This window comes from Ylistrum balloti, unplaced genomic scaffold, assembly GCF_031769215.1.
Source record: "Ylistrum balloti isolate Yb309-2 unplaced genomic scaffold, AGI_CSIRO_Ybal_v1 Utg369592, whole genome shotgun sequence".
Lineage (NCBI taxonomy): Eukaryota > Metazoa > Mollusca > Bivalvia > Pectinida > Pectinidae > Ylistrum > Ylistrum balloti.
This window is the reverse complement of record NW_026781877.1, coordinates 445,299-589,477: the sequence shown is the minus strand read 5'-3', so window position 1 is coordinate 589,477 and position 144,179 is coordinate 445,299. Positions and strand designations below refer to the sequence as shown.

Below are 144,179 nucleotides of genomic sequence, written 5' to 3'. Positions count from 1 at the left end.
GAAAAGTGTTCAGGCTTGTGGCCATTTTGAAATATCCATAATGTTTAAAAGTAATTAATTTATTCTAGGAATTTGGGAATTTAAAATAATCCTAATTTAGTCATGTATGTATTGTACATCTTATGGAAGTAATTGTAGTAGTCTTTGTATTCAAAGAACCTTTTTTATATTTGTTGTTTAGGCCAAGCCATTGTTCATCATAGCCATCATATCATATACATTGTATTCAAGAACACTGTCACAATGATGGAGTAAGTGTTCATGTTCAGTTCAAATTAGGTATATCTATATAGTTAGTTGAAAGTAACATGTCATAGTAATTAATATAGTACACATGTAATACTATAATTAAACTACTGTCTGTAAAGTCATCAGTAATCTCAAGTTTCAAGTATTTTAAGATAATGTAATGTAATGCATTGTAATGTAATGTAAAGTCCAATCTGTGATGGTATTGTTATCTTATAGTATTGTTGAAATTGTGTCCTATGGTAATCCGTAATGTACTGTCCGTCTAATATAGTGTTGTATTGTTTCAGGTTTTCATCTATTTCTGAATAAATATGTATGAACTGAACCTGGCTGAGTTGGTGTCGTAGCGTCCTCTGCCCCAAATCCCATCCCCGTTTCAGACACACAGTCATGGACAAACACACAGCTTAGAAAAACTATTTACAGGCACACAACCATTAGCACCCAGCTAATAAACTTGCCATGCTGGACAGACACCAGTCCTAGGCTCCCCAAAAGCCAACATCATCTGGAAGTAGGCACACAGCCCTCCCAATAGTACTCTGTCAATCCATTGAGCCCAGCCTAACACAACCTCCACCGTCGAAGTTCTGTCTGGTACTGTCCAACCCCACCTAGGGTACCTGACAAAATACCTGGCACGTGCATGCTCAGCACAAGTTCCTCAACTTACCTGAGCATATCAGAATATTTTTGACGTTCGTGCAGAGTTACCTCCCCGCACGGAGCTTTCCTACTTGATTTTATTTTTATGTAAGCATGGCGGGTATTACGCGCACCTCACGGAAAGAAATTGCTTACAGGGGAACTGTGGTGAGTTCTTATGCGTAAGTAATAGTTCTTTTTGTATTATATTAATATTATTTAATTGATGAAATGGTGCTTGAGCTGTAGTTTTTAGAGATCGCGTAGTATCGTTGTAGAATTTTATGGAAGCGCACTGCAACCGGTGCAAGGGAAATTTTAACCCATTTAAACATGCCAAGAGAATCATTTAGCAAAAGTAATTTTAAATGTTAATTATTAACAGGGATAATATCAATTTTATTTTTATTTATTTATATATATTTGTTTATTTTTTATTTATCGAAAAACACATGAGGAATAAATAGATTCATATATACTATCAGTCTATAACTCCCATCGTCACACACTTACAGAGTATAGTCATGCATCATTTTCACCACTAAACACACAGCATTTTGAGTTGCACACTATATCTTAACTATCATAGACACTATGTAACACAATCACTCTAAACATATATTTATAACTTGCAGCCATACTAGCACTCCAGCATTGTTACATATACAAACAACATCAGCATCTGACATCAACGTCATCATATACAATCATCATCCTCGTCACACATTAGCATCATCACATACCATCAGCATCATTATGGTCACCTATCAACATTAGCATCATCACACTTCAGCAGCATTACACATCCGCATTATCACATACCAAATCAGCATCGTCACACCTCAACATCATCATATATACCAACATCAGCAGCATCACACAGCAGCATCACACATCCTCATTATCAGCTTCTTCACACACTTTAACTTCCATGCATAAGGATGCTGCAGATTCTTAGACACAGTCAACATCATTATCTTCATCATCAAGCACACATAGACATGCTAATTTCAGTAATTTCTCCATAAACTAGTATGGACTCATAATAAGTGAGCAACTGACAGCTGTCACTATATCACTATAAGATAAATGTTCCTAGATATAATGAAATAGACAAATAAAAAACAAAACATGTGATGATTTTTTTTATAATTCTTTAAACAGCAGACAACTATTAGCTGTTAATAATAAATGTAAATCAATATCAGAAATACTGTCAGTTCTTACCATTGCTTGTGAAGTGATTGATTCTAAGGTGACCGATAAGGCCCATGGGCCTCTTGTTTCTAATCTTAAATTAATTTTTCAATGTATTTTTATGCACAATATGCGTACCTCAAGTGATTTTGCTATTATTTTAGATTTATGATCTTTACATTTATTTACTTCTTTTTTTTGTTTGATATTTATGTATTTTATACATCCGTCAAATGACAGGACATATTATGGTATTCTCGTCTTCCATCCGTCCACCTTCCGTCCGTATGTCCCTCTGTTCGTAAACATTTCAATGTCCCAGCGATTTTGGAATTTATTAAGCCTTAACAGATTTCTTTTAACTTTCATTGCAAGCTTAAGTACAATCAAAGCTAGATTGAGTTTGATTTCCATGATTTTTGATCCACAACTTTTAGAGTTACGGCCCATTAATGTCTGTAACCTTTTCAATGTCGGTGCAATAACTTTGCAAAGTATTACGCAATTACCATTGAAACAAATGCAATATATTATATACAGCATAAATAGTGTAGGTGATAGTCAGACAAAATCACAGGCGTATTTCGTGACCTGAAACAGGCTCTTGTTTTTTTTTTTTTTTTTTCGTGTGACAAATTAAAATGATTGTTCAATATATGAAAATTGTCAGCATTCCATTATACCTTCATAGATCCCTATTAGGATAAACTGACGGGACAGAGCTTGTTTGTTACACTATCAGAATAATGTAAATCACTCATACTGGTGGAGGAATTACAGTGATTCTAGCATTAAGTTGTATGGTTTCCAATTTATTTGCAGATAAGTCAATACCATTATTACTATTGCAGCCATGGTCTTTTGATGGCGTCGTTAACTTCACCTTGTCAGAATATCCTAATGGGGCAATATTTTGTACATCATGTGAGAAAAAAAAGCATATTTACAAAATTAATAACCAGAAGTAGCAAAATCACAGGGACTTTTCGAAATTATTTTTATTATCTTAATTATCTAGACAAGCCATTGTGGCTACATATAAATATGCAAGTGTTTCTGACTTCGTTTTAAATAAAAAAATAGTTGTGGAGTGATGGCTTTTGATAATGGATATATGTATATCTAGTTTTGATATATGCTTTATTTGACAAGGAATGTCAATTTATTGTTGTTAATAAAGTTACTGTTTCAATTTTGTTGTCATTGGTCCGTTTTTCCTTGGCCCGGAACTATTTCTGAAGGCGTCTATTTGCATCAACACTGCATCGTCATGCCGGTAATTACGGGCTTAAAATAGATTTTCTGTTGACCAATTTCATTTGACAGATGGGATTAAATCCCTAATGCGTCATATCGAGCGTAATAGCTTATTGGATAAATATTTATAGCAACCTATATTGAACTTGGGGAAACCCGTTCGTCCGCCATGGTGTTTCACGTTGTAATAGCAGCAAGCTGCAAGATGAACTCGAGTAATTTTACGGATGTTTCCTTTGATTGCTTTTCATTATAACTACTGGAGCATGCATAAAACATCCTTGTGTCGTTGTCACGAAATGTAATAGATGTAGCAACAACCATTTGTACCTTAACTTTAATAAAAACATGCCAAATGTCGTATCTTTCTAATGGGAAGCCTGTTACGACGGAGATGTGAAGGGGACGTAACTCTTGGCGAACGACTACTATGTTCTGATATGGAAACACCCAGTACATACACTGGCCTACACTGGTCTAACCAGTTTTCTGACTTGCCCTGCGGACAGCACATGCATTACAGGTGTATGAATGCACCGTCACAGTTGAGTAACCCCAATAGTAAATAATAGTAACTACAGTAGCAAGGAGTTTTGTAGGTACGAATTTTGGTTCAATGCCTGGCAATAGTGGTGCAACCTTTAGTACGTTACTCATACCACTGGTTGTAAAATTCCGTCAGCTTAGCGAAATTAACCTTTTCAGTTTCACAGTGAATAGGATAGCCAAAATTTCACTTAAATTTCAAAATGAGATAAGGTGTAGATGATGTCTAAAGTGGTAACAAAATTCCTTCTGGCAGCCGGCGATAGCTTCAGTTCATCCTGAATAAGCAACATCAGAAACCTGAACGTTTCAGCAAGGTCATCATATTATATATCAATATATTCAAAATCACAAAAAAAATATATTTGCTTATACAAATTTCCATTTTTTTATTTTTACAATTTTATGAAAAAACATCAACGTTTATTTCTACAATATTGGTATTTCTGTATATCTGTGAACCTTTCAGGAATAACAGTGCAAGAATTTGACTTTTTTCCTAATGTCAGCTCTGTGATTATAGAAATGTTCCCTTATGTTGTGTTGTCGTCGTGTTTTCCTCTGACCGCTTCGTATATAATGTCCAATGTACAGTACAGATGATTATATTTGTCAATCACACCTCCGCTAGAAATTAGTACATGTATGACCATGAACGCAATGTGCAATAAATAGGAGTGAGATGAGCCGTACACTGGTATGGTAGAATATCACAGTATCCAGGGAAAGCCCATAGCGCCAGGTAGGATCAAATACCTTTTTATTCGGGGAAATTGATATCACTATGCCAAATAAGTATCAACGCTGATTGTTATATATTGCGAGCGGAAAAACTGCACGACCAGCCGAACTCCTCTCTACCAGTTGAGATACATGGTCGACGACGATCGACACCCCCATTTCCGCTAAAGTCAAAAGAGATGGAAAAGCGATATCAATTGAAAATTTGCTTCCACATTGGAGATGGAAATCAAAGAATTAATGTTATTCAATATTTGTACGATATTCGTTGTTAAATTCGTGGTTCCTCCTATCATAATAGTCTGCTATCTCGCAATACTGCACTTACAACTTCACGCGCGACTGCACATCAAAACGGGTGTATAGTCTACCTGCTCGTTCATCGATCCACATTTAACTATTATAGAACGTAGTACAACACATCGTCTCTCTAAAGGTAAGTCAGAGTTATGTTTTTTACGATATCGCGTGTAGTAGTTTAATCTTATTGTAAATCACGAATCTGCTATGTTTACTATTTTATCTCATTTTCATGTTAGTTTGGCTATTTTCTTTAACAAAACTCACAGTGGACTCTAAAGTGATGATTTCACAATAACAATTACCCCGACTTCCACGTCTGTTCGTACTCTAGGTGTGAGAGTAAACCTTGGTTTAACAGGGAATGCTGCTTGAAGAGTACCCTGAGTGTAATTTTATATTTAGATATAATATTAAGAATGCCGTAAAATAATAATAACGAAAACCCCGTCAAAATCCGTCGCCCCAGTGCCGAGTTATTAAAGCTCAAATTTGTCGATTTTCACCTGTCCGCTCAGACCTAATCAACGTAATTGTCATTTTCGCGGAATCGAGGCGCTTCTACTCGTGACGTCATAAGTTCAACAGAAATGGCAGCCAACATGACTGAGAGTGACAACGACACCGCAACTGAGAGCGATTTGAGCTTGAGTTTTGAGGAGTCTGATTATGGTGTGGATGATATTTCTGAAAACAGAATCCAGCCCAGAATTACAAGACAATGTATCCAGTGAGGAGGAAAATAACCCTTCGGAAATTGACGATCGCTTGGGCAACATAGATTGGCACGTACTTCACTGGGTCTCACCAGTAGTCGTGAAAGTAGTCGAACAGTGAATCGTCGTTTCAAAGAAACAAAATAAAATTGGGTGTGTTTTTGGACTAATTTTACTATCTTTAAGTCTCGATCAACAATTTCTGACGTCGGGAAATCGCGTTTGTGCAAGACTATAAATACATTCACGAGGTGTCGGGAATTTTCGTCCGAGGGGAATTTTCGTAGCACTATATAGATATATTGATAGGGTGTTAATAACCAATTATAACACCCTCCGCTGTGTTGATAATAAAAATTTGATGTTTTAGATGTTTGTACAATGATTTGACTTGTTTTGTCCCAAGTACTTGTACGCGTCTGTTGTTAGCCGACAGGCGTGTCGCCTCACAGGTGTCACCATTGGTTTTATCAAGCCACGGATGCGCTAATTACCTAGCCTGGCACAGGTGTGATTATGAGTTTAGATGACATCTCTACACTGTGAACTGTGTTTACAAATCAAGACTGGTGATCTTATTGTTATTTTTACGATCACAAAATTAATTACAAAACAACACCTTGATCATGTTAACAATCTTTAATAATTAACTAAAACAACATCGTCTGCTGGAAGGTCTAAAAACCAAATACTCCGTGTATTAGGCGTTCACGATTACGAAGGAATGATATTCAAATGGTGGTTTAAAAATGATAAATATAAGAGCTTTTGCAGATGCATTAAAACTAAGTTAGGTAAGGAGACTTTATCATAGAGCAGGTAAGTGGTCTGCAATATTACAGACTAATGTAAACATTGACATCCTACTGAATATTGGAGGTGAGTATATACAAAACTGCAAAAATGAAATAAAAAATAAATTTTGGAAAGATGTTTTCAGAGTATGGTACAAACTACAAACAACAATTGAAATGTGTACAGGAAAGGAAAAATCAGTTTTGGAAATACCTATATGGTTTAATAGAAATATCACTCTATCTGGAATATCAATTTTTTATAAGCAATGGTATAGAAAAGGGATAAGAGCAATAGCAGACTTACTAGAAGCTGGTAATACTAATAATTTTCTTAGTTTTCAAGACTTTCAGAGAATATACAATGTGACAACTAACTTTTTGAACTATCAAGGTATCGTTTCTGCAGTTAAAAAATTCCTAAGAGATAATCCACATGTGAAGAATGACTCTCAACGGCCTGTAATACCATTATATATAAGAATGTTTTTCGAGCATTTAAAAGGTTCAAAAATATTTTATAATATTTTAAATACAACTCGGACAGAGCCAACTGGTAAAGCTAAATGGGGAGAGCAGTTTGATTTAACAAATAGTGATTGGGAAATTCTCTACAAAATGCCATTTCAAATTACAAAAAATACCAAACTTCAATGGCTCCAGTATAGGATCTCTTATCACATTCTGACAAATAATAGTAGGCTTTTTAAGGCAAAACTTGTGTCCAGTCCACTTTGTAATCTATGCAACTCAGAAAGAGAATCGATCACTCATCTCCTTTGGGAATGTCAGGAAGTGCAAAACTTTTTACAATCAGTTGAAACACTAACAGATTCTTTATTAATACCATTCTCAGTCAACAAACGGTCTTTTATACTTGGAATTAAAAGGAACAATAGCCCTAGCTTTAGAGTTGACAATGAAGTAATTCTTATGATTAAACATTATATATATAAAACAAGATGCCTCCATGCTACTCTCAATATCAACGCCATTGTAAAGATTATACAAAATCACTATTCTGTTCAAAAATATATTTCAAATAGCAAAAACACATCATCATTAAACATGTCTTACAAACAAAATTTCATCAAATAATTGGAAAAAATGGGAAAATCTTATCCAATTGAATATTTAAATATATATATAATACTTTTTATCCTTGACAGTGCTGTCATATCTTTGTTTCACTGTCTTTAGCAAAAAATTTGTTTCAACATCCCATGGACTTCTTCATTAACATGTATCATTATACCCCACATCAAAAAAAATAAATAAATTAAATAATTATAATACTTTTTATCCTTGACAGTCCCTTTGTTTCACTGTCTTTATCCCATGGACTTCTTATGTCATTCCCCCCTCCCCATCCCCTAACTTCCTATTTCTGTTTTGATCGCTTTGTCTGTTTCTGTAATTGTAGAGAATGATTCAGTGAGAGAGAGCAATCTGTGTATAATATTAATTATTGATATTTCCTCTATGCTATCATTTAGGCTGGCTGTACTATGCTCTGTGTAATCTTTGACAACAAGGGCAGATAACAAAGAATCATCACAAGCTGTTCACACCTCAATTATTTACAAAGGTTTTTTTTTCTTTTTTTTTTTGATGTTTTTTTTTTAATGTGAATTTCACTTTGTTTCAAACAAGCAGAAGTTGCAACATGGAAAGGCTGTTATGTGGGGCGTATCTCGCTACTCCCAATCCATGCTTGCACTTCTGGTTTGGGATTACACTATTGAAAACATATAATTTTGAATAAAGTTTGGGGATTAGGTGTGAATAGATGATGATGAGGCAAAACACTAATAATAATAAACAGCTCTGTTGTTGATCAGTGTATGATGTGATAATGAGGATGAAAGGTTGATGATGAAGTGGTGATGATGATATGATGATTACGATGCTGAATATGTGTTACTGCTGATGATGATATGATAGTGATGATGATGATGATGATGACGATATGGTGATGATCATGATAATGAAGTGATGATACGATGATCATGATGATAACTATGTGATGATGATGACGATGATGATGACGATGATGATGATGATGACAGCAGTCATTGAGTTTGTATTATTATTGGGGCTTGTGAATGAAACACAGTAGTACATTGTATGTCATGTCAGCAAAGAGGAAAGAGTAGGAAATAATGAGTGCATGTTTTGAGTGAGTGTACATGGGTGTAGTGTGATGTGTGCCAGGGTGTGTATGTATATGTGAGTCTATTATATATCGTGTGTTGCATACCTTTGTAAAATCTTGGAAAAAAAAAATTACAAAAAGTAAATTAGAAGAAAAAAAAATAGATATTCCAATGACCGCCCAAGCCATATGCTAACCTATCAATTTTGTGTTTAGTTGTAGAATTCATAACAAAATATCAAACGAACAAATATACTTTTATTTAACAGTTACAGTTTTATTTATCGACGGCATGCATCGACACCCCATCCGTGTTAGGACAATCGTACGCTGCACATCGCTTCCCTCCTCGATAGGAAGCCATTTTAGTGGATTTAAGCGCTAATTCACCGACCCCACGTTCACTACCTTAAATATTGCGAAGATGTGAAGTACTTTCACGTAAATAAACAAAGATATTACTCCGGAAAATCCAAAAATAGATCACAATCACACGTAGCACAGTAAAGACAATATGGCTGCATCAGCAAAAGCGTGAAGAGTGGAATTTAATAAAGCCAAGGCTAGATTTCACTGAGTAAATAATTCTGTAAATAAAACTAACCTCAACAGAGCTAGTAAAGTGTACAGGAAAACTTTGAATAAAAGTTATAGAAATTATGAGGAGAAATTGTCAGATGAGATGAGAAAAACTGCTAGAATGGATTCAAAAGTATCTGGAATATTTTGAATAAATATGACGGGTCTGTAAAGAAAGGTAATGCGGATATATGTATAACTGAATTATATGATTACTTTAAGGGTCTGGACAAGTCTGTTTGTGATGATGAGGATTTAGAACTAGAAAATCCTGATGTTAGTATTTTTGATGATTATCTGAATAATGAAATTACAACCGAAGAAATCAAGTTATCTTTAATTAGTTTAAAAAACAATAAATCCCCTGGTAAAGACCAAATTATAAATGAATATCTTAAAAGTACCATGGATGTATTTTTACCTATCTATCAAAAAGTGTTTAATCTTATCTTGAATACTGCATCTATACTGGATGCGAGGACGATTGGTATAATCAGAAGGCATTCGATTCCATGTGGAGAATCGGTCTGTGGAAAAAGCTTCAAAAAAGCAACATTACTGAAAAAAATTTTAATGTAATTTTAAAATTATATGATAGTACCAAATCATGTGTTAAAAATGGATGTGAACAGTCGAATTGGTTCAACTGTGAAATCAGGGTAAAACAGGGGGAAAATTTATCACCATTTTGTTTCCAATTTATTTTAATGATCTAGAATCTAATCTTGCTGAGAGAAATGTACATTGTCTGGAAACAGTTGACAAACTTTGTATTGACAATATTGGATTATATCTCAAACTCTTCATTATCTTATATGCAGACGATACCGTCCTGTTATCAGAATCACCAGATGGTTTACAGTTAGCTTTAAATGAATTTGAACAATATTGTAATACTTGGAAGTTAACTATTAACCCCAAAAAACTAAAATTGTTATCTTCTCGAAAAGGAAACGCACAAGAACCCTCCATTTTACTTTATGTAACGTAGAACTGGAAATACATGAAGGGTATACCTACCTTGGTATTTTCTTTAATTTTAATGGTAGTTTTTTTAAAGCAAGGTAAAAATTTGTTGAACAGGCACAGAAATCACTTTTTAATTTCTATAAAAAAAATTAAGAAATATTTCATTACCAGTTGATTTGCAATTGAAAATATTCGATTCAGTTATCATGCCAGTTCTCCTGTGTTCAACAGAAATATGGGGTTTTGAAAATACCAATATTATAGAGAAAATCCATATGCACTTTTGTAAAAGTATACTTAATGTAAGAAAGGCACAGCTAATTTCATTGTTTATGGAGAGCTGGGTAGATACCCATTAGATATTGAAATAAAATGTAGAATAGTATATTATTTTGGCATAAGTTGATTACATCTAATAAGTTATCAAGTAATATTTATAAGTCAAGGATATCCTTTTTCCAAATGGGTCTGAATTACGTTTGGTATTATCAATCTACATGTTCTTTTTCAAAAGATGAAATTAAGAATTTGGTGAAAAATAGCCTTAAGAATCAATTGATACAGAAATGGTTTGATGACATTTTAAACTCCTCTAGGGTACAAACATATTCCATTTTTAAGACAAAGTTTGAACAAGAAAAATACTTAACCAAGCTTAATACCATTCATAGGAAAATTATGTGTAAATTTCGTTCTTCAAATATGCGTTTACCGGTAGAAACAGGAAGATGGACAGGTATCCCTCGTCAAGAAAGATTCTGCATATTATGTAACTCCGACATCGGAGACGAATATCACTATTTATTTAAATGCGAAAACGAATCAGTAAAACGTCTAAGAGAAAAATATATACCAACATATTACTTTACTTACCAAAGTCATGTCAAAATGCATTTACATTTACAAGTATTTGTAGATTTATAGAAAAACTTGATAAATTGTTGATTTAAGTGTTCAAATTTAAGTACCAAATTGTTAATACATGAATGCGATAGTTAGTAATTATTACTATTATTTACAGAAATTGTTGTAATTGTACCTGTCATACGCCACGTATCATGTAAATTATATGTATGTGACCTCTTGTTACACGCGTGTATCAGAGTGACTGAATAAAACCTTGGAAAAATACAGAATTTCTATTGATTATCATAAAAGTTGGTTACATTCCCAGCTGTCGTTATGTTAATTTCACTTTTAAATGACTTGATGTTCAAAAGATAAATTTTACTGGAATACTTTAATGTTCAAAGCTATAGATAAACAAACATGAAATATCTACATGAAAGGCACACGCATTTTAATACCGTCATATTTATTTTAAATTTCTGTAACATTTTCTCTCAACCATGTTAACAAATGTCACTTAAGTTAAAAAATAAAAAACAAACACCCTGTAAACACAAACACACTCTCACATAAAATACCAATATCCATTATAGATAATAACAAGAACAGTGGTTGAGTTAAATTATATCAGACTTTACCAGTTTGTTCCATAAAAGGTCGATGGAGACGTTTAAAAGCGGTTTCCTTCAGGTCTTATTTGTTCATGTGCACACTCTGTGAAATCTACCTATAACTTGTATGTGGTCAATATGTTCAGTATTCTGTTAACTTAAAGCCGCTATTACCTTCGATTTCAACACCGGGAAATGAAGAATTCGGCTTATGCATAATAAAATATATCTATAATTAAGCGATACACGCACCTATACCGTCATTTGTTGTTTTTGTACATATTTTCAACGTCGGAACATTGTTTATCTTGACTATTGTTTATAAACATGTTCACGCTCGGTTTATTACGAAAGAAAGAATATTTACAATGCGAGTGTCGTCGATGTATATTTTCTGGACTCTGCAAATCTTTCTTGTATTGCCCAAGTTTTATTGTATTTAAAGGGCCTGTCACACCTACACGTCCTTGCATGGCGTTCATACTACGACCGAGAAAAAATGATAAAACGTGGTGGGAACGTAGAGAACGGCTTGGGGACTTGTTGGTACTTGTTCGGAACTTGAAGGGGACGCAAAGGAACTTCCTCGAACGCTAAGCCGCGGCGACCGTTTTGAACTGTTCAAAACAGTCGTGGTTCGAACGCCCTCTGACCAGAACGGAGTAGGGACTAGTTGTGAACTTCGAACGAACGTACCTCAAACGTTCATGACGTACTGACAACGCGCAGGCAGCGTAGTAAGTACTGAGCGAACGTGCATGTATCTGGACAAATGTTGGTGATGTGAATTGGTGAATTTCTGACTTGTGGTCTGAGTCTGCATCCACTCTTTAGACTGGGACTGCCACACACTCTCTGGTATTGGATCAAAAGGCCATTGAGTAGGATGAGGCTGCCACATTTGGGAAAACTGTGGACACTGGGAAGACAGAGGTTGCATCTGGGAGGACTGCTGGATGCTGTTTGCTGGTTGAGGTTGGCAATTGGAGTTGTTGATCTGTTCACTCTGGTCCTGGTAACGCCACAGTAAACTGGAACATTCACGCTGGAAGCCCCTCCAGAGAGTTGGATGGATGCTCTCCATACCAGTTTTCAGAAAGTCAGCAAATGTCGTCCTCTCTGTCACCTTCGACATGGCCAATACCTTATCCTGAAGTTCGCGGGAAGACTCGACCCTCTCACTCATTCTACGGACCAGATCATCTTCGTCATCAACATAACTTCTTGACTTCAGTTTAGCCTTGCCTTTGGATGGACGAGAATACGTGTCTGTGCTTGACATTTCAGTGCGGTGTCAGACGTCTCAGCAGTACCAGTGGCAGATCCCTCATCATCACTGAATAATTAAACAGCATCATCTGCAGACTCGCCAACATCATCTGCTATCTTTGCCTTGTTCTGTAACGATAAAAGTGAAGAGAAACATGAGTAATACAGAAAACACTACAAGTGCGTTATGTTGAAATCTGCATGAAATGTACATGGAGTTCTTAAAATACAACAACAGATAAAATGTAATAATATGTTTACACTGACAAGGGACCTTGTCTTTACTCTATGGATATGCCCCTCCAAAGAGGAAAAATTCTGCAGCACCCACTTCTCGCGATCAGTCAGCTGAGTAGCCCCATCCTCCGATTTCCTCAATTTCAGTTCCCCATATCTGGTCTTCAGAGATTTATACCAGGTTTGTATAAAGACATCTGAAAATATCAAACAAACAATATTAAAAACATATGTACATGCACATAAACGCATTAAATGCCACTCTATATAACAAGCATAATTAATGCAAAAAGTTATCTATAGTACTTACAGTCCAGCTCATGTTCCCGAGCCTTAGCCTCCCAGAGGGCGGTTTTAGATTTAGTGTATTGTATTGGCTCATGTTCTTATTGTAGAATTGTAGATGTTCTGATATCCACTCTATCATGCTTTCCTCTTGTTCTTCGGTGAGGTTGCAGATCACTTTCACTTTCTTCGTAGACTGGGGACGAAACTGTGGTGTCACGAGAATTTGTCGGTGAATCATTGGAACCAGCAGTGGATTCAGCATCAGACTGTGGTGTCTCTTGTGTGTGTGGTGTTCGGGGTGTAGTCGGTGAAAACGCCGTATGAACGCCGAAGACGCCGTACGGCTTGTAGTTTGACTTCACAAGAACTCATAGAGAACGTGGTAATGACGGGTTGGACTACTTGTGAACGTCCTAGGGACTGGATAGAACTTGGCAAAGACGCCTGATAGATTACCGACACCCCAATTTCCGCAAAAAATCCCACGTTCTTGCCACGTCCTCGTCAATTTTTGAGAACTTCAAGAACGTCGCATGAACGCCATGCAAGGACGTGTAGGTGTGACAGGCCCTTAAGTTTGGATTAGGATTCTGTTGATATGTTTGAGTTAATGAGTTAACAAGGGGAAGGATCTTGAAGGTGTACAGTTTTAGGTTACCCTATTCTCAGATATGTGTTATGCATGACCTTGTCGATTTTCTTGTAGCTCACATTTTTATGTTGTACTAACAATAAAAAGGCTCAGCGGAGCTTCGTCTCGGTCCTCTCATATACACATGGCTTCCTGCAAGTTTATACTATCCTGACCCACCACCGTGGGTCACTCAGAACTACCGAATGCATTTGTTATACGTTAGATGGGTTGATCAATAGGCGTACTCGTCAGTAGGCAAAGGGTGAGTGTTTATTTGTGAAGAAAGATTTTAAAGGAAATGTTTTCTAAATCGTTTAATGATTCATCATGACGAAGTAATAAGATCATGGCATGATCTTATTACTTCGTCATGGTGAAACATTTTTATTTTTTCTCAAAAATGTTTGTACATCTTTGCTTGTTTCAGGTTGCTATCCAATACAGTAATAGGATGGATAAACACGAAAGGATACTACAAGCTTATGCCAAAACCGAGACTCGGGAAGGAAAGACGAAGTTCTACGATTCCTGGAGTGAGGAGTATGACCAGGTACTTATTCACAACCATTTTGTCACTACGTATGTTTGTATTTTAGAAAATATCAAGTTTGGCTGCGCGTAGTTAGCGTTCGAAAAAAAAACTAACAACTGAAAGTTTGTTGAGGTCGTTACCAAGGAAACCAATAGTTTGAACGGTAGAGTATATCAAAGTCGTATTTCTGTACGGGAATGTGTACAAGAACAGATATTAATTTTGGATGATACATTACCTAATAATTTAATATTTAAGACGGTTGCGTATTGTAAACGGTAGCGTACATAACAATTTGATAATAGGGACGGTATCGTTTAAAACAAATTCAATATTTTTGCTTGTAATGGAAATTAAGAATTTGATTGTTTGGACGGTTGAGTACATAATAATGTTCAAATTTCGAACGGTAGCATAAAAAAATTAATATTTTAGGGCGGCGGTCTGTGTAATACTTTCAAAAACAATTTCAATATCAATGACAAAAGATTTTCGACCGGAGCAATATGCGATATAAATATGTCACAAAGATAATCAAACTATATTTCCTCCGTACAAGTAATACATTGGTGGGTTTTCATCTCATATCCGTAAAAACATATCACAATAGTCTAAAATATGAAAAAGAACGAAAAGTCTAACAACTGTGTGCCTTTAATATATTATTGACTTGTAAACCCCTGACATTTTATCGAAAAAATAACAAATCACCACTCATCAATTTTTCTAGCGACTGTCTGTACAGTGGAATGGATAACCAGCTTTTTTATCATTATTTGTATTATTCGTCTCATGTTTAAAATGCTTGTCCAACCTAATAATTGTGCTCTTATTTGATGTCTGGGTTAAGACTTATTTCAAAACGCTGAAGAGTTCCAAACGAAGAACAATCACGTGACCAGTCGAAATGAGAGAGCATCCATTAAAATCTCCTCAATGTAACGTTGATATTTACAGAGAAATTTGTATTTTTTTCCCCAAGGACATGCTCTCTGATGGATACAATGGACCAGCTATGGCGGCCAATGAGGTGGCGAAATTATACCCCAGTACTAGGGAAAATGTTCACGTGCTAGATGTTGCAGCAGGAACAGGCTTAGTTGGTCAAGAGGTATCATATTTTTTATCCTACATTTGGATTTTTGAGATACCCATGCTAATGCATATTAATAAGCATTATAAATCTACTGCAGTTTTATAAGTGAAAGTATTGTGAATTGGTAACGGTGTAAGCGAAATTTTAATATAAAATGGTAGCTTGACTTTATTCTGGGTCGAATAAAATTCAAATAAACAATCCTCTTTTGATTATACTTTGAATTTCAAAACGAAATATCGGTTATTCAATAAGGAACCTCTCATTTATCCTCGAACAGTTTGCACCCGGTAATTTTCCAAATGTTCCCCAAAATAAACACGAAATACCGGTTATCCCATCCGGAGTTGAATATCTGTCTAATGACATCAAAACGAAATACAAAATACTGGTTCTACATAATATCGCTTCAATCTAGTGCGATTTCAAGTTTCCTGACAAGATTAAGTCTCTTTTCATTTATTTTCAGATCATGTAGTATACATTTTCCGTATTATTTATAATGTAGGGCATTTTCCATTTAGTTCTCTATTCTAGCGACGTTTTCAAGAAATCAAAAGTTTTTTACACTGTTAAATAACATAATATTATGGTATTGTTTATCTATCTGATTGCAATGATGATCAAAGTTTAAAAGGTATACATATCTCTTAATTTCCAAAAATTGAAAACTTGTAGTAAATTAAGATTTCAAATCAAATATCTGCATTGTTTCAATCTTCGTTATTTTGATTAAATTATATAAGCAGATGTTTGAATTTTAATCAACTAAAATACAATTAGAGATTAAGTTTGAAGTCTATGGAAAACGAAAAGTGGCGAGTGGTTCGCTATGCTGTTTGACCTTCCGACAAAGGCTGAAACATTCATTTATCTGCTTTTAGCCTGTTTGTCGATAGTTTGACCAAGGAAACGTAAAATCAATTTTTTTAAAAAAAGTTTTCTGGATTGAAGCCATCAAATTATAGCTGAGTGATGCAAACACCGCTACAGCACGTTTTATACGGTTAATAGTTCAGAACAAAGTGGAGTACGGTGTTAATAAGTGACATTTCATTGTGTGAGATTTTTTTGCATTTAATGTGCATCTGATGATCATTTAAAAACAAAAGAAAAAAATTGAGGTGGATGCGAGAGACTATGGCAGTTTGTCTGGCTACACCATTGACATCGTAACAAAATACTTCTCTACATTATAGGTAGATCGTTGATATCAATCAGCATGTGTTTTGTTTTCGTCACCGGGATATAAATACATGTTTCAATCATCTGGTATTTAAGCTGGCCAAACATGGATTTGTCAAAGTTGATGCCTTAGATCCGTCCCAAGGGATGCTGGACACTGCGAAAGAGAAAGGTGTCTACGACAAGTTCATATGCTCATATTTTGGCGAGGAAGAACTTGCTATTGCACCAGGTAGGGAGTTAAATGGTTATTTTTGTCGTGCTTAAACTGCGATAGAAAAATAATTTTGACATTTTCTGTAAAAAAGACAGTTGACAAACGCAAATGTTGCACCATCACTTTCAACGTATTTGGCGTTACCATATCAAAATTTGATAACCTTATCACATTGAAAATAAGTGATTAAGTATTTTATGAAAAACAATGAAATTGTGCTTCAATTACTTTTAATTTGGGTTCTTGCGTATGTAGATAATGGTTACAATTCCTTCATATTCGCTGTTTTTATAAGATACTTTAATGGACTGAATTGTTACGTGTTAACTTATCAAATCTTCCTTAACGTTCATAGTGTCTATCCTGTTCCCATTACCTGTGTCAATTAATGCCTCTTCCATTACGTAACCTGATTAGCGAACCGGTCTACTTAGTCATATAGATGCTGACTCCGGGTAAAGTTCAAATTTGGACATGATAATTAACGTACTATGCGTTTTTTTAACATCGCTAACCTTGTATGTTAATCGACTTGGCAAGGATCACATCGGGTATATTTAAGGATTTAATCATGTTATGTTGAGGTTTATGGGGGATATTAAATTTGTCCCAAGACCTATTGAGGTTCATACCCCCATAAATCTCAAAATAACATGATTCATTCCTTATACTTATATATTTTGTATAGTTTAACCATTCCTGCAAGATTTGGATGAATAGGGACTTGTGCAAGTCTACCACGGAACTTACCGAAATGTACGCCGTCACTCTCCGTCTAAATATAGTTGTTATATTCAGAATGAAAAAACAAAATTAAACCGTTTTAAGCAAAAATAGTTTTAGATTAATTTTATTTCATGAAATGGTTTCGACTTTGCGAACAAATAAGATATATAGTCCGATACTCCGCGGAGTAATTTCAGGTTAGAGACGGTAAAAAGGTCATATTTGAAAAACAACATGTTGGCCTACGGGATAGAACACCGAGAAGTGAAGAAATGCAAGTGAGGCAACCTCAACTTTAGAATGAAAATGTATTCATACGCCAACTTAAGAGTACATTGAAAAATGACTTGAGTAAACTTTGGTAGGTGTAACGTTTGAGTGTTGCAAAGATGGAATGACACAGTCAGTAACTTGTAGATGTGTGTATTCTTTCGAGCATGTTGGCATTACACAAACATGGCGGGTTCGCAGCGTGGTACAGAAGCAAGAAGGAATGACGTTAATCAAGGGAGATCAATCGCACTCTAAGATCATCATAAGACATAACAATCACAATTATTGCCACATAATGTTACAGTAGGTTCATTGAGTCCGGGTTTAGTGGGGTGGGGGGTATCATTTGCATGTTATTTAGTCGTAACATAAATAAACGAGGTGTTCCCTAAATTAACTGCGAAGCGACTTAAAACAAACGTACACTTAATTGTCCAGAAAATGATTTAAGTTGAATGTTATCATTTCACAACAGATTGCAATACTTTTGACATTATAATGGACTGTTTTCTTTGATAACTTCATACACCACCGCATTGGCCAATCAAACGAGACCCTAAACATTTACGTCGATTTTTTAGTAGTATGGCCCGATTGAGTATAAGCACAAAGGCGTTGTTTCTTCTTTCATGTAGTTTATTTGGGTACAAGCAGAGTCATAGTTTGTGAAAGATGGTGTTCCTTTCTCCAGCGCTCCCCGGCCTTCTCTCTAACAAACCTTAATATCTGTCATCTATTTAACCCAACTGCCAAAAAAGACCGTTGATCAAACCCCACTTAACCCATGTATCTTGAATCATGAATTTACGCTGATGTTAGCTAAATTGCCGACCAACACAATCCGTAAATCAATACATACTAACTTTATGAAGGAGGCCTGAGCTATGGTCACTGAGTAGAGAAGTGGCGGACACAACTGCTCTGTGTTTTTTCTGTCTATATATGCCTTTTTAGGTTGTATTTGACTGTGATTTTTGGCAGGCAGTACAATAATGCTGTGGGCTATCAGTTTGTGTAATTAGTTTCTGAAAATTGAATTTCAATTTGAGACTGTGTTGAAAAAGAAGTTTTGAATTCCTTTTTCTATACTGTGAGCTTCAGAGGTGAATAGTACTCAACAGCTTACCAGTGACTTTACCTGGACACACTGGACATTGAATAGCCACATACTTACTACACAATGGCTGGAACTGGTGGCAGTAGTAAGAACAAATCAGGGGGTAGTAACCAGACATACAAGCACAGTTAAGGAGGATGATATCAGAGAGGACATAGCTATCATAAAGGAACAGCTAAAAGATGTGGCTAGGAAGGGGGACCAAATTTCAGCAGCTATGGTCAAAACATCAGATCTTAGAGAGCTGGTACTGGAAATCATGACAGGTGTGAAGGAAGAGCTAGTTAAAGAGATGGATAAGAAATTAGGGGAAAGGACACAAAAGATGAGAGAAGAGATAGACAAATTAAACCTCCATAACCACAGACTACAGGAGTCCCTACAGGGAAAACAGACTGAAATAAATAGTCTTAGGAAACATCAGGCAGAGTGTGACAAGGAGTTACAAACCACAAGGAGAGAGCTAAAAGAGTTAAGAGACATTTCGGTCAGTGCTTTGAGGGGAATTATAAATAATGAACAATACAGTAGACGGAATAACATCAAAGTCATGGATTTTGATGAATTATCAGGAGAAAATGCAGAGAGAGAACTTGCCAAAGATTTCTGTGAGGAAGTTTAAAAAGTTGTGCATGCTGATATTACACCAGAGGACTTAGCAGCCATACATAGAATTCCGGGAAGAGACAGTACAAAACCAAGGCCAGTAGTTGTGAAATTTTGGCAGAAAGATGTCAGGAACTATGTCATGCGGAAATTTGGAAACCTGAGGAAACAGAAAAAGATTGTACCAGGCAAGATCAGGCTGGTTGATGATGTCACAAAAGACAACGTAATGCTTATTAACAAACTAAAGGAGAAACATTTGGTTGACAGGCATGGTACTACAATGGTTGAGTGTATGGACAGCGGGGAACGGTTCGAAAACAGATTGACTTATTAGAGAATGTGGAAGAGGTGTTTAAAATATAATAGTGCCAGAACTACAGTGAATATGAAATCACAGTAAGAAAATGTGTAAGTAACGAAAATGGATTTGAAATGCTTGGAAAACTATGATCACAAAACAATAAGGTAAGACTATATTTTTTGATGATATTCAGATAAACAAGCTGGTCTGCAGCCACTGTACAAGAGATTCCTTTCTTCTCTAAAATATTACAATCAGACTCGAATAATAATTTTCATTTCTCAAAACATTTTTTTTTCAATTTTTTATTATTAGGTAATATGGTATATACATAAAGTGTGGGGAATTGCATTGGTTGTTATGTGGGGTGTTTCTCGCTACCTTCAGTGCTTTTCCCTTAAAAAAATACCTGGTAATGATTTAATGTCCAGATAATTATATTGGACAATATTATGTACAGTGTCAGAAAGGAATCCAATGTACGGTGTACAACTGGTATAAAGAAAAAAATGAGTGGTTGTTCAGAAATTTCTTAGTCATCATTCATGGCTCATATCAACAGTTTAAGTGTGATGTTGAAAGATTATGTTGTGTGTATTTACTTGTTTCTTGTTCCATATGTAAGATAAGATAACAGGGATGTGTGTGTGTGCATGTGTATCTCTTCAATTGACCACTGGAAAACATTGGGTGGAGTAGTTGGGGGACATTTGGATGGCCTTTATATGTATCTAGCATGTAAATATGGGTAGTATAAATCTATTATCTATGAATGTTAGGGGACTATACTTAGACAAATCTAAACGTAGAGATGTGTTTCATTGGGTCAAGTAAAAACGTGCAGATATTATTTGTTTTCAGGAGACACACTGTGAGGAAAATGTGGAGAAAATTTGGGAAAGGGAATGGGGCTATAAATGTGTGTTTAGTAATTTCAATTCAAGATCAGCAGGTGTGGCAATCTTTCTTAGAAATACATTTGAATGTACAATACATGGTAGTAGAACAGACAATTCAGGGAGATTTATCATTTTGGATGTAACTATTAATAACAATCGACTTACACTAGCTAGTATATATGGTCCAAATCAGGATTGCCCAAACTTCTTTACAAATTTTCTTAATAATTTAAATGTATTCAACAATTCTTCTGTAATATTATGTGGTGATTGGAATGTCGTACTGGATAAAGACATGGACACACACAACATTAGACATAATAACAATCCTAAAGCTCAGGAGAGGATAAAGGATATGATAGATACATATGAACTTGTTGATCCATGGAGACAGTTTTATCCTGAATTGAAAAATTTCACTTGGAGACGAAAAAACCCCATACAGCAGAGTAGATTAGATTATTTCTTAATTTTAGATGACATACTTTCTTATACTAAAGATGCAAAGATTATACCAGGTTATAAAACAGATCACTCAGCCATCGTATTAGAAATAAGTTTTAAGAACACTGAAAGGGGGAGGGGATACTGGAAACACAACACATCACTTTTGGGGGACATAACCTATATACAAGAAGTCAAAAACTGCATTACTGAGACAATAGACGAATACTATGTAGAGGGAGACAAGGAATCATTAGAAAATATAGTATTAAGTATCAACGACCAATTGTTTTTTGAAGTTTTGAAAATGAAAATAAGATCCATAACAATCACTTATTCAATAGCACAAGCAAAACAGAAAAGGAAACAGGAGAAAGATTTAGAGATAGAAATTACAACATTAGAAACAAAAATGAATGTTAATGTTAATGATAATATATATGAACAGTTTGAGAGTAAGAAACAACAGCTAGACAACATACGTAAAAACAGAGTAGAAGGATTAATGTTAAGATCAAAGTCAAACTGGTATGAAAATGGGGAGAAAGTCACAAAATATTTTTGCAATTTGGAAAAGAGAAATTATGTGAATAAATCTATATCAGAACTTATTACAGAACATGGGAATGTATTAGATAACCAGGAAGAAATACTGGGAGAGGAAGCTGATTTCAAAAAATTATACACTAGCAGACTCCCAGACCCGGACCCTATTACAGATTCTCATTTTTTCCAACATCAGGTAAAACTTCAGGATACAGAAAAAGAGAAGTGTGAGGGTATTCTACGAATCGAGGAATTAGCTTAAGCATTAAAAAATATGAAAAATGGCAAAAGACCAGGGTCAGATGGATTTGGGGCTGAATTCTATAAGTTTTTCTGGAAAGATTTGGGAACATTTTTGGTTAGATCAATCAATTATTCATACGGAACAGGGAGACTTTCAGAATTTCAAAATCAGGGTATAATTACATGTATTCCAAAAGAAAATAAATATAGACGTTATTTGAAAAATTGGAGACCAATTTCACTTTTGAATGTAGACTACAAAATAGCCTCAGCTGCAATAGCAAACAGGATTAAAGAAACTCTCCCTTGTATAATAAGTGTAACCCAGACAGGTTTTATAAAAGGTAGATGTATAGCTGATAACACAAGACTATTGTATGATTTAATGTTTATGTTAGAAGAAAAAACCAATCTGGATTATTGTATTTATTAGATTTTGAAAAGGCGTTTGATTCAATAGAATGGTGTTTTATAGATAAAGCATTGGGGTCCTTCAATTTTGGTGAGTCAATACGATCTTGGATTAAACTTTTTTATAAGAACTCAAAAAGTAGTGTTATTAACAATGGTCATTTATCTCCCTTTTTTAATTTAGAACGTGGATGTCGTCAAGGGGATCCACTTTCTCCATATCTGTTTATAATAGGTTTAGAACTTTTGTCTCTATCATTGAAATCGAATAATGGCATCAAAGGAATAGTTATGTCTGAAAATGAGTTTTTACTTGGACAATATGCAAACGACGCTTTTTTTGTTACTTGATGGCACAAGTCACACTCTTTACTCAGCAGTACGTACCTTAGAGAATTTTGCAGTTGTATCTGGACTAAAAATAAATTTAGATAAATCCAGTCTGTATTGGTTAGGAAATAAAAAGTACTCACAGGGAAGAATATGTGAAAATTTGAATCTTAAATGGTCTCCAGCTAATTTTAGATTACTTGGTATTGTATTTTCACTAGATCTGCAAGAAATGGAAAGACTGAATTTCGAACCAAAATTACAACAAGTCAATAATTTTTAAGATATTGGACCCACAGAGACCTCACCCTGGTTGGACGAATTTCAATACTAAACACACTTGTAATACCAATGTTTGTTCACTTACTTATAAGTCTCCCAAACCCATCACATTAAGTGTAAAAGAGACACACTCATTGCTAGTATTGGGGAAGGGGGCCTTAATATGACACACATAATATCTTTCATGAAATACCTCAAGGTTAAATGGATAAAGAAAATTTATGGGGATCAATTTGTTCCTTGGAGAGTACTGTTAAAGGACATAATACCTATTAGTGTAGAACTATTTTTCGAACTAGACAAAGTAAAGTTCAAAGAAATAGCAAATCACACCAAAAACCGTTTTTGGAAGGATGTATGTAAAGCTCTGTCAGAATTACAAAGAGACCCAACAACATTAGAAGAATATCTTGGTAAAAGTATCATTAACTTGGTGTCCTTTTGTCAGATGAAACACGGTTTTCAATGGAAACAATATGGACTTAATGTGATTGGTGATTTATTCCAAAACGGTGTAGTCAAGAGTTATAATGATTTTATAAAAGTTTCTTGTCTTGATTACATCAAATATTTTTCAATAGTTAACAAAGTTGATAGAAAATGGAGAACGGAATACAGGCAAAAAGTAATTGAGGGAAATAATATAACATCTGAGAAACAGGAAGACATAGTGTCAATCATCTTAACAAAAAAACAGTTGAAATTTATTTATAGAGAATTTATTTAAAAAATTATGGTCAAACCACTATCAAATCAGGAGAAATGGTCGACAAAAATAAACCTGCCAATTGATGAGCATGTCGGAAGATACAACTGGGAGGGTGCTTACAAGAATCCATTTAATTGTACAGTTGAAACTAAACTTCAGACTTTTCAATACAAAATTTCTCACAGAATATTACCTACCAATTATATTTTAGAAAAAATGAATTTAGTTGAAGATAGCTTATGTACTTTTTGTAAAAGGGAGGAGGAAACAATTGAACATATCTTCACACAATGTTATTATACAGTAAAACTAATAGAAGAGTTCAACTTTTGGTATGCGGAACATGACCATAAATATGATTCCATTTACTTTAATGACAGTGATATATTATTTGGTAACCCAGCTTTTGACTCACTAGTTAACCACTGTTTTCTTTTAATAAAATATTACATATATTGTTGCCGTATGAATGAGAGTATTCCTAAATTTTGCATTTGTAAGACTATTTTAAAGAGAACAATAAGATTGGAAAAGTATATTGCAGTCAGAAATAGGAATATAGTAGATTTTCAAAACAAATGGGGAATGTTTGAACAAATACTGAATAATGAAAGTACTAATTAAATTTATGAATGCAATAAGATTTCCAGATATTGAATATTGAAGTCCCTTTCGAGTTATTTTTATTTGAAAAATATGTGTCACTTAATTGCTGAATGCCTATGGGGGCCAGTCCGAATGACCTCAATTATTCTTTTTTCCTGATGTTTAAGTGTTTGATGCACAGGCAATTATTATAAAGGAACAAAATTGTTGTAGTGTTAGAGATATGTACAAATTGTGTGCACTGTTCATCAATATGTTATTTTGTGTTCTGTGTATGCACAAGTATGTACATATATATACTATATGTATGTATGGGTGTGTGATGGTGTGTGCGTGAGGGTGTATATAGATACATCATGAGAATGGGTATTTAAGTTTTTGTATGTCAGAAATTGAATTTTAACAATCATATAAATAAATCTTGCTAAAAATAATTATGTTATAAGGAATGAAAGTGATGAATGTAGAATGAGAGCCTTCCTGTGTGATGGCAATATTTTGTAAAGGAGGTTGAACCCAGAGCTCCTCAACTCTGGCAGCCCCTAATAATGATTGCTGAGCTGAGGGATTAAAATTTAAAAAAAAAAAAAAAAAAAAAACTTTTTAAAGGAATATGTACATAGATAATACGTATATAGAAACAGATACACATACAGTTGTATACTACGTAATTTAATATGAGCAAAACTTCCTGGTCAGTTTGTAAAGTAATCCTACTTCACCTACTTATAGTGTTCAATGTCTTAATGATATGAGCAAAACTTCCTGGTCAGTTTGTAAAGTAATCCTACTTCACCTACTTATAGTGTTCAATGTCTTGCCACATCAGCGTAAATCTTATTAACTAAAGATACACATTAGGTCTGATAATAAATGTTAGATCAACGGTACATTTATAACTTTTAATGAAACCAATAATTGATTTTGTTTCTGCTATATTTGTTTATAATTTGATGGAACACCGTTTCCCTATAAGCCATCTGGCTACATAAGCCAATGGAATCGCTCGTTTCATAGAGAATTAAATTATTGCCTTGTCTCATGAAGTAAAAACCTATTGATCTGTATGCATATAATGTACTTTACAAATCTCAACACGTCTCTATTTATTGTAGTAACTGTTAGCGTCATACAGATATTTGGTGTGTTCTGATATAAACCCATGAAAATCTTTGATTATTGAAATTCTATAATCTTTTATTTTCCCTAGATACCTACGATGTGCTCGTTGTATGTGGAGGCTGCACCAACATGCATCTGCCCTGTAACTGTCTGTGGGAGGTCGTGCGGCTGGTAAAACCAGGTAATATATCAAAATATCCTGACTGAATGTACAATGTCGAACTTCATACTTACTGCTGGTATACCCGAGGTTTGCATAAAATGGGTTATTCATTTGTGTGTCTTTTGTACAATCTTAAACTGCCAGTAGTACCTGCCGGGTCAACCTATGATCTCATATATCAGTTTTACTGAAAGATTATTATCAAAACATAACCTACAATAGTAACATTAATAGTAAGACCATCTTTTCCCTTCCATTATCTTTTAGTAAACCAGTGGTTTTACATGAGTTGTCTACCAGACTTATTGATAACTGGATTCGAATTAGAATGTTTGTTAGGACCAGAATCAGGCAACCTTAAAGTTAAACGTTCTATTATTGAAATCAACGAGAATTATGAGGTTACATTTATATATTAGATTATACCAACTCACCATTTCTTCCAGACTGGAGAAATCGTAATTATCACACTTCTCATAGCAATATTTACATGTTACAAATAACAGACAAATATGTAGAGATTATTCGTAGTTTAACTATTTCAATGCGAAAATTAGAAAAATGCCAATCAGGAATTTCCCTGCGATAAATTGCCTGATTATGTTATATATTACACAAATACTCTCCAAGCTGTTATGATATGGATTGTTTTGTTGTAGGAGGTTGCTTTGTGATAGTGACACGCCCATTTCGCTTTAAGACAGTCAATTTATCTATATGTTGTAGGAGGTTGCTTTGTGTTAGTGACACACCCATTTCTCTTAAACACAGTCAATGTATCTATATGTTGTAGGAGGTTATTTTGTGCTGGTGACACGTCCATTTCACCTGACTGTGAGCGAATACAATGGACGTTTCGAACCCTTAATTGATCAGATTGAAAACGAGGGGAAGTGGAAAAAGATCCGTAAAGAAATTGTTCCGGAATATCACAGAGAATATGAAGGCATCGTTTTCGTGTATAAAGTGATATAAGAACTTTTGCTGATGAAAAGATTTTGTTGGAAATTTTCTCCGTTATTCACTCTAATTTATTTCTTTAGTATCAATCTCATTCTTTTTATCATACTTTCTCTTTGTAACGCAAACATGGGAAAACGATCAATAACACAGAAGCACACCCTAACGATGCATGATGCACTCGCCTGGCCCCAGCAGAATTGGGCAGAGACTAATATCAACTAAAGGGCCGTAACTCGTCCGAGAGTTTGATGTTCATAAGGCTGCATACCAAGATTCATATTTTTTTTCTTGTGAACTGAAGTTAACATGTACAAGGTCCATACTCATAAAATGCAAACGGTCATTTATAGCTCTGTACATTGGGTTTTAATCGGTCCCACTGTCTAACTCACCCGAGAGCTTGATTTAAAGTTAAATACTACGATTCATCAAAATCTGTTCATAATCGTGTTCACAAGATCCAAGGTAATAAAACTGCCAATGCCCATAACTCTGTGCGTTGCGTTTGGATCGGCCCTAATGACATTCTCGTACGGGATAGTACTGATAGGCCACCATGACATATATTCAAACATATTTTGGAAACTTACCTGAAATCTGATAAAGATCTATTCAGTGATAACCAGAATATTTTAAAGTTGATAAAGATCTATTCAGTGACAGTCACTACATGTATTTAAACAGCTTTTCGTCCTTAGTTCGTTGTCCGTCCGTCCGTTTGTAAACAATCTTTGACATTGTTGCTTCTCATGTTCCATAATTATGTAGATTCCATTGTGATTTAAGTAGCGCCCTTTTGAATTTGAGATTGATTAGGAAGCCTTCTTACCGTTATTTCTATGCGAAGTAATGACTTTTCCGAAGATTTCATATTACTTTTCTTATTTATGCCCTTTCAATTTCGGGAGTGATATAGTGCTGTCCGTTTTAGGAGAGACCGATTGAAATGAGATTACATGAATTGTAAAAAAAAAAATCTGTCTGTCTGTCTGACTATCTGTTTGTCTCCTTGACTTGTCAGTATGTATTCTGTCCAACTCTATGGGGTAAAGGGCTTTATATAAGCAGAAAATTTTGTGTCCAATTCCACTATATTTGATACTTATTAAATATGTGTGGATTTTGACACCGGAATATCATTATCGCTATTCCTTAACACAATACTTGCTAAATCCTTCTCAAATTTCGTATACTAGTTCCTCGCAGTCGCTCATAGCGCCCTTTTAATTTTGACTTGTCTAAAACGTAAAATGACTTATAGAAGTCCATCTTGGATTTACTCGGAAACTTCTACTCGCTATTCTTGGATTTTTCTCAAATTGCATGAAGATTTCTTTTATCAATCTTGACGTTGTACTACAGAAGTGGCATTGTAACTGGAAGCCCTAGTGTCAATTCTCTGACAAAATGTGACATGGATTTTGACTATGCAAATATTATTGATATTTTTGACAAGTACTAGATGGATCTTTCTGAAATTCGTATAAAGATTTCTCGTTTTCCCTGGTGTTGACAGTTAACAGCTTTTGCTCAATATCATGAGAAGCGCTAGAAACGTACATATATTTCTGAAATTTAATGCATATGTTCCACGCGTACGCCACTAGTAGTTGTGTTGTGTCAAACGAAAGTTTGTTATCACTATTTCATGCCAAGATCTGAATGGATCTTTCTCGAATTTCATTATATAGTTTCCCCTTGGTCCCTAGTTCTTTCCTTTTGATGTTAAAACTGATAAAAAAGATGGCTGACAGGCGGCCATCTTGGATTTTAAAAGATAGCACAATAGACACACAAGTAACATTCGGTACAGTAGAGCCAGACAATGAATTTAAATTTTTTATTGCAATTTCTTTGGAAGCAGTGGATGGACATTTCTCAAATTTCATGTATAGGTTTCCCATGGTCCCCATATTTGCCCTTTTGATTTTTAAAGTGATCAACAAAGTTAGATGCCATTCAGGCGGACATATTGAATTTTGACTGTGAAAGACTGGTAATGTTATTTCTCGGGAAATATTGGAAGGTTTCGCAAATATCATACTCGGGTTACCCTGACTAAGTAGGTGCATCCTTTTGATTTAGAAACTGATAAAAAAAATAAAATATATGGCCGACAGGAGGTCATCTCGGATATAACATGTTAAGAATGTTGTTATTTCTTAAGAGTGAAATTCTGGGGAGAGTTGCATTCACTGAATACACCAGTCACATGTAAAATTGCTCCTGGTGTTTTGGTCTACTTCATCAGTTAGAAGATGAGAATGTTGATGATTTCTGTGAGAAGAAATTTGGAAAAAGGGTTTGGAAAAGAGAGATATTTCCAGCCACGTGTTTTTCTCAGAGGTCTACTCTGTACAAACTGTAGTATGAGTAGAATTCATTAGGGGCCAGAGACCTTACCTGTATTAAGCAAACAACAGCAAAACATCAGCACACAACAGTTAAACAGCAGCAAACAAAGGAAAAGTTTGATTTTTTTTGTCATCATTGCATATTTTGAAAAAAAAATGTAATTGTGTAAGTGAAATATGTAAATTTTGCAAATAAAAAATGTGATTATTTATAGAAGTGCAATAACTTAATGTTTTTTGTCAGTAAAATAGTAATATTTCGTAATAAAAACCAGTAAAAATTATGTTCTTTCATGCAAAATACCAACAATACACGACAAAACACACCATACACGCGATACAAGTCATATTCCTTTGTAAAAAAAAGGATGTATACACTCTACGGTACATCTGAAAACTTAATGACTTCGTCAAACCCAACCTGTCAGTCTAAAACGTACTCTACCATAGCTAAAAACCATCAATGACTTCGTCAAACCCTACCCGTCAGTCGAATTACATAGGAGAGCGCACTTTTTACACAGCAAGCAGAACAGGGGAGACAATCATTGTAACACACTTGTCTTTCACCTAGCCGACCGGGTTGGATTCCCTGAAGGGATACGAGTTTCCTCCCACAGTTAGACCTCTCGCATGCATACAACAGGTGTGATTTTTATAAGTAGAAATAATAAAGTTTATGTGTAAGTAAGTCATGTACAGTATATACAAACATACAACATGAAGACTGACAAAGAAGAACAAAACAAAAGACAACAAGATCACGCAAAGCGTGACATACTCCCCGCGTCCCGCTGTTTAAATGACACACACACACATATATATATATTAATATTACATCAAGTTTAATTTTCTATTTCTAGTATCTTTAAATGTTCCATACAAGATATTGAAATGGAGAACTTCTACAGGAGTACTAGCTTATGGCTGTACGATGTTTAGTGTATCGGGTAATATCTTGAACGGTTTAAGAGAACTGGTCTTAAAAAAAGTGAATTTTGTGATTTGGTCTGCCTGTTTCCATGGTAACAGAAAAAAAGTATTTGAATGGAGAACTTCCCCACTACAAAAAATATTACTAACTTAATAAGTGTAAACAGTTTTAGCAATTATTTTGAACGGTTTCAGAGCATTGGGCCAGAAAGACTGAAATTTGTGATGAGGGTTATCTGTTTCCATGGTAACAGAAAATGTATGAATAAAGTCTGACAACATATCTTGACTATAAAATTTGATTTAAAAATCTTCAAAATAATTGCAATGAGTAACAAAGATTGCAGAAAATAGGGTGAAAGACAATATAGGTTTAATCGGATTTCTAAATGGCGTTGATGATACGTTTAACCATTTTACAGTATTAAAATCAGGATGTTCTCGCCCATCAATTTCTTTTCTCTTTGCCATCGAGAGTTTTCGTTCTGGTAATTAACAAATCATAAATTGCGTTAGAACCTGTCTGTTTTTTAAGCAATGCTGACTTGTGTTGGTAGATAAAAGAAGGAAAAGTTGTAAACACTGCTAAGACTATTATGTTATACATTGTAATCCAGCAAATCAATGTAAACATAAATATTTAAACGAATAAAAAATCTTATTTAAGTCACCAATATTACATAAACTGTCTTTTCCGGAAAAAAAACTTCATCATTAATAGTTATCTTATCATTGTACCTTAAATTCAAATACATTCGTGTACTTGATCGATAATCGATTTCACAAAGTTATCGAATGATCATCCATATCTTGCAGTTTTAATGTAGATAGGAGACGGGACATGTTTTACGCCAAGTCGGGTCCTTTCGGCTGCTTCCGTGTAAAAGACGTTGTATTTCTCGCTCATGGAAAGTGACGAAAGTTCCCGAAAGTTATAAGTCACACGTCGGAAAATGTACTTTTCCCAATAGTGTTTTCTCCTCTTATTAAATTACTTCCTCTTCAGTCACATTGGTGTATATCAGTGTAATTGACCAAAGATATTGGTAATACTTTACTTCACCCGAGTTGTTCCCCTTGATGGTTACTCCCCCTAATGGTTACTCCCCCTGATGGTTACTTCCCCTGACCGTACTTATTCTATTATGGTACTATAACAAATTGCGATTTACCGATATATCGTATGGTATATGACCAAAGATTTTATATTGGTCCACGTGACCTACTTATACTGTCAGGGTACCCTAGCATGTTGTGATTTATTTGCTACACGTTCTTTGTCATGAATTGCTGATTTTGATAAGCTATGCTTATCACAACATTATATCTGTTGTGATCTTGAATGAAGTAGCTATCGTTTACATAATTCACGTATAAGCTTTTTGTATTTTATTTGTAAGTAAAAATAAATAATAACATTAAATCATCATACTGTCCTTCAAATGTCATGTCCCATGGAGAAATATCAATCACACATTCTTAGAAAATGACAACCTACACAGTCTTTATAAATTACTTCATAGTCGTGTATAACAATGGTATAAAACTGTTCATATATACATACTGGATGTAGGTGGTTACGTGTAATAGATTACAAGAGTTCAGTTTGTCATACAAGCTGTCCAGTTGATGTGTGACTTTCAAATATTAACGCCGATTTTAAGTTGATTGAACATCTACGTTGAACCAATGCAGGTGTACCCAAAATCAACATGTTATTTTATTATTTTAGATATAACTTATTCATAAGGGATATCTTACTTATGTATTGAAATAAGTTTTGACGTCATATCCTCTGAAATGACGTCATTACAAAAAAATAATGAAATCGACACCGTGACAAAATTACCAAAGTGATACCACGCTCCACGAGGTTTCACATTTTCTCGTAGGATGTATACAACAACTACATATTTTACAAATTCCGTTGATTATGATATCACATTCTACAATTGTGACAACCTATAGTTTTATTTGTTGTCGTCATACATTCTTGAGATCACAATTTATGACGTCATATCTAGCATGATGACGTCTACATTATGTGAAATATGACATCATAAACATGTCATTACGTCAGAAATTTGTGGCATACGATGCAAGTAAAATGGTGAGGTTTCGTGTTCTACTCCCGGAGCCGGAGCCAGAGCCATGTATAGCCTGGCACCAACAACATGCCCGCTTGGAATGCAACGCCGCTACAATAGTTTCTGCTTTTATTTAGCATCAATCTGATGTGGGAAATTGTGCGCCAAACGAACAGTTCAGTTTAGAAATGTCATTATGTGTATAGAGTGTTAGGAAAGTAATATTCCTATAAAACCATAATCATATTTAGTTTTCACCAATATAAAAATACGTGGTTCTATCACTTTGATATGGAATTTCCTGTAAGCTATTAGAAAGTTACACGAAGATTTCGTGACTTCAGATACGCAGTACCATTTCCCAGAACACAAATATTGCCTAGATATCCAAGGGCAAGGAGAAATGGAAAATATTAACGGTGCAAAAACTTCAGGGGTTCATGGCAGTGATTTTCGATGTGGGGCTTTTGTAAAAAAAAAAAACGACAATTGCAGAATATTGGAACAGACAACAAAAAAAGTCAAAAGACGTCATGGTTTCGACAGATGTTTTTAAGGAAAAGATCTTAACTGATTTTAAATTCTTCACAACAAAGTCCACCCTCGCCACAGCGACCACTAGAGGTAAAATTTTCACAATGTTGATGTTTTGATGTGTCGGACAAAATTCATATCAAAACCTAGTTTATATACATGTAAATACACATCGGATGATACATAGTTATAATCATTACATGATAAATGTACATAATGTGCTTTGTTACAGTTTAGTCCTCCGAGTACCTTCTACAAGCACATGTGACCGAGACTAAAGACATGAAAACGTATAGAAAATCCCAGTTACCGTTTTAGTGCGTTTATCAAACATGCAAACCTCCGCATATGTGACAAATTTAAACGACCTATGAAACACAAATGTATATAATTTTTAAATTGAGTTTTTTTATGTGTCATAATAATAGCAAGATTCATATGAAGACGAAATCTATTTTCTATACATGTAGTGTTTACTACAGAGACTCGAGTGATTGGCAACTGTACAGAGACTCGAGTGATTGGCAACTGTACAGAGACTCAAGTGATTGGCAACTGTACAGAGACTCGAGTGATTGGCAACTGTACAGCAGAGACTCGAGTGATTGGCAACTGTACAGAGACTCGAGTGATTGGCAACTGTACAGAGACTCGAGTGATTGGCAACTGTACAGAGACTCGAGTGATTGGCAACTGTACAGAGACTCGAGTGATTGGCAATTGTAGGGGGACTAAATGGGAAACATATTTGAACTGAAATGTATCTTTCATGCAGGGGATATCTTCCTTACGCATGTTAGGCTGGCATAATGCAACTGCACGCCATTATTTCAACATAACACAGTGTGTGACAGTTCTCTCATCATTACTATATGTATACCAGAAACACACAAGTATTGTCCATACGTACCTATAATCTGCTGAGTCGACATATTGTCATATTACTGAATGAAACATTCCTAAGTTACCCATGCATTTTCTTTTCAGTCCAGATTATGTGTTGACGAAAGTTTTGTTAGGACGCGTTGTCGAACGAGCAACATCTTCCCTCAAAGCATAACTAATATGGGGAAAAAGTTTGGGTTTTGGCCGAAAGTATAACGTCCGAAAAAGTCCGCTTTATGGAACCAATGTTGTGATCGACCAACTGAGCAAGTCCAATCTGTTGATGAAAGGCTGCCATGTTGTCTGTGACTCTTTCTTCTGTTCTCTTGACCTTGCACGAAACCTTCTTTGGAAAGCGACATATGTAACAGGCACATTACGAGCTAACCGCGTTATGCCATTGACAATAAAACACCAAATCCTAGAACCTAGTGAAACCGTGTACATGCGTCAACGGCATATGCTTGTCGCAGCCTTCAAAAACGAGGGTAGTACAGGAAAAAACCCCACTAGGCTACTGAGGACCGCTGTCCATGCTGGCAATTCCCGCGAGATACCAGCCTTTGTCACAATATGAGAGGCGTCGATGAGGCAGATATGTTGTTATTACAATATCAGCATGAAGTCAGTGGAAATGTGGCGAAAGTTAGTTTCAATATTTTACTAAGAATGTTGCTTAACACTTATATCTTATACAAAAAAATACGACGCACAGGTCAGCAAAATCTCGTCTTGGGTTTTATCACGAAGTCATCGAGGGTCAGGCAGTCAGTCACACAAGTGTGCACCGTACCACTGCAAAGGATGAGACAGGACAGACTTGTCGTCTTGCAGAGTCTTCCAGATATTTCATTGAACTCTCTCACAAAGATATTATATTTCCAATAGCAATATCATAATTATGGTAGTGGCAAGTGTATATTACTCCTCCACCCAACTTAATCTCTCCTGAATGTTGAATAAATCTGGGTCAGTTTTTAATTTGATAGACAAGCTTTGTGGGCACATATCGATCTCCGTGGGTTTGAGGACATCAAAGCAATGTCCTCACAAAAATAAGACATAATGTTTTCGTAGTCACTAGGAAGAGAGACGAAGAAAATGTGCGGGCACTATTGGGATAGTAAACATTCTGTGGGGACAGCTAATGAAAGTACTTTCCTCAGCATATCGTGCAATTCCAACGTAATTCAAGCGACCATAATTGTGTCAATGTCCCCACAACTTCCCCCTCCTCTCTCTCTCTCTCTCTCTCTCTCTCTCACACGAATTACGCACTCTCTGGTTGTCTTATTTTCAAATGAGTGGTGTTCATGTTTACATGTTTATCACAGAGATACGATACATTTGTTACAATGTTTGTAATTGTAATGATGATCTAGCTTCCTGAAATACTCAGTATGCATATTACACTAAGGTTTTCACAATACACCTAGACGTCACAAATTATCATGTCCATGTGGCTTACCTACTCAACAGTCGAAAGTTTATAAATGAACTTTGAATCCAAATGGTCCTTTTATATTTTCCATCTTATTTTTGTAACATAATATATAATTAGATTTGTAAACATTTGTGATCTTGAATGTTGGAATGTTCATTTGGTACCTTTTCTTGTCAGGTCGACGTGAAAAAGACTGTGTTGTTTGCACGGACTGTGTTATGAAGATAAGACATCGTTTTAGTGCCACCGTGGTTTCCATCCCTACGGCAAACAGCGACATGTGTGTGATAGGAAGTCACGAGACAATCATTTAAAAGAATGAATTTTTGAAGTTTACAATGTGATATCACTAGTATAACCTATTATTATAACTTAGACCTTTACGTTTTTTCCAGTTATCTTTTCTGTTCATTTGTATGAGTGTTTTCATTTATTTCGTGGCGATATTGACATTTTATCAGTATCTCTTAAAAACAGTCTCATAAAAGTTGATACTTCCAGTAAAATATCGTCGTTATTGCTTGGAAAACGACGACAACCCAGTGAATTAAATTCACAATAGAAGAATGATAATTTCTGGCGACGTCAAAGCTCCGTGACTTATAAACTAAACTCAATCTTTAGCGTGACGTCAAAATCCGACGTCATCAACTCAAAACGTTCGCACCTTCGGTCGTGGGAGTGAAAGGATTTTGAACGACGAAATATGTCAGTTGTGAATTTATACTGCAAGCACTGACCATTTGCCAAGTGAAACTAATACTGATAACTTTTTTCGGAAAATGACGATAGATTGTATATAGTTATTACATCACCCTAGTCTAAGTCATGTTGAAGACCAATACTTATGGATCATCTTATATGCAGAACTGGTATGCCAGTTCAAATATGACTTTTTAGAGTATATATATATCCTTCAAGCAAAAAATTCAATGAATGTTTTTCTTCATCAACAGCCTATTCGGCTCTTGATCTGTTTGTTTCTTTTCGTTTTTTTCTTCTTTTCTATCTTTCCTGCTAATTTTTCTTTGTGAGATGTGGAACGCCTTGCCTGAAAAGGATACTTTACTGTCTGTAAACTGTAGGGGATTAGGTGATTTTATGAAGAGATCGAATTATTTTCTTTTTTGAAGAATCATACCATTTATTGCATTTAGGACACACCCTTCACAGTAGAATTAGAAAATCAAATAAGAACAGAATGGGGTTATGACTGGGTTTGTTTCAATTCATATAAATCAAATGCCAGAGGGGTCGCAGTATTGTTCAACAAAAAATTTGGGTTTAGATTTAAAAAAAACAAACATTTTTGACTCTTGAGATTGAAATTTACTCCGTAAGTTTGACTTTAATAACAATATATGGTCCAAATAAAGATGAATCTGACTTCTAAAACATCTTCTCAGAAGAGTTTGGTAACAATAGTCCCATCATTTATGGTGATTTCAGTCTTGTTCTAAATCTCAAGCTTGACTATGATATGACAAAGAAAAATATTAATAATCCACAAGCCCGAGATAAGGTTCTGAGGAAAATAATTTGGAAGATATTTTCAGAGAATATCATCCAAATGTAAAAAAAGAAGATACACACGGAGGAAATTAAATCCTCTTAAACAATCCAGATTATACTTTTTTGTTAGTTATACTTTGTTATCTTTTGTAACCTCTTCTATAGAACCGAGCTATAAGTCGAATCATTCTATAAAGCTAGTGTTGAAATTTAGTGAATTTTAAAAGAGGGAAGGGTCTTTGGAAGTTCAACCATTCTCTTCTTTATGATACAGACTATGTTAACGACATTATTACCGATACAAAAAAAGAATATAGTTTACCTGTATACAATAAAAATCTTGTTGGTGACATTGAAGAGATGTCTTTACAGTTTACCATTAATGACCAATTATTCCTGGAAGCTCTTTTAAGGAATATTAGAGGTAAAACCGTATCTTACTCTTCCTATAAGAAAAAACAAAGAAATTTAAGATAAATGAATTGATAAAGTCCATACATGATTTAGAAAGTAGTGACACAATTGATTTTACAGAATTAGAGAGGGAAAAGAAAGAATTACAAGCTATTCGGTTGTACAAGTTACAGGGAAGTATAATAAGATCTAAAGCCCAGTGGGAACAGAAATTTTACTTCCAAAATTATTCCTTAAATTAAAAAAGATGATGGAACTATAAAAGAAAAAACAAGAAGATATTTTGTAGAATGTTAAACAATTCTATAAAAACTTATATAAAGAAAATTTGAATTTAAATGACATTGATCTTGTAGCTTATTTGAACTTTAATGTTATTCCCAGAATTACAGAGTCAGAGTCACGGTCTCTAGAAGGCGGGATCACTCTCAAAGAAGCAAGTAATTAAATATGAAGAACAACAAAAGTCTAGGATGTGACGGTTTTCTGGAAGAAAGTCAGTAAATTTGTTGTTCAATCTCTAAATTGTGGCTTTTCAAAAGACGAGTTGTCAGTAATTCAACAACAATTTGTAACTATATTCATACCAAAAGGTGATAAACCTAGACATTTCTTGAAAAACTGTCGTCCAATTTCTTTAATTAATCAGTAATGGTCAGACAAGACTCGGTGAGATACATTGGAGAGAATACAGGTTACTCTATGATATCATGAAATTCACTGCAGAAACTGATATTTCCAAAAAGATTTTGATGGTAGATTTTGAAAAAGCATTCGACTCTGTGTCTTGGAATTTCATAAGAAAAGTTTTGAGTTTTTTTCGACTTAGGCAACGATATTTTAAAATGGTTTAACATTTTACACAATAATGTTCAGTCGACAATTAATGGAGAAGGAAGGGGGGAATTAACGACTTTGGGTAAAATACATATCAAGATATCCCAATGTAAACACTTATTTATATCTCTTCCAAATTCATGTGAGAAGGTAAACAAGAAATCAATATGTTATTATTTTCATTTTTATGGAAAAGTAAAACAAAATGAAAAGAAACATTGTTGTTCAGGATTATTGTAAGGGTGGCTTGAAAGGTTTAAATCCTTTGATAAACTCTCTCAAATTAGGATGAGTAAGAAGACTGTACAACACTGAAAATAAATGGAAATACATTTTAAAGGAGAATATTGATATATTGATCTTTTATTAAACATTGGTGTTGAATATATATCAATATGTAGTAGCTGATGTACAAATAATTTTTGGAAGGATGTCTTCATTGCCAGGTACAAATCAAATAATTCTAGGGAAATAACCGAATTACATTGGCATAATAAAGATATAACTGTCACATGTAAATCTGTTTTCTATAAATCGTGGTATAGATCAGGAATACGATTGCTGAACTCCTAAAGGATCCAGACAATATTTCTTTGTTTGCATTTGAAGAACTTTCACAGAAATACCCTCACCCCCTCACCCCGATTAATTGTTGACTTAACATTATTGTGTTATGTGTTAACCCATTTTAAAATGTCGTTGCCAAAGCCGAAAAACTCAAAACTTTTCTTATGACAAAAACTGGAATAGGTCACATTTTTAAAGAAAATATATCACAGATGGCTGGCACCCACATCACTCTGAGATCTTTTGTTAATCTTGGTCGATAATTTGAATTCTCCCCCGTATAAAAGCACGAAATTTAAGAGTCCCGCTCTTTGGTTCGGCTTTCTGAAAATGTTTAAGTAGCTTTGTACTTTGTCGCTTCGTTTTTCACCTCAGTATACATATATATCACAGGTACTTGATTTCATCCTATGATAAATATATGAACACTGTATGTATTATTTGTCTGTGTCTATACTTGTAAGTTTATTATTGTCTTATTGTTCAGACAGGGTCTATGTGTAAGAAATCAATTAAATGTCATTAGAGAAATGTTTGATTTATCACATAGCCGTGAGCAATATGTACTTAGTGAGTTCTGCCCTTTCTAAAAGACCACGTACAGGTTCATATTTTTCGACATACTGACAATGACTATTGACGATTTGATTAACCCGTCGTAATTGGATTTACCTGTAAATTAATTAACTATCCAAAGTCTATGCGTGGCTTGTTAATATTGCGCAATATTATATCATTTGAATACCCCCGATTGGCCCCAATTTTTCTTATTATAGAGGGCGCCACATCACAAGTAGAATTTGTAGCGTGAGAAGGCGTGGACCAGCACAGTTTACAGTTAATTTTTGTCAGTGTGGAAGTGACTATCCGAAGCTGTAACAATGTCTGAAGTAAGTATCGAAGCAAATCTTTGCTGGGCACAATTATTTTAAAGAAAGGAATGAGTTCATTGTATTAATGCATGGCGCCGACAACTGCCTTATTGATATCGATATTTTGCTATGGTGATCAGATGAACTGGCGAATCGCGGGGGTCGTTTGTTGCCGCATTGTTTGATCTGTGCATAGTTGCCAGGTAATATCCTTATTTGTAGTGATAGACCTATCGTACTTGCGTTAAAACATTGTGTTATTTAAAATGCATCTTGATAGACGCTTCATACTCGGGAGAATCTTCATTTAAAATGCGGAATAAGAATGCCTCGTTCTGTTACTGTACTGGGTCAAGCGAAAGGGTCTGTCACAAGAATCGGGTGTTCTGCATGTGAAACATAGCTTTTTACACTTCTAAAATAACAGAAATTATGGCACTTTTAATCGATAGAGGGATATCTCCGTGATTGCTAGATGGTTAAAGCGAGAGAAATAGTCGACCAGTACTGGTAAAGTCTGCATTCAAATAATATTTTGGAACAAAATTGTCATTTTCATACTTGTTTGCATGCCATGGATCGAAGTCTGTTAGATTTTTTATCAACCATAGTGGCATTGAAATAAAGGTTCTACAGAGCTAATTATGTTAGCATAGTTGACGAACTAGTAAATAATTTAAGGTATTTCATATGAAGCACGTGCACACTCATCTGTATTACACATGCTGCAGTGATTCACTGTGCTACATATTGACACCAGTCTGACACCATGCTAACCTTGCTCAAGATAGTGATGTAATTGGCATTAACCTGAAGTGGTGGTGTGACTTGTGTGTATTTAATCCAGAAAAAGACACAAGAACAAACATCCTCGGCCAGTATTTGAAGATACTTCACAAACATATTAAACTAAACAGTGTTTGACACGATCATGTTAAAAAATCTTTAGATATATTCAGTGAGAGTTATTTAAATCTATGATTCATACAACCTTTTGGAATGAATTCAAATATGATTATCAGATGTATGGTTATATTAACCCTTTCCGCTCCTAATATCTCTCACAATGTACAGCTCAGTGCCAAATATCTCTCACAATGTACAGCTCAGTGCCAAATATCTCTCACAATGTACAGCTCAGTGCCAAATATCTCTCACAATGTACAGCTCAGTGCCAAATATCTCTCACAATGTACAGCTCAGTGCCAAATATCTCTCACAATGTACAGCTCAGCGCCAAATATCTCTCACAATGTACAGCTCAGTGCCAAATATCTCTCACAATGTACTGTTCAGTGCCAAATATCTCTCACAATGTACAGTTCAGTGCCAAATATCTCTCACAATGTACAGTTCAGTGCCAAATATCTCTCACAATGTACAGCTCAGTGCCAAATATCTCTCACAATGTACAGCTCAGCGCCAAATATCTCTCACAATGTACAGCTCAGCGCCAAATATCTCTCACAATGTACAGCTCAGCGCCAAATATCTCTCACAATGTACAGCTCAGTGCCAAATATCTCTCACAATGTACTGTTCAGTGCCAAATATCTCTCACAATGTACAGTTCAGTGCCAAATATCTCTCACAATGTACAGCTCAATGCCAAATATTTTCCAGAAAATATCCGAAAACAATGGCAGCATTACTGAAACAAGCATATCTTGGCTAAAAATAAAGATATAAAAATTGTTGACTTAAGTTGCCTACGGCAGCATGTCTGCATGTCGACTTTAGTCGCCTACGGCGCCGAAAGGGTTAAAAAAAGACATGCTTGTATAAACAATTAATTTTTTGTTCATCAATTCCAGTTGATCTAGGTTTTAGATTGGAAATGGGTCAGACTATGATGTTTTTAGCTCTGAGGAAACAAAAACTTCTTTGAAATTTTGAGGAAATACTTAATGTGAAATACATGTACATAACAGTATTTTTATGCAACTTTCTGTTGTTCAGCACTCATTTTCTTTGAACTATTACTTGTGAATTTTAATAAAACTTAAGGTAGCAGTGTAAATAGTAAGGCTTTTTTCCTCTCATTTAGGAACAGAGTCTTTAGGTTTTTATCTCCTTTTTTTAGGAAAAAAGAGGTCAATTGGGAAGGAGATTTTTAGAAGTTTACTATATATTAGAAGAGTTAGGCCATGTTTTTGTCATGTTATTGTTGAATGCAACAACGTTATTGGAAATGGTTTCGGTCATAAGCGTGCATTATTTGGTGTTACATGCATGAAACCTTAACACTGGATAATTTGGATTGATAATTTCATAAAATTTTAGAAACAAGTAACAAATTTCGAAAGAATATCAATTTTCAATCTTAAAAACATGAAAAATATCAGATTATCTTAAACAAATATTTAATCGTTGTTGATGGTTTATAAGAATTTGATAGCATTATATCACAAACAAAACCAGATACATTATATGAATATGATCCTAATATTAGAATGACTGAAAAATATTTGGCAGGGAATTAGCCATTTGGGAATGAAAAAAGAGATTAAGAAGTCTATTGAGAAAATTATTTGTATAAACTATATATGCATTCAGTGAAATACTACACTACATGTAATTAGATGAAATTATCAGTTAAAATATATTGTAATATTGGATAAAATATTGTAATATGTCGCATTGTGATTTTAAAAGCCAATACCCACCCCTAGTGTTAACATTAAATATGTGTTAGTGTTAGGATGATGTTAACATTGATCTGTGTTAGTGGTAGGATGATGTTAACATTGACATATGTTAGTGTTAGGATGATGTTAACATTGATGTGTGTTAGTGTTAGGATGATGTTAACATTGATCTGTGTTAGTGTTAGGATGATGTTAACATTGACATATGTTAGTGTTAGGATGATGTTAACATTGACATGTGTTAGTGTTAGGATGATGTTAACATTGATGTGTGTTAGTGTTAGGATGCTGTTAACATTGACGTGTATTAGTGTTAGGATGATGTTAACATTGATGTATGGTAGTGTTAGAATGATGTTAACATTGATGTGTGTTAGTGTTAGGATGATGTTAACATTGATGTGTGTTAGTGTTAGGATGATGTTAACATTGATGTATGGTAGTGTTAGAATGATGTTAACATTGATGTGTGTTAGTGTTAGGATGATGTTAACATTGATGTGTGTTAGTGTTAGGATGATGTTAACATTGACGTGTGTTAGTGTTAGGATGATGTTAACATTGACGTGTGTTAGTGTTAGGATGATGTTAACATTGATGTGTGTTAGTGTTAGGATGATGTTAACATTGATGTGTGTTAGTGTTAGGATGATGTTAACATTGATGTGTGTTAGTGTTAGGATGATGTTAACATTGATGTGTGTTAGTGTTAGGATGATGTTAACATTGATGTGTGTTAGTGTTAGGATGATGTTAACATTGATGTGTGTTAGTGTTAGGATGATGTTAAACATTGACGTGTGTTAGTGTTAGGATGATGTTAACATTGACATGTGTTTAGTGTTAACATTGACATGTGTTATGTTATGATGTAACATTGATGTGTGTTGATGTGATGTGTGTTAGTGTTAGGATGATGATGTTAACATTGATGTGTGTTAGTGTTAGGATGATGTTAACATTGACAGTGTTAGGATGATGTTAACATTGCGTGTGTTAGTGTTAGGATGATGTTAACATTGATGTGTGTTAGTGTTAGGATGATGTTAACATTGATGTGTGTTAGTGTTAGGATGATGTTAACATTGACATGTGTTAGTGTTAGGATGATGTTAACATTGATGTGTGTTATGTGTGTTAACATTGTGTGTAGGATGATGTTAACATTGACATGTGTTAGTGTTAGGATGATGTTAACATTGATGTGTGTTAGTGTTAGGATGATGTTAACATTGATGTGTGTTAGTGTTAGGATGATGTTAACATTGACGTGTGTTAGTGTTAGGATGATGTTAACATTGATGTGTGTTAGTGTTAGGATGATGTTAACATTGATGTGTGTTAGTGTTAGGATGCTGTTAACATTGATGTGTGTTAGTGTTAGGATGATGTTAACATTGATGTGTGTTAGTGTTAGGATGATGTTAACATTGATGTGTGTTAGTGTTAGGATGATGTTAACATTGACATGTGTTAGTGTTAGGATGATGTTAACATTGACATGTGTTAGTGTTAGGATGATGTTAACATTGATGTGTGTTAGTGTTAGGATGATGTTAACATTGATGTGTGTTAGTGTTAGGATGATGTTAACATTGATGTGTGTTAGTGTTAGGATGATGTTAACATTGACATGTGTTAGTGTTAGGATGATGTTAACATTGATGTGTGTTAGTGTTAGGATGATGTTAACATTGATGTGTGTTAGTGTTAGGATGATGTTAACATTGACGTGTGTTAGTGTTAGGATGATGTTAACATTGATGTGTGTTAGTGTTAGGATGATGTTAACATTGATGTGTGTTAGTGTTAGGATGATGTTAACATTGACATTAGTTGAGCTGTTGATTTACATATATATTAATATGAATTATTGATCTCTTTTATAGGCGTTTTTAAAGGCTGCTGAGGATGCCAAGAATTTGCCAGCCAAACCCTCTGATAAAGACTTGTTGGAACTATATGGCCTGTATAAACAGGTTACAGTTGGCGACTGCAATACCTGTAAGCATTTACTTCTGTCTCAGTATCATTTGAGGTATCACAAAGCATTTAACATGACAATATGTATTGATAATTTAATTGAATAACAAAAGTAATTTCTGTTGATATTTGAGATGTTATATAATTGTTGGTTCATGTTGAAGTATAAAAATGATTGTTATGAAAGCATTTAGTTTTAAATGATAGTGGTCTTGCAATAAGATGAGTTTTGATACAAGAGTGGGTAGTTAATGTCTATATATCAGATGATCAAAATTTTTCATACGACGCAGGAGGTGGTCATATATTGGTGTCATCTTCTCCGCCTGTCCGTCCGTACGTCCATTTCTTGTGACCGCAACTCCTCCTAAACTAATCATCAGATTTTCATGAAACTTGCTCAATGCCACTACTACAATTGGTAGATGTGCATGAAGGGGCAGTTTTTTGGTTCTTTGATTTTTGTGAAATTTATGTCATTTTCAACTTTGTATCTGTAGCTTGCTCATAGTGGATCTTTATATTTTGTGGCGGCATATGTTGTGTCCACGGCACTCTTGTTGTTCATTGTCCACACTTACTATATCCATCCTTAAATTTACTGTGACACATATAGTACCAACATTTAATGTGACACATGTAGTACCATCATTTAATGTGACACATGTAGTACCAACATTTATTGTGACACATGTAGTACCAACATTTAATGTGACACATGTAGTACCAACATTTATTGTGACACATGTAGTACCAACACTTACTGTGACACATGTAGTACCAACATTTAATGTGACACATGTAGTACCAACATTTAATGTGACACATGTAGTACCAACATTTATTGTGACACTTGTAGTACCAACATTTAATGTGACACATATAGTACCAACATTTAATGTGACACATGTAGTACCAACATTTAATGTGACACATGTAGTACCAACATTTAATGTGATACATGTAGTACCAACATTTAATGTGACACATGTAGTACCAACATTTAATGTGACACATGTAGTACCAACATTTAATGTGACGCATGTAGTACCAACATTTACTGTGACGCATGTAGTACCAACATTTAATGTGACGCATGTAGTACCAACATTTACTGTGACACATGTAGTACCAACATTTACTGTGACACGTGTAGTACCAACACTTAATGTGACACATGTAGTACCAACACTTACTGTGACACATGTAGTACCAACATTTACTGTGACACGTAGTACCAACACTTACTGTGACAAATGTAGTACCAACATTTAATGTGACACATGTAGTACCAACATTTACTGTGACACATGTAGTACCAACATTTACTGTGACACATAGTACCAACACTTACTGTGACACATAGTACCAACACTTACTGTGACACATGTAGTACCAACATTTAATGTGACACTTGTAGTACCAACATTTACTGTGACACATGTAGTACCAACATTTACTGTGACATGTAGTACCAACACTTACTGTGACACATGTAGTACCAACATTTACTGTGACACATGTAGTACCAACATTTACTTTGACACATGTTGTACCAACATTTACTGTGACACATGTAATACATACACTTACTGTGGCACATGTAGTACCAACACTTACTGTGACACATGTAGTACCAACACTTACTGTGACACATGTAGTACCAACATTTACTGTGACACATGTAGTACCAACACTTACTGTGACACATGTAGTACAACACTTACTGTGACACATGTAGTACCAACACTTACTGTGACTCATGTAGTACCAACACTTTCTGTGACACATGTAGTACCAACACTTACTGTGACACATGTGGTACCAACACTTACTGTGACACATGTAGTACCAACACTTACTGTGACACATGTAGTACCAACATTTACTGTGACACATGTAGTACCAACATTTACTTTGACACATGTAGTACCAACACTTACTGTGACACATGTACCAACACTTACTGTGACACATGTAGTACAACACTTACTGTGACACATGTAGTACCAACACTTACTGTGACTCATGTAGTACCAACACTTACTGTGACACATGTAGTACCAACACTTACTGTGACACATGTAGTACCAACACTTACTGTGACACATGTAGTACCAACACTTACTGTGACACATGTAGTACCAACACTTACTGTGACACATGTAGTACAACACTTACTGTGACACATGTAGTACCAACACTTACTGTGACACATGTAGTACCAACATTTAATGTGACACATGTAGTACCAACATTTACTGTGACACATGTAGTACCAACATTTACTGTGACACATGTAGTACCAACATTTACTTTGACACATGTAGTACCAACACTTATTGTGACACATGTAGTACCAACACTTACTGTGACACATGTAGTACCAACATTTACTGTGACACGTAGTACCAACACTTACTGTGACAAATGTAGTACCAACATTTAATGTGACACATGTAGTACCAACATTTACTGTGACACATGTAGTACCAACATTTACTGTGACACATAGTACCAACACTTACTGTGACACATAGTACCAACACTTACTGTGACACATGTAGTACCAACATTTAATGTGACACTTGTAGTACCAACATTTACTGTGACACATGTAGTACCAACATTTACTGTGACATGTAGTACCAACACTTACTGTGACACATGTATACCAACATTTACTGTGACACATGTAGTACCAACATTTACTTTGACACATGTTGTACCAACATTTACTGTGACACATGTAATACATACACTTACTGTGGCACATGTAGTACCAACACTTACTGTGACACATGTAGTACCAACACTTACTGTGACACATGTAGTACCAACATTTACTGTGACACATGTAGTACCAACATTTACTTTGACACATGTAGTACCAACAACTGTGACACATGTAGTACAACACTTACTTGACACATGTAGTACCAACACTTACTGTGACTCATGTCCAACACTTCTGTGACACATGTAGACCAACACTTTTGATCATGTAGACCAACACTTACTGTGACACATGTAGTACCAACACTTACTGTGACACATGTAGTACCAACACTTATGTGACAACATTTGACACAGTAGTACCAACATTACTGTGAACATGTTCATGTGACACATGTAGTACCAACATGTAGTACCAACTTACTGTGACACATGTAGTACCAACACTTACTGTGACACATGTAGTACTAGTGATGTCTGCACTTACTGTGAAACATGTAACCAACACTTAATGTGACACATGTAGTACCAACACTTACTGTGACACATGTAGTACCAACACTTACTGTGACACATGTAGTACAACACTTACTGTGACACATGTAAAACATTACTTGACACATGTATGTGACACATGTAAAACATTTACTGTGAACATGTAGTACCAACATTTACTGTGACACATGTAGTACCAACATTTACTTTGACACATGTAGTAAACACTTACAATGATTCATGTAGTACCAACACTTACTTGACACATGTAGTACCAACATTTACTGTGACACATGTAGTGTGTGACACATGTTAAACAACTTTGACTGTAGTACCAACACTTATTGTGACACATGACTTTACTGTGACCATGTTGACATGTAGGTTCCAACACTTACTGTGACACATGTAGCAACAACTGTGACACATGTCTTTGTGAAAAAAAAACAAAAATACCTTGACCTGTAAAATTAAATATTTCACAGGTCTAAAAATGTTATTGTTTTATTTATTTCAGCAAGACCTGAATTTAATGGAAAGGCAAAGTTGCTGATGCAAAAAAGGTTATTTTCTTAAATTTTCAAGATAGACCACTTTTATCATCAGACCAGTTCTTGTCATTCCTTGAGAACAGATTCACCAATTCCATATAGATAAAACACAGGAAAAATATGAATCATCATAGATTTACTTACTGCTGTTTATGCCATGATGTGGTATCCATCCATCATCAATCTGTCCAGTGAAAATTTTGTCAGTATCTTGATCTTCTAACTAAGAATTAACTGGATGTTTCTAAAGATACATATAAAAATCCCCTTGTACCTTACTGCTTCTTTCTCCATTTTGAAACTGATCACTGAAATCAAAAAGATGGTGATGGGAAGATTTGATATTGTTATGTTTCAAAAATACTGTATATATTCTCACCTTACATTTATATATTGTCCATGGTCTCAAGTTGTTCTTAGTCCACTTTTACAACTGATCAGAAATAGAAAATGGCCTTGTTGCCTTTTCCTGAAAAGTACTGGATTGATCTTCTGGGAAAAGGTTGTGTTTTTTTATGTTTTGTGTTTTAGTAAGATAAGAAATGCATTAACATGTTGAAGAACTCCTGAAAGTTTCTCTGTGATCACTTGTTTTAAGATAATTCTGAGGTCCTGAAGGGCAAAACTAAATTAGCAGAGTTTTAAATGTTTTCCTGGAGATACAGATTATGTACACTTTGACGCATGGATAAAATGGTCTTGTCTTAAAGGACTTTACCATATTGTGCATTGCATGACTATAGGGTCTCACAAGTACGCTTTGGGGCATGGTTTGTTAAATTTCTGTTGGAAATAATTAAAAAAAACATCACACTCATCCTCTGAATTTTAGAGTTGGAGTGAATGTGCCAAAAAAGCCCACCTCCTTAAACTTTTTTTTACGGTAGAATAAATGATGGTAGTCATTTCAGTAAGGAGACAATACAAACAGGTAGATCTACTGGGAATTCTTGTTTGGTTTTGTGAAAAGTAATTTTACATACCTTTTACTGTTGTACATGTAGTACCTCATAAGTCTTCAATTTACTTGTATATAGTGTAAGAGATGTTAAAGCTGGCTTTATCATTTGTATGTCTATTACAGGGGTAGACAAGGAGGAAGCAGAAAAACAGTATATTGCTAAAGTGCAAGGACTTAAAGGTTAAAAGTAAGTAAAGTAATAATGTAGAAAAGACTTGAAAGTTAAAGGTAAGTAAAGAGACAAATATGAAAAGTTTGAAAAGCAACAAAGTTAAAAAGTTTTAGAAGGTAAAGTTTGGTGTCGTTAGAGATCTTCAAAATTACAGAGGTGAAAAGTTCTACCAAGTTTAAGGTTTATATCACAACAGAGGTGAAAAGTTCTACCAAGTTTAAGGTTTGTATCACAACAGAGGTGAAAAGTTTTACCATGTTTAAGGTTTGTATCACAACAGAGGTGAAAAGTTTTACCATGTTTAAGGTTTGTATCACAACAGAGGTGAAAAGTTCTACCAAGTTTAAGGTTTATATCACAACAGAGGTGAAAAGTTCTACCAAGTTTAAGGTTTGTATCACAACAGAGGTGAAAAGTTTTACCATGTTTAAGGTTTGTATCACAACAGAGGTGAAAAGTTTTACCATGTTTAAGGTTTGTATCACAACAGAGGTGAAAAGTTCTACCAAGTTTAAGGTTTATATCACAACAGAGGTGAAAAGTTCTACCAAGTTTAAGGTTTGTATCACAACAGAGGTGAAAAGTTTTACCATGTTTAAGGTTTATATCACAACAGAGGTGAAAAGTTTTACCATGTTTAAGGTTTGTATCACAACAGAGGTGAAAAGTTTTACCATGTTTAAGGTTTGTATCACAACAGAGGTGAAAAGTTTTACCATGTTTAAGGTTTGTATCACAACAGAGGTGAAAAGTTTTACCATGTTTAAGGTTTGTATCACAACAGAGGTGAAAAGTTTTACCATGTTTAAGGTTTGTATCACAACAGAGGTGAAAAGTTTTACCATGTTTAAGGTTTGTATCACAACAGAGGTGAAAAGTTTTACCATGTTTAAGGTTTGTATCACAACAGAGGTGAAAAGTTTTACCATGTTTAAGGTTTATATCACAACAGAGGTGAAAAGTTTTACCATGTTTAAGGTTTGTATCACAACAGAGGTGAAAAGTTTTACCATGTTTAAGGTTTGTATCACAACAGAGGTGAAAAGTTTTACCATGTTTAAGGTTTGTATCACAACAGAGGTGAAAAGTTTTACCATGTTTAAGGTTTGTATCACAACAGAGGTGAAAAGTTTTACCATGTTTAAGGTTTGTATCACAACAGAGGTGAAAAGTTTTACCATGTTTAAGGTTTGTATCACAACAGAGGTGAAAAGTTTTACCATGTTTAGGGTTAGTAAAGTAACAGAGGTGAAAAGTTTTACCATGTTTAAGGTTTGTATCACAACAGAGGTGAAAAGGTTTACCATGTTTAGGGTTATAACAACTAAATAAAGAAAGGAGCATCAACACCAAGGATTCCGTGATCGGTAGATTTATTAGGTTGACATGTTTTGCCTAGCTAGACTAGCCGTCATCAGAACAGCGGTACAAGTATCGGCATAGCTAAGCTTAAAATTACGGTTCAGCTGTGACGTAATAATACAGTTTGTTACGCTATACAAAGTAAAGGAACAAAGGTAGCTATAGATTATATAAAATACAAAAGTGGTACAGCGATGCTGTTTATAAAGTAATTGAAATGTTCTGTAACAATTTTCAAATGTAAATTGTAAGTTCTGAAAATATCATCGATGCGTTGAGACCCGCTAGGATAGCCGTAATTGGGATGGCAGTGTCAGTTAAAGTTGATAATGAAAAGTAAATGTGAGTGAAAAAAAAGCAGTTCATCCATGTCATGCTATAGTAAAGTATTCCAACGTTCTTTTGGTTTGCCTACTACACTGACTCCAAGACCGGAAGTGTGTGACATTGACTAATCAGGAATGGCGGAGCTGGTATCTGCATTACTGGTAGCTCTCGTTCTCTTCCGAGTGGGTCGGAGGGGAATCCATTCTGGTTCTTTTCGTAGGATATGTTTCTATTGCAATACATGGTATCTAGAATAAGTTGGTAATGTTCGTTGTTGAAGAGGTGGCCATGTAGTATGGCGCAGGTTGTTGAGTTGTACGGATCCATATAGGATGCAGGGGATCTCCACAGAGGCACAAAGTAGGATAATAAAAAGAGGTGGAGGAGTCCAATGTCCTGTGAGTGGTACTAGTTGGTAGATGTATCGGTAGAAGAATCCTAGGTGGATCCGAAGGATTCTAGTAGAGCTCTGTAGACGATAGGTACTAACAACTTAATAAAGAAAGGAGCATCAACACTAAGGATTCTGTGATCGGTAGTTTTGTTAGGTTGACATGTTTCGGCTAGCTAGACTAGCCATCATCAGAACAGCGGTACAAGTATCGGCATAGCTAAGCTTAAGATTACGGTTTAGCCGTGATGTAATAATACAGTTCGTTATGCAATACAAAGTAAAGGAACAAAGGTAGCTATAGATTATATAAAATACAAAAATGGCACAGCGATGCTGTTTATAAAGTAATTGAAATGTTCTATTTAAGTTTATTAGTTTAATAGCACAACAAAGGTCAAAAGGTTTACTAACTTTAAGGTTAGTAAAGTAACAGAAGTGAAAAGTTTTACCATGTTTAAGGTTAGTAAAGTAACAAAGGTGAAATGTTTTACCATGTTTATGTTTAGTAAAGTAACAAAGGTGAAATGTTTTACCATGTTTATGTTTAGTAAAGTAACAAAGGTGAAATGTTTTACCATGTTTATGTTTAGTAAAGTTACAATGATGACAAGTTTTACAAGTTATTGGTTTGTACAACATCTAAGTTGGAAATCCTTCAGAAATAAAAGTCAATAAAGCAACAAATGTGATGTCTGTATGGATAGTAGGTATTTCTTTATTGACAGTAGCGTCAATGACTTAAAACAACCTCCAGCCTAAATTTGCCCTCCCAGTCTATGGACAAAAATTAAAGCGAAACAAACATTTTCTTGTGTACAATATTCAAATAAGATATTTAATGTATATATGGGGTTTCTATAGCACATGATAATGCATTAGTGAAAGTGGAATATTGGTCATTTACTGATGACTTCAAAGTCAGTACAGTTTTTTATAACTCTGCAAAATCTTCAAGGTATTTAACCTGAAATCTCTGTAATGTCAGTATTTAGTTAACATAATGTTGTGTTTTATATTTTGCAGGTATCCAAGGATTAGAAAACTGCCAGAGTATAATTCAGAAGCTCAAAGAACAAAATAATCTGACCACCAGGCTCAAGAATGACTTATTGATGATTCCTGTTAATTTGTGATTGTTTTGGTTTGCATTGTTTTGTCATTTAATTGTGTTTTAAGGAATTTTAGATTTTCTTTTTGAAAAAAATCATAACTTGAAGCTATAATTGATATTATTATGAATTTGGCAATCTTTTTTATTGTCGTTTTTTAAATATTTTCCAAAGGGATTTGCTGAGAGGGTATATAGGATAGATCTCATTCAAAGATTGGAAGTATTATTGAATGTTTGAAATGTTGAGATACATCATGTCAGTGTAATTTTGTGATTTATTTAATTATTGTGATAGGTGAACAAGAGTTGGCCTTTGTTACATGACAAATATTTAGACTGTTAGTCTCCTAGGTTGTATCCATATTGATTTATAGGTGATTTTTACAAATTTTGTTTTTTCTCACCTTTTTTCATATTATATTTTTAGTCTTTTATATGCACAATGGGCATTTCCTTTCCATAAGGGAACAGACCAAGAGTGATCAAGGTTTTTTTTAAAAAATTCAAATAATGAAATGTGGTTACAAAATGAAAGAAACACTACTCTTAAATATTTATATTTGTTAAGAGTTGTAAACCTTAATCAGAGACAATTTCAAAATCAATTTCAGATGAAGAAGTATTTGGCAATATTATGACTTGTACACAAAGCAATGCCTCTGATTCACTATAAATAATGACCATTATTAATCATGTTAATCATGCATACTGATGAAATATTGGTGTCAGATTCATTAAAAGGAAATCCATCAGACAGTGAAATTTGTCTTTAATTCTAATCATTATCAATTGCTAGCAGCTGCCTAGTGTGATAGAGCTATGACAGACATTCTGCACCTGCTTTATTTTTCAGTAAAATGGAACTTTTATTCTAATGAATACCTGGTAATGTTGACATCGACAAAATTGAGTTAAAGCTTTGTTATAATTGTCAAATGCATTCATTGCCACGAATTATAAGTTAAAATGATAAGTACATGATCAGAAAATAATTCAATATGATAATTCAAATAAGTAAATGGAGCCAACGTCAGTATCAGGTAAGTGGTTTCTTCAGTGGGGCGCTTCACTTGAGCTTGGATACCAAAGGTATGCAGGGTGATTAACAAAATATTAAATATAAGACTGTTAGAGAATTAATCGCAACAAGAACAAGTGTCACCAGTTAGTGGGTACTTTACTTAATTGTCTACTGAACCCTGGGAACAGGCGCTGCCCCTTGTAACCCCACTGGGGGAGGTCCACCAATGACCATACTCCACTTTCAGCTTTTTTGTCTTTACTCTGCAATCATGTCAGTATATATAATATGATAATTTATCGCATTTGTGTAAAATTGGGATTTGGAAGAGATTGAAGGAATACTGGCATCCATCATTGTGTGATCATGTGGTAACATACTAAAACATAAGCACTGCGGGTAGGAACAATACATGCCAGTCCCATGCCAAAGAAATTTTCTGTATTTGTTGCATTGAATGAATACCAAAATGGAAATGGTAATTGTAAGTCAAAATGTCAAGAGGGATAAAAGTGCTACATAAATTTTGATAATATTTTAAAAAACATATCAAGTTTTTAAGAGATTGGTGTGAAAAATGGAATAAAATTCACAATATCAAAATACTGGGAAGAACAAAGGGTTAGTAACATTTTAAAATATTGTTAAATCAAAATTTTATTCACAATCTCATGTTGTGGTTTTAAAGTCTACTAAGGTCTTATTAAATTGGTTAAAAACTTGAGGTGACGTCTTGACGATAAAAAGAATGGAGAAAAAAAAACTTTGGTCAATATCTCATTCCAAAAATTGCAATATCAAAATGCAAGTAAGGAAAACATCCATTCATATGATGGTGATTTAATTATATTGAGTGTGTAAGAAATAAGTTAAAAAACAGAGTCATCTCTAAACAAGACTAATATTATGGAAACCACAAAAGGCAGTATCTTCTCCACATACTGTCAAATCAAACTGCCTTTCAGGAAAACACAATTTCATTTAAAACTGGGGGAGGAGGTTTTGGTACAAGTGAAAGTTTACAACTGATGAATGAACGCTTTCCGACAAAAAGTGATTCACAATCTCCAAATGTAACAACATTGAGATCTGAATGGGATCTCGGAATCCACCATCTAGCTTTATTGGCTGTTTCCCCTAAACAGATGGATTATGTGGTACTGGATACAAGACTCCCTATGGCAGCATTGAAATTAAAATGTTCTTACCCCACTGACAAGAATAGAGTTCGGTAAAATAAAAGTATCGTCTGCGGTGTCCAGTTAACCTAAAATATGGTCGATGGCAGCCGTCTGTGATGTACATAATGAAATTTATAATGAGCATTTACAACTATTTACTAGGATCTACAATTTACTTATTGACAAGACTCAAGAAGACCCTACATTTACTGTATCAGTATCAGTGGTACTAAAGGCTAAAACTCTTACTAATCCTTGGTATGTAGAAGATGATGACCCATACTGAACAGAACATTTCGATTTTATCAACAGTTGTCTGGTCTTATGGAATAACACAAAAACACAGAATACAGTTTGTAAGTGAAGTTTATTCAAACTTCCATATTGCTATACAAAAATATAAAATGAGTCACATTGATGGAAATTCCAATCTGTGTGGCATCAACATCGGCACCAAATTATAGTGACCAGGATTACAGATAATTCCACAATAATGTTATAAGGTACACTGAGGATCTGTATAATTCTCTCAACACTGGTGATTGCTACAATTAATAATTAAAATTGTCTCAGAAAGTAAAACAGGAAACAATTTATTTGTCATAATATTAAAAACACTTGCTCAGAAAAAAAATCAATTCAAATAGCACAAAGGTGTTGCTTTTCTGTCGTCTAATCACCAGATATGAACATCTGTTATGATAATATTGGCCCCCTTTTGTTACAAGAACAGATAGAACTACAAGCAATGAATGATAAATGATACTGTTATTGAGGTAAATGTGCTTGGCAGTTCAATAGAATTCTACGTATCATGTTTTACGTTAAGATACAGAACGGTAATGTACAATGTGATGACGGAGTTACTTTAGTCACAAACTTTACCATTCTAATTTATCAACCTTAATTTCATTTTTTTCATCGATATAGCACATCCAAAACAATATTTGGATTTAAAACAACATTGCGTGACATTTGATGATGAAAACAAGATTTCTATAAGATATTCCATAGACTATTTAAGCTTTCATTCATATTGAGCTTCTGTTTCTATGTTTCTTTCAGTCAAAGGAACTTTTTATGTAGTGTCCTTTTGTATCAAGCTCCAGTCAGAGATTTAGGACAGATTTGTATGTGATGTAGGTGCTAAACACATGCTGACTTGTATAACATCGTAGATAACATGCGTTTTGTAAACTCCTTATGCAACAATAAACTTGAGACAAAAAACAGCGAAGAAGCATGAAGAACTGTGTAAACTGTTGAAGGAACTGTAAACTCACAACCATTAACAATACAACAAACTCACAAATTTTCTATCAAGTAAAATTTTCATTGTTAAAATACAATTAAAAGGTCACAGATCACAAGTAAAATAAACAAAGAAACTCTCATACGAAAGTATTCTTTGGCAATCTAAATTAAGGTTTCAACAAATTTTAAAGAGTATGAAAAATAGAACTGTTTAAAAAGAATTAGAAACTGGACGTAACTCTAAGTTTGCATAATTTACTGGACAATGTGTTAACAACAGGCACAGGTGAGAATTAATCACAAATTTATCTTACATTAAAATCAATGTCAACATACAAAAAACGACAAGACATAATGAACTTGATTTTATCTACAATGTACATGAATATGTTCATAATTTGTGAGGTATCAACACTCGTCATATGATTCCAGAATCTTTAGGTAGAGTATCTGGTAATATTAATGTCACTAATGGGTCACAGAGAGTGCTTGTCTGCACATTAGAAAAGAAAACTTCCTGACAAGCAAACATTCTGACCTAACACAACAATCTCTGGGGCATGAATGTAGGCAAAAATCCCAAATGAATTACTGCCAATATTTTTTATGGATGTTGATTATTTAACAAATCAAATACAAAAATATAATTAAATAGCATAAGACTTTTCAATTAATTCTAAACTATCATTTTCGTATATCTATTCTACCTTGCTGGTCAATTACAGATCTTGTATATATTTGTAATTTTGGCTGAAAATATGTAACTAACTCATTAATACAATGCGAACACTTTAAATCTTTGACCACAAGAAAACACATCAACAGAAATAAAGGTTTTCACTTTCACTTCTAATTTGTGAAAACATTTACAAAATTCTTACCTATTGCACAATCAATCAATTTCAATAATTCGTACAGCGGTCAATGACAGTTATTATACAAAACTTATTCTCCGGCGAAGAAAGCAAGGTTGATGAAACAATGCTCTACCATTTGCCCATTATCAAATTAACATAGATACTAGTATTGAATGTCACAGCCATGGTCATTGAGATAGTATACTAACTTCACTGTTATCTTAGATTATGTCTTCTGTCCGAACCAGTGAAACCAGTCAATCCAAATTTTCGTGATCAAGTTTAAAATCATGTGTTGGTTATGCCAGTGGCAAGTAAAGGCAGTACGATGGCTGGTCAGTGTTTCCTTAATATATGACCAATTATGGCAGATTGCCAAGAATCTTAACTGGTTACAAGAGACAGGAAAATTGCAACACAACAAAGGCAGCCCATAGGTGAGTAATGTATAACAAAGAAAGATTTTTGAAAAGAAAATTGAAATGATAGTTAATTATGTTAATGAACTTATTTCACTGTTTCAGATCTTCCTTGAATTAACATGAAGACATCACTCAGGAAAGGTATAATGGTGTCTTTACACTGGTGTCATCTGAAACAAATACATGTACTAGTAACTTCTGTTGGCAAGCAGACCTGGCATACAGCACAAACAATAGGAATCTAAAGGGAGCTAACTCTATAGAATAACAGTTAAAGAATAAGCATACCATTAGTGTATCTTATTCTCAAATAATTCCAGGTTAAGTATATTCGAAATAAAGGGATTAATCAGAGTCAAAAGCGAAAACTTCTCTCCAAGTCACATAGTTTCTCTGGTAACTTTTTGGCTAAATAAATTTACACCATTCATTCTTGCCATTCACTAAACGGTGAAAGTTGAAATTAAATTCGTAGTTTCTTCCATTAGTTAATCAAAGAAAACAAAATACAAAAGCAGAGTACCTATTAATGGAATGTTATGAATACATCACTACTAGCACTGTTTTAAATGTATCAAAAAAATGTATGTATCCTTTAATGTAACATTTTCTTCCTCATAAATAGTACAATTGAAAAATGATATAACTTGACCAAGTAAATAATGAAAACCTATACCAATGCCACAAAACTTGACCTGACTGTACTAATATATTTATATTGATCACCTTTCTTCATCTAATTAAGTATTATTGGTATGTATTGCAAATATTAAGTCTGAAACTTTATTAACTGAAAAATAAATATATCTTAAGTTTCAGTTTGTATTGTTTTTTTATCCAATTTTTGTAGTTTTTTAATGCTTGCAATGTGTCCAATTGTTAGCTCAAACTATGCCATTAACATAGAATTTAAAAATTTGCAAAATTGACCCTTTTTCTAGTATTAAATCCCTATTAACAGACTAGTCATCAGCTCATATAAAAGGCTTTAGCATGAAGTTACACAGTATTTGTTATAACCAGATTTACACTTAGAAGCATTAGGGTCCTTTACCCTATACATTTTTAAAGTGAACCAGTTTCTTTTAAACAAAATCTGATAAAAAAATGACTTTGCTTAATTTAGAGTATTTTAAACCATATCTAGATTTTTTAAGCCGTAGTATAATTATAGATTTGACTTTCCCTATATTTACTGGTATTGAATTAAATACAAAACAGATAATTGGGCAATGAAATAACTGAGTCTCTTACCAATAGGATTTCATTAAGCACACAACTTGCATTATATGAATTAACAGAAAGACGTTTAAATTTTCAGACATATATATATCTTCAATTTCATTTAGGTGTGAGGCATAACAATATCAACAAAACCAATGAACATAAAAGTAATGAATTATTAGAGTTAAAATACGACTTCCACAACCATGTCATTACATGCATTATATCAAACAATTTCATTTTAAACAACATAGAAATAAAAAAATTCCAAACAGTGATTTCTAACGTTGAAATTTTGTTACATCAAAATATTACTGGCGCTTTGTTCTTTGTGGAGATGTATAATACTGAATAAAAATAATGCCTTCACAACAGTCTCTGGATATTCAGGATATTTACCACTTTATTGAAATCCTGGCAAATAAATTTTGACATATTCTACAAGTGATTTATCTCTTCACAAATAAAACCTAAAAATGTTAAATCCTCTGGACAACAGGCGAGACTAATGAGAAACAGAATGAGCAAAACACCTACGACAAGTACTGCAAACACTACTGTATATAACACCCACAGAGGCCGATATATATACCAGGTATATAGGCCTCTATCCTTTGCTACTATTGGATTTTAGCACCTTTTCACATTCACCTGGTTTGAAGATAAATTATGCAAAAGTTAATATATGAAATATACAGATTTAACGAATACATCTCATTTGAAACATGAAAGCTGACATGAGTTTTGTTTAAGAGTAAAGGACACAACCTATGTTCTGTCAAATGAGCCATTTTTTGTGAAATTCCCCAAATTTGATTTTTGTTCTGTACTAAACATCCAACATCAAGACAATGCAGAAATACAACACAATTTGAAACCCAGAATGAAATTGTATTACTGCATATATTAAACATACATAATGGCCCAATAATTTAAGTATTTTCAACACAGGCATACATCAAATGTAGTTTGCATCAGATATAAAATTCATGGATAACCTAAACATATTTAGTTATCACAACACTACTTTTGTTCATATTCATATGTTTCTTGAAACATTTCTAGCTAAAGTTAAGAGTTGAGAAATACTTGAGAAAATATTGTGAAAAAAAATCCACTTTATAGCCGGTCCCATGAAATCCAAACGTGAAAGTATCTTATAATAGACTTGTTTAAAATAGAACACAAGAGAGATATGCAGCACACAATGTACCAGCAAGCATGTACTAAACACATTGTATATACAACATTATTCTCTCTCATACAAAACATTTACAAAGTGTACAAACTGAAAGACACTGGTTTATCAACATTTACAGACCAAACATGTGTTGTATAACAGAAAACTACCTACTGTATACATAAACTTTACTTTCATAGTGTTTTATTTGAGGGGTCAAGAACAGGACAGCTCCATTGATATTTCTGTACTTTGATTGGTATATATCTCTGACCATTGGTACATATCTGACCTAAAGCATATCAGGGGAGATAATTAACAAAACTCTTTGTCTTTTGAGGATAGTGTACTTCGGAATGACTGTGAAAGTTATAAAATATCCTGTTTTAAAAAGTAACTTTATAACATGCACTCAAAATTTTTCTAAAAGTGGCTGTAGAATTTCATGGTATCACTGCCATGTTTTAAGTACTTGGAGAGATGAGGTTAGTGTTTGAGGTTCTGTAATGAGAACAGGTCTCCACACAATTAATGTTATCAGGCACAAGTGTAGCCTGATCAGTAGTCACATTTAATCAACACACACAGGCCATATTGATTTTTTGGTGATCATGGCAGGTCATTGTCATGTAACATATAAAAAAGGATAAAAATGTGGGAAAGGTATGCAATTGAGAAGTCTTAAATGTCGACAAATTATCTATTGTTTTCTACAAGGAAGTACCCTTTGATAACTGTGTCACCGTATTTAGTGTACTATTATGGGAGTCGTTATAACCCTATGTAATTAAGACTTAGACATATACATATCACAACTCTAACATTTCCAACGATTATGGAATCACTGTTGAATTTTTTATGTCAACATTTGTATCGACTGGCAATCTGCCATACACTATTCTTAATGCATTCAGATCATCAAATACACATGATGTCCAGCTACAATCCAGCACTGACACGATGTCCAGCTACAATCCAGCACTGACACGATGTCCAGCTACAATCCAGCACTGACACGATGTCCAGCTACAATCCAGCACTGACACGTACAGTTACCTTTGTTTATTCAGGTGTAAACTTTGTAATTAAGCAATACCTGGTAAAATTTTCAACATCACATATTTTGGCCGATTTGATCAGACATGAAGAGCACACAAAGACAATGTAACAAAACATGGACCATATCTCTGCTGAACAAACAGAAATAGAGAACACACTCGGTTGACAAGGTAATACGTGGGTCAATTTTTTTCCTTTGTTGTTCAACACTGAGCACCAAGGATAACAGAAAGCACTTCGTTGGAGTAAAACTCGGGGCCCCATCGATTTCACAGCATTTCAAGTGCCCAATACATCATAATCATGAGCAGCCATTACATGCGATCCCCACTTTGTGGTAGTCATAACGCTGACATGGGATGTGTGACGGTCATTTGTCAGCTGACCCCAACCGTGTGATGGTCATACTTTAGCTGAGCTTGGCCGTGTTATGGTCATACTTCAGCCAAGCCTGACCATGTTATGGTCATACTTTAGCTGAGTCTGGCTGTGTGATGTTCATACTTTAGCTGAGCCTGGCTGCGTGATTGTATGTACTTGTCTTTTGCCTGCTACTGGTGGGTATAAAGGTTCTCTGTATGTGTAGACTGTATCATTATAAGTATAACTATTTTCCCTTGGGTGTACCTCAGTGGGCGGGTACAATGGTTTCCGATGGTAACTCAATTGGTCGTCACGCCAATGTTCTACAGGTGTATGACTGCGAGAAAGGGGACGCCGCACAAAGTTATCTCGGTTCTGGTCTGAGTAAGTATCACTGTTTTGACGCATGTGGGGATAATTATGCTGAAGAGACGGATTATCTCGGCCTGGATGGGGCCAAGGTGCAGGGGGCTGATATGGAATGTTTGGGGGAGCACTCTGGTACATGTAATCTGTGTAGCTGTGAGGTTGTGGTGGTGGCTGCCTGTAAATAAAAAAAACAAAATTTAATCACTTTCATGATATTAAATTGAAAATCAAACAAAAATGTTTCTATTTTTCACATTGCAAAATAATTCTGCAATCCTTCACAAATGTAAAAGGTATATATGACTGTATGTATTCTGGAATGTCTGGAAACCAATATAGCATCACTGACTAAAACGGGAGGTGAACGTAAATTGTTTTAAATCTGTTAGAAAAGTTGGCTTATTATCATAACTTGTAAAAATCTATTTGTCCTGTACATTGTTATTATTGACATATGTATACATGCAGTAGATGAGAGGGAACACCTTGTTTCCAACCTAGAATAAGACAGGAAGTATGACATCGGTGAAAGTGGATACATCTTTATACCCATCAGACATAAATATCCACACTTCTGGTATGGGTAAGATATCACTATCCTTCAGGGGAAAGTTAACCAGCATACACAAAACATTAATATCTAAACTGAAAGTGACATTGTAAGTTTGTTCATAACACACCAGGGTGAGTTACTGTCACTGACATAATGTATAATCACCATCTTGACTGCATTTGTATATGAGAAATTAACCAACAATATAACATGGTGACACAATCCCCTCTTACTTGTAATGACTGATTATAAGTTTATGGGAAAATCGGACAGAAAAAGAATCGTTCCTAAACTTAAAGACAGAGAAATCTACCGTCTGAGATACGTGAATGTTTAGCCCTAAACAAAACCTTGGGTTAGACAGTAAAGAATCCATTTCTCGGGTAGCTCTGTCCTAAGCCTCAGGTTACATATTCAATAATCTCCTATGCCCTAAAGCTAGTGGAAAAATAACCTTCAAATAGTCAAAAGTGAACTGATTTTGGTATTTGACCTTCACATGAAGGTTCATAATAAGTTTATTAAAAAGTTAGTGGTTAGTAAAATAATCTCCCCCTCATCATACAGTTCTATTTCACAGAATCAACATTTTCTTCTGTTAATTGTTTCATTTCAGTAGAAAAAATGTCTTTGTCAATGTATAATTTCATATCAAAGTGCAGAATTACTGGTCAATATCACATGTTAATCAAAGATACCTTTCATACTGTTGTTGTCTAGAACTTGACCGTGACCTTGGATGACCTTGACCTTCATATGAATAACCTTCACTTGATGTTGACCTTGTTTGACTTTCATATCTGTATCCTTCTTCTGCAAGCCTCTGAAATCAAACATCATTAGGAAATATAGCACAAAACCCATCCATATTTCACCTTTAGCCATGTAGTGTAGAAATGAAATGTATCTGTACTAACTGTACAGATTTATGTTCAGAAATCTCAACCAATCAGTCTTAAGAGGAAAGAGAACTTCACTTTTTTAAGCATTTAATTGTATTGATATGATGTTAATTGATGATATAAATGTCATTGCTTTGTAGGCAATGATTACATTCCAAGCTTGTTTTCAATTAACTATTTTAATTTTTGAAAATCGTTGATTAGTTAGCAGTAATTCATACTTTTAACCAGTCATAACTCTGAGAGTAATTATCAAATCATCATATATATTTGATGTAGCAGTAAAAATCCTTGGTCCTGGGATCACAACCTGAGCAAACACTGTCAATTTCTCAATCTCTTCATTGACATTTTACATCAATTAAATTGTATTGTACAAGTTACAACAATCATCTAGTGTTGAAATATTTATGCTTACATAGTCTTCAGACAAATAGATGGATTCATATATAGATATATAGATGAAAATGGGGTAAAGCCACAATTGGTCCGGTTGCAGGATGAGTACAATGTTTTATGGTATTTATAAGACAGTTAAGGGTGTTTCATTTGTTGAGTATGTAGAAAATTTGTTATAAGAGAGAAAGTTTGTTTGTATTTTATGAATTGGTGCAGAAGGGAAATTGAAGAAAGACGTTGCAGCCATTTTTGATTTGGAGATGTTCAAAAAATAGACCATGGTGATTTATATGCAGAAAATTACTAAGTTCAAAAGCCTGGAAAATGCAGAAAAATGTCCAGAATAAATCCATAACAGGAGGTGCACATCTTCAACATACATGTATACATAAACATCCTACAAAGTTTTAAGCTTCTACATCAAAAACTCTAGGAGGAATTAATTCTACAAAACTGGTACACCTTTTCCCCATCCACCTGTCCGCCCGCTCGTCACTACCAGTAAACAACACAACACAATATCATAACAATCCCACATCACTACAAGTTAACATCACAATATCATAACAATCCCACATCACTACCAGTTAACAACACAATATCATAACAATCCCACATCACTACCAGTTAACAACACAATATCATAACAATCCCACATCACTTCCTGTTAACAACACAATATCATAACAATCCCACATCACTTCCAGTTAACAACACAATATCATAACAATCCCACATCACTACCTGTTAACAACACAATATCATAACAATCCCACATCACTTCCAGTTAACAACACAATATCATAACAATCCCACATCACTACCAGTTAACACCACAATATCATAACAATCCCACATCACTACCAGTTAACAACACAATATCATAACAATCCCACATCACTACAAGTTAACATCACAATATCATAACAATCCCACATCACTACCAGTTAACAACACAATATAACAATCCCACATCACTACAAGTTAACATCACAATATCATAACAATCCCACATCACTTCCAGTTAATATCACAATATCACAACAATCCCACATCACTACCTGTTAACAACACAATATCATAACAATCCCACATCACTACCTGTTAACAACACAATATCATAACAATCCCACATCACTACCTGTTAACACCACAACACAATATCATAACAATCCCACATCACTACCAGTTAACAACACAATATCATAACAATCCCACATCACTACCAGTTAACAACACAATATCATAACAATCACACATCACTACCAGTTAACATCACAACACAATATCATAACAATCCCACATCACTACTTGTTAACAACACAATATCATAACAATCCCACATCACTACTTGTTAACAACACAATATCATAACAATCCCACATCACTACCAGCTTACAATATTTCAATCTCAAAATATTTCAATCCCACAACACAACCACTACATACTATAACAGTCCCACAACACAACCATTACATCCTGTAACAGTCCCACAACACAATCACTACATACTATAACAGTCCTACAACACAATCACTACATACTGTAACAGTCCCACAACACACACAATCACTACATACTGTAACAGTCCCACAACACACACAACCACTACATACTGTAACAGTCCCACAACACAATCACTACATACTGTAACAGTCCCACAACACACACAATCACTACATACTGTAACAGTCCCACAACACAATCACTACATACTGTAACAGTCCCACAATACAATCACTACATACTGTAACAGTCCCACAACACACACAATCACTACATACTATAACAGTCCCACAACACACACAATCACTACATACTATAACAGTCCCACAACACAATCACTACATACTGTATCCTGTATCAGTCCCACAACACAATCACTACATACTGTAACAGTCCCACAACACAATCACTACATACTGTATCCTGTATCAGTCCCACAACACAACCACTACATACTGTAACAGTCCCACAACACAATCACTACATACTGTAACAGTCCCACAACACAATCACTACATACTATAACAGTCCCACAACACAACCACTACATACTATAACAGTCCCACAACACAATCACTACATACTATAACAGTCCCACAACACAATCACTACATACTATAACAGTCCCACAACACAATCACTACATACTGTAACAGTCCCACAACACAATCACTACATACTATAACAGTCCCACAACACAATCACTACATACTGTATCCTGTATCAGTCCCACAACACAACCACTACATACTGTAACAGTCCCACAACACAATCACTACATACTGTAACAGTCCCACAACACAATCACTACATACTATAACAGTCCCACAACACAACCACTACATACTATAACAGTCCCACAACACAATCACTACATACTATAACAGTCCCACAACACAACCACTACATACTATAACAGTCCCACAACACAATCACTACATACTATAACAGTCCCACAACACAATCACTACATACTGTAACAGTCCCACAACACAATCACTACATACTATAACAGTCCCACAACACAATCACTACATACTGTATCCTGTATCAGTCCCACAACACAACCACTACATACTGTAACAGTCCCACAACACAATCACTACATACTGTAACAGTCCCACAACACAATCACTACATACTATAACAGTCCCACAACACAACCACTACATACTATAACAGTCCCACAACACAATCACTACATACTATAACAGTCCCACAACACAACCACTACATACTATAACAGTCCCACAACACAATCACTACATACTATAACAGTCCCACAACACAATCACTACATACTGTAACAGTCCCACAACACAATCACTACATACTATAACAGTCCCACAACACAATCACTACATACTGTAACAGTCCCACAACACAATCACTACATACTGTAACAGTCCCACAACACAATCACTACATACTGTAACAGTCCCACAACACAATTACTACATACTGTAACAGTCCCACAACACAATCACTACATACTGTAACAGTCCCACAACACAACCACAACATACTGTAATAGTCCCACAACACAACCACTACATACTATAACAGTCCCAAAACACAATCACTACATAATATCATGACACAACAAGTTCACAACACCACAACCACTTCATAACATCCAAATTCTGCATAACTTCCAATAATACACAATATATCAATCCCATCACCTTCACAACTCCACATCACTATTACGATCACCATACCACATCACCACCATACCTATACATCATCATCACCATCATAACCCCACATCACTACCACAATCCAACACCACCACCATCATGACCCCATATCACCAACACAACCCATCCCAATCATACCCCCACATTATTCCAACCACACCCCTGCACTATCACCATCATGACACCACAACACCACATCATTCCAACCACACCTCTGCACTATCACCATCATGACAAAACACCCCCGCATCACTACTATGACACTACACCCCGCATCACTACTATGACACCACACCCCCACATCACTACTATTTCTACACAGTCCTTACTGAGTGTGGTCTGTCTGGCCTGTACATGGGTTGTACTACCTGTTGTTCCTCTTTTGCCTGTAACTCCCGTTCGTACCCTTCCTCACGATCATCAAGCGGGTAACGTCCCTGACGCTCCTTGTGTTTTCGTTGATGTTCCATACGCAAGTGTTGGATCCACTCAGCACGTGACATATTGTTGGGTGTGGCTCCACGAGTGATCTGTTCACCATCTAAGGAGGTAGACGAGGGCTGTTGTGGAAGAGAGACTGGGAAAGTCTGGTGTGTGTCAGGTACTGATGTCCATCGTTGACCCATATTGCTACGAAAAAAAATTTAATGACAAAATGACACACCAACATAAACATCTAGAAAACAAGATACAATGTCATCCTGTTGCTAATTAACTACTTGGCAAAGCAGCCTCATGATGAATTTGCACATCCACAATAATTGTGGAAAATAAAGAAATAGCAACCAGGCCAATCATAATTTAACGTAATACTTCCAGTACCAACATTAAAACACTAATATAATGTTTAACATGGACATTCACAGAGGTCTCTGAAGTGCTTATAAATATGATAGTGTAAAGGGTCACATGGAAATAATGCTCATTATTTTTAATATATGCTTATCTTCATTATTTTTACTAAATGCTTATCTTCATTATTTTTACTATATGCTTATCTTCATTATTTTTACTATATGCTTATCTTCAAACTTCATAAATAGATGCTAGAAATGTTCATACTTTAATTCAACTTAAAATTTAAAACCATAAAAGACCATGTCAGGTTTCACTGTTTCCTGGTAAGTTTGCAGGTAATGTATTTGTTCATTTTTTCGTTAGTGGGAAACACATGCTGTTTCCTTTTATCCGCTATAATTACTGAAAGCTAGACATAAACAAAGAAACTCTACTTTTCTGTTTCACGCTGCTTATTCTCCCGCGAAATAAAATGTCGCTCTGCTTCTTCCTCCTGTTTGTCCGTCTGATCAGCCTTGTTATTTTCTTCAGCAGTCTTTTTGTTTCGACCGAGCCTGTAACCCATGTTTATAAAATGATAACTTCATTTCTGTACCCAACACAACATAACACAAAAGAAGTCAAATAATCTGTCTCTATTATTCTACTTTACCTCTGATTTTAATTTTATTTAGTTTTACAATTTTTATATTCTATTTTCTTTACCTGAAAATACCCTTAAAGATATTTCCTCCCTTTTTTTCCTTATTTTTCCGTCTGCCCCCTTTCTTGTCATCACTTGTAGCCTCACTGCTCACTGACGATCTAGCTGAGTTTGTTCTCCCTGAGAACTCTCCACTACTCTCTTCTTCAACTGAAAAACAAAGAAAGACATCAAGATTTCAAATAGCAAGACACACCACTCTCAACAATTTAACACATTTTTCTAAAAATCTCAACACCATTATCTTCTGGTGTTAAAAATCCTTTCTTTTTCAATTTAGCTGTAGACAAGATTCCTTTTAAATCAAAATATAAAAATGTTTCTAAAAATCTGGAAAGATGTAATGATCTCCAGGAAATAAAATTTTAAACACCACAATAAAGAATGATTTTTTTCCCATCTTAATTGAAAATTTTGAACTATGTAACATTTTAAAAATCATTAATTGAATAAATAAATTCAACTGAAGAAAACAAGATTATTTCCTTTTTTAACAATAGCATCCACAATATTAACTTTCTGGTGTAAACATAGAGGAACCATAACATTGTTTCATTTTTGCTTTTTGTTTTTTGTTTTCATTAAAATTAAAATTAAAATTCATTAAAATACTGAGTAGAAGATATTAACACTACAAATCTCTAGTCATTATGTAACATGCAGAAGGACATTTAGATATTATCTCCAATATCAACTTCTTATTTTCAAATCAAACAAAATTCAACACAACACAGACATGCAAATCAATCAGGTGTCTATCACATTAGTTATTCAATATATTATTCTAAACACAACAGGGTGGGCAACATTTTAATAACTAACACAGAGTCATGCAAATCACAGTTTAAAATCAATTAATTATCAAAAGCATGCACAATTTGTTGGTAAAAAAAATTCAAATGGAAGAATAATGCCTAAACAAATGATAAGATTGCACAAATTCACCCATTACCAACTACTGCATGCACTGATTTTAGTATATGAATCAAATTGATCCTCATAGCACTGTATACATGTATGGTATCCCCTGGATACACATTAAAGCTAGTTTGCATAGCAACTGAAAATATCTAACACCAGAAGGGAAGTGTTCTGAATCCAGTGAAAACAAGAAAATAATCAAATATAAACCAGTACATGTGTGTAAGTGTCAAGTACTTTGTGCACCTCCCCTTCATAGAATTTGACATTTCTTTCAATCAATTTTGATTTTCCTCGGCCATCTCCCAGGTTTCAATTTATTAAGGCCCTTAACATCACTGACGCATCCTAAAAGGTTGAGACCGCTGTATGAAGCTACTTACTTATTTGTCTAGTACAATCTCTTTAATATTATGTAGTTTGATAAAAGGTCATCTAACAACTAAAAGTCATCAATGTTGACAATAATGTGTTGAAGTTTTTACTTCACAAGAACAATCACTGATTGAAAAGCTTACTAATATCAACCATTACAAAATGCTTACTTATTGTAGACAATAGAAGGGGTGTAAGATGTAAATTTATAGACTGAAATACTACTAAACTTAGAGGCCTTTCAAAAACATACCCCAAAAACTTTGAAATGAGTGTTGAGGTAAAAAAGTCATTAACAAATCAGCTTTATACTGCTATAGTAGCAACCTTTCACTGCTATGATTATAACAAATAAGGCAGATTTGGGATGTATACTTAATATTGATTTAGAAGCCTTTCAAAAATTAACCCCTAAAACTTAAAGTTTTGGGATGGGACAGCATCAAAACAAGGTTACTTGTAACCAGTGAGCTAAAAATCAAAACAGAATTATGTATGAGCTATAACTATCTTGAAAAAATGGAAAAATTCTAAACAGGAATTAATGGTGTCAATTCTCTTTACCATTCAGAGTCTTTAACAAAACAATCATTAATCTTACTTTTTTTTTAAACTTTCATACATCAGCTGAAAAACTTCAAATCATGCAGAGCTGAATAACGTTTCTCATAACATCAGAAATTCCACCATCAGGTTATAACATTCTTCATCATAACACCAGTAATCCTAACATCAGGACATAACATACTTCATCATAACACCAGAAATCCTAACATCAGGACATAACATACTTCATCATAACACCAGAAATTCCACCATCAGGTTATAACGTACTTCATCATAACACCAGAAATCCTAACATCAGGACATAACATACTTCATCATAACACCAGAAATCCTAACATCAGGACATAACATAATTCATCATAACACCAGAAATTCCACCATCAGGTTATAACATTCTTCATCATAACACCAGAAATCCTAACATCAGGACATAACATACTTCATCATAACACCAGAAATTCCACCATCAGGTTATAACGTACTTCATCATAACACCAGAAATCCTAACATCAGGACATAACATACTTCATCATAACACCAGAAATCCTAACATCAGGACATAACATAATTCATCATAACACCAGAAATTCCACCATCAGGTTATAACATTCTTCATCATAACACCAGAAATCCTAACATCAGGTTATAACATACTTCATCATAACACCAGAAATCCTAACATCAGAACATAACATACTTTATCATAACACAACAAATCCTAACTTCAGGTTATAACATACTTCATCATAACACCAGAAATCCTAACATCAGGGCATAACATACTTCATCATAACACAACAAATCCTAACATCAGAACATAACATACTTCATCATAACACCAGAAATCCTAACATCAGGACATAACATAATTCATCATAACACCAGAAATCCTAACATCAGGTTATAACATACTTCATCATAACACCAGAAATCCTAACATCAGGACATAACATACTTCATCATAACACCAGAAATCCTAACATCAGGTTATAACATACTTCATCATAACACCAGAAATCCTAACATCAGGGCATAACATACTTCATCATAACACAACAAATCCTAACATCAGGTTATAACATACTTCATCATAACACCAGAAATCCTAACATCAGGTTATAACACTTCATCATAACACCAGAAATCCTAACATCAGGACATATCATACTTCATCATAACACCAGAAATCCTAACATCAGGACATAACATACTTCATCATAACACCAGAAATCCTAACATCAGGACATAACATACTTCATCATAACACCAGAAATCCTAACATCAGGACATAACATACTTCATCATAACACCAGAAATCCTAACATCAGGACATAGTATCCTCTATGATAACACCAGAAATCCTAACATCAGGACATAGTATCCTCTATGATAACACCAGAAAATCCTAATGTCAGGACATAGTATCCTCTATGATAACACCAGAAAATCCTAAGATCAGGACATAGTATCCTCTATGATAACACCAGAAAATCCTAAGGTCAGGACATGATATCCAATATGATTAGACCAGATTTCATTCGTGTTGTCTACCATAGAGACAGAAGTACCCATGCTTGGTGCTGGGGAGCACTGACTGTAACAACATCAATCATGCAGGGTTTAACACAACATCTCTGTCAGCATCCGCAACTTATCACAGTAATGAATTATTACCAAGTATATCACTACGGAGGTTGGTTTTTGTACTTTTCAAAATGTAAGACTTGCGATACTGAAAACAAGTTTTAGTTTCTTTTCTAAGGATAAAATGCAAGATTAATTTTTGTTAATATAAATACATGTAAGCGCCAACTGAATGTTTCTACATGAAATTTCTAGATTAACTGGAAATGTTATTATGCCTTAACAACATCTAAAAAACATTTTAATTTTATAGGCAATATTTGTAAAGAAATTGAAAATGGACTTAAATCTCACTAAATGCACAACTAACAGTGTTACTGTATTGAGGACTGTTTTTGATGAAATTGGATTTAAATTTGATTAAAGTTTGTTAATCAACTGAATTTTTAATTAGTTATTACAAAACAACAAACAAATAACTTTAAAAATTAACCAATTAAAAATATTCAAAAATCCAAAATTTGTTATTTTCATTATAATGTCATTAAAAGAAATGCTGACATCTTATATTTAGCATATCTATATTTAATGGATCCTAATGTGACTTATAAATCTGCAAAATAATACAGCAGTAGCCTGATTATATATCAAAGCAAGGATCCTTTTTACAACTAGATATACAAGCTTCCTGATTATTATTGTATATGAAGATACAGTAGGACCTCTTCAATCTTGCATTTTTATCAACTTGTGAGATAAATGGCACAATATCACAGAGAATTTAGTATTCTGTGTTAAGGCATGTCAGTGAAATCATCAGACTGAAAACAGATACTTTCATTTTATGAAATATATTACAGTAAACATTTCAAGTTATAATTTAACTGTTAGAATTAGTTAAACTAAAAGAAACTCAAAAGAAACAAATCTAATTACAATTTAAGAAACAATTCAGTGTTAGATTTTCTTTGTGAAAAAGTAAACTTGTGCCAGTTAACTTTGGACAGGTGTATCCCTATGGAATATACAGGTACAAGTACGCAAAATCTCAAGTCTACTTGTAGTACTGAATATCTATAGGATTACACACAAACATAACTTGTTGTCAGTACATATATTAACAACGCTAGAGTTCCATGTTAGGGGCATCAGAACTGACTGTTAGCACCCACTGTCAATCAATCAAATTACTGAATTGAAATATCTGAAAGTTGTCCATTAATCATTGCCATTAGACATTCAGTGGCCAGCAATCAAATCAAAGAATTGAACTAATTGAAACTCAATAAAATAAAGGTACAACTAGCTTTGGTTATTGACCTTCTTTAAAAGGACATGAACTTTTCTTTTTTTTCTTTAATAAAAAATGTTCATGTTTTCACAGTTTAGATATGTGGATGATTTGCTAACAGACAGATCAATCCTGACACAGACTTCTACTCAGCTCAGATTGGACGCAACAAGATGCTGCCATCATGAATATAACCACTGGTCCAAAGCAGTGTGTCCAATTAGTAAGACATCTGGACAGACAGATGGACACAGCATACATTACAACACACCGCCAGACAGACAGACGCCGTGCACTGTATATAATAATGAGAGTACCATATCCCGAATATGTGAACCCCATACTGCCTTCAGGAGACAGAGGTTTGTGTCCGCCGTCGTGATAGTAGCCGTCCCTATTGCTATACATACCTTCCCCTGCATGGTCAAAGACAATTACAAAACAAGAGGATCAGTAGTGGCTAGTGGATATATCATAATACAGGTGACACTATCAAACTGATTCTAAATCCTTCAGTGAAATTTATCTCATAAAAAGTAAACAACTCCTTCAACAAAATCAATTTGAAAATAAAATCAATAAAATTTGGGAACTTGACTGAATTGAATTTACTTTTAAGTGTAGCTTAAATAAAATCTTTTGTTCATTTGAGAAATTTATTCAACTCATGCTTGACTTAACTTGATTGATCCTAAAACTAAATTGATTACGATATGTAATTAAGGTTGACAATGAAGTGGAGTAAAATGTGAAACAAAGTGTGTTTTGTGATAGAGATGTCAACAAACTGTGATAGAACCTTGTGTTTTGATTTTATCAATTCAAATGTATTCATAGGGACATCTAAACAACTAAAATGTAGGAAACTATTAACAGAAATGCTGGGAAACTGATACCATAATCTTCACCCTGCCTTCAGTTTTTTTCTCTTTTTCCCCACAGAGAAAATGTTAGCACATTGTATTAACAAAAGTCAGAATTTACAGTAAGCTTCACTGCTTTGTGAACACACCAAATAATGTCAATATTATTTGATTTAACAAATGTAGATAACATAGACACTATGGTGTTTATTTCTGAAAACAAGTTGTACCTGTTCATAAAACTGTTTAAGTCTGAGACCATGAGTGAAAACCTGTAAGCTAATTGCCACCTTTGCTGGTTTTCCATTTATAAGAGACACCATATGTTCAAACCTCTAAAAGGTTCACATAAACACTTTTTAATCAGTTCCTTTTTAGACTTAATGTATTTTTTTTCATATATGAGGATGTTTAGTAATTTATGTCGAAAATTGTCGTAAAAAAAAAAGAAATTTCTCTTAAACAAGGGGAAAAAGAATTTATTCAGTAAGTGTGTTTTAAATTCTCTTATACTTTTTATGAACATTCAACAAATTCTAATTATAGTTTATTCATACAGAAATCATCAAAAGGCATTGTTGCTATCCCAATGTCAACAGAAATAAGTAGTGTTATGGCTAGGTGTTGTTAACCTCATCATTATTTGATGACAACAGTACAATATTACATAGATATATATCATATACAATTTTAATATGTAAAATTATGTGTTAATGAGGCTGTTCAGTATCACATACATATCACAGGTACACATACACATGGTCACAGGATCAAAGACAAATAATTTTTTGAAAAGAATTCCAAAATAATGTTTAAAAATTGAACACCCACAAATGGAATAATTATGAAACCAGACATGATGCCCAGATACCAAGTTAACATGCATCTCCAATACCTGCTCTATATAAATGATAGGATATTGTATAAAGGTCAGTACAGGTCACAGATCAAGGGTCAATAATATGGGTTGACATTTAGTCTTGTCTTCATGGAAGTAAATATCTCACTAATCATTTGTTAAAGGTTGCAATATAATGGACGCTTGAACCTAAAAGAATTGTAATTAACAGAAGTCAAAATGCATAATAGGTACATGGCACAAACCAGTGGAGCATTTTTATTTCACACACAGGTAATAACCTTCAAATTGTGGCTAGCTAGGTTCAGGACACACACTGGAGTGGCTATCAAACAAACATCTCAAAGTATAACATGTCTACCACCAGAAAATGTCTGCAAGACGTGTGCCCCTCCTCCCATACATATCAAAATCATTGTTTGATACCTTTTTACAAATAGAATCTGTGACCTCTCACATGTGACATTGGACGATTGTGTTTAGTTTATATAACCTGATCTGTACACTTACTACACTCCTAATTTCCCTAGACCAATTCACAATATACTTACGTGTTTCCATAGTGGAATGTTCCACAGGATCATAGGACCTGTCGACTGCAGCCCTAAAACTGTCATTTGTACCCCGTCCCCTCGCAATCATGGATCGAGGTACTACCGGAGCATCCTCCTCCTGACTAGGGTCATCATCATCGCTGTCTGCTATCTCACCACTGTCGTCATGGTCGCCTGGCCCAGTCATAGTCAGGTTCTCAAGGGAACTGCACCGCTTCAGATTAGAGCTTGATGTCACTTTCTCACCAGCTGTTAAATACCAGGTAGAATTAATTGTTTCCAATGGTAACAAAAGAAGCATCTTATGATCTTTGTATATGAAATAATACTACACATGTGTAGAACTCCATACCAGCTAGCATTATATGTTATACCTGATATTCAAATTCTATAGATTAGAAATATTTCTGATAAGCCTAAATTACCTAATACAATAACAGATAAGAGTAATTTATTTCTAACACATATGTCCCAGGTATCACAAATTCTCATGCATCTTGGTCAGAATCAGTGCTAGAAATTTGCATCCATTTTACATCAATGCATCAGAAAAATCATCAACCTCTAGATCACTTCATTTGATCTTAAAGGATCTTAACAAGCTGTCCTAATTTTTCATACATGCCAACTTAATTAAACTATACACTATTTACTTTCCTCCCTTCATCCTTAATTCAAATCTTAATTTTAATTGCACTAATTCATATGAAATTTTGTTAATACAGTTTTGGATAACGATTTATCAAGGATATGACGGTTCATAAACATTGAATTCTACTTGGAGTATGTTTATAATGTAGTAACTGTTATAATTCAGTTTCTCCAGAAACATTTCCCTAAATACATATCTTCTTCTCTTTTTTAAAAATGCATGCAGAGCAGTTCAAATAACACTCTATTTTTTTCTCCCACAAATTTCTAATTCCAATCTCTTTCTTTGACTTTAATTAAGGCAAGGAAGACACTGTTAGACTTGCAATATTTTATTCTTTTTAAAGTTTTTATTATTTTATTTTTTAACTGAACCATTTTTCATCCCAAACAGAAGTAAAAAATGTATTAGTATATACATAGTGGGACTTGATATAGAAATACATATCAACACAGTATACAAAAGTTAAGTAAATGAGACTATGCCTATAAACACACTAATATTATTATACTACAGATACATACTCCCTTTGTTTCCATGCAGCTGTAGTGGGGGAATGTTAGGTTTGGAACGACTGATGAGAGACTCGGCCGAGCCGACCCGTACCATACCTGGGGCTCGTCGCTGATGACCTTGACCTAGATGCACAGGGAAGGGTAGAGTGCATGTGAGGTAAGGTGAATATAAAGTTATGTGGTAATTCAGAATGACTGGTATATATAGACATGTAGTATTGATGCTAATTGACAGTTACCACAGGACTGAGAGAAAGGAGGGGGGATGTTCTTATCTATTTCTTATCCAGTTTTGCTAGTTGGAATCTAAACACTACAACAGACAGTCAACTTTCATGAGCACCCTGTTGTATATTTATATAACATCCTTTCCTGTACAAAAGGCCTTTTAAAATCGGAGTCAGGTTTATTAACCTGATTTTCTATTTTTTAAAGCACAAGATTCATGATAGATTTTCAAAATATGTGTCTTATTTGTAGCAATAATTCAAAACACCAACTGATGAATGGGAAGGGGTGACTGTGTGATAGTGGTATCATTTAGCATACAATACTACAGGTAGTGCCAGTTTCATAGACTTGCAACAAGAGGTCATTCCAAGAGTGTCAACTGAAATGCAATGTTGACATTAGAAACAACTTTTAAAAAGTTCATGCTTTGGAACAAGATGCAATATGTATAATCAGCTTGATCCAGTTTTTTTTTTCTGTAGCTTTGGAATGAATCCTGGTTAGAGGATGTAAGTCCAGTTGAGAATTCTGAATGTCATTATTGTATACATGGGGAATCAAGTGTTATCTGCTACTGTAAATTATAAATTCTGACAAATGTTAATAAGGTTTATTTGTCTAAATAAGATACCAATAGCTGATCAGGTTTCTCATATTACAAACAACATAATAACAGTTATCTCCCCTTCATTTTCTTTAACAATACTTGAACTTTTTCTGAGACAGGTACAAATTTATCACAACTTCTAAGAAATAGTCATGTATGCTGTGAAGGGTATTTTAATGGATTTTGAAAAGTGAAATAAATTGATCATATAAATTTCAAAGGTTAAATTCAAATGGATTCAAATCAGACTTTCATGTACCCAGATCATATAATATAGTAAATATTTGTTAATACTGGTAGGCCTATAATAAATTATATTATAGGAAGAAAAATTTACTTCAATATCATATCAATACATAATCATACTGTATCCGAACATCCTTATTTACATGTGTACTTATACAGTAGAATCCTTGTAAAATATTGTAGGTTAGCATCCTTATATGGTATGGTATGTTAGCATCCTTATATGGTATGGTATGTTAGCATCCTTATATGGTATTGTACACATCTTTATATGGTATTGTACACATCCTTATATGGTATTGTACACATCCTTATATGGTTTTGTACACATCCTTATATGGTACATAAAGTTAATATCCTTATACGATCATATCCATATGGTACATAAAAACATCTTTATAAATATGGTATAAAATATTAAAACATTTTTATATGGGACTAAGTATTGATATTTGTACATGGTACTGTATGTAGTTTGTATGTAAACCCATTATGGTACATTAAATGGGAATATCCTTATATGGTACTACAGTCTATATGTTGACATCCTTACATGGAATTGTACATTAGCATCCTACACAGAATATTACAAAAAAATATCAACATCTTGAACAAATAATATTTGAAAAAAAAAAGAAATAAACAGCAAACTCAAACACTGTAACAAAAACAGTTATTAACCCTATCAATATTCAACACATTAACTTTTTTTTTATACCTCCAAGTCAAATACATCAGTGAGAAGAGATCTTTTAGTTACCATCCAGAGAAATATTGAAATAAGGAGTAAGATATATAGATACAAAGGACCCTACCCAAACAGGACATCACTGGTAACAGATTATCCAAAAGGTTTGTAGAGAGTGCCTGAAATTTTTTACCGCAAAAATAACCCAATTTACAATATTAGACTGAAATATAGTGTCTTATGTTGCAGAGAGTGATTATATCAGCACCTAGTAGTTATATCATTCTAGTCAGCGATGGCTTTGTTTCTTGATTAAGAAATAAAATTAATAGGTAAGAACAGTATGACGGTGATGTTAAGCAATATTTAGGATTTACATAAAAAGCATTAATTTGTATGCTATATACTTTGTTTGATTAATAGATGTATATAATTATTATTAAATAATTTATTTTACATTAATTTACTAGCAGGAGCTTTTACAGGCTGTAATTAATTGTAGGTTAATAGATATTCATAAGAAAAATATTTAATGTTTACTAGTTTGGTATCAAACTGTAATTAATATGATAATAAAAAGGAATTTAATCTGCGGATGATTTTGAGGAATCAAACCAGAGTGATTCAGTATACTTTATGGAGAACTAATTCTGATGTTGTATTGTAGGAACCACTAAGTAAATGTCTATAACTTTATATCACAGGGAGCAAACCAAACTTTGGAAATCTTACACAGTTATAAATTAAAACTAGATAAAAAAAACAATAACTCTATAGATATTGGAATGTTTTGATTTAGATATTTATATTGTGTTCCCCACCAACAATTCCATAAATGATAACACCATTACAAAAACAAAATGTGTATTAATTTCAACTTGATTTCTTGAAACTCAATTAAGTCATATGCATATTATAACAAAGTAGTATTGTTGGAATTGTAGTTAGAGATACCAAGTGGTGTAACAAAACCGGACAAAAACAGGTCATTATCAGTATACCAATAGGTATTCTAACGTGTTGTATGACACGGGTAAAATAAATACTGTCTTTGTTTTGTTATTGGTAACATCAAAAATAAATCAACTAGTTACCTTGGTAACATCAAAAATAAATCAATTAGTTAATTAAGTAATTCATAAAAATATTGAAGCTTAAAATGTAAATATACATCAGACAGATTTTAAGTAATATCAGTAATATTACTGTAAAATTAAAATTGTATAAAGTGACCTGATGCTTTCATAATGATATAAAAAGCCTGTTTTTGTGTGGAAATGCTGCCAACTTGTGGTGGTACTGTGAGAAGATAAATGTAGAGGCCATGCTCCAAGAATACTATATAGACAGTGTCTGACTACAGAATCAATGGCCAACAAACAATGGAGGTATAAACTCAGGTTGCTACCTGCCACATGAAAGGAGGCTGAACGACGCTTTTTTGTCTTTTCATCTGAAAACGAACACAACAAAATCATAATGGACATCCTACTTGTGTTTTAGATTTCCAAATGCACATTCACCGTGTGAGAATCCCATCAGCATTATTAGACTGCCCTAATCAGAAAATCACCATACAAGTACTGTACTATGGCGATGTGATAAGCAAACGGTTGTTATAATTATGGGAAAATGACAAAATGGCCAGCATAGTTGCCATAGTAATGTTACCAGCATGGTTGCTATAGCAATATGGTTGCAATATGGTGATATGACCAGCAATGGTTGGTATGGTAAAGTGGTTGCTATATGGTGATAAGACCAGCATGGTTGCCAAGGTATAATATGACGGGGACAAAGCTATGGAATGATTATATGTAGTTTATATATTTGTAAAAATGATGGTTTTAGAGAAACTATTTCAAACAAAACAATTTCAACAAAATCACCTGATCACTTCAATATTTATTTTAAGTGTAATTCTAATTAACATAATTCAGTAAATGATACTTTTAAAGCCATAAAACTTAGTAAATGAAAAGCTAATTTACAAATGTATCTACCACTGATGAAGTAAAAGTGGGGTACATTTAGCTCCTTACCTTTCTGACTGTCCCTTATGGTTTTGGCTCGCTGGTAATACTCGCTGCCCCTTGGGTCCTGATGGCCACGCCTTTTTTCTGACATACTCTGTCGCCCAACACCATCACGTGCAAATGGTTCAGCCACCAAGGGACTCCTGATATTACAGCAATAATAATGGGAAAGCTATAGTACCTTCTCAGTGATGTATAATTGTACCAGAGATTCTGGTCACAAAAAAATGGTCAGCATATCAGGTGGTGTGGCTGGGACAGGTGGCGCACCTTGGACAGGTGGTGTGCCTGGGACAGGTGGTGTGACTGGGATTGGTGGTGTGGTTGGGACAGATGGTGTAACTGGGACAGGTGGTGTGGCTGATACGGTGGTGTGGGTGGGACAGGTGGTGTGGTTGGGACAGGTGGTGCGGCTGGGTGTGGCTGGGACAGGTGGTGTGGCTGGGTGTGGTTGGGACAGGTGGTGTGGTTGGGTGTGGTTGGAACAGGTGGTGTAACTGGGACAGGTGGTGTGACTGGGACAGGTAGTGTGACTGGGACAGAATTGTTATATATAAAGGATGCACCTGTTGGTAATCAAGCTGATACTTTCAAGGACTTTTAGTATCACACAGAAATAGAACTTATTCTTCACCGTTACAATGCTGTATATCTCTCACCTGTACAGGTGAATGGAACTCGAGATTCTTCAAGACACAAATGGAAAAGTATACTATAAAATACAATAATGTATTACAATAAAATACTTAACAAAACCGACATAGAAAATTGAAATAGACTACAAAGTTGGTTAGATATCGTAAATTATCTACTTTTTACTGGGTCATGGTGGTGAGCCTCATTTACTTACATAGGCTCCTCACTAGTTGTACTAGGATGTCTATCACTAGTTGTACTAGGATGTCTATCACTGGGTGTACTTGGATGGCGATTCCAGTCTGGGCCTCGCAGCCAGCTAGGTGGCTGTTCCCTTAGGTCCTCAGAGCTGCTACTGTTGGAATTGGGCGGGGACCCTCTCAGGATCCCCAGCGTTGAATGTGGACGCATCTTCATGTCATAATTCTAGGCAAATTGATCAAGAAACATAACAGTACTGTCATTATTATTCTACCAAATATAAAGGAAATTCTTTGCAACTATAAAGGACCAGCTCATCTTATACCTGAATACACACAGGTGATCAATAGTACCCTCTCGGGACCACACCATTTACCGGTATGCAAGAGGTAGACATTAATCATTATCATTGAAACATGGGAACTAAAAAGACCAAAGTTTGGCAATGACAGAATCCATTATATAAAGATTTTAAAGCCATTACTGGACAGAGTAAGTGAACACTACTCCATATGCTTTGAAAATTGTAAAAAGATATGTATAATACAAGTGTCAATTTAGAAATCATGAAGCTTATTCATGACAGAAAAACTATCAGTGCAGGTTGCAGTTCAAACTCACTGGTCACAGTAACCTCCCTTAATCATCATTCACTAGCCATCATATTGCTGGGAAAACATTGGGGGAAAAATAAAAAGTTTAGTTTGATTAACTGAAGCTTTGTGAACCCACATGGCAGATGTTTTAATATCAAACCATTATAATGAAAATGTCAGCTACTACATTTTTGCACTTAACACATAACCTAATTATGATGTACATTGATTAATACCAATTACAGATATCCTACATTAATCATTACATTAACATTACCAGTAATATGTCACACTGCCAAATTTGCAAACATTACCTGCTTTTTATGGCTAGAGTCATCCTCAATCATCACTGCTTCCACCCCCCGGGGCCTGAGGGTGGGGGCACTGCGCTGATGACTAGCTGCAGGAGACATTCCTGGTAAAAACATGTTAGCACTATCATTGGTGGCTCGTGTGTAAGATTCATTACGGAGCCCTACCCCTTCTACATCTTGATCACTTGTAGCCCGTGTGTAGGAGTCATTTCGCAGGCCATTACCCCCACTCATCAGTCGCTCCAATGCAGAGTTTTGTGCTTTAGCACCATCTATATAATCTTTGATATTGTTGTTACTTTCTTTAGAGTTACCTCCCTTAGCACCTGACGTCCGTTCACTTTCTATATCAACCCTATTTTCCTGACTATCATCACCACTAGTCCGCTGTTCATCAAACAGCATGTAATCTGTACTGTACTCCTGATACGGGGATGGGGACGGTGCCCCTATTCTCCGTGCTATCACAAGGTGTATATGTCCTAATAACGGTCCATCTTTCTGCATAGAATTCCGTAGCGTTACCATGGCTTCTGTATTAGATAGCCCTTGTAACACATCACCATTTACTTCTAACAACTGGTCGTTGATAATTAATCTTCCATCCTGTAAACAAATACACAAAATCAACATTAAAATCCTCATTAGTATCTAACACAGAACTATTTTTAGTAGTTTTACATTTTGTTTCCTGTTGTATAAGGTAGACTAGAGGTCTTTAATAATATAACAAGTGATTTCTTACACAATACACCTACAGTTATATTTTACTTTGAGAAGTCAGTGAACAATATATTACTTACTACAGGTAGGCTTACTTGTGGGGAGACAAACAGAATATAAACCAAAATATTGCAATGTTTCATTCCAACTTACACTGAAACACTTATATTCAAAGCAACTTGATACAAGGAAATTACTCTTCAATCTATTTCCCTTTTTACCTTGGAAGCAGCCCCTCCATGTATCACAGCTTTGATAAAGATGCCCAGATCCCTTTGTCCGTGCTCTGTAGTTTGGGTCTTACCCTTGACACTGACCCCTAAACCTGCTGACCCTGATTCTTTCAGTGGAATATCGAGGGTAAGAATCTCCTTGTTCCTCATTCCCACAAGCGTACCATCATCACCAGACTTTTCTGAGGGCTGTAAGACATTTTGTTTTTGGTTTTCTTTCTCATTATCCTGAAAACGCACAAGAAGATGACAAGAGGAGTCCAGGAGAGTTCAAAGGTCGAGGCCACATCACAAAACTATTGATGTTACGGTGCTAGCTAGGTAAAGGGTTTGAACACTTCATTTGACATACATTGACCAGACTTTGCTAATGGTTGTTAATGATGATGAAACCCAAATTAACAATAACTTAAACATATTTGTGTATAAAAATGACATTGTGTTTGTTAGTACAAGTGATTGGTATCATTTACATACCAGCATTGTATTTATCACTGTGGAAACAATTTACCCTCCCTGTTATAGATCTATGCTCGTTCTGTTAAACATGTTGTTTTGACAAATGAAGCATTCAAAGAATCACTACAACACATACAGTCAGTACTTACCTAAGTTCTACTACAAATTAATATAGAAGTACACATAGCTAGTGCTCTGACTAGTACAGGGATTGGTCATTTTAGGTAGACGCTCTGACAATTTTACAATACAAGTTTAATAATATATCAGAAAGTATGTACAAATAAAGTGAATCTATGAAAAAAGACAATTAAAAAATAGCATTATGAAACAAGTAGATACAAATGACGAATAATACCTAGAGTAATTTCTGACAGATCAATCCCTGTACACAACCAATAACACACAATACCAATACCTTGTAGTCCAAGTTAACGCTGATTATATTATGGTATGATAAGAATTCTATTCTAGAGAAAAACGTTTACAACAACATACTAAAAAAAAACAATCTTACAAGGGGAGGTAATTGTTAAAATAAGCCACTTAGTTTGTTTCTAACCAATCACTGCATCAGCAGACTGTCTATAGGTTATATGACCTGGCATCTCCCAAACAATCAGCCCTGCTAGGTTACATTATACATCAGGTCATACACTGACCTGGCATCTCCCAAACAATCAACCCTGCTAGGTTACATTATACATCAGGTCATACACTGACCTGGCATCTCCCAAACAATCAGCCCTGCTAGGTTACATTATACATCAGGTCATACACTGACCTGGCATCTCCCTTACAATCAGCCCTGCTAGGTTACATTATACATCAGGTCATACACTGACCTGGCATCTCCCAAACAATCAGCCCTGCTAGGTTACATTATACATCAGGTCATACACTGACCTGGCATCTCCCAAACAATCAGCCCTGCTAGGTTACATTATACATCAGGTCATACACTGACCTGGCATCTCCCAAACAATCAGCCCTGCTAGGTTACATTATACATCAGGTCATACCACAATGTAAGTAAAGAGCCCTGATACACTTATATCTGAGTAATTATATCATCATTTAGGTTAACACACACAATAAAGCGATCTGCTGAATCACAAACCAAGGGCGTACATCCTCTTTTAGTTGATATAAATTGTTTCGTTTCTGCATGTTATAACTGACAGCTTTCTTTATCTTAAGTGTTGTAATAATCCAACTTGCCTAGGTGATAAGACACTGACAGTACAATAACAGTCACACTAATACCTAACCTGGCCTTACCATCCCTCTCATTCCTCACTAGGATACTACCAGTACAATAACAGTCACACTAATACCTAACCTGGCCTTACCATCCCTCTCATTCATCACTAGGATACAACCAGTACAATAACAGTCACCCCTCTCATTCCTCACTAGGATACTACCAGTACAATAACAGTCACACTAATACCTAACCTGTCCTCACCACCCCTCTTATTCCTCACTAGGATACTACCAGTACAATAACAGTCACACTAATACCTAACCTGGCCTTACCATCCCTCTCATTCATCACTAGGATACTACCAGTACAATAACAGTCACACTAATACCTAACCTGGCCTTACCATCCCTCTCATTTCACAGTTGGCATTACTATACAAACAGAGCAAAAGCCATCACACCTGCAGTTGTGGATTAATGTGTTATTACGATATTAGCCACACTGACAAACAACCAAAAAATTTCATGCAAAAGAAAGCAAGTTTTTAGACAGGACTATTAGTTTTCCTCATAAAAAAAGTGGCAACTGTGACATTCTAAATGTGGCATATATTTTACCACAACTGACAAGAAGATAAAATCATCAATATAAAATGAAGATTATAGTTGAAAAGTGAATTTAATGATGAAGCCTACTTGACATGAACACAAGTATTTCACCATAATGGTGAATATTTTGCTCGAAGAAAAATGTACTTCATACAGGACAAAAATACAAGCAGATGATATGTTACAAAGAAAGAACCTGCTATCTAACAGAATACAGAAAGAGTAAAGCATACATGTTACTGGAAAATAACTGAGGAAAAAAAGGAGAAAGCAGGAGAAAAAGTCGGGGGGAGGAGGGGGGGAACTAAAGAAAAAGTACATATTAATATGATCATTTAGATTTAAAGATTTTCTTCAACTTGAAAATAAATTCTTTAGACATTAAAGCAATGACAAGATGACACCACAATATGATGTCAATGACAGGAGAAAACAGTGGGCAACATTTTGTGTAACTGTTAAATTGTTTCTTGGTGTTCAGGAATCAAACATTGTATATTATATACAAAAATGGGTAATGGGGCTCATGAGGTAATCTTTCCTCATTAATCACATAAATCACCTTAATGAATCTATAGTATGATAAATTTGACTAGACCACAAAGTAAAATTAAAACCTATGAATTATCACATATTAAGTAACTTCAAATATGATGAACAGAATGATAAAACTTGAGGAAAAATGAAAATCCACTTGCATCCCTAATAGCAAACCTAAATATGAAACAATGGTTTCTAATCTAACCATACAACACTTTACAACTACATAGCACAGATCAAAAGGAACAAAAGGAAAGGACAGCCTTTTAAAAGAAAATGAAGCACTCAGCGTATGAATAGGAATAGAAAAGATGAAAAATGAAAAGAATATATCATATTTTAAATACTCCATAAAACTTCTTGAAGCCTGTACATTTTCAGGCAACTAGAAACTATATCTGTCCAAACTTGGCAATACTCAAAGTTACAACCACTAAAGTTAGCATGCATATTGCTACAGATAGCACAGTACACATCTACAGTGACAACAACAATCAGGCAGCAGGGTTAGTACCCAAACAAAACCGTGAAGGGGTGTGTCATTAACACAAGTGGGCGTAGCAAATAATACAGTGGGTGCCAAGGAGGCGTGGCCATCAGCTGGACTCCTCAACAGATGTGATAGGTCAGAGTCACATAAAATTTAGGGCAACTTGTCATCTTCCTGGCTTCAACAGATACTTGGTAAATGTGAGATATGTGAATGTAAACAACAGAAATAGCAAATGAAACATCAAAGTACTTTTCTAATAAGCATAGTTTGATTGTTATATGGAGGAAATATTTTACATCAGAACACTGAGAAAACTTGCGAGAAGATAATGAAAACTGTTGATAGAAATTGAATTATCTTGAAATTCATTACATTAAAGTTTAATTAGTATTTATTCTATAAAAGCAGGATAAGCAGAATAGGATGGAATATATCTTACAAAAAATTGTTCATAGATATTATAACATGTATCCATCTTGAAACTATTGTCACTGTCTCTGCATGGAATAATTCAAAAAAGGTAAATTCCAATAATTCACTTTATAACATATGCAAAGTCATATCTAGCTATTGTTTGGTATTCATTCCCGTGGTGGAAAATCAACACCAAAATACACAACTTATTTCAACCTCCTCAACAATCAACATGCTGCATCATGTTGATCTACAACAGATAATGACATTTCGTCCATGTTCCCTATAGTATCATGAGAAAACAACAGGTGGTAATCACTCACTAGGTCTTTCACACAGAATTGCATTTTTCATCTTTTTTTTAAAAAACATTTACAATGAAAAAGAAAGCAAAAATCATTTCATTTTTAAATATGAAAACTGTAAGCCTTACTCATTACCTGATAATACAAGTTCATCCCTTTCAGACAATTAGAAATTAATTAGAAATTCAACTATTAAATGTTTGTGCCCTGTAATAAATATGAACACCAATTTCTTTTGTTTGAACACTTTTAACAGCGCGTCTGTGAGTATTTCTATACCTCAGGTTTCTGTGGCAGACATTTGATAGACATAAGGATTTTGCACCACTGCTATAGCTCACAGGTGTTTATACCAGCTGAGCTAAACATGATCCCGGATAGCATTGATATACTGCATACATACCAGTTTGCGAGGAACACGAAATCTCTCCTCTTGTTCCACTTCCTGTCTGGACACAACAATTTTGACAAGACTACCCATGGCACAATTCTTAAGTCGTGCTACTGCCTCTGACTGAGTCTTACCAGTCATGTCAGCACCATTCACCTGTAGAAAATACCAAATATATTCTGTCATTAAACCACTTAAACCCAGCTTAAAAACATGCTAATTACCACATCTTTATAACTTCCAGCTTTATATATCATATCTTAAGAAGTTTTGAGGGAATGCAAATGACACCATGAGCATATTTCATTATCAGTTCATCAATGTTAAAAAGAATGAGACCAGAATACAGGCTGTGGTCTCTGATGGTCTAATGAAAATTAGACATTATTGCGCATGCAAAAGAACAGAATAAAAGTAAGCCAATTGGGAGGTATTTTAGTAGAAACAAAATTACTTTAAATTTTGTGATGTACACATAATTTATATTAAATTCTATCAGATCAGTTGATTATGTCTTTATCACTAATACATGATCCTCTGATGCTGAACATACTTCTAAAAGTCTGTCACCAGCCTTCAGTCGTCCATCTGCAATGGCAGCTCCTTTTGGGAGTATATTTTTGATGTAGATGGGTGAGTCCCCACCCGCAGGGTTGTCTCTGGTTGTAACACTGAACCCAAGTCCCTGTGGACCTACAAAATAAACACAATATTTGACATGTTAGAAACAGGTCAAGTAAGATTACAAATATAATATTTTTTTAACAGTTGTTTAGTTGCTAAATGCAGGGCACGTAGTAAACAATACAAACAAGGAAAAAACATAAAATTCTTAACTTCTAGAGGGATTATCAAAAATGCAATACACTGTTGTATATCTAATGAATTTATCCCTTTATCATTTCTTTTGATCTTAATCTGTTACCAACTTAATCTGTTAAGGAGTTCATAACATATCTATGTTGTGAACAGGCTTTCATTTTTATTTCAAAAGTGGTCAACAGTGACCTTTGACCTTGACCAATGACCACCAAAATCTATTTTGATATTGATCTTGATGAAGTGATTCTAAGGTGTGAATATGAACTAATACTGTCAAGGAGTTTATATGACACAAATCTTTTATTTCAAAAGCTGTCAAGGAGGATAAATTGTTAATTTTTTTTTTTTTTTTTTTGAGATTTGGAAATATAGATTATTACCATTACCTTTAGTGAGTTCTATGGCTATTTTCTTGCCAATTCTCTTGGTATTGGTGGGAGCCTTGATGGTTGAGATGGTTGGCTCCGGATTTGCTGAGAGAGAGGTCTTTGGATTTCTTGCTGGTGGAACAGGAGGGACCTTCTTGATTGGGGACAATGGGTTGGCATGATGGTGTCCAGATCTGATTGGCTCCCTGAAGGTACGCTGTGACAGGGGTGACTTCCCATCCTGTGTGTCTGGACTGGTGCTCTGTACAGATCCTGTCGGTGTACTGGTGATCTCTGGGCCAAGGGGAGATAACTGGTCTACCAAATCTAGCTTATTATTAATAGGGAGAGTCAGAGGAGATGGTTTAACAGGTGTGTGGCTGCGAGGTTTGGGGGCAACAGGTGGAGGAGGATTTTTTGGCAGAGATGCTTTTTTCTTTACTACAAACAGTTGTATTTCTGATGTGGTCATAGCCTTGCGAAATATGTCTTGAGCCCTGAAAACAAACAATTTTCAAAGAAATTAGGAAAGGTTGGGATCAACATTCACCAGTAAACAGTGACAGAAGAAGTTATCCCAAACTCTGGTACATGTTTAAAAGTGACTAACTTAGATAAATGAGAAAAAAAAAAAGAAAAAAACCACATGGATCTTTTGTCCTCAGTTTACTGTGATGAGTTAACATTCAAGATCCTGATATGGTGGGTTATGTAATCCCACTGTATACTCAGCAGCCTACAGTACCTTCCTCAGAAAACTGATACATTTGGCAGGGCTCTATCTCACCACTCAATTATTTATCTGATGACTTTGGTTGTTTGAAGTGCTGACACATGTTTAATTTTAGTCTGCATGTTACAAGCTTATTTATACAAAAGATTTTATTAGAAAGTCTTTGTGATTAACGCTATCTTTTGATGTTCACTAGACACTTCCATAACTTGATCAGAAGATTTAGTTTAAAATATCACTTATCTTAATGATGCTAGTTTCAATATCAAACAGTAAAGAAACTCATATCAGGTCTGGTGCATCTTTTCACCAACTCATTGAAGTTTGTAATATGAACAGTTTTCGGAATGCCACTTTTTTTTTTAAAGTTGCAATTGTATGCCAATTTCTGACAATAAAGAATTAATTATATAACAACTAACCTACATAATAAGTATTGGTAAGGATCAGTCTTCACAGGTCAAAAATCCATCAGTCACTCAGATTCCTAGCAAAGCAACATCTAAGAACACCTATCTTCCCTGTTTTGTACTCACCGGGATACCTCCAATATCAAAATTGTACAGATGATCAACCGTCAGTTGTCTTAATCCAAGAGACACGAGAAATAGGATCTACAGAGTTTGACCACATACTTACAGAAATACAAACCTGGTAAAACTGACACCATGTAAACTAGTTCCATTTATGGTAACAATTCGGTCATTGACACTAAGACGACCATCTTTAAAAATTTTGCCACCTGGTTCTATTCCTTGTACCAGTAAACCCAACTCCCTGGAAATGGAAAGGTTACATTACAAACAATGTCAACTTATAAAACATTTCTGCCATCTGCCATTAGCTTTATTTTGAAGTCTAATTGGTCTAATATGAATAGAAGAAAACATCTGTAAGGCATGAAATCCCCTACCCCCATTCACACAGAAGTATTCAAATGTGATCCATGACCCTTTAACCTTGACCAATGGCAATCTCAATATAAAACGATGAAAGACAACTTTTAAGTAATTCATTATTAAATTGTGTTTAACATCTTTCGCCTTTTCTGTCTTTGAATACTTTTCTATCTTTTCACACCTCTATGAAATAAAGGAGTCTAATTAGTCTGGATGATTAATACTGTCACTTACTTTTGAGATTCGTTGTACTCAGGAACTACATGGATACCTAGGGGACCTCCGTCATTGATGAGAATAATTTCTACAGGACTAGAAGAAATAGATAATCCTTGTGAATATTACAAGTTTTATTACATTAACATGAATTTTAACTACAACATTTATTCAAACTCTGCAGACTTAGTCAAATTAACTCACATCTTTAGGGTTAAATCTTGAAAAGGTTTATTAACTGGACAAGGAACTAGGCCATTAGTTCAGTAACAATAACTTACTCGGATATGTTTGGCGTCAGGGCTGGTTTGATTACAGGCTGGGAAACAGAGTTGTCTTCCTTGGTTTCCATACTAACACTACCAACAGGCTCTCGTCTCTCCATCTTTGAATTAGATATATGATAAAGGTATTTTGATAAAACGCCATATCCTCTCAATCTCCCTCAAGAAATGTACTATATCCTCTATAAATAGGTACAGAGTAATGCAACAAAAATAATTCAAAAGTTTTGTTTCAAGAATTATACATGTACAACATAAAATAACATTTTCTGATAACAGCTGAAAATTGAAACCTTTTCTTATATCTTTTCAGCAAAAATCTGGTTAAGATAGATTTCACCTTGGCTGCTTGCCTATTGTGTGTTTATCTTAACTTAACTCTACTACCAAAATGCAATGGAAGTTGTCAATATAGCTTATAATTGATTTCACATTACTAAAACTGCTGTAAGAAAAATCTATTTCCCTAAACTTTAGAATTTTTATTGTCTATGATACATACTGGTTGATGATACTTGTCCTGCTGTCGTTCCTGGGCCTCCAACCATTTGTACATATCTGGACGACTTCCAACAGACTGTCTCCAGGAATCCCTTGCAAACCGACTGAAAGGGTTCCTAGATTTGCCTTCGTCCAATGATGCTTGTTTGACATGCATGATTCCAGTGGGCTTCGCTTCATCATTTACCTGAAATTCCATCCAACTTGATCTGTTAACAAGTTTTCGTCTCATTTGTGACACCTGTTTTGTGTACATTGGTATATGTTCCTGTATACAGTATTACTGCCTATGGTCCTTTTCACAAAACATCACTACACTGTAATGCTGAAGAGGTTTGTGTTTTGAAAATAAACACATCTTACAGCCTAAAGTATCTGATAACCTTGAGCTGGTCCATAGGCTGAGTGGAGTCCAGTAGAGAGGATGAGTACTATCATAACACATGGTACAGAATCAAATTACTGGATCAGTCATAAAATCAACAAGACCAGGCGTGTTCTGTTTATTATGTGTTTTGTGTGTAACAAATAATATCCACCTTACACATATATAAGATCTTGAGTAGACACAGAAAGTGAAACACACTGTAGTCTGTCCCTCTGCCAAGGTCAAAGGTCATGTGATGGAATCTGGTTACTCAAGTGAATGAGTAAGGTGATAAAGTACCTGACCAGAAAATGACTTTAGCATAGTTAGCTTAATTTAATTCCTACAACAAATTGAAATTAATGAATGTTTTGAACCTATTTCCTTAAAATGTGTTATCAATAACAGAAAATTAAGAATTTTTTTTTAAGGATTTTAAAATTTATTTATGGCCAAATCGGAGTAGGGAATCAATTAGTATTGTGGAACAAAAATTTTTTTTTCAAAATTAAAATTATCTTTTAGATACCCACCAAACTAACAAGACATTGACAAAAAGTAAAGCTGTTCTGGGTTCTACATATACATAACACCTATGTCACGAGACCTGTATCAACAGCAGAGGTAATGAAGCGTGTCCTTCAGAAAGAGTTAGGCTACTTACTGGTATACAATTTCTAGATAATTATCTACGTTTTTCTTCAGTGCTTTCTTCACCCAAAATACAAAGTAACACACACATATATATATATCACGTCAATGGATATAAATGTTCTGAATTGTGAAACAAGCATAACAAAAAGTAACCATGGATGTATTGGAACAATTCTTCATTAATCTGAAAGTATGTTACGATACACGTATATATTCAAAGGCAAAAATATCACATCTACATTAATCATTGTTAATATTATTCTGTTTTGGACTCTCATCATTACCAGGCCAGGACTTGAGCTCATATTTGATCTCTACGTTTACGGAATATTAAATAACTGAAGAATGACTGGTGGAGAAAGAGAAATTGTCAATTAATTGTTGCCAATTAATTGTTTTAATTATCAGTCCTTTATCCCTTACAAAACCTCGCTAATTTAGTCCTTTTATTATATTATTAGTCACTCTATAACCTTGATATATACCTCTTCACTATGTGCATTTATCATTACATTTGTTTTATTGATGTACATCTTAGTCCTTCATGATTATGCTAGTTTGCTGTGATATTTGTGATTTTTATATCATATGTGATGCTGTAATCTTAATGTTGTATATATTGTACATTTTACTGTCGACCACTTGTTAGAAGAGTCTTGTACTCAAAGTGTTATCGACTCTTAAATAAAGTCATTTATTATTATTATAGTCATGTCTTAATATACATTTATGTGGAAATAATGATGGAAAATTTAAGTTCAAAGTTTTGAAGAAACAAAATTCACCTATATACATATTGCTGACTTAACTTTTGCCAACTTAAATTTTTTTTTAAAACATGAAAAATTCTTTAACAAAATTCAAAACTCCACCTGAATTACTAAACAGAATTAGCAAAACTCTTGTTGTTATTGGGAAAGTGCATTAAGTTCTCAAGAGAGATGTGTACAAAATTTCATGTCAACTTGAGATATTTTTGATACTTTATGCTTTTTCAAAACTAACAAAACTTGCTTTTCATTAATTTTCTACATTGGATCAAAATATTTGCATCTGTAATTCTGACCTTTCCAGATTTATAGTTCAAAATATGTCAGAAGACCATAGTGAATTTATAAACGCTTTAGAAGGTGAGTATTTTAACTTGAGCTAACAAATCTGTGCCTATTTATAGGTACATACATAGTATGTGTGCAAGTGCTTGGTCTTGCTCCAATTATCTCACACACCAAAGTGATGGAGCAGAACCTATTACACCTAAATACCTTTTCCTTCTGACCATCATGTAACTATATACGTAACCAATATCTATAATATTGTTATTATCTTCATATTAAGGTTCATAAATTCCGATGATTATCATACACTGAGAGGGTGTATCAGAATACCATGATTTCTATTGAAGTCTTCATTTATGTGATCTCGAACCTTTTTTTATTTACCAACTCTCTAATTTTCTTCATTAACACTCAAATATTTTCCATCTTGTTTATGTAAAACATTTACCTTAATTGGCTTGACCATTAACTGTGGTTCTGTTGACCGGTCCTCATCTGTCACATTCAACATGGGTTCACTGCCATGTCTGACCGTCAGTCCTGACCCTGTAAGACAGTCATATCACATTATTAACTTATTTCAATTCAAATTAACATTTAAATCATCAAACAGATCTTTTGGTTTTCAGTAAGAAAAGGCCATTCAGTACCAGCCTGATGAACATGTTACTGGTTTCCAAAGAACACATATTTTGGGAAGTAAGAAGATTCAGTATACAAGATTCCTGAAGCTCAGAACTCTACAAACATGTATCTGTTATTTATTCAAAGTATCTGCCAGCATTTTTTGAAGCATTCTAATAATACATAATTACACTGATGACATTGCCTGATTTCTTACAACCTGTACTAGATATTTAGATCATCACTTTTACCCAGTAGTACTAATGAAAACTAATATAAGTAAGATAATATTTGTTCCATTATCAGTTACTGTTAGATATTTCTCGGGATAAGAAACAACAATTAAGTATATGTAGTTCACCCTGAAAAATGATCAGATGACAATAGTAACCATCACATTCTTCACCAACAGCAAATGATAGCTTTACAACTAGCTTGCTCTGTAACTAGACAACAAGAACAACTTTCAGATAGCCTGCACTGTAACTAGACAACAAGAACCTTCAGATAACCTGCACTGTAACTAGACAACAAGAACAACCTTCAGATAGCCTGCACTGTAACTAGACAACAAGAACCTTCAGATAACCTGCACTGTAACTAGACAACAAGAACAACCTTTAGATAGCCTGCACTGTAACTAGACAACAAGAACATCCTTTAGATAACCTGCACTGTAACTAGACAACAAGAACAACCTTCAGATAGCCTGCACTGTAACTAGACAACAAGAACAACCTTCAGATAGCCTGCACTGTAACTAGACAACAAGAACATCCTTTAGATAACCTGCTCTGTAACTAGACAACAAGAACATCCTTTAGATAGCCTGCTCTGTAACTAGACAACAAGAACAACCTTCAGATAGCCTGCACTGTAACTAGACAACAAGAACATCCTTTAGATAACCTGCTCTGTAACTAGACAACAAGAACAACCTTCAGATAGCCTGCACTGTAACTAGACAACAAGAACATCCTTTAGATAACCTGCTCTGTAACTAGACAACAAGAACATCCTTTAGATAGCCTGCTCTGTAACTAGACAACAAGAACAACCTTTAGATAGCCTGCACTGTAACTAGACAACAAGAACCTTCAGATAACCTGCACTGTAACTAGACAACAAGAACAACCTTCAGATAGCCTGCACTGTAACTAGACAACAAGAACAACCTTCAGAGAGCCTGCACTGTAACTAGACAACAAGAACAACCTTTAGATAGCCTGCACTGTAACTAGACAACAAGAACAACCTTTAGATAGCCTGCACTGTAACTAGACAACAAGAACAACCTTCAGATAGCCTGCACTGTAACTAGACAACAAGAACAACCTTCAGATAACCTGCACTGTAACTAGACAACAAGAACAACCTTCAGATAGCCTGCACTGTAACTAGACAACAAGAACAACCTTTAGATAGCCTGCACTGTAACTAGACAACATTAATAAATTTCAAATAACCTGCCCTGTAACTAAACAAGAACAACCTTCAGATAGCCTGATCTGTAATTAGACAACATTAATAAATTTCAGATAACCTATTTTATATCTAGTCAACATGGATGACCTTCAGATCCCCTGCACTGTAACTAGACATCATGAACAACATTTAGAAAGCCTGCGCTGTATCTAGACAACAAAAGTATGATCTTTAAGTAGCCTGCTCTGTATCAAGACAACAAATGGACGACCTTCAAACAGTCTGCCCTGTATCTAGACAACAAATGGATGACCTTCAGATAGCCTGCTCTGTATCTAGGCAACAAATGGACATCCTTTGCCTGCTTTGTATATCTAGACAACAAATGGATGACCTTCAGATAGCCTGCTTTGTATATCTAGACAACAAAAGGACAACCTTTGCCTGCTTTGTATATCTAGACAACAAATGGATGACCTTCAGATAGCCTGCTTTGTACATCTAGACAACAAAAGGACAACCTTTGCCTGCTTTGTATATCTAGACAACAAAAGGACAACCTTTGCCTGCTTTGTATATCTAGACAACAAATGGATGACCTTCAGTTTGTAGATGTACCTGTTGTTAAATCCTTTGGAGTGACCACAATGTCATGCTGATCTTCCTGCAGCTCCTTTCGGGAGAAGGATGGACTTTGGGCTGGAGGATGAAATATGTCTGGACTAGCAGTTCCTGCTGAACTGGCACTTGCTCCATCTCCATTATGAGGCTGGTAACCACTTCCTCCCTGCTCCTCATAATCAGCTATCAGCTGGAGAGATAAAGACAAACACTGAACATACATATACTATAGAGTACATTTTTCATCTGATACATTAAATTAAACTCCTAATAATCTGAAACTATTTTCAAGGTCTTGCGTTAAGTAAGGATATTTTTCACCTTTACATTAAATGTAACCCCAGATTATCTTAAACCATTTTCAAGGTCTTATGTTAATCAATCTTGTTTCATTCAATATAAGGGTACATGATATTTCTAATTTAAATTTCAGTATCATTCACATTTGAAAGGACATTTCATATATGTGCTATACTCCATTGACCACTGCTTAATTTACATATCAAAACCAACAAGTCAGGAACGTAACCACAGCAATTTTTTTATATAGTACTACAAATAGAGATATTGATGCTGTACATGTATAAAAAAAAAAGGTAATTACAGTTTACAAAACAAATAAATTAACACACAGGTTTTAATTTCAAAAATGTCTTTTGATATTGTAATATCAACGTTTCCATGGGTGTATTTAGATCCATATGCTGGTAAACAGTGACAAAAACTCTTCCATAATGTTAACAGATGTTTTGTTATATTGAACACATGACAGATGGTTTCTTTTTCTAAAACAGCAGGTGCCTCTCTGTTATCCTCAGTGCATTTCCTTGATTTTGACATTGACCAGCTAAGTTTCAATCCAGTCATTACAAGGTGAAACTGCTCTAACACAGGCTAATTATGATAAGAACCACATGTTTGACCTCGACACACCTTTATGATAGTGGAGGAGACCTTAAGGTCAGGCCCTAATAACACCAATTAGGGACTAGAGAACTTCACCTATCCTACAACACTATCCAATAACAAACCATAGGTACAGCACTGTGGGAAAATGAAGATAGAAGCCCAGGATTAAGACCAATGTTGTTATAGTTGGTAGGCCATGTAATTTATATACTTTCAAGTTCATGTCCTCGCATACATGAATCAGTTAACAAAGTTTGTGTGATCTATATATAAGGCTTCAATCAGTACATTTATCTTTTCTGTTTCAATTGATTTCTCTCACCTTTGTGACTGTACATTTTATTAACAGCTACGAACACCTGTTCACTCACATCCTTTTACAATCAATAAATTCAAACTCCCTTCAAACTAGATTTAATTCTTATTTCTTCAAATATGAGTGACAAATGTTTCTACCCACTCCTCTGGTTTCCCCCTTCAACAGTTAAGATTGCAGATTATGTGTCTGACAATTACGCAAAGATTCAAGAAATATATACTGCTACAATTCAAGTTTGAGTGATGGAATAATTAAGTTAACATGACCAACAAAAAAGTCATCACCATTTGTCCTGATTACCTTAGTGCAGAAAGAATAGTCCTGAACATATGTTTAGTGAGATAGGTTTATATGTTCATGACAACTTCCCATAATCAAAAACCATAAGCTCCACATCTGTCCAAAAAGTTGGTATCGAGGATGCAAACAGGAGCTACAGTAAGATTTTTATTCTCTACAATTGGCACTACGACCTGCAAGTCTGCCATCTGGGACCAGTACTATATGTACTAACAATTGTTGTAGGAAAATCAAGAAAAGTCGGTATCTATGCAATTAGTGCCTTGTGCCAAGATGTCTTACACGATATATACATCACAGTGGTAGAGCTAGGCCCATGTATCTCTATACAAAGTTTTCAAACGATGTAAGTTGAAAATGTTTAAAGCATTCAAATTGTGGCATAGAAATATTTTTTTCTGAATTTGATATTTGCTATCGCACAATGGACAAACTTTCCTTAATCAACACCTTGGCAACAACTGTCCCGATTTTCAAGGTGTCCTTGCGATCGGCCAGATTCTAGCAAATACAATCTATCGTGCCTTGACTTCATTTTCACATATTCAGAACGGATCACTTCGATGGATCTATGCACATAAACAGGCTAATTTTTTCCCCCATCCTTTTAAATAACCAATGTACATTCAAAAATGAAACCGAAAATAAGAAATAGCATTCTTTGTTGGAAAATCTTGGTGATTTAACCTAGTAAACATGGCTCAGCCACCATGTACCCCTCAGTGCCAGAAAAACAAAATCAGTGAACAGTACGAAGGTAATTTAAAAATCTGTCAGTTTAAAAAAAATGTGGATAGAATTTATAATTTTTCTTGCTTTCTGTAAAATCATACTTCTAACTAGTAACTGATGTAACTGCTTGGTAGATCCTTTCTTTGTATTTTTCTCTGATATGATATTATTGATTATATTGTATCTTGTTTTTGCCCAAAAAGTGAGGACATTCATTTAGCACGGTCAGTACTTAGACATCAACTTATCACAGGTTAACAAATATCAACTATAAAACCTTTGCAGTTATTTCATTTGCACGGCTCAACTAATTTAGAAAGTTTGGAAAATAAAACATTCTGTGAACGTCCTCCTAAATAGTGCACTCTCTCAGTTTTTGGAGTAGAATCAAGGGTATGTGGATTTAGCATTTACTTATATTTTTTATTCCTGATGGCAGAAACTCATATAACTTTGTGAAAAATGTCTCAAAGGTAAAGCATCTAAAATATTCATGTTTTATAACATATTAAATTTCTTCCAATTACACCCATAATACTGTGAAATGTACATTAATTTACAGTGTAAACATCATACATGACACCTTAATTTGTTAATGTGTCATTCTATTAATTAAAAAATTATAGAATTTTTGTATACTTCATAGCCATTAATTAATATATATAAGTCATAACAAGTAGTGAATTATAAACGTCATAAAAAATCCATTAACCCCGTACATATATCTCACACAAATTAACTGTAAGGTTTTAATTAAGTACAGCGACGCCTCCACATAGCATTTAATAGTAATAATTAACAGCCATAAAATGATGTCAAGGTCTTCCAATGATCAGTGTTTCTTAATCATTCTTAATTAGAGGTATTGATGGGTAGTAATTTATTATTTCAAATACAGCTATGTGGATAACAAATAAAGATTGTACATTTTGCGATTTAATTGGTGTTCACTGTATCGACCTTTCAGTGAACAAAATGAAAGGTGAGAATATCAGGTACTGAACACTAGTGTATAACATGTATATTGACACAGTTGGAATTATTGAGGAGTTGGGGGTGGAGGGTGGGATTTCTTATTTCTCAAGTTTTCAAATTGGTATAAACAGACATTACCAAACATAACATGGTATAACATCATCCAACAACATTAGCACTAACATGTTAAGTACGTACATTATCAAACAACATTAGCACTAACATGTTAGGTATGTACATTATCAAACAACATTAGCACTAACATGTTAGGTACGTACATTTTCCAACAACATTAGCACTAACATGTTAGGTACGTACATTATCAAACAACATTAGCACTAACATGTTAGGTATGTACATTATCAAACAACATTAGCACTAACATGTTAGGTATGTACATTTTCCAACAACATTAGCACTAACATGTTAGGTACGTACATTATCAAACAACATTAGCACTAACATGTTAGGTATGTACATTTTCCAACAACATTAGCACTAACATGTTAGGTACGTACATTATCAAACAACATTAGCACTAACATGTTAGGTATGTACATTTTCCAACAACATTAGCACTAACATGTTAGGTATGTACATTTTCCAACAACATTAGCATAGGTACGTACATTATCAAACAACATTAGCACTAACATGTTAGGTACGTACATTTTCCAACAACATTAGCACTAACATGTTAGGTACGTACATTATCAAACAACATTAGCACTAACATGTTAGGTATGTACATTATCAAACAACATTAGCACTAACATGTTAGGTATGTACATTTTCCAACAACATTAGCACTAACATGTTAGGTACGTACATTATCAAACAACATTAGCACTAACATGTTAGGTATGTACATTTTCCAACAACATTAGCACTAACATGTTAGGTATGTACATTTTCCAACAACATTAGCATAGGTACGTACATTATCAAACAACATTAGCACTCACATGTTAGGTATGTACATTATCAAACAACATTAGCACTAACATGTTAAGTACGTACATTATCAAACAACATTAGCACTAACATGTTAAGTACGTACATTATCAAACAACATTAGCACTAACATGTTAGGTATGTACATTTTCCAACAACATTAGCACTAACATGTTAGGTACGTACATTATCAAACAACATTAGCACTAACATGTTAGGTATGTACATTATCAAACAATATTAGCACTAACATGTTAGGTACGTACATTTTCCAACAACATTAGCACTAACATGTTAGGTACGTACATTATCAAACAACATTAGCACTAACATGTTAGGTATGTACATTTTCCAACAACATTAGCACTAACATGTTAGGTACGTACATTTTCCAACAACATTAGCACTAACATGTTAAGTACGTACATTTTCCAACAACATTAGCACTAACATGTTAGGTACGTACATTATCAAACAACATTAGCACTAACATGTTAGGTATGTACATTATCAAACAACATTAGCACTAACATGTTAGGTATGTACATTTTCCAACAACATTAGCATAGGTACGTACATTATCAAACAACATTAGCACTAACATGTTAGGTATGTACATTATCAAACAACATTAGCACTAACATGTTAAGTATGTACATTATCAAACAACATTAGCACTAACATGTTAGGTATGTACATTATCAAACAACATTAGCATAGGTACGTACATTATCAAACAACATTAGCACTAACATGTTAGGTATGTACATTATCAAACAATATTAGCACTAACATGTTAGGTACGTACATTTTCCAACAACATTAGCACTAACATGTTAGGTACGTACATTATCAAACAACATTAGCACTAACATGTTAGGTATGTACATTTTTCAACAACATTAGCACTAACATGTTAGGTACGTACATTATCAAACAATATTAGCACTAACATGTTAGGTACGTACATTTTCCAACAACATTAGCACTAACATGTTAAGTACGTACATTTTCCAACAACATTAGCACTAACATGTTAGGTACGTACATTATCAAACAACATTAGCACTAACATGTTAAGTATGTACATTATCAAACAACATTAGCACTCACATGTTAGGTATGTACATTATCAAACAACATTAGCACTAACACCTTTACAAGGACAACAAGGTCAATATTTTCAATTGATCATACAGCACAGTAGGAATTTAATCAGCTGCATATAATATGCAAATTAAAATCAGCCTATAAATGATTGAAGCAGTTTAACACTGATTTCTCTATAAAAATATCAAGTCATTGTAGTAAAATTCAAAGTTAAATTAACTACATGTAGCTCATCAGTGAAACACCAGATACTATGGTACATTATCTAGTCTACTCACAAGGATTGTATTGCAAAGCACAAGAGTGATAGCGTGTCAGCTGCTGTATCCCAAGCACACACAAACCATAATCTGTTAATGTGATTAAAATGGTACAACAATCCAGAGGAGAGAAAAGTAAAGGGATAAAGTAGGATGATAGGGTTTACCACAATGTAGGATTCCCTCTTTATCTCTTGGAATGTATATGATATTTTTTTTGATATAGCCTTTGCGTTTCCCTTGATGCCAATGAAAGGAAGAATGTGCTAAGTACTACATATAATTCAAATTGATAGAGTGTTCATGTATCTGCCTTTCTGTAAAAATGTAAGCCCGTGCACAGATGTTTTATTTTTCATTGGGCTAATGAAATAATTAACAGCCTAATTCATGATGGATACCACATGTAGGTATGATGGAACTCTACCCTACAGCTCTCTGTCAACTAGTCTGTACTGTTTCTCTAGAATATTTAATTAATGAAAAAAATTGGCCTTGTAATTCTGATCTCTTGGATAAGTCCGATTCTCTTCTCCAAAGTTTTACAGGAAAGAGAGATAAGATATTAGACAAACACAGCGATATATTTCTAAGGGGCTGGAATCCAGTGTAATCTGTACTGATCAAAGCAAGGAAGTACACGCTATAGGTATTAACAATGAGCTCTCTCAAAGTCATGATACATTATTACATGTACTTCATATTGTTACAGCAAAATATAGCTAAATTGTTGCAATTTGGAAAATAATTTAATTGGATTGATAATAAGACTGATATATATGATTAAAATACAGTTCTTAAATGACTTTAAAGTGAGATCATAACAAAAGCCAAACTTGTAAATGAAATTTCTTAGAGAGATTTTTTCATTTCCTTTTTTTTCCCCTTTCACATAGTCTGCAGCCCCCATCCCAAGTTTTTGTAAAACAATATCCAGCTGTTTTCATCTACTACAGCTTATCTTTCCTTCATCTGTTATCGCTTGTTTGTTTGCCGATTTCTTCTTTATAAATTACATGCAACCAGATTTCTAATCCAAATAGGATTCATGAAAGTGTGAAACCAGTTTTAAACAATTATCTCATTTTAGATTAAAATATTTCGAAGAAGCTATAAAATCTGTGATAAGTTTAATGTACGATAATAACTCAATTCGAAACAAAAATAAATTCAAAATCCTTTCTATGATTAATTTCATTGTTATTTATTTCAAATCAAATGATTCTCATCTTTTACAACTATTTCAAATATTATACCCATCCACAGTATATAAGTATCAATTTATTTTTTATGTTGTCCTATAATAATTAAGTCCAGTTTAATGAGCTTAATCTGTCGCCTGAATTTCCTGATACAAGTAAAATACACCAATGATTTCATCCCAATATCAAATACTACACCAGTTAGGGCAGTTTTATATGTACCTGCTAATAATAACCATATCTCAGGTATAATTAGTAATTAAATCAGGCCTACATAGTCCGCTGGTAACGATGTGATGAAGAGCTTCCAAAAAATGTCCATTACACAGATAAAACCTGGATGTACTGGTCCTTGTAACAATATAGCCAGCAGCCAGTAAGGCATGGCAGGGATTAATGGAGTACTAGAATGGACACCTATATTAATAGACTGTTAATCTAGTGTTGACAGCTGATCTATATTACTGTTATCAGGTCAGAAACAATTGTACTGGCTGTACAAGTCTGATAAGTTGCTATTAGATCTATAGAATTAAACTATATCTCTGTACAATAAATACACAGTACAAAACTTGTGTACAAGTTCTGATTTATAAATTTATCTGAGAAAATACAATGTTCCACAGTAATTCACTTTCCGATATGTAGCGGTAAATCTAGTTAAATGAAATAAATTCTGAAACAAAAAAAATATTCCCCAGACCTGAATTAATTACATGATTAAATTTTCCTTGATGCATTCTGTACTAAAAGATTTAGTGCTAGCTATACCCAGCTAACCACCAAAACCTAATTATCTCCCTTGTATAGAGCATCAACAGCTTGCAGGGCTCTCGATCTGCCAGATTTGGGGCCGATTCCTAATGCAAAATAGTATCTTTTTTTCCCAATTCAGACCCCAAGTTTCCCTATTCTAAGGAAAATGCCACTATTTTTCCCAATCTAATGGCCCCGGGCCCCAGGCCCAAAATGGGGAGTGAGAGCCCTGGTTTGATTTGTTATTTTCCCAGGATCATATAGCCAAATGTTAACACCATCCCCAAGCATAAGATTTCTGACTGAAATCAGACCATTGGTAAGATGTTTGGCAGCCTTTAGCTAGGACTTGATTATTTCAGAAGATCAATATCTTTGACATAACTGACAATTAAAAGTATATTTTTTTTATTCTGAGATGCCGTGAGGCCATGTGTTGATTAATTAAATATAACATTGAATCAAGTGTCTATGAACCCTCCTGCCACTTCATGTTCAGTCTGGTGTTTGTCTACTTGGGAGGCAGATCTACAACGACCAATGAAAAGAGACTGTGATGTCACTGTCAGATAATAACTGACCCCTGTAACTCCATAGAGATAATTATTATACCAACAAAATATAGACAAACCTACAGGTTAACAACAGCCTGGATGGTCCTGGAAACAATGGAGAGGGTCTGGAGTTTATCTCTGACCTCAATAAAATACAGATAGTAATGGGCTTCATGTAATTTGTCTGCCTTTAATGAGTTTTGTATCAAAACAATCCATGACAAGGATTTCCAACCATCATGTAAAACTGGCTTCCTTTATCAACATTACTTCTTTCTGAACTCAATCTGGCCGTGTTTTCATAATTAAAGTTTGAGTATGATTTTTTCATCAGAACTCTATCTGGTAAAACAGATTTGTATAAATGCAATTCATTTCATTATTGTCCAGAGTTTCTCATTAGAAGTTACACATATACGAGCCATTCATTATTAGCTTATACTGCATACTTTAACAAGATTTCTTTCCTGTGTAAATTATTACCAAAAATTCTTCTTTTCTTTCATGATTTCAAGATTTCATCGAACGTAAATGCTTTTAAAGTTTTACAAGAAATACAAGTAAAATTTGTTCACGAGTTCATGCAACATTTTTAAGTAAGATGTATCAACATTTTAAAAAGACTCAGATAATTAACAAAATGGTGACCTTAGAATATGAACTCGGTGAAGTTTGATATCTGAGTAAAGCTTGATTAAAATCCCATAAAGAGAAACCCAGACTATAAAAGGGAATTATCTGATATTATAATTAATTCCAGATATCTCTCATCGTAAGATGCTTTCACTTCAGAGGGTTTTATTGTGATGTATGGTATGCATCTTTTTCTTCTATTTTTTTTGCCAGCATTGTCCTGATTACATAAAAGAAAATCTACTGCTTTTTTCAATGACCGTGCTGTTTAAAACAAAGTTAATGAATTCTTTTTAATTGAGCCTTCCCCTGATATGGAAACATAACCTTTCATTTATAGAATTTTCCCCTACCCTGAGGGTGTGACAGAGAAATCTCCAACCCGGGGGTTGATTTTTTACAATACAGTATTTCATATATTATATATCAATGAAATGGAGCAACATATGAGATAAATACCACATTCATATATAAACAGTCGTTTTTCTTGCAGTAACTTTAAAGCGTACACTTCATGACATGACGTTATGTAAAGTTTGGATTTGCTTCAGGATGCCGATAGCTAGCAGACGATGTTTGTTTACAATCCATTGTCATAAGGCTATCTCTATATCTCTTTTATAAGCTATCTATCAAGCTGCTCTTTCCCGGCTAAAACGGGAGACACGGCTGTGAATGGTGGGAGAAAACTTCATCACAACAAGGACAGGTGGGCGAGTTAAAACATCACTGAATAAGTTAATGATTTTCTATGAATAGTAAATGAACTTTGGTGACTTTGAGCTTTCAGCACTGAAACACATAACTCAATAATTCAAGGTATTGTCATTAATACTTGTTGACCTTTGCATAAAAATTTATCAAAATCCCATAAGATATGCTAGAGTGATGAAATTGGTTTTGAGACAGGATGAGGAGAGATTCAACACAGTCGTATGTAGTCAGTAAGTGACTAAGGAAGGCTTATGGATGTGACAGATGTAGGATGGGTACAATGTTGCACTTTATGTCACTAATGCTTCCTTCATACTTCTCCATAAATAAGCAGGGTCAAATATGTTATTTAAATCAAACAATAGCATTCAGTTCTAAAATATTTAAATCAATTTGAGAATTCTATTTATATACACTGGCAATGACTAACTCCATTAAATCTCTTTTCTCAAAAAAATTAAGCAGTATGTGTACTTTTTGTTTTGTTTTTTATCTATTTCTATCTAACACCTGGTGGTATTTGAAAATGGACTTGACAACACTAGCTTTCGGCTGTTTCTTGTCAAGAGGTTATTTTTACACGATCATAAACGTCTATTTTTCCCTTTGTATTACAGCTCTCAGAGACATTAAAAGTGTGGTTTCAGTACAAAATATTCAGTTTAATGTTGACCCTGCCTTCCACTTATTTACAAAGCAGTAAAATTTATCAGATTGGGAATGACAATGAAACATTAACACAATTACCATATTTATATATACTTTGCATATGAATCTAAAAAATGGAGTTGTTCTATTTCAATGTTATACTGATAACCAGCTCTTTTTTGCTTTAAATTTACACCTTAACATGTTACTTGCATCACAAATATAAACAATTCTATCACATCTAATTGATTTAATGAAATGTCAATTTTGAACATGTTTCAGTTGCCTGCAGTGAAAGAACAATGTCCCCAGAAAATACTGTACTTAATCACCAGTAAAACATTTCAAAGATCAGGATAGCAATATACATTGCCATTTGCAATTGGTTGCCATTTGAACTTGAAGAGGTCAACTGAATAATGGAAATGCCAAATTTTAAATGACTTATTCAAAGATTTGTGAGTGGGGTTAGGTTTCCAAACATGACTGATTGTGAATGTGTAGGCTTGGTCCTCTAACTTGTACTTTAACAACCCTATTAGGCTACATTCCTCTGCCTGTCCAACTACAGCCATTGTCACCTGTGGCCTGTCACTGAACAAATTAACAGGGCAAAACACCTGGACTCTCATTCTACTGTTGATGGCCACAAGTCCGTGAGGACAGGAACAAGAGCATAAGGTGCAAGGGATCTATCAAATGCCTAGCTAGGTTGATCATGATCAATAACTATAAGGCATTATGATGTACCTTACAAGTCATCACTTTCCAAACCAGGAATCTTCGCATCCAACCTTACCTTTCTAGTCAAATTCTCACTGGTTCAACTTTCTAACAGTTAATGTAAATGTTTTCATTTTCTATATTTTTCAAACCTCTTGAAAATAGGAGCTGCGCTATTTCAATCCAAGAAAAAAACTAATCTTTGTATAATTACATCACAGTTCTACATTAAATAGTATATATAGTTTTAAAAACATGATCATAATATGTTTATCATCTGGCTGGTATGTACGGACAATTTGAAATTCATAAACACAGAACTTTGTTATCAATATAATATGATCTTGGTATGAAACTTTCTCGAAACAACATTTCTCTGACATGTGGTCTTAAAAAATGTCTAATATTTCTTTGACGTCAATATCAATCTGATAGGATATATTTGGATATGGGGAAGGTGGAGTGGATGTATTGTGTAAAATGTTATCCTTTATTCTATACATGAGTTTGTGTACCACTATGCCTGACTATGTGTACCACTATGCCTGAGTTTGTATACCACTATGCCTGACTATGTGTACCACTATGCCTGAGTTTGTATACCACTATGCCTGAGTTTGTGTACCACTATGCCTGAGTTTGTGTACCACTATGCCTGACCATGTGTACCACTATGCCTGAGTTTGTGTACCACTATGCCTGACCATGTGTACCACTATGCCTGACTATGTGTACCACTATGCCTGAGTTTGTGTACCACTATGCCTGAGTTTGTGTACCACTATGCCTGACTATGTGTACCACTATGTCTGACTTTTTGTACCACTATGCCTGAGTTTGTGTACCACTATGTCTGAGTTTGTCTAACACTAAGCCTGAGTTTGTGTACCACTATGCCTGAGTTTGTGTACCTCTCAGCCCGAGTTTGTGTAACACTAAGCCTGAGTTTGTGTACCTCTATGCCTGAGTTTGTGTACCACTATGCCTGAGTTCGTGTACCACTATGCCTGACTATGTGTACCACTATGCCTGAGTTCGTGTACCACTATGCCTGACTATGTGTACCACTATGCCTGACTTTGTGTACCACTATGCCTGAGTTTGTGTATCACCATGTCGGAGTTTGTGTAACTAAACCTGAGTTTGTGTACCACTTAACCTGAGTATCGTGACCTGCTTGATGTTATTACTTACCTGTTCTCTATCATCCACCACATCATTGAGTATGTCATCTGGGTCAAGGATTCCCCCATCAGTGCTGGTCTTTAGGTTGTGTACAGTCACCCAATGCTCATTTGACTGAAATGATAAAAAAGGTCAGAATATTCAAACTACGTGGTGGTCACTTTGCTGAAAAACAACATCATGTCATGGTGATTATCCCTGCCAAGTTGGAACTTGCATAAGTAAAATCAAAGATATTGCTTGAAAACTGAGAGAGAAAATCTCTAGAAAAGACTAAAACATTTTAAAAGCAACAAGGGGCCGTAATTCAGCTAAACATCATCGATTGCTATTTCAGAAAAATACAACTTCATGTCATTGTGATCATCATGATTAAGCATACACATGTATGAAAGAAATCAGCTGAAAACTGAAGGCAGATATCTCCCAACAAGATCAATATGATGAGATCCTAAAGGAATCCTGCAAATGGTGCCCACCATCATTTGATCAAAACTGCACAACTAAGGATCAGGGGTACCTACATCTAAAATTTGAGAAAGATCCATCCAGCACTTCTCATGAAGTACTGTTTTCTAAGTTAAAATACAAGAGGAGGCCTGTCAGCCATTTCATTTTTATAATTATGATCGAAGGACCAAGAGGAAGCTACATATGAAATTTGAGAATAATCCAAGAGTTCTACAGAAAGAACAATAACAATCTTACTTTGTCAAAATAAAAAAATAGTCACCTGTCAGCAATCTTGTTTTCTGATCAGCCCCAAAATCTAATATGCATATCTATCGAATGAAGCTAAACCTACCTGTGGAATTTGATAACAATCCTACACATACTTATTCTGATATAGGGATAACAAACTTTATATCTGTCAAAAACCAAGATGGCCATCTTGTTTTCTCAATCACTTCCAAATTTCAGCACAACTACAGACTAATTTAAGGTAAACCTACATATAAAATTTGAGAATGATTCAACCTGTGCTTCTCAAGAAAGATATTAAATATTGTTTATAAGACTGTTTAAGGATGGACAGACAATGGATAAAGGATGATTTGATAATTAAAATCATCTGATGATAGTTGGCTAAAAAAGTAAACTGAATGATGGGAAGACAGTACCATACCATAACAGGTCTAGTCAGAATTCTTGATGGGCATATAATAAGGTAAAATATTCAGATTACAAAAATAACAGGGATTTAAATACTGCAGGTGAATGACATTAAATGCCAAGAATTTCAATTAATATCAAGTTTAATCAAAATTCTTAGCACTATCATTGTCTCACATTAATATTGCATTATAGATGAAAACTATCATGCAGTATGCACACAATGATAATTACATTTACCAAACTAGAAAGTGTTTAAGAATGCCCCCAGCTTCCATGCTAAAATCATTTTTGATGACTTTGAAATTTTTGACAACTGTTTCTGCAGTGAATTCACCAGAACACTGATGTCTGGTAGTGTACACGAGACATATCATCTATAGGAAGAGTCAAGGAAATGTTAAAACTGATCACAAGAACAGAAGAATTGTCAAATGTAACTCTTTGATCCTGACCAATAATCACCATCGTGAAATTGTGAGGTGTAGAATAGAATGGGTAAATATCATCAAACCTGTTGACAGGTTTTCAAAATATAATATTGATTCCAAACAGGTCATAATAGGATGGATGGACAGGGGTATAGATATATATAATCATGTAAACATCCCCCCACCACACCCCACCACACCCCACACCCTGCAACTGATCCACCCCCTCTAAAATGACAAGAGCATGAACAGAAGAGAATAATCATTCAGGTTATTTTTAAATTTATCTAGATCAGGAAATTTAAATTCAGGAAAGGATTGTTAATACAAGCTTGGTTTCCCTTATCACAAATGTTTATGTATGTGTAATATTGCTTAATTATACAGAATAATATAATGTTAAACCAAAGTGGTTATGTATTTCAAAGATGACTTCTTTGCTTTAAAACACTTAAGGAGCTGCACATACCAGCTACTGAAGTCTCCATGCATTCTAATTATCACAAATAATCACTGAACTTTTGTAGGTTATCTTAATATCTATCTAGCATGATCCACGTCGGGTTATTATACACCCCACTATCCAACGGTGTTTAAACAATGCTACACAACCCCCGGACTAATTGGACATAATGTAGGCTGACCCCATGACTTACTTCTGGAGGAAAAACAACAAACATATCACATAAGGCTTCCTTAAGGCCATTCATAACATTGTTTTGTATCATGTGAAATTTTTTTTTATATGTTTAATGTACCTCTAAAAATATATCACTTTTGCAGATCTCATCATCTCACTACATGCTTTTAACTGTTTACAGATACCTGCAGACATGTGTCCTATTGCAGCTGTGTTTTGTTTTTATATTAAGTGCTGATTGGCGTATCATTAATAGATATATACATTAACAGAAGAGCCTATATCCAGGTAAATATCAGGTTCTCTGATTATAAGGGGTAAATCAATTCACAAGTGCACTTATCTCAAGTTAGTGTAATGAGGCCTACGTTTTCATGTTCACATATATAAAGACCATTGAAATGGAGAAAAAGAAAAATTCTTTGCTATTAAACTCATTATTAAGGTAGCTAGTATAACTTGGGTATATTTGTGACTAGGTCCCAGATTACTGCTAATTATATCTAATTATTTAACTAAATATAACATAGAGTGATCTACCTGTAATTAGGATCATAATTGAATATTCTTTTAGGAGAAAAATATCAACAGATCATAACCTGGTGTTTGAATTAACAAACTGTCAAACCAAATTCAAAAGTTTCAATTATAATATATAGTTGAATTAAGGAGGTCAGTAAAAAATCACTGTTTTCTGTACAATGACCTGAAATTTGTGTTTACAGATTATATCGTAGTTATAGAAGCTAAATTTCACAAACTGGCATACACAATGTAAAAAACAAGTTTAATACCAAGAAGTGAATGGAATTAAAATCCAAACTCCAATTCAGTAAAACTAGGGCAAAATATAAACAATAGAAAGATTACACTAAGTAGATTCTTGAAAAAGTACAATGAGAATAAGACCAAATGATCGAGAAGAGTTCTGGTACGTGTTGTCTACTTCATGTATCCCAATGTAAACCTTGGTCGAGCCAAGTAAGTAATGTCATCTTCTCACAGGAGGCTACACAACAAAGGAACCAGCAGACAAACTAAACAAGCATCAACCATGTCCAGCTTCACAAAAAGAAATCAAACATTTCTCATTGAGATCATCATGATGACCATAAAACCTTCCCTTAATCTTCCTAACCTGAATCTCTCACAGCCCTGTATAATGAGTTTGTCTGTCATTTGACTTCTTGCATGAAATTAGTGATATTGGGAACAAGTTCATGAACTGAATATCAAAATCAACTGTGAGATGTAAAAACTTTGTGCTGCGGATGCAGTTTTGTTGCTATACTGAAATGAAAAAATCCACATGAAGGAAATTGAAATCACCACATCTATCATTCAGGTTTGTTGAAAGCTGTCCATGTTGATTTCATTGTTGGAATAGAATGTGATAAGTAGTTGATATAGAAGAGTCTGTAAGTTTACATGGATATAAATTTAATCATTAACTCATTTTACAAAAAAAAATTCTATGTCATTGTTTCTAGTTTCAGGTCATTGATGGATTTTTTAAATTCACTGGAGTAAAAAGCCGAATGGGCGCCGATGATGTGCTAACATTGTTCAACTGCCACTTATAAGTTAACGGAATACAATACATGTATAGTAATTAATCCATTTATAATTAGTTAATGGAATACAATACATGTTTAGTAATTAATCCATTTATAATTAGTTAATGGAATACAATACATGTATAGTAATTAATCCATTTATAATTAGTTAATGAAATACAACACATGTATAGTAATTAATCCATTTATAATTAGTTAATGGAATACAATACATGTATAGTAATTGTTCTCAATGGAAAACTTGCGATTGATATTCACTATCCTACTGTTATATTTTCTTAAAAACAAATTCCTTTCACTATACAGCTATAAATTTTGCAGACTTGACAAAGGGCATCATCCTTTTTTTTGTTACTGACTGATAAAACTTGGACTTCAAATAGAGACACTCTACTGATATCCAAGTTTAGATCCAAATAAGAGACCATAAAAACAGATAAATTTACATAAGGGGATTCAATCTAGCATCAAAATTAGCTCTTGTCTATGTCATGTAGCTCAGAATGACATAATATGTATGGTTAAGTCCAGGGATGCAAACATTAATTGTCCTGTCTATGTTTAGACACGGTCTTCAGTGTACTATATAAACATGTCTGGTTTACAGCTGGAATGGGTAGACCATCAGATTGTCACATGTTGGTCACTGTGCAACAGGTGGCCATGGTCTCCTACAATATACACATCCTAGTATACATGTTTATTCAGTCATTAAATCAATATTTGTTATGATACCTGTCAGCTCTACATGTACTTGTATTAAAGTACAGAAGTTTTAAACCCAAGCAGGTGCTCTATTAACCATTAATAAGCCCATTCCAGTCTGGTACAAGTTCTTAGAAGTAGAGCCATTAATTTCCTCCATCACTACAAACCTACCCTGGTGCTACACCCTTGAAAATCTTCAATCTTTCATATAATACATCATCATAATTTATAATTAAGAAATCTTAATTTGACCGTACATTCTACTTCCTGTCTTCGTCACATAAATTTCACAGGTTAATGTATACATAGTTAGTGGCCATATACACCACTGAAATCCTGATCAAGAAAACAAACAAAAAATCCTAAGAAAAAAAGATTTGTGTATATGCAAAATTTTTTAAATAAAAAGCCTAAGTTTAAAAATTTTTTGAAAATATATCTAGTATTTACAATTACGTGATATTAAGTATAATTGAATGTTAAGAGATTTTACATAACAACTTCCTAATCTTCTACATAGTATTATATGTGCATTATATATCATTATTAGTAGTTTTCTACCCTGTTTCCACTTCTACATTTTAACTTATAGCTGGGAGTGTCCAGGTCTTATTTAACAAAGAATAATCAACACTAGACCAAATTCTTTAGACATATATGGATATCTGTATATTTAAGAATATCAATAAAATAATGTTCTATAATATGATACGTAAACATTTAAAATGAAATCATTCACTAGTGTGACCTGCTTTATAGTGTTCAGCATATTCCAAATGTTATTACAGTAAGTTGCCAAAGACAGGTGTGTGTGGGTTTATATACTACACTGCTACACCAAAACACTAGACGCCCCTGTCAGTATCATGTATCAGAATAGTCAACAACAAATTGTGTTTATATAAACCAATCCAGGGGTCTGTTTACACACTACAATCACAACCTCCAAATAAAACAGTGCTTTAACAACAGGAAACATTCCTGCCTCACATGTTTAAAGTTCCAATGTGCACATGCAATGTTAAATATTTTTCACATAATTAGTCCAGTATAAAATTCATGAACTCAGTTTAAGCACTGGTATCTCAGAAATTATTATCAGAAATATGACTGATGTAATATGTGATTAATGAAATAATTTATAGCCGGGACCCTTGGAACTTTTAAACCAAGGATTGAGAGTTTATGTCTTTAAATATACACCAGGTTAATTAAATTCAAGCTTGCTGGAAATGTATACCAAACAAACATAATCTTTTTTCACACTGCCTAATTACAATACTGTACAATATTAAGTCTCCCTCAACAATGTTTTGCTTTTAATTAGCACGAATGTTAATTTGTAAAATATAAGAATCTGAAAAGCTGATAAGTGTTTGATGGGTTCTAATCCATGACATCGGCATTAAATCAGTAATGGACAATTTTCTGACCCTTGACAAAATTTCAATGAGTCATGGGTTCTGTCAAATGACCATAGCAATGTCACAGAGTCTGTAATGGGTTCTATCCTATGACCATAGCAATGAGTCTATATGATAGGTTCTGTCCCATGACCATAGCAATGTCACAGAGTCTGTGATGGGTTCTGCTCCATGACCTTAGCAATGGGTCTATATGATAGGTTCTGTCCCATGACCATAGCAATGTCACAGAGTCTGTGATGGGTTCTGCTCCATGACCTTAGCAATGGGTCTATATGATGGGTTCTGCTCCATGACCATACATAGCAATAAGTATATATGTTGGTTTTTGTCCCATGACCATAGCAATGACAAATAGTCTGTGATGATTTCTATCCCATGACCATAGCAATGTCACAGAGACTGTGATGGGATCTGTCCCATGACCATAGCAATGTCACAGAGTCTGTGATGGGATCTGTCCCATGACCATAGCAATGTCACAGAGTCTGTGATGGGTTCTGCTCCATGACCATAGCAATGTCACAGAGTCTGTGATGGGTTCTGTCCCATGACCTAGCAATGAGTCTATATGATGGGTTCTGTCCCATGACCATAGCAATGTCACAGAGTCTGTGATGGGTTCTGCTCCATGACCATAGCAATGTCACAGAGTCTGTGATGGGTTCTGTCCCATGACCATAGCAATGTCACAGAGTCTGTGATGGGTTCTGCTCCATGACCATAGCAATGTCACAGAGTCTGTGATAGGTTCTGCTCCATGACCATAGCAATGTCACAGAGTCTGTGATGGGATCTGTCCCATGACCATAGCAATGTCACAGAGTCTGTGATGGGATCTGTCCCATGACCATAGCAATGTCACAGAGTCTGTGATGGGATCTGTCCCATGACCATAGCAATGTCACAGAGTCTGTGATGGGATCTGTCCCATGACCATAGCAATGTCACAGAGTCTGTGATGGGATCTGTCCCATGACCATAGCAATGTCACAGAGTCTGTGATGGGTTCTGTCCCATGACCATAGCAATGTCACAGAGTCTGTGATTGGTTCTGTCCCATGACCATAGCAATGTCACAGAGTCTGTGATGGGTTCTGTCCCATGACTATAGCAATGAGTCTATATGATGGGTTCTGTCCCATGACCATAGCAATGTCACAGAGTCTGTAATGGGTTCTGCTCCATGACCATAGCAATGTCACAGAGTCTGTGATAGGTTCTGCTCCATGACCATAGCAATGTCACAGAGTCTGTGATGGGATCTGTCCCATGACCATAGCAATGTCACAGAGTCTGTGATGGGATCTGTCCCATGACCATAGCAATGTCACAGAGTCTGTGATGGGTTCTGCTCCATGACCATAGCAATGTCACAGAGTCTGTGATAGGTTCTGTCCCATGACCATAGCAATGTCACAGAGTTTGTGATGGGATCTGCTCCATGACCATAGCAATGTCACAGAGTCTGTGATGGGATCTGTCCCATGACCTAGCAATGAGTCTATATGATGGGTTCTGTTCCATGACCATAGCAATGTCACAGAGTCTGTGATGGGATCTGTCCCATGACCATAGCAATGAGTCTATATGATGGGTTCTGCTCCATGACCATACATAGCAATAAGTATATATGTTGGTTTTTGTCCCATGACCATAGCAATGACAAATAGTCTGTGATGATTTCTATCCCATGACCATAGCAATGTCACAGAGACTGTGATGGGATCTGTCCCATGACCATAGCAATGTCACAGAGTCTGTGATGGGATCTGTCCCATGACCATAGCAATGTCACAGAGTCTGTGATGGGTTCTGCTCCATGACCATAGCAATGTCACAGAGTCTGTGATGGGTTCTGCTCCATGACCATAGCAATGTCACAGAGTCTGTGATGGGATCTGTCCCATGACCTAGCAATGAGTCTATATGATGGGTTCTGTTCCATGACCATAGCAATGTCACAGAGTCTGTGATGGGATCTGTCCCATGACCATAGCAATGAGTCTATATGATGGGTTCTGCTCCATGACCATACATAGCAATAAGTATATATGTTGGTTTTTGTCCCATGACCATAGCAATGACAAATAGTCTGTGATGATTTCTATCCCATGACCATAGCAATGTCACAGAGACTGTGATGGGATCTGTCCCATGACCATAGCAATGTCACAGAGTCTGTGATGGGTTCTGCTCCATGACCATAGCAATGTCACAGAGTCTGTGATGGGATCTGTCCCATGACCATAGCAATGAGTCTATATGATGGGTTCTGCTCCATGACCATACATAGCAATAAGTATATATGTTGGTTTTTGTCCCATGACCATAGCAATGACAAATAGTCTGTGATGATTTCTATCCCATGACCATAGCAATGTCACAGAGTCTGTGATGATTTCTATCCCATGACCATAGCAATGTCACAGAGTCTGTGATGGGATCTGTCCCATGACCATAGCAATGTCACAGAGTCTGTGATGGGTTCTTAATCTGTACTCTATACAATGTAAAACAAAACCTCTGCCCAACAACCAATTCCTAGCAATGCCTGCAAGTCTATGATGGGTTCTTTGCATGATGAAAAAACAAATTTTTGTCTTGAAAATGATTTATATATCAAAACACATTGTGGTTATTCTATTGAACAGCAATAGATATGACTGGGTTTATTACAGGACAGAAGTATGCCTTAAATTTTTTGTCCTAAAATATTTGAAAAGAAATAAACCATACACTTATCCTGAAATTTAAAATAAGAATGTTGTAAATTCTTTTTCTTAATCCAATATGAATACTGAACATAGAACTTGCCTCATCAGAGCTGCCCTCCTCCAGAATAACAGAAAGCATGGCCTTTGTATGATGCTCATATACATGTAACATAAACCTCAATCATGATTAACCTGCTTGAAAGTTTCAGTTCAAATTGTCCACCAAATCAATTGATCACATACAGAAATCCAGTTGTAGGCGGAATCACTGAAATAAATTTTTAACAAAAGCAATGCATGGCCACAAGACCATTGCCAGTCAAGAGATCTACAGCCAACATCACTCACTTTAATCCTCCTTGTCAAATAAATTGTCTAAAAAATTAAATTCAGTCCATGTTGTAATATACATTCATGATCTACATGTACTTTAAATTTTACTGTGAAAACTAAGGCTTCCTTAATTCTACAGCTTGCATCACGGTACCAGTATGATATCACCTGTTATCTATACATGTCTAGCATGAATAACACTGGTCCTGAGCATCAGATCTTTTATCATCCTGGAAAATCGGATCCATTTCCACAGCAATTAAGTCTTGAATGGCCTTACTAAGTACTTGTAGCACAAAGATGTTCAACATTTATTCACTTGCATTTCCACCAAACATTTTTGCCATCCAGCAGCTGGTTGACCATAACCTTAATAATTTTTAAACTAGATTTAATGTATCCCAATATACATATGGACGAAAGAAAAAAATGTTCATGATCAACAGTTTAGCATTAACATTTTTTCCATCAGAATTAATTAACTGACTCCAAATGCAAGACTTTCTCCTGTTAAATTTCAACTCAATTCTTTCTCTTTTGATGAAAAGTTCAGACAACTGCATGAGCTCAAGGTCAACTGCACATGATGAACCTGTCACAATCTATGTAGTTCTTTCAGAATTCTAAGCATCTCTGCCATTTTTCAAATCTTCGTACATCTAGTTACTTCAAGTGTGCTATAAAACTTGAACATGATTTGTCACATGCTGATACATCCTTCACATTCCCACAAAGTACAAATATACACCAGTATCAAATAGAAATCCCTTCCATAACACTCCAACAGCAATTACATGTGTAACTGGTTAATTATACATAAACACAGTCAGATGGCATGAAGCTATCTTAAAGATCCATGCAGATTATATATACTACACCTTTTTCTGGTTTAAACCGAGCTAGCGATATATGTATGTATGTATGTATGTATGTAAATTTGTCCTTCAAAAACTTCAATGTCATCCTGATTACTCTGTATCTTCTCCACACCTTTCCTCCTCAACAATAAAACAGTGGGGTGTCAGCTTTTCTCAGTAGCATTTTATATATATCTGGTCCTCCTCTGGTATACTCAGAAGTTTTGTAGGTTAAATATACTGAATATAACTCCAGATGTGTATCACATAATTCACCACCATGAATCCAAGGCCTATATTAACTATATATCATGTTGATGGCGACTAAAATTTTCACACAACACCACGAAATACACCTTTGGAGTTTTATCACTGAAATTGTAGTTACAGGATACAAAGATAGCAAAATTAATCACTTAATAAACATTGCAGCCTAGAGGTAGGACTGTTCAAAGTTTACATTATAGTGTGTAAACCTTAAAATAAAATACCCAATGATTTTCAGTATACATGCACATGGCTTATAATTATCCAAAGTTTAAGTTACCTCTATCCGAAATCTTCATATGCATGATTTACTGTGCTAAGAATAATTCAAAGCTTACCCAACAATATGTTGACAGCCTCAATCTTGACATGTACTAATAGTTTACCTCAAGGGACAGAACTATATTAACACCCTTAACATAAAATCTTAGTAGTCCATCATGTTCACTTTGGTGAACCCTCAACACTAGGTCAAAAGCATTTTTCAATGTGTACATGTTATCATAGGCAATTAAGGGTGATTTCTGATTTCCCTTTTATACAATTGCAATTTGTGCAGTTATCACGGCCAACTTTTTACTCCCTGCCCCAAAGAGGAGAATAATTTAAGTAGGTATAATGAAATAGTACTGTATATATGTGAGAAATGGACATATTCTCGTGTTGTTGACTTTGGATAAACAATAAGGTTAATAAAGTCTACCCCCCCCACCTCCCACACCCCCTTAATTTTAATTTGATCTCAATTCATAATTAAATACTGGTATTTGTAACAAAACAAAAAATCCATTTAAAATACTTTTTTGGTTGTTTGTGTTTATCAGTTAATATGAAACAGAAAATGCTAATTAAAATTAACTTTGAAAGGTAAATTATTATTATCTGCAAGCAACCTGTCGCTAAAAGGTGTCATCCAGCTCAATTGCAAGTGGCTTAAAAGAGATGCTACTTTCCTCATTTTAATTTTCTAGCTTTCATAGATAATTTGGAGTATTTTCTTACTTTGCAGGTTTACACAAATCCCATAACATGTAAGTTTATCAAGAACGGGGGAAAGAACTGGTTCAATATATAGGTATGGTCGTTAGGAAGTAAATCAATTGTCATTGGTGTAAAATGTGTAAACGGAGTTGCAGGAAAAAGGATGCCCACATAGACACATGAAAACTGATCACACATGTTATCATATGGAACCGAAAGTGTTCCCACAAGAACAATAAAAAACAAAGCCTCTAAGAAGACCAATAGAAGCACTTTCCCGTTCACTGTTGGAAAAGATTCTTTTTTAAACCTACACAGCCTACATCCATCACTGATTATTGTCATAGAACTAGACCAGTCTTGGACATCACAATGGAGATGCTCAAGAATGATCTTGAATTAAAGTGACAGTGATTCTGTTAACACAGCTTCAATGCTCAATTTTTACCGAATGTGAAGGAGAATGTATTGACTACAAAGAACTAGGATATCAAACTAAAGGTACTTATATTATTGAAAGGATGCAAGAAAATCAGACTTGTACAGATAATCTACAAAGCATTTGATCATAACTTATTTAAATGAACAAAAATATCTTTTTTGAACTGTTAACCTTTTAAGTGATATAATCTCCTCTCTTATAAAATCTATAATACTGGCTGTATATTAATAATTTAGAGGTAACCCCCCTATATTAATAAAACATCATATGATAAAGGTATCACATTTTGGGTATTTAAGGGCAGGGTTTTCCATAATTTTGTTAGTAGTAGGCTGTGTAGTGAAAGTAGGAGGCTGGCCTGCCATGTACGTGTAGTCGTGTACGGAACATTATTATGGAACTGGATTGGTGTAGGCGGCTAAATTGGCTGGCGACTGGCTCTTATGGAAAACCCTGAAGGGGCTGAAATATTGGTTTGAACTTTGCCCTGATGAACTGTAACTGGCGAAACTGGTCGACACGAAATAAAATATGCTATATGTACTTATGGTGTGAAATTGCTTAATGTTGAGAACACTCCAACCTAATGTCTTGTTTATTGTAACAATGTAAATTATATGTACACTTATCAAACAGATTCAATTTCAATATATATTCAGATAGTTGACCAGATAACTGCTAGCCAATGTGCTAACGATAAATTACAGGTTATTTATATTTTGATGAGTCAAAAAATATTTTATATAACACCTACCTGTAATTGATGCATCATTGATGAGTGACCTGTGACCATGAATCAGTAGCCACAATCCATGTATCACAAAAAAATCAATATAATCCAGTAAGAGATGAAATTATTCACTTGTGCAGGTCTAGTTACCATTTAATTATACACTGTACATGTGAGCAATAAACACAAATAAACAATGACTTCTGACCTGAAGACTCTCATTCATTGAATAACAGTCACTTCCAGCCTATAGCTATACATCAATAACAGCAGAATTACATTTGAAATATCAACTGTACATCTAGCCAAAAGTTCTCTCTTGAAGTATGTACATGATTACATCCAGAAAAGCGTCATTAAAATGTACTCTCACCTGATAAACACATACCAGTATGCATTCTGATATAGACAGTTAGTTTTAACAAAAACTACATATGGTCTGCTTCCAATCATACTGTTAAAATGTATGTCAGATATATATATAGATGTATACACAAAAAGTTTCCCAGGATCTGGATGCCAACACAAGTGTACCCATCCGGAATCACTGGTAGATCAAAGACTCCCCTACAGGAACACGGTGATGGCATGTTATTACAGTGTATATGTCGACTGCTGAGACAGAGGCCATGTTTGTTGTCCCATCGCCAAATTTCTAACATTCCTAATACATCATCAGTACACCACTCATAATTCACCATCACCAAAATATCATAAGACTGATGTGTTAATATTCTGTATCACATCTACAACTCCTACAATGATTTTAGAACTTAAAAAATATTTGTCTTGGACTCATTTTTTCCTTAAGGACGCCTCAAAATTTTGAGAATCCACTTCAAATATTGGGACTCAACAAAATTTTGAAAAAAAAGTGCTCTGGATTTGTCTAAATTACTATTCTACCAAAATGACTGGTAGACCTGTGTACATAAATATTCACATTATTTCAGCTAACAAGCTAAAATGGTAACAAGATCATATCACTTGAACATACATCTTAATTGGACATTGTATAATGATATCAGATGCACACATTCCAAATTCTTCAATACTTTATCATCAGTTTTACAGGCTAGCAAGCTACAGCTAGCTATAGCATTATAAGTGAGAGTATTGACAACTCTTCTTTACATGTTTTGAATCACATGCATTTATATAAATCTTTGTCAGTGTCTGGGTTTAAATTTCCTCATACCTGCATGTCCTGAATTGAAATCCAGATTCCTTGTACACTTAAAAAACTAAATGCCAATGTATATGTTTGTCCTAGATCCCAATCATGAGTTACATACATGTAAGATGTAACATGTAATATGCCAAATGTTTTGAGAAAACATCTGCAAATACTTATTTCAGTCACGCCGACATGCAGTATCTGAATACATATATAAATGTACATGTATATTACTAGGTGTTTGCGTGTACATGTATACAATATGTACCATAGACATATCAAATAGAGAGTAGTCTGTATCTAAACAAAACAGTACAAATACTTTAAAGAGTAATATGTAAAAAAAAAAACCTAAAAAACACCCTTGTGACTTGCCTTAGTAGCTTTAGCAATAATTTGGAAAAGAATGTTATATTGGCTATCAATTTCCAATTCCAGATCAATACATTTCTCCAAGAACTAAATATCAAATTACATTATTTCCATAATCTTTCCTTCCATTTATGATAATGTGATAAAAAAAGATCTAGACTTTACTGCTAGCTAGAATTGAGGAAAAGAATGTATATATATTTTTATAGAGTATGTACCAATTTGTATACCACAAGCCTTTATTTTCAAGACTTTTTCAATTTTTCACCTGTCATCACTTGACACATCTGTAGTACCAGAGAAATCAAAAGGTATTAAGCTAAATGTACCTTCCTTCTGCCTCTAATCCTAAATGTGACAAACAGTACTGTTTATGCCAAGAGTACACTGTTTCTGTGTTATGGATCAATTATATAAAGATTATCCTCATAATCTAATTGCAGGTTGCAATATATATATGTTTGACATATATCATACCCTTTTCATCATTGATCATTCCATTGTGGGAGTAAATTTGACTAATTTTCTCAAGCAAGGCTGAATTATTTACCCTCTTACATCCCCCCATCCCTCCAAAATTCAGTCTTTTGAAAACTGCTACTTAATTTGAAATTTACCCTTCCATCCAAGTATTCCCCTGTGCCATCCAAAATTCACCATTGGACCTTGAAAATTCACTCTTTCCATATAACTCCTGTTATTGCACTTACTTGTACTTTCTTGCACTGAAACATCTGCTAGTCAGACATCAAGAATTACAAAATGATATCAATTTCTTTATGTTATGAGGCACATATAATAGTAGTAAAATTTAAAGTAGGCTGATGAAATTGTTCCACATAGTGAGACATTTTCGCTATTTCTAGAAATCATGAGAAAAGTGACATCAATGCACATGTATCAAGGATATTTGGTTTGATTTGCTCTATATTATACTATATTTCCTTTTAATATTGTATGACACTTGTATTGCAACTATCAGAAATTATCGTAGAAATGACGATTCAGCAAATTATAGTCTCCCACATGAAATTCTATATTTATGCAACCTTTTCTTTAATACAGTATGTCAAAGGTCAAAAGTTACCTACTTTTGACGTATGACACACTACTTCAACAAGGTGAATCCATGCCACAAGCATGTAGTTCCAGTGACTAACAGTATAGGAGATATTTACAACCTGATCAATAACTTTTTTCTTCAATGTAGGTTTTGTAGGATTGAGGTCAAAATGTAGGATTGAGGTCAAAATGTAAGTCACAGTGACCTCCTTTTGATACACAACTCGCCACCTCACCGCGATGAAAAAAAAATGTATCCAAATTATGAAGTTCCAATGGCAAATAGTGTAAGAGATAGAGTCAACAGACAGTCACAACCTGAAAATACATGTATAGTGTAGGTACCATTCTCAACAAACTCCTCAACCCCCAACCAAGGTGGGGGCAAATTGCTTTCAATGCAGACTTCCTAGCAGGGAATTTGAATCGGAATCCAAGGTGACAAATAAGTTTTATTGATTTTGGTCACTGTTCCATGAGTGAGACTGTCCTTTGTTCTCTTAATTACAATTAAATTAATACTGGCGTCCATGGAAGAGCAGGTGTGCATGTATATAAAACACAAACTATTAAAGTACATGGACTACCCATGGCGTACGCAACTGAAATGGAGCAGTCAAATAATGATTTTTTTTAATCATGAATCCATCTATCCATTGATCAAATACTGAAATAGGAGTTACTGTGTTATTTATAACTAATATATGAATCAATCAAACAGATTAGAACAGGAAAGTAGCATGCATAAGTACTGTAGCATTAATATTTTTTGTTGTTGTGATTTATCAATGAAATTTGTTTTCTGGTTACTCTGTCTCTGTTAAATAAATGTTCACTGTGGCAATTGAGTAATTAACTATATAGATGTACCACACTATTATATCATGTGTATTCTATCAATATTTGCAATAGGATTGTGGCAGGTCATGCATGAAAGTCATTTTCCAACACATGCAGGAATGAATCCAACCAGGGCCCTGGTAGATTGTAAAAGGAACAAGTATATATGAATCAGATAGATATTCAGTTAGCCCAGAATTAAGTGAAAGTTGCATCCAGTTCCCGAAAATAACACTGTATACAAATGTACATATATACTGGCATGATTTTGACTTTTTGTTTTTTTGTTTTTTTTTTTGTTTTTGCAAAAACATGGAAATATTTTGGTGCTTGGTAAGCAATGAATCATCCTGAATGGATTATTAGAGCATTGTGTTGTTAGGGCCTGCCTGAAGACAACCATGTAGACTGCACTGAGCAGACAATCACCAGCTAATACTACCACACTAGTTCACAGCACAGCATTACAGAAATGGCACGTCAGTGTTTCTCTTGGTTAGAAATACTAAGTGGCACATATGTGATATTGACAGGAGCTTCATGTACATAGCATTTGAACTTTAGTGTAAACATGCAAGTAGTATACAGCGTGTGGGGTCAATCGCCTTTGACATTACTTGACCCCACCCCCTTTTTGGTCCCCTCAGGGTAGAAAGAATTCCGACACTGAAAGTATGAAGTGATAATAAGACTAACAATTTTCTAACATTCGTTCATTTTATAGGATGGTGAATCACTTTTGTTATCTGTTAATTCCATCACACCCATCACTGAACACACCTGAAATCCGACACCCCTTTCATTTCACACAAGCGTCTGTCAGCCATTTTGCTTGATACATTGATGCGTCACCTGTAAAGCTATGTAGAAAACTTTATAACTACATGCTGTATAATGAATATAATGGGATGCCATGTGTTAAGAAGTGTACTTTACTTACCTTTCCTATTGCCTTTTTGTACCGTAAAATAGCTTTTGAGATTAATTCCCCGACCAGGATGTGTCCATCACCACACGGAACGATGACTCGAACTCGATCAAAACAGACGGTCACTTTCATCGGCATCCTTTGATCTTTCTTTGGAGGAATTATTATCCATCAACAGCAACAAATTTTCGCCTCAACATCATTGTCTATCCATTTATTCACTCTTGATTATAGGTATAAACAGAATCAAAATAGACAAACTTTGGCAAGTGCCCAAATCAGGCCTCATAATCAAATTATCGAAATCTCTGTGAAAAAGGTTCGTTAATAAGAGTACGATAAGAGTTAAATGGTATTCCACACGTTACCTATAAGTAAATAATCGCTTTCCCACCCGTATCCTGTCAGAAAAAGTTATAGCCCAGCTGAACATAAAATAAACACAAACATTGTCTCCGTATCTAAACACGATACCGCACACCTGGTCAAAACTGACGTACAAATTCCCGCGTTATTTGAATTTACGTCACCTTATTCTGCGTTACATGGAAACATCCCGAGTTATTTACTATCCGAATGCAGAAATTTGATCATTTTCCTTTAACGTTGACACTTTTCCTTTAAATATCTAGCAATCCGGCAAACAGTGTCCAATGTGTTTCGATATTTACAGTAAGTGGCCTCGTTTTGAATTGAATTAAGAGGCACCTGGGGGGTAATCGACATATCGAAAAAAGGATGAAAGAGTGGTTTCCCTTTATACAAGGGAAAACAGGCAACGATTCAATAGGCCTATGTTGCTTTATCTTTTAACCTATTTCATGTACTGACAGAGACGTATGTGACACGCGTTTATGCAGTCTCTAGTTTTAATTTGCAATTTTCATAGTGCATGGTATCTTAAATTTTGTAGCACAAAAAGGAATAAAAATAAACTCATAGGAAAGTTTTTGTTCGCCTCTGACTATGATCACTATGAAATTATGATAATTGCTTAGAATAAACTTTTAAATGAAATATCTACCCCGTGTGTAAACCTAATAAAGTAAATTAAAAGCATTGGTAAAAAAAGTCAGCACTATTTTTTCATTATCTATAGGCACCTATTGCTAAAATATTATCAAAATGTCAATTTTTTTGTTAAATTTTTAAGCAGAACATTATATATAAAATAAAACAATATCAATAACAGCTGAGAATAAATGTATTAATTTAATGTCCCAAACTAAGCGATTTTTACCAATATCAAAGACAGATGCTTAAAGCATTTGATTATTTTCTGTGCATCGTATTCTGAACGGAAAAAACCATCTTGATTAAGATACATTGAAAGAACCAAAATTGAGTCAGTTTCATAAAATGTAATTAATTAATTAACTACCTAATAATACCTCATGTATTTGACTGAGTGTTTAAAAAAGTGTTTGATTTTTAAAACTATTTATTGTCTGATGTCGACCAACCAAAATGTTTATCTTAGAAGATATCGTGACTCAAGTACAAAAAAATTGTTAAAAGAAATTAATCATTGTTCCTATGTTAATTTACTTCTTTTAAGTCGAAGTATTTAATAGAAAGAAGAAAACAAAATCGACATTTTCTAGCCATAGACAATCGAAGGTTTTAAAATTACTCTTATGAAACATATGGTGCAAATAAGGATGAAGTTTTTATCGATTGTATTTTAAAGGCAACAGGTGACCAAGTTGTTTAGTCTGATGTCATTAATTATGATGAATCAACAAAGTTTCAAATCCTAAATTTGACCATTACATTGATTACGAAAATGTAAACAATCTTAATTCCAGAGATAAAATTCTAGAAAATCATAAATAATTTAGGATCGCACCATGATGTGCAACACAAGAAAATGTCTTCAGGATAAACAATCATCGTCTATAGGGAGTCAAATGTCTTCCCGATAAACAATCATCGTCTATAGGCAGTCAAATGTCTTCCCGATAAACAATCATCGTCTACAGGCAGTCAAATGTCTTCCCGATAAACAATCATCGTCTATAGGCTGTCAAATGTCTTCCCGATAAACAATCATCGTCTACAGACAGTCAAATATCTTCCCGATAAACAATCATCGTCTACAGGCAGTCAAATGTCTTCCCGATAAACAATCATCGTCTATAGGCAGGCAGTCAAGTGTCTTTCCGATAAACAATCATCGTCTATAGGCAGTCAAATGTCTTTCCGATAAACAATCATCGTCTATAGGGAGTCAAATGTCTTCCCGACAAACAATCATCGTCTATAGGGAGTCAAATGTCTTCCCGATAAACAATCATCGTCTATAGGGAGTCAAATGTCTTCCCGATAAACAATCATCGTCTATAGGGAGTCAAATGTCTTCCCGATAAACAATCATCGTCTACAGGCAGTCAAATGTCTTCCCGATAAACAATCATCGTCTATAGGGAGTCAAATGTCTTCCCGACAAACAATCATCGTCTATAGGGAGTCAAATGTCTTCCCGATAAACAATCATCGTCTATAGGGAGTCAAATGTCTTCCCGATAAACAATCATCGTCTATAGGCAGTCAAATGTCTTCCCGATAAACAATCATCGTCTATAGGGAGTCAAATGTCTTCCCGATAAACAATCATCGTCTATAGGGAGTCAAATGTCTTCCCGATAAACAATCATCGTCTATAGGGAGTCAAATGTCTTCCCGATAAACAATCATCGTCTATAGGGAGTCAAATGTCTTCCCGATAAACAATCATCGTCTATAGGTAGCCACACGTTAACACCGCGAACACACTATGTTGTATAACGATAGTATGCATCGTGCCGTTATCAACTTAGAGATTTTAATTTGTTCTTAAAATCTATGACCCAAAAGCAGAGAACCCTGTCGACTTCATCGGAAATCTTATGGCATGTAAAATCTACCATCATTCCGTTATCCTTGTCGGCAGTCATTCCGTTATCCTTGTCTACCCTCATTCGGTTATCCTTGTCTGCTGTCATTCTGTTATCCTTGTCTAACCTCATTCGGTTATCCTTGTCTGCCGTCATTCTGTTATCCTTGTTTACCCTCATTCGGTTATCCTTGTCTGCCGTCATTCTGTTATCCTTGTTTACTCTCATTCGGTTATCCTTGTCGAAATTTTCCTCACTGAATCTTTGGTCGAGATAATTCTTGTAATGCTGACGAAAGGATGACTGAATTCTGGACAGTTTGTAGCAGACACGAATTAGATTTATGATATGAAAACTTTATCGAAATTCTAATACAGATTTCAGAAAATAAGTTGGTTAATGGAAAACATGACTTAAGTTGAGAGACAACAAAAAACATAATAAATATGATAATGACACTATCACACAGTTGCATATTAATATATTTACACTTGCATTATAATATGAATCGCCAATGGATTTTCTCAGCCTGAATTAAAAAAGCTATACTGTGAACAAAAGACTGGACCAATGGCTGGAGAAATTGGCTGACCTATCTCTAATCTAAGATGCATTTGGACAATGCCCTGGGCTTGTGATATCGAATGACCCACACATGATTTCTGTGCTTTGGTGGTAATCCTTATGTTTCGTTGTTTTTAAATATACAGTATATAAACAATAAAGATAAACACTTTTAATTCAGTATTGAAATATCATGTTATTGATATAAGCTGACGTCACCGATGGCAACGGACGTGATTGTCACGAGCTCCGCTGGCGAAGAGTCTTATATTACCAATTTACACCGTAAACAAGGACAGATTGCAGTTCTTTTTGGCAGAGACGTGCCAAAAGGCACTACCGACTCACAGTTAAAATTTCAAAAGATTTGAAGCCAGGAAAAGGTTTAAATACGTTGAACATCAATATGCCGCAACCAGCAGGCAAGCATGGCGACCTAAACAAACAACAAGATAAAGATACAGTGGCCCGCGCGACAAGATCCTAAAGAGACATACAAATCGAGCAAAAATGTGCCGAAATCATGGAGGTCTTTGAGGATAGCATCAAATCCCTGGAGAATTTGATACAGAGCAAGTGCAACGAGGAACAAGTAAAGGAAATAATTAGAAAAGAGGTCAGCAAAATCACAGAAGAGGGTAAAAAAATCTATGCACTCCAAGGGCAATACCACTGATAAAGATATACGGCAAGATGTTATCTCAGAACTGAATGAGAGAAAATCTAGGGAATCCAACATTGTTGTATTCGGCGTAAAGGAGCAAACTGTTGCCGATGGGAAGGCAAGGAAAATTGAAGACGTGAAAGAAATACAGAAAATGCTCGAGACATGCAAAATGAAAAATGAGGACAACTTCGCCAAAGTAATTAGACTCGGCAAGTATGGTAAATCTAAGAACAAATCTAGGCCTATCTTAGTTCCTTTTTCATCATCCGGGGAAAAGAAAGTTCTCTTCAAAAATATATCTGCACTTAAAGACAATGCGAAATACAGCATCATCCGGACAAGTCACGATCTTACCATAAAGGAACGAAAAGAGGAAACCGCCCTGAGAGCAGAGGCAAAATCAAGAGAAAGGAACGAGTCGAGGAAATATATACACCGCGTACGGGGACCGCCGTGGAACATGAGGATCGTACGGCTGGCAGTGAAAAGGGCTTAATAAAACATACACATAAACTCCGATGCATGTTTACAAACGCTGACACACTTACAAACAAAATTGAAGAACTAAAATCTATAATCAGACAGGAGAAACTGGATATCATTGGAATAGTCGAGGCTTTCCCTAAAAAATCAAGGTACCAGATAAGCAAGCAAGTCTGAGTTGAGCATAGAAGGCCACGAGGTTTTTCCCGGGGAAATAAAGCAAGATCGTGAATTGAGAGGAATCGTTATTTACACGGCACAAAATCTAGGAGCAACGGAAATACCAATTAAGAATAAGTTTGACGAGCGTTGTGGATCAAAATTAATCTGGAAAAAGGAAATGTATTAACAATCGGATGCCTCTACAGGAGTTCAAACAGCGTAGATGAAAATAATTTGGATTTATGTACACTACTTATCAATACAGAGGTAATTAAAACATCTGACTTACTGATATTGGGAGTCTTCAACCTGACAAATATAGACTGGCATCAATGGATACCGTCTAGGGGATCAGATAGTCTGGAACATAACTTTCTAGAGGCGGTGAAAGCCTCATTCCTGTTTCAACATATCAAAAATCTTCCTGAAAGCTAGAAGGACGGTCAGGTTACTGCAATACACAAAAAGGGGACAAGAAATCACCAGCAAATTACAGGCCAAATAGCTTAACAAGTGTACTATGTAAAGCTATAGACAAAATCATCAGGACAAGAATAATGACCCACCTGGAAGATAACAATCTCCTAAGTAAGCACCAATTTGGATTCGTCATCGAAAGGTCAACTGTCTTACAGATGTTAAAAGTTATTGATCATTGGACAAAGGTTATCGATCAGGGGGGATCAATCAGAGCAGTTTATTTAGATTTTATGAAAGCATTCGACACCGTCCCACATCAATGGCTCCCAGGCAAACTAAAGGCATACGGATTATCACCAGAAATAATCAAATGGGTTCAAAGTTTCTTAACTGGCAGAAAACAGCGCGTATCAGTTAATGGGGAAATGTCAGACTGGAGGGCGGTAACAAGTGGGATCCCACAAGGAAGCGTTTTATTTCCATCCCTTTTTATAGTTTACATCAATGATCTATCGGAAACTATTAACGCACTTAAAGTACATATTTATTTGCAGATGATACAAATATTTACAGTCATACCGATAACTTGAATCAACAATGGTCTGATACATGGCTCTTGAAATTTCACCCGAACAAATGCAAAGTTATGCACATAGGAAAGATAACCGATAATACACCGTTACACTTATTATGGAGACGAGGGAAATAGAAGAGTCGAGGTTACATTAGATCAGGTAACAAAAGAAAAGGACCTTGTAATTATAACAGACAACAACCTAAATATCAACGAACATATTCATGATGCAGTCAATAAAGCCAATAGAATAATGGGAACCATCCGAAGAACATACACGTACTTAGACAAAAAGTCGTTCTGTCTTTTATATAAAGCTCTTGTACGTCCGCACCTGGAATATGGGGCCTGCGTGTGGAATCCCTATCTGCAAAAAGACATAAATGAGATGGAAAATGTACAGAGAAGAGCAACGAAACTAATTCCGGGAATGGAAGACCTAAGCTATGAGAGCAGGCTAAGGATTCTTAAATTATCGACACTGAGGCAAAGAAGATTGAGAGGAGATATGATTCAAGTATACAAGCTAACACATGGAGGATATGATAGGGCTGTCGCTGAGGATTTCCTGATTCAAAACAATAACAAGATAACAAGAGGGCACAGTCTTCAACTATCAAAAAGAAGAGGCAGACTTAATCTGAGGAAGTATTCTTTCTGTGAACGGGTAGTGAACCACTGCAATTCACTTCCTAATGCCGTTTTAACGTCACTAACAATCCAAACTTTCGAATCCCTGTTGGATAAACATTGGAGGCAAACTGAATGTAAATATTATCATGAACTGGACAATAACACACTGATCCATATCCGGGATGCTAATTCTTTTTAACTCTGATCCGGATATATAGGCTTAATAAGCCTGCGTCCAGTAATATATTATTATTATTATTATTTCTGTTGCTAACCGAGTGCAAATAATTATTAATGCTGAGATTATGAACAGGGAAAATTATACCAGGCCAACATTGGGCTAACGTAAATAAATTAATTGTTTGTCATCCGGTTAACGTTTGGCCAACACATTATAATTGATTGTTAGTTTTATTTCATTCAATCAACGTTGGAACAATGCAACAAAATTAATGGTTCGGATTACAACAATAAGCCGACATTGGGCCAACATCATAACGCCAACGCGGGACCAACCGAACAAGACTATAACGGAGCTCCGGATGTCGGAAGAATGGCTCAATATAATTGAATTTTGTTGTAAGAATTCCTGAGTAAAGCTAGATGACCGTCGAAGATCACACTCATAGATCAGTGCTGAATTTTATATGATAAATGTTTTATGTTCGTTAGAACGCAGTGAATTAGAATCATAGCTTCTATTACCCAAAATCCACTTACCACAACACCAGGTAAGAACCGCCCACCCGCTGATTGGATTAAAATATCTTGACCAACAACGGCTTTCATGTGGAAATGTAAATGACACTGAAATCTTAAATAGATCAAATAAATGTTTTCTGTCGTGTGAAAGTACACACCATAGCTGATCGTGTAACATCTCTTTATGTGAACATTCAAGTTCTTTGTACATAAAGTCACGACAGTGACATAAGAGCATATATTCATTATCACGCATTTCACACAAAGTTTGACCATTTTCTTCTATTGTTGATAACACGGTGGAAAACGTAAAGCATATTTGAAAAAAAAACATGAAGTGAGAGATGCCAGCATCGCCGTTCATTCTTTCACTTAGACATGGTTGTTGACTAAATACTTCAGTTGTTGGTTCGGGAAAACACAAACCTTCAAAAAACATTCAGAACTTTGAACAAGTTGCATTTTTTGTAAAATATTAACACTGTTAGGAATAACAACTCTGCTGAAAGGGTAGAGATTAAATTCAACTCGATAATAAGACGCCATCATGAATTATACCATTTACAATTGGTAGCTGTTTTCCATATAAAATGACATCGCAATGAACACTGGGTTTCTATATTGTTGTGAAAACAACCATTTTAGGTTGAAGTGAGTGAAATATTGTATACTGTGAACTATTAACGTTATTGCTGACAAGACCAATATCATCGGCTTGCGGGGGTATGTCTTTTTATAGTAACCTACATGATCAGATTCAAGGTATAGAATTTCCATTTCTAAGAATAGCGCTAGGATTTTACGTAACTGTGGTTTCACTTTCAAAATCTTTTAATAACACATCAACTGAAAAAAAACTATGAAAACCATGTTCAAACGAATCATTTCATATATTTCAAGAGACGGTTTGAAAGTCTTATCAGAATGATAGTTTTTCAAGAGGAGCAAGTGACTCAGTTTAAGAGGAAATACAATGGAATTCCCCGATCTATTTATAGTACCCTGTCAGAATTTCAGAAAATATGACGATGCCTTATCCCTGTATATATAAACTTAGTGCATAAAATTTCCATTTCTAAGAACAGTGCATGGATTTTACGTAACTATAGTTTAACATTAAGATTATTTTAAGGCCTTACGTCAACTTCATGGGTTTCCATGAAATTAACATTATATAAAAGATGTGGTTTGAATAATTCTCGTCATACGAGTTCAGGTAACACAGCTGCAAGGTAAGGATATATTTAGACCTGTTTCTTTATGTATGTCTGGCGTTTTAGAATACTTAATTAGTCAGGTTCGGTTTTAATTTTTATAGCGTTTATGATAACTTAAAAGTAGAAACTTTGTTAAATATTCGGAATTTTGTAGGTACAAGTGTGTAGTTATATCTAATACATGTTAATTTTAATCAGAACCTGAATAGAAATTTTGTTTTGTTTTCTTTACCGGGTACTGAACTAATTTAACAATGTTATACAATCCTTATGTCAAAGTATTTTTCATGTTCCGTTGCAAATGGTTACATGTAAATATCTTGGATATTTATCAATAATAATCATAGGTAACGTCAAACTCCGGATTTACATTTAAAACCGAAGTTGGAACACACCTTGGCTAGGAAAATATAGTACTTTTCATGTTTTTTTTTTTTTTTTTTTCAAAACAATTTTAATGTTTATTGAAAATAGATAGTATGATACCTGGATACTTAAGAAAAATTGTAAATTACGCTGACAAAAAAGTAGTCCATTTCTTTACAATGCCATATAAAGCTCCCTTAGTCAGCTGATAGGTAATACAGAACTAAATAACGAAGTAAACAAAACACAAATGTTCAATACAAAGGTATTACATTTTGTAATGAATTACACGTAAATCTTACTTCCTGTCAAACATCAAAGGAGTACATCCTTACTAACAAGTTAAAACTATCGGAAATGATTTAGATGCCAATATTGCATTTCGTTGATGTAACTATTCTAACAGAATCTAATACAGTAAACATAAACATTCAACAATAATTTTCTTCTCACACAGTTACACTGCATTTTATACAACGATATGATATCAGGGGGAGCAAAATTATGGATAAATATTTATGACAATATAAAGAGACACATATATTTAATGGTTAAACCTGACCAGAACCAAACAGCGTAGTATTATCGATCAATATCTTTCTATACAAATAGAAAGAATCCTGACATTGTATCTATTTATGAGTTAACTTAATGATAATCCGCTTACTTCTGCTTGACAATTATACCAGGATAAGTAACCTGGAAATTTCGCTGAGAGCTAAAAGTGATTTGTTGACTCATAGCATTAATAACTTTTTTAAACTTTTTACGTAAATTTTACGGTAAGAATTGGTTCAACACAATGACAGAAAATCATTTCAATAATTAATATGGAGAGTTTCTTTTCCATGAGGAGTAATAGAAACACTTTTGAATCAATACACTTGGTAAGAAATACCATTGACGTCATTGTCTAGGTATACGTACATATCTGTAATCTTAACTTGTCCATTATTTAAATTGAGTCATCATGTCTATTAGCACACTGCATGCTGTAGATAGATCGGTATAGGAATAGCGTATCTCGATAAAGATATTTGTATGAAATATCCGTTTTCTGTTTATATACCGAACCATCTTAGAAGTGTACCTTATTATACAAATGAGGGAAAGAGGGTTCCCATTTTCCACAAATCAAGCATAGGTTTGATAACGCACTCTCTTAATTCTGACGTGATTTTCAACTTCGTCGAAAAACAAAATGTCCGCTATGACGCCATATTTGATTTTTTTTTAATATCTATTTTATTTTTCAAAGCATTTTAAACATACAGATAACAACTTTGCACACATCATAGCAATTGTACACCTCATGCATCCTATAATTGTACACTCATCATCATCATCACCATCCCTTCTACAATCAACAACATCATCATCTTCCTCATCATCATCCCATATACAAACATCATCTTCATCCCTTGTACAATCATCATCATCATCATCATCATCATCATCATCATCATCATCATCATCATCATCATCATCTCATATACAAACATCATCATCATCATCCCATGTACAATCATAATCATGTCATATACAATCATCATCATGTCATATACAATCAGTATCATCCATGTACAATCATTTTCACTCACTCTGTCATCATCATCATCATCATCATTTTTACTAGATATACATGTACACAAACTTTCACACCCACACATACCACAAAATGAGAGAAAAAAAAACTATGAAAATGTATTGAAATGGAGAGAGTAAATAATATGGAGGGAGAGAGAGGGGGGAGGAGTGGGGAGATGGGGAGGGAGAGAAAGAGTTTACTGGGGTAGAGGTGAGGTCTGATCCAAAAAATCAAACCAAAAAATTAGCGTCTGGTGAGAGAAAATAAATTTCTCGGAAGAATGTCAATGAACAACCAAGAGAAATACAAATTATTCTATAAATATATACCTGTATACAATGGAAAGATATCAAAGCTCTTAAACTGTACCCAGGAAATTCACAAATATTTGAACAGATGAATTAGTCTGAGATTTCTAACAATTTCTCCCATTTTATCCATTCAGCCCTAAACTTCTGTTGGGAAAGTTCCCCTTCACTATAAGCAATACTTTTTTGACACATATAATACTCTTTAATTGAACTGATTAAAACTGTCAGATTTAAGGCTTTATGTAGACATCTTGTTTTGTATATTACAATTTGATTAAAATCAAAATTACATTACCTGTCTTATTACCTATATTATTGCCATTATGTAATAAATTACCAAAGAGAAATCTTTGTTTATTAAAAGAAAATGGGATAAGGAGTGCATCAAAAAGGGTTTCTAAACTTTGTAGTAATGTTTGTGTTTCATGGCACTCCCATAGAACATGAATAATTGTTTCCTGTTCCATATTATAAAGGTTACACATAGGACTATTAGTTATACCAGCTTTAAACAAAAATGAATTAGTTGTCAATATATGTTGTATTATCCTATGTTGCAAACTTATCCAATTCAACAATAGATTCTTTCAGGGAAATTTCTGAGCCATCTAATATAAGGGTGGTGTCGTCGGCATATTGTGAAATGAAAACTGGACAACTATTAACCTCCATACCCTTAATTCTATTATTATTTCTGAATCTAATACCTAGTATTTCTACACATAAAACAAAAATATATGGAGCTATTCGGTCGCTTTGACGACAGCCTCTTTTGACATTAACAACAGATGACAGGTTACCCCCTGATTTACAGTAGCTGATACATTAGTATGTAATACTTAACCCATTTTTGAATATCTGGCCCAAAATTAAAATAACTAAATACCTTGTCAACATATTTCCACGAAACCGAATCAAAAGCTTTCTCAAAATCTAACATTAAAAGCATTCCCGGAATATTCAAATCTTCAGCAAGTTGCATATCATATACCAATCGTGTGTTTTCCCCAATGTAACGGCCTTAAAGTAAATCCTGTTTGATCTTCACATATTAACTTATTTAAAACTGACCTTATTCTATCTGCTATACAGCCTGAAGCAATTTTATAACTAATATTCAATAATGTTATAGGCCTCCAATTTTTTAAGAACTGCCTAGGCTTATCTCCCTTGGGAATACATGTAATAACACCCTGTCTTTGCGTTACAGAAAGGATACCTTTTTTATATCCCCAATTTACAGATCTTACAATAAAAAAACCCTAACTGCTTCCAAAAACATTTAAAAAATTCAACTGTATAACCATCTGTACCAGGACTTTTGTTATTTTTCATAATTTTCAACACTTTTGCTGCCTCTTCTAATGTAATTTGCCCTTCTAGATTTTTTGCCTCACTATTGTCTAATTTTGGGGCCTCAAAGGTCTCCAAATATTCAGTTAAATCAATATCTTCAATTTCAGAGGTGTCATTATATAAACTTTCATAAAAACAGCGAACCTCCTCTAGAATATCCTCTTGGCGTGTTATTACAGTATTCCCTTTCTCTATTTTTGGTATTATTTTTTAAACAAAATTTCTGTTTTCTAAATTGAAAAAATATTTAGTTGGTTTTTCCCCTACACTACCTTTAACTTTCTTAATTCTAATGTTTTCCAACTCTTTTTTTCTTAACATCTAATTCTTCAATATCTACTTGCTCTTGTTCCTCCATGTACTGAATAGTGCTCTAAGTAAATCTTCATTTCTGTTCTGTACTTTCTTTCTATATGATGAATACGATATTGTTTTCCCCCTAATTTCCATGAGTAAGGTTTCAAGAAAAAGTTGGTCATCAATCATAAATTCAATATCTGTATCTGAAATAGTATCTGAAGTATTTCTGTTGTTTACCGGAAGACAACACTGGCTTTTTGTATCTAAAATCACTTTTTTGTCTAATTTTAAGTATTCTTCATCATATAATTAAGTATTCTTCATCATATAAAAGAGATGAATTAAATTTCCACAATCCCTTATCCCTTTTGAATTCACTAAATTTTAACTTAGGTAAAGGAAACGAATGTTGGATCTGTATCCTGGTTCTATAACTGAACTTAAAATGCTTGATTACAAGTTTTCTGATATTAAAAAGTCTAAGCGTGCTTGTTTCACTGGGGTCTTTTTCCTCCAAGTGTATCTTTTACTATCTGAATGTAATTCCCTATAAATATCAACGAGACAATAACTATCAATGATTTCTAGCAGTTTCTGTCTAGCTTTCCGATTATTTACATTTTTATAACCTCTATCATAGTCTAACTCTGGATTTAGAACCATGTTAAAATCTCCGCATATAATTAACTTATCATTACCAAAATCATCAATAGTGTCTACTAGAATATCAAAAATATTTGGTGAGTCTGTGTTTGGACCATACAGTGAAATAAGTGTAATTTTTGTACCTTCTATTAAAATATCAAGTGCTAAAACGTTTCCTGATAAGTCCTTCTGTTCTTTATTTACCTTAATTTCACATTTATTGTTTAACATAATTGCCACCCCTCTACAATTCGACTTAAAAGAGTTGAAATAACAATCAAAACCCCATTCGTTTCTAATAAAATTCTGGTTTTCTTCAGAAAAATGTGTGTCCTGCAAACAGAAAATAGAATGTCCCTTAGATGTTAAGTATGAGAAAACGTCTTTCCTTTTAGTTATTGTTTCATGATCAGGAGCCGGCCATAAAGTCATTCCAAAAACACCATGTGCTTTTCAAGATGGAGGTTTATTCAGAACATTACAATATATATTACATTACACGAGTAGAACCAAGGTACATAGACTGAACCTTGTAGCGTACTTCGCCTAGGTAACTCAACTTCCATCAGACGAACCTAGCATACTAATGCTTATAATTAAGCATATTAAATTTACTGATATTATCTTACAATAACATCTCCCCCTTTTGAAGTTAAAGAAAATAACTTGCACAATATAGATATGATTACCAGCAAAATTATTTCCACTGAATCTTGTCCAATTATTGTCTCCTTTCAAAGGTCTTTATATAACTTTGCCTAATAAAAGAACAAATTCTATGCATGTAATAAATTGTCCACAAGAAATGTCTCTGAAACTGCTTTTTACCAAATAGCTTCTTAATACTGAACTTATGATACCAAATCACTAAATTATATCATTAAACATTTTTTTTTCGAACAAAACTATGACTTTGTTTTGATAACAAACAAATAAACAAAATTATTAACTTGGGAAATGAGGTAGACTGCCTCAGAACCCACAGGAGTGTAGGGATTATTCTGCCCTATTACACACAACTCCTGTACTACGCTAAGATGGAATAGCAATAGTTCATGTGACCTCATAGTCTTTCAGCCTCGTAGGAAGTTTGGTCAACCTCTTTGGACTGGTGTATGTGTTGTCCGAAACATCAGTAGGTGACGTTGACTTGTCTACAATTGGAGCTGGTGGTGTTGACGTTGACGACTTCACATGTGGTGTTGAGACTGCTGACGGAACAGTTTTCCTCGGTGTGACGTTAAGATCACCTGACAACAATTTATCGTACGTCGGAGTAATTCTGACGTCATCTGGGGCAATAGTCTGTAGATGTCTACGATTTCGTTGGTATACCCCCTTTGGCGTTCTGACACGGTATGACCTAATTTCAGGATACGCCTCTTCTACGACTCCCTTCGCGGACCAGAGTTTTTCGCCATCTAGTTTGACCTTGACCTCATCACCAATGTCCAGATCGGGTAAATCTCGTACACCATGTCGACGGTTGTAATGATAGACATAACAACGTTTATATTCTGTATCCCGTTTCCTTACATTCTTTGCATTCGGCCATTTTGGAACTAATTTCTTCTCGACGACTGGCACTGTAGTACGAATTTGTCTACCCATAATCAACTGGCTCGGGCTCGAACCAGTCGCGACGATAGGTGTTGCTCGATATGCCATAAGTGCAATGAACACATCATCTTGGTCTAGAATACGCTTAGCTGTTTTTACACCACTCTCTGCCTCACCATTTCCCTGAGGATAATGTGGACTCGAAAAAGTTTGTCGGAATCCATATTCCTTCGCGAACTCTGCGAACTCACGTGATGCAAATTGCGTACCGTTGTCCGATACAAACTCTTCCGGGACACCCCAATGTGCGAAGATATTTTTCAATCGCAGAATTACTTGACTACTCGTAATGTTCTGCGATTTCAATGTATCGGGAATAATAGTCAGTTACGATGAGGTAGTTTTTCCCCTTGTGATCACACAAATCGGCAGACACTTTTTGCCATGGTCTTAACGGTAGTTCCGTTACTTTCAATGGTTCTTTCCTTTGGGTAGGTTTGTGGTCTTGACAGAATTGACAAGAGTCTACTTTTGCCTTAATGTACTTGGTAAGGCCAGGCCACCATACGGTTGTTCTAGCGCGTTCACGACATTTCTCAATGCCCATGTGACCTTCTTGGAGATTTTCCATAATCTCTTTACGTAGTTCTTCTGGAACAACAACTCGATCACGGTATAAAAGCAAACCATTAGACACTGAAAGTTCTCCTCGTGATGCAAAGTATTCTCGTGCTGGTACATCCACACAAGTTTCTTTTTCTGGCCAACCATACTTTGTATATACGATTGCTTTTTGGACACCTGCATCATTGAACTGTGCGTCCCGTATACGCTCCAATTTCATATCCGATATTGGTCGCAACTGTTCAATCGAATTTACGAAAATTTCAATAGCAGTCTCTCTGCTGTCATTTTGTGTTTTCATAGGGTTTCGCGAAAGCGTATCAGGAACCACAAGCAATTTACCTGGAACGTGCTCAGCGACAGGATTAAATCTGCGTAGACGCATCAAGAGACGTTGGCATCTCAGTGGAGTTTTGTCGAGATCTTGCGTGTTAATCAGGGGTACTAACGGTTTGTGATCCGTTAGCAATCGAAAGCAAACCGACGAGATAACGTTCAAATTTTTCGCATGCCCAAACCGGAGCGAGACACTCCTTCTCAATCTGTGCGTATTTTGTCTCGGCCTGAGTGAGTGTACGCGAACAAAACATAATCGGCTTGAGTTCACCACCGTCGTCCTTCTGAAACAATGCAGCCACCAATCCATAGCTACTGGCGTCGGCGCTCACAACAGTTTCCCGTTTCGCATCGTAAAAGTTCAGTGTAGGAGTTTCTGTTAGTTTTCTTTTAACCTCATTAAATGCTTGTTCCTGCATCGGAGTCCATGCCCGAACTTGGTCTGATTTGAGCAAATCTGTCATCGGTTTCATTGATGTTGACAGATCTGGTAGAAACCGTCCAAGATAATTAATCATGCCAATGACTCTGCGAAGTTCTGTGACGCCCTTAGGAGCCTCCATATTTCGAATAGCTTCCACACGTTTCGGATTGGGTGCAATTCCCTCGGAACTTATCATGTGACCGAAGTACTCTATGTTCGACTTCCTGAACTCACACTTGTCTTCATTTAACTTGAGACCTGAAGCTTTAATTCTGTCCATCACCTTTTCAAGGCGTTCGTCATGTTCTTTGACCGTTTTACCATATATTAATATATCGTCTATAATCGCTTCTACGCCTTCCAAACCCGCGAGAAGTTCTGTCATCTTTCACTGAAAGATCTCTGGGGCTGAAGTAATGCCAAAAGGCACACGTCGAAAACAGAAACGTCCAAATGGCGTTATAAATGTGGTCAGTTTCGAACTGTCGGGATGTAACGGTATTTGATAGAAACCGCTACTAGCATCAAGTTTTGAGAAAACTTTGGCACCTGTAGGCTTTGGAGCTATATCGTCAAGAGTAGGCAGCATTAGTATTTCACGTTTGACTCCCTCATTCAATTTTTTCAAATCTACACAAATTCTGACATTACCGTTCTTTTTCACTACTGGTACCATGGGTGCACACCAATCGGTTGGTTCTATCACCTTTTCAATAATTCCTTCTGTTTCCATATGCTGGAGTTCCTTCGATACTTTGTCGAGTAATGGAAATGGAACACGCCTTGCTGTAGTAACACAATACGGGTTAACATTGTCTCTCAGCTGAATGGTGGCTGGTTCACAATTTACTAGACCAGAGGACCCAAATACTGACCGGCTAACCTCCTCGATTCTGATGACTAGTCCCATTTTCATTGCCGCATCACGACTCAGTAGATTATTTTGCTGATCTTTCACAACGTAGAACTCAAGTGTACAGTCTACACATTTATAGCGTACAACATGCGTAAAACGACCTACACATCCTAATGTGCCACCTGGACTCTGAAGCACAGTATCAACTTTCCGAAGTACTGGCCTTTCTTTAAAACGATTAAATGTTCTCTCTGAAATAATCGAGATGTCTGCACCTGTGTCTATTTTGAAAGTGACTGATGCCCCACAGACAGGTAAAATTACTTTCCAGGCCTCCGATGAGCCGGTACTCACTGCACCTAGAAAGAATTCGTCCGAATGTTCTTGTACAACTTCATGAACATGTTTGGCTTTACAACAAACAGCAAAATGATTCAACGACTTGCATTTATTGCACCGTTTACCATAAGCAGGACATGACCCTTTTGCATGTGACCGGTTACAGAATGTACACCTTTGTCCTCCCTGCGCATGACCGTCATGCTTTTGTTTACCCGAAACTCCATATTGTTGACGTTTTTGTTGAGTAGGACGTTTCGTCCCCGACTTTTTACCTTTACTCACTGCATCGACTGATACCGACGATTGATCTTTGATCTGTGACTTGACTTGTTCCGACTGTCTAGCAATTTGTAGTGCTGTCTCTAAAGTTAAATCGGCTTTAAGCTGTAATTTCTCGGAAATTGACTTGTCCGTGATACCGATTACTAGTCTGTCCCTGATATTATTGTCTTTCTGTGTACCAAAATCACAGTGTTCAGCCATTTCAAATAACGACCTCACAAATGCTTCAATCGATTCTGTAGGACCCTGGGACCTCATGTGAAATTTAGCCCTCTCGTGTATCACATTTCTCTTTGGTACGAAATAAGCATCAAGTTTTTCCACAACTTTGTCATATTTATCTCCATCCCCCTCATTATCAATTACGAGTATCTTGAAAACGTTCTCACCTTGTCTCCCCATATTGTAAATAAGGGCACTTTTCTGTACAGGATCTTCCTCCTTGTTCAACTTCGTAGCTGTCCTGTAATGTTTAAAGCGTTGTAGCCAATCAGGCCATTCATTTGGAGATGTGAAATCAAATGGTTCCGGAGCGTGAAATTTCGCCATCGTGATTGTCGAATCCGTTTCAGGGTGTTCTAACAATATTTCGTATGCGCGGTGAATTTCTCCCGGTTCACGATAAACTTACTTCACATCGGCACATGTATCCCACTTCTGACACCATGTTTCATGATCAGGAGTCGGCCATAAAGTCATTCCAAAAACACCATGTGCTTTTCAAGATGGAGGTTTATTCAGAACATTACAATATATATTACATTACACGAGTAGAACCAAGGTACATAGACTGAACCTAGTAGCGTACTTCGCCTAGGTAACTCAACTTACATCAGACGAACCTAGCATACTAATGCTTATAATTAAGCATATTAAATTTACTGATATTATCTTACAATAACAGTTATATCCCCGAGTTCCTGGCGGTTTGCTGACAGAATAGATACCCCTTCCATCACGTAACGTTTCCAAATAACAATAGAAAATACTCTAGCCCAGCAACAGAGAAAGTAAAGAGAAAGAAAAGATGTAAACATAGAGAACTAAAAAACATATTTTGATGATCAAAATCAAAATACAACTGTCTACTAACGTACACATACCTAAAAATAAAGAAAACCCCCGAGGACTGGCGGAAGTAAAATGAAAACCGGAAGTAGTATACTACTATTTAGAAACCTCTCAAACGTTCCGGAATTTACAAAAAATACGATCAATACTATGTAAGATAAAGGAAGAATTCTAGATAAGCATTAGTACTTTTCCGTATTTAATAATAAATTTACACATGATCAAATCAATGGGGAAAATTAAATAAAAATATACTAATTATAAATAGTATGTCTATGATAAAAAGAACTAAACTTACCAGTTTACAATAATTTTCCCAATATAATCCATTTTTCCAAATTATTAGAAATCACAAGTTACAATCCACTTTAAAGAGATCAATCAGATCGATACACCAGAGAAAGTCAATCTCTGGTGGTACTGAAACGTACCAAGTCTTGTTATCGATCACTATGCTAAAGAAAAAAAATACACATTTTCACATGTACCGAATTGTTTCCTTAAAAAGAAATATAATGCCAACGAATTCCCATCTTAACGTTTCCGTCATCTGCAAGAAACTGGTCAGTTAGTTCAGTATCGTAACCAAGTCTACGCTTCGTACCGTCTTCTAGAGTCACGAAAAGCTTCCCATCGAAGCTGTACGAGCGTTTCACACTCTTCATTTTATACGCCTGTTTCAGAATGTCTTGGTTCTTTTTGGTCAAATCCTCGAAAACAACGAACTTGGTTCCACTCAGTTTCCGGCGGTTACTTAGAATCTGGGTCTTTTTCATCCTATGGGTAAACTTACAGATAATAGTCCTAGGCTTTTCCTTATTTAATCTGCCCAGCCTGTGGGCAATGTCTACATCATTCTCATGTAAGTCCACATCGAGAGAGTCACGAACATATTTGATTTTTGCCAAAACTTCAATTTCTCAATAATGACGTGATATTTTGAATTCATTTTTGGATATGTTATGTAGAACTGAAAACTAAAATATCACTTCTTATAGGACATTTTTGTGTAAAACGTCAACTTCCGGTTTTCGACAGGAGTCAAAGTTCAAAAGCGCAATTTAGGGTACCAAACTATCAGAAACTTTGAGAGGTATAGACGTTTGATATTTCACACACATAAAGATAAGATAATTGCTTATTAGGTTTCTTAATATGAATTACCTTGACCGACTTTCAAAGACACAGGGGTCAATGATATTTATATAATTAAATGATTTTTTTTTACTTTTTAAGAGTAAAGCAACTACATGATTTTCTTATCAACCTCCTATAGAGACTTGCTTTTGATTGCTTTAAGCAAAAATTCTACAAAAAGGCCAACTTCCGTTTTTCCAAAGGGGTCAAATTTCAGAACTGCAATGTAGGCTACTAATGTATACGAAACTTCTTCTCAAGTTTGAAAGGTCCTATATACTTGATATCTAATAGATATTAAGTTAATATAGGTGTCCTTAAATGTGGTCAATATGGATGACCTTGGCCCACTTTCAAGGTCACAGGGGTCAATTATATTAATAACATTGAATGACATTTCTTTCTTTTTCAAAGGAAAACTGTTATGTGTTTCGTTTTACAACCTTCTGTAGAGACTTCTTTTTGATTGGTTTAAGCAAAACTTCCACAAAATACCAACTTTCGGTTTTCCTTAGGGGTCAAAGTTCCAAACTTAAATGTAGGGTATAAACATATACGATATTTCTTCTCAAGTTTGAAAAGTCCCAGAGGTTCGATAAATCGCAAATAAAATGCTAAGATAATTGTCTATTGAATTGGCGAATATGAATGACCTTGATCCACTTTCAAGGTCAAATGCGTCAATAATGTAAAAATTAATTCCGAAGAATTCAATTAAACATTTTTGGAAGTAAACAATTGTGAAATTTCCTTAAAAATCTCCTGTGGTCCTGTGGACACTAACTATTGATAGCAATAAGTAATGTTTTCCAAAAAAAATTAATGTCTATTCTTTTCGATACAGTTCCAAGTTAACGTCATACAGCATTATTTTGGAAAACAGTACACTCAGTGCTTCGATCTCTTACTATTGATGATTCCATTTAATACTTTGATTTCATACCG

General features: G+C 34.8%; 4 protein-coding genes and 1 long non-coding RNA gene across 6 annotated transcripts; 2 read left to right on the top strand and 3 right to left on the bottom strand.

Moving 5' to 3' along the window:
• The first annotated feature begins 14,490 nt into the window (after positions 1 to 14,490).
• LOC132544992 (methyltransferase-like protein 27) lies at positions 14,491 to 27,467 on the top strand. Of its 2 annotated transcripts, XM_060208660.1 has the most exons (5): positions 14,491 to 14,589; positions 15,554 to 15,682; positions 16,949 to 17,084; positions 25,776 to 25,868; positions 26,644 to 27,467. In XM_060208660.1, the coding sequence occupies exons 1-5, from the start codon at positions 14,491 to 14,493 to the stop codon at positions 26,823 to 26,825; spliced, it is 639 nt and encodes a 212-aa protein (XP_060064643.1). In that variant the 3' UTR covers positions 26,826 to 27,467. The 2 variants fall into 2 exon arrangements, 1 of the variants encoding a protein (XP_060064643.1); XR_009554024.1 differs by lacking the exons at positions 14,491 to 14,589; positions 15,554 to 15,682; positions 16,949 to 17,084; positions 26,644 to 27,467 and adding an exon at positions 18,066 to 18,156 and having other exon boundaries at positions 25,776 to 25,854.
• A 21,273-nt stretch (positions 27,468 to 48,740) lies between these two features.
• Positions 48,741 to 52,744, top strand: LOC132544929 (uncharacterized). The gene is made up of 2 exons (XR_009554022.1): positions 48,741 to 48,813; positions 51,905 to 52,744. It is a non-coding gene; the product is annotated as an uncharacterized LOC132544929 (long non-coding RNA).
• Positions 52,745 to 60,663: 7,919 nt separating this feature from the next.
• LOC132545016 (partitioning defective 3 homolog) lies at positions 60,664 to 123,876 on the bottom strand. The gene is made up of 24 exons (XM_060208684.1): positions 123,751 to 123,876; positions 107,149 to 107,253; positions 95,163 to 95,355; positions 92,944 to 93,041; positions 90,418 to 90,603; positions 89,913 to 90,016; positions 89,650 to 89,727; positions 89,168 to 89,293; positions 87,802 to 88,280; positions 87,147 to 87,286; positions 86,606 to 86,749; positions 82,165 to 82,404; positions 81,221 to 81,826; positions 80,324 to 80,535; positions 79,480 to 79,616; positions 78,846 to 78,890; positions 75,675 to 75,788; positions 74,496 to 74,747; positions 72,540 to 72,638; positions 67,487 to 67,634; positions 67,216 to 67,335; positions 66,313 to 66,613; positions 62,174 to 62,298; positions 60,664 to 61,097 (listed from the first exon to the last, which is right to left on the bottom strand). Exons 1-24 carry the CDS (start codon positions 123,874 to 123,876, stop codon positions 60,689 to 60,691), a joined length of 4,587 nt encoding a protein of 1,528 aa, XP_060064667.1. The 3' UTR covers positions 60,664 to 60,688.
• A 13,779-nt stretch (positions 123,877 to 137,655) lies between these two features.
• LOC132545108 (uncharacterized protein K02A2.6-like) lies at positions 137,656 to 139,171 on the bottom strand. Its single transcript, XM_060208777.1, has 2 exons — positions 138,632 to 139,171; positions 137,656 to 138,516 (listed from the first exon to the last, which is right to left on the bottom strand). Exons 1-2 carry the CDS (start codon positions 139,169 to 139,171, stop codon positions 137,656 to 137,658), a joined length of 1,401 nt encoding a protein of 466 aa, XP_060064760.1.
• Positions 139,172 to 139,934: 763 nt separating this feature from the next.
• Positions 139,935 to 141,575, bottom strand: LOC132545088 (uncharacterized protein K02A2.6-like). The gene has a single exon (XM_060208757.1). The coding sequence runs from the start codon at positions 141,573 to 141,575 to the stop codon at positions 139,935 to 139,937; it is 1,641 nt and encodes a 546-aa protein (XP_060064740.1).
• Positions 141,576 to 144,179: the final 2,604 nt, after the last annotated feature.

What these genes read in the sequence shown, in the direction of transcription:
- LOC132545016 (XM_060208684.1), bottom strand. Translation starts at nt 123,876, where the DNA reads ATGCCGATGAAAGTGACCGTCTGTTTTGATCGAGTTCGAGTCATCGTT. An exon ending in CTGGTGACAGACTTTTAGAA is followed by an intron (nt 86,750 to 87,146) that starts GTATGTTCAGCA and finishes TATTTTCTACAG; the next exon opens with GTGAATGGTGCTGACATGAC. An exon ending in ACAACTAGTGAGGAGCCTAT is followed by an intron (nt 79,617 to 80,323) that starts GTAAGTAAATGA and finishes CTGTAATATCAG; the next exon opens with GAGTCCCTTGGTGGCTGAAC.
- LOC132545088 (XM_060208757.1), bottom strand. Translation starts at nt 141,575, where the DNA reads ATGGCGAAATTTCACGCTCCGGAACCATTTGATTTCACATCTCCAAAT.
- LOC132545108 (XM_060208777.1), bottom strand. Translation starts at nt 139,171, where the DNA reads ATGCGTCTACGCAGATTTAATCCTGTCGCTGAGCACGTTCCAGGTAAA. An exon ending in AAAGGAAAGAACCATTGAAA is followed by an intron (nt 138,517 to 138,631) that starts GTAACGGAACTA and finishes TTGAAATCGCAG; the next exon opens with AACATTACGAGTAGTCAAGT.
- LOC132544992 (XM_060208660.1), top strand. Translation starts at nt 14,491, where the DNA reads ATGGATAAACACGAAAGGATACTACAAGCTTATGCCAAAACCGAGACT. An exon ending in CAGGCTTAGTTGGTCAAGAG is followed by an intron (nt 15,683 to 16,948) that starts GTATCATATTTT and finishes CTGGTATTTAAG; the next exon opens with CTGGCCAAACATGGATTTGT. An exon ending in AGAACTTGCTATTGCACCAG is followed by an intron (nt 17,085 to 25,775) that starts GTAGGGAGTTAA and finishes TATTTTCCCTAG; the next exon opens with ATACCTACGATGTGCTCGTT.